The following is a 144,179-nucleotide window of genomic DNA, read 5'->3' as shown; positions in this document are numbered from 1 at the left end:
AAACAACAATGTGGTACCACTGTACACCTATTAGAATGGCTAAAATCCAAAACATTGACAACACCGGAGGCTGGCCAGGATGTGGAACAACAGGAATCTCGTTCATTGCTGGTGGGCATGCAAGATGATACAGTCACTTTTGAAGACACTTTGGCAATTTTTTACAAAACTAAACATTCTCTTACAGTGTGGTCCTTGGTATATACTCAAATGAGGTAAAGATTTACATCTACACAAAAACCTGCACACCAATGCTTATAACAGCTTTATTCATAATTGCCAAAACCTGGAAGCAAACAACATGTCTTGCAACAGGTTAATGGGCAAAACAAATGTGATACATCCACACAATAGTATTCCAAATCACTGAATGGTATTCAGTGATAAAAAGAAGTAAATTATCAAAACTTGAAAATACATGGAGGAAACTTAAATGCACATTTCTAAGTGGAAGAAGCCAATCTAAAAAGGCCACATACTGTGTGATTCTAACTATATGACATTCTGGAAGAGGAAAAAATTTGCAGACATTAGAGCTATTGTTGTTAGGGGTTCAATACAGTGGGATGAGGAGGTAGAGCATGGGATTTTGGGGGGCTGTGGAACTATTTTCTATAATACTGTAATAGTGAATACATATCACATATATTTGTCAAAACTCATAGAATGTGCACACAAAGAGTGAACCCCAATGTAAACTATAGACTTTACTTAATAATAATGTATCAATATTGGCTCATCCATTCTAATAAGTGTACCACACTAATGCAAGATGTTAATACTAGGGGAAACCGAGGTGTGGGGAATGGGGTAGAGTGAGGGGGTATATGTAAGTTATCTACACTTTTTGCTTAATTATTCTGTAAACCTAAAACTGCAGAAAAAAAAATGCCTATATCATTCTGTCTACATCCAGCTATTGCGGCAATTTGCTCCAAGTCAGAAATAAGCTTTTTATTTTAAGGAAAAAATATATAGGAGATATTTGAGCTTCTAGTCAACTAAGGTACCATTGAATAAATTATGCATGCTAAGGACTAAGCTAATCATACTGTGACTGATGCTTTTGTTAAAACTCCAGAGACTATAAAAAGACTCTGAAGAAAGCCCTTAAGAGATCCCCATATGTAGTATTTAGAGTCAATAAACTTCTCGCTATCCTTATCTAGGATAAGGTCTTCACAAAGATTAGCTTGTCTATGCCTAATAATATCTGATCATTAATGGCATGATTGTCAATACCCAAAGCATATCAATGATCCAGAAACAGTGTTATTTATATTATTTAGAATTTCTATTACCCCTACAATCCTAGAATTTTCCAGCACTCTAATGTTTTCTTTCAGAGATATTAATAAGGATTCTACAAGTGTGTATCAGTCAGAGTCCAGTCAGAAAACAGAAATAAGTCTATGTTTTCAATAGAAGGACCTTAATACAGAAAATGTGTTAAGTAGATGTTACAGAAGTTCTAAAGCCCAAGCCCAGTGCAGAGTGGAACCATTTCCATCTGCCCACTGGGGGCTGGAGCCACAGAGGAGACACATCTGTTAGAGATATTGACCAAAGCAGAGAGAGAGAATTAGTTTGTCTTCTCCCCTCCTACTGCCCTCCAGCGTCTCACTTGTGCCTTCTATTGGTCAGAGTGATCCAAAAGTCAGAGTGCAGGGGAAACAGGGAAGTGTTGCTCTCCCATTATCGAGAAGGGCAGAGACTGGATCTGACACCAAAACTGAGAAGTGACTGACAAAAGGTGCTCATACTTCAACAATATGTTCATTATGGCATCCATAAAAACGCTGAATTCACAGAAAAACTCAGAACTATGGAGAGAGGAAAAATCATGCCTTCACAAAGTTTCTGATAACTGCTGATAATGGTAAAATACTAATGTCTTTTCAAGGAAGGAAAAAGAAAGTTGACAGTCTCATAAAAGTAGAATATAGTGGGCATCCAAATGATGAGGGAGGTTTTGGAATGAGAACTTCCACTGGCACCTTCTTGGGTTTCTCTATCTCTGCTATCAGCATTTAGCCAACTGAGATACATACGTGCAACACCAGATATGATCTAAAGTTAAGGAAAACTGAACTATCTTGGGGCTCTGCACTTCCTACTGTTTTTCTGCCTCAAAAGTCTGCCATTGTCAGGTTACTTCACATTTTACTGGAAAAACCATTCAATGGAGCTGATCTCAGCATAAAGTTACTTTCTGGGATGTTATATGGTCATTTGCTTCTCGGTCAAAATGAGTTTCTTATGTTGAGAATAATCCACATTTTTTTTCTGAGTGTAGGGTTTTTATTTTTAAAAATCAATTGTATTTCTATAAATTAGCAAACAATTAAAATGTGAAATTTTTTGTTTTGTTTTAACTTTTTAGTTCAAGTGTACATATGCAAGTTTGTTATATAGGTAAAACTGTGTCGTGGGGGTTTGTTGTACAAATTATTTTGTCCCCGTATTAAGTCTAGTACTCATTAGTTATTTTTCCTGATCACTTCCCTCCTTCCAGCCTCCACCCTCCAACAGGCCCCAGTGTGTGTCCTTCCCCTCTATGTGTCCACGTGTTCTCACCATTTAACTCTCACTTATAAGTGAGAACATGTGGTATTTGGTTTTCTCTTCCTGCATTAGTTTGCTCAGTATAATGGCCTCCAGCTCCACCCATGTTCCTGCAAAGGACATGATCTCATTCTTTTTTATGGCTGCATAGTATTCCATGGTGTATATGTACCACATTTTCTTTATCCAGTCGATCTTTGATGGGCATTCAGGGAGAATAAACCACAATTTCTTACCATTTATTCTTAAGCTTATGGGAAGGGAGCTATACATAGTGAGAAAAATAATGATGGCTAGCTCTGAAACATTAAGTGCTTCAAGAATATCATCTATAGCCTGAATTCCTTTTGAAATCAGGAGTCTCCCACCTCCTTTCTCAATTTTCACAACTACAATACAAGCCTTGTTTGAAACTCTTTTTGCAAGGCTTTCTCATTATCTCACTAAGCAGCAATGAAATCACACACTCACTGGTCATGATGTGCTCTCTACTTACCAAGGGTGAAATTAAAAGAATAGTATCTAATGTTGGTTTTCAGAGTTATTACAGCAGATTCCTAGAGAGATTGAGCCACTTCTAGAGAAAGTGTCGATGTTATAGAATGTGCTTGGAGCATATATTTTCCTGGCCAAAGAAGCTGAATAATTTACTGCCCAGAACCCTAAAATACTCCATAATGGCAAAAGAGGGGACATTTTTTAGTTATTTACAATACTCTATAGTTCACTCACAAAATAATAATAATAGGTAACAATTACTGAGCACTTACTGCAAAGCAAGCACTGTTGTATGCTGTGTACATGTATCAATTTCTTTCTGCCTACGACTCTATCACTTTCATTTTGTAAATGAGTGAACTGAGGCAAAGAAAGACTACATACCTCCACCTAGGATCATGAAACCAGTGTCAGAGACAGAATTCGCACCCAGACAGTCTGGCTCCAGAGTCTATACTATTAAATACTCTACTCTCTACCTTTTTCTTCTTCTAGGAAATGGATTTTACATTGTCTTGGCCACCTCATCATGGCAATTTTAGGGAATATTTGCATAAAAGCTTTGACTCAAAGTTTTGTCTACTGAACTGCAATTGATTCAGATGTTACCATAGTATATTACATGGCTGCATATAAGCCTCTTGCTGTTCTATAAAGATTGTGTTTGCCCAATAATCCATATGAATTTCTTGGGATCACATCCAGGGAAGGACTATGTTATTGACATGCAGTCCTTAAAACACCTGGAATTAACCCCAAATATAAACTTTTCAGCCACATCAGCTAGTCGCATCATATAGATGCTGTGAACAACTTATGTTAATAAAGTTTAAGAGTTTTGTTGACAGGAGTCTTTGAAATGTGCCAACATTTTAAAAAGCCATGCTGAAATGGTGACACTGACCTCTAAGTTAACTGTAGTATTTCTCTGAGGAGTTGGCTGACATGCCTTGGCAGGTTTCTCCAGCTCATCCTGTGATTCTTAGGTCAACAGGAGTCATCCTGCTGAGTTAAAAATGGGGAAATAACTCCACACCTGCCATAACCATGTGCTTCCAGCCTACTTAAGAACTTGCACAATACCTATGAACACAACTTAGTTACTGCTCTGCCCGTCCCTACTGCTTACTTACCCGCATCTCAAAAGTTATTTTTGTTACAATTATGGAGATAGATCATTTTTGTTTCATAATAAGTACACAAGAGTGGCAAAGTCTATCATGTCGCTAGCCATAAAGGTGTTCCTCCAAGAACAGAACTAAGTTAAGCATTTTAATGCAAGCCAATTAATTGTTTTTCTAGCTCTGGGGACTCACAAAAACCATAGAGCAGTAATTCCCTTGTCTCTTTCTGTTCTGAAGTGATCTCTCTTGTTTCCATTCCCAAGGCAATCACAAAAGGGAACTCTATCCTCAACAAATGGGGAAATGAGTTAAGTATGCCAGGAATTGCTATGGTTCAGCATTGGTTTCTGAGATCCAGTGGAACTCCTATTACACGAGCAAGGTGATTTTTACAGTGTTAAAGAACTATCTTGTTGAAGGCCATTCTTGTTATCTATGGCTACATAATAAATGGCTCCAAGATTTAGAGACTTAGAACAATGACATTTATTTTGCTCATGAATCCGCAATTTAGATGGAGTTCGGTGAGGATAGCTCATCTTTGCTCTACTTGACATCAGCTGGGGTGACTCAAAGGCTGGGATTTGGAATCATCTGAAGACTCATTTATTCACAAAAATGATAGTTGCTGCTGGCTGTCAGCCTCGCAATTAGCTGGGGCTTTTAGACAGAATAAGCGCATGTGGCCTCTTCATGTGTCCCAGACTTCCTCATAACATGGTGGCTGACTCCAAAGGGGCAAGTGCCCTGAGTGAGAAAGAAAGAGCCAGACAGAAATTATATGTCCCTTTAGGTCCTAGTCTCATAAGTCCTGCAATGTCACATTCATCACATTCTGTTGCTTGAGGCTGTTAGAAAGCTCCACCCAGGTTCAAGGAGAGAAAACAGACCCCACAGCTCAATGGAGGCATGTTGATGCAACACTGTAACAAGAGCATGTGGAATGAGATATATATTGGTGCAACAAGCTTTAGAAAATACAGCCACAGGCTGGGCGCGGTGGCTCACACCTGTAATCTCAGCATTTTGGGATGCCAAGGCAGGTGGATCACTTGAGGTCAGGAGTTCGAGACCAGCCTGGCCAACATGGTGAAACCCTGTCTCTACTAAAAATACAAAAATCAGCTGGGCGTGGTGGGGTGCACCTGAATCCCAGATACTCAGGAGGTTGAGGCAGGAGAATCACTTGAACCCGGGAGGTGGAGATTGCAAAAACGTGCCACTGCACTCCAGCCTAAGCAACAGTGTGAGACTCCGTCTCAAAAAAAAAAAAAAAAAAAGAAAAAGAAAAAGAAAAGAAAAAAGAAAGAAAAAAAGAAAATATAGCCACAATGGCCTACTTGTTTCATTGCACATTTTTTTAGTGGGCTGAAACAGAGAAATGTCACTCTTAGAGTGGGCTGCTGTAATTACCACCTCTGTTTCTTTGAGAACACCCACAAAACTATTTTTCTTGCTCTTTTCTGGATTTAAAGAGAAGATTGTCTTTTTCTCTTGCTCTAACGTTGGTAAAACTACATATAAAGTATATGAAAGACTTTAGGATATCTGAATGGCAAAGGTTTGTGTTTCATAGACAGTAACCTTTTTATGTTTGTAGTCTTCAGATTAATTTTTGTTAATGAACAAATGAGGAAATGTAAACAGTATGTAAACTGAACTTTAATATTTATGATTAGCTTTATAATGTTGTACAAATTTTATTACAAAACACTTGCTTAATACCTATGCTTTCTTGTTTAAAATACTGGTATTTGTATTTTTCATTCATATCTGTGGGATGTTATAAACATTATCAAGGTATTAAGTGCAATATGGTAGCGATGCTAAAACAGTAACTACGCAACTAGAGGTAATTATTTTATTATCTTTCAATTTGTAATAACAAATCACAGATGTTATCATAGTCAGCATTTGTCTGCAATCCACACAACTGAGATGCTTTTGTAATATTCAGTGAATTGTCAGCATACTCCTCAAGAGGACAGGAGCTGGAACAATATTTCAAACCAGTACCCTGTGTTCATTTGAAGACAGAATGATTATGAAGTTTCACACCTTTTGTAAGCAATTTGCTTCAGTCTAGATTATGCTAATTGTACTATCATATTCTATCAGGTATTCTGAATTAAGAGGAAAAATTATGGTCTGTCTTAGATCAGATCTCTGTGACTAAGACAATATAAAAATAGCTGAAGAAATCGATTGCCTAACCTTTAATTCAGAGATTACTTGTAAAAGAAAAAAGAATTCTGTCAAAGGAAGGGGGGTATTGATTCTAATACCTAATCAGAGTGTCCTTAAAAAAAAAAATAAGGAAAGGCAAAACAATCTTGGATTTATGAGCAAAATTCTGTATAACTGCTGACAATGGTAAAATGTTATAATATTTTTAAGTTGGCAGTTTTATAAAAAAAAAGGGGGAAAAAGCAAGAAGGGAAAATCTGCTGTATTTTTTTTTTAATTGCTGAAACGATCTTGTTTCAAAGGAGACATGCTCTGAACAGTGTTGACAAGAACCAAAGGGATTTTGTTGTTATTGTTTTTGTGGAGGTTGTTTTGTTTCCTTTTTGCTTTGTGTGTCTGTACTTTCAGAAATTCCCTGGTAACTGAATTATAAAGACTATTTATCAAACCTGATGGATTTGAGGCAAATTGTTTGTGAAAGTGTTGTAAAAAAAGGCTTGAATAAGGTCCTATTTATAATTAGTAGCTATGAATTAAAAGTGGTTGGGAATAATAAAAATTACTTTCAGCCAAACTAAATATGTTAGTGAGTAAAGAAAATTTTCTCAAATAAGTGCCTGATTTTGCAGAAAAATGCGAAAGCATGAACAGCCGAAAGGCTCAATTACTACAAGTTAACACAAAACAAATAGCACAACTGACATAACCATTACCCACTCACATACATGCACGTGTTAGTAATGAGACTGCTGTCCATATACACATGTAAGTTGCTTTTATTCTTTTACCATTGTACTTAGTATATGGAGAAATAGAAAGAAGAGAAGGAGGAGAAGAAGGGAAATGGGAGGGCATAATATAATAACTTTAGGACTCCATGTTTTAAATATTATTTTAATCCCATCTATTTCTTCCTGAAAGTGAAGCTGTGTTTCTGGAAATCCCTCCACCTCAGATGACAGTGCTTAGGCAAATAGAAGAAAATGGCTATGGGGTTTGAAGAAAGAAGAAAAGAAAGATAAGGAAGAATGGGGAAGAAGGAAGATATAGGAGAATCAGCAGTGAGATGAAGGAAGGTCAAAAAGAAAGGAGGGAGAGAAAAGTAGGTAATAAAGAGGCACAGGAAGAAAAGAAACGAAAATGACTGAGCAAAAAAATGAGAATAATGGAAACTAGGCATTGGTACACGATAACTCCTAGACCAAATCCAGCTCATTGCCTGTTTTCGCACAGCTGAGCTAACAGTGTTTTTTTTACATTTTTAAACAATTGAAAAAAACAAAAGCAGAACAATACCTTGTAACATGTAAAAATTGCATGACGTTTAAACTTGTATATATAAATAAAGTTTTATTGACATGCATCTATGCCCATCGGTTATATACTATCTACGCTTGATTTTGTGCTACAACAGCAAAGTAGGGTAGTTGTGACAGAAACAGTATAGTTCTCAAAGACTGAAATATTTATTATCTGGTCCTTACAGAAAAGGTTTGCCAACAGCTGGAGTGATCTATAAATATTTATTAAATAGCAACTCAGCACTACCCTCAATGGAGGATACAAAAGAAAAGAGAAAGTCATGAATACATGGCTCCTATTTTTGTGGATTTATAATCTAGTTGGGAAAGGAAAAACTAATAACAGCTGTTCTTCATAGTTGATTGCTAGGAACAACAAAAATGGCAATAATATATGGTTTGTTTCTTCCTCCTTCTTGCTGAACTTGATACCTTATAAATGGTTGTAATATTAGAACCCTGGCATCCACAGAACAATTGCATCCTTCAAAGCCATTATTTTATATTCTTAACCTATAGTTTAAGGCTATCGTCTCCATCTCCAACAAACATACAAAATACCACAAATAAAGGCCTGATCTTGAATGGATAACTCGGCCAAACCAGTCTCTCAGTGAGACAATTCCTAAAGGAGAGGAAGGCTTTGGTGGAAGATGTAGACAAAGGCCTGAGAATTGAACATGACCCTTCATATCACACTGCTGATTCAAAGGGGATGATATGGGATAGTTACCCTTATTGATCTAAAATAGAAAGAAAACTCCCTAATGCTTTGTTTGCAGTCAATTCATCCCTCCCCATATTAAGCTTGCCTCCTCTCCGCTGCCCACAAGCACCCCCTGCCTAGCCTGGAGGGATGGGAGAGCAAAGGCACCACTCACTCCTTTCGAGTATGTTCTTCAAAAGCGACACTTTTTCAACCCTCTTTAAGGCTATGCCACCCAATATGGTAGCCACTGACCGTATGTGGCTACTGAGCATGTGATACGTGGCTAGTCCAAATTGAGATGTGCTGTAATCAGAAAATACACATCACGTGTCTACGACTTAGTATGAAAAACAAAATGCAAAAATCTAACTTTTTTCTAGAATTTTGATTTCATGCTGAAATATTTTGAATATAATAGGTTAGATAAAATATTTTGTTAAAACAAATGTACTTATTTCTTTTTACTTTTTAAAATGTGACTACTGTAAAATCTTAAATGACCTATGCTATTTGCATTCTATTTCAACCAGACAGAACTGCTTTTTTTTTTTTTTTTTTTTTTTAATGGAGTCTCACTCTGTCACCCAGGCTGGAGTGCAATGGCGTGATCTCGGCTCACTGCAACCTCTGCCTCCTGGGTTCAAGCGATTCTCCTGCCTCAGCCGCCCAAGTAGCTGGGACTACAGGAGTACACCGCCACACCTGGCTAATTTTTTGTATTTTAGTAGAGACGGGGTTTCACCGTGTTGCCCAGGCTGGTCACGAATTCCGGAGCTCAGGCAATCCACCCGCCTCGGCCTCCCAAAATGCTGGGATTACAGGCGTGAGCCACCGCGCCAGGCCCAGAGCTGCTTTACCAGGCTGATTAAACGGTCAGTGTTAAAGAGGTAGCTGTGTGGCTCATTTTCTTACCTCCTTCAAGTCTTGGCTCAAATGTCACCTGCTCAATAAGGTCACTTGATAAATTATTATGATTATTATTTTTTTTTTTTTTGAGAAGGAGTCTCGCTCTTTCACCCAGGCTGGACTGCAGTGGCACGGTCTCAGCTCACTGCAGGCTCCGCCTCCCGGGTTCAGGCCATTCTCCTGCCTCAGCCTCCCGCGTAGCTGGGACTATAGGTGCCCGCCACCTCGCCCGGCTAATTTTTTGTATTTTTAATAGAGACAGGGTTTCACCATGTTAGCCAGGATGGTCTCGATCTCATGACCTCGTGATCCGCCCGCCTCGGCCTCCCAAAATGCTGGGATTACAGGCATGAGCCACCGCGCTCGGCCGCACTTGATAAATTATAACTTCCCAAATTCCTGACCCCCTTACCCAGCTCTATTTCTTTTTAGCCAACACTTATCATCTTCTAACCCACTATATGGCCTAATGATTTATTATTATTTATTGCTTATGGTCTATTTCCCTGCCCTTCACTCCCTATAAGGTAGAAATAGTTTATCTATTTTTTTCTCACCAATGCATCCACAGCACCCAGAGTGGCATCTGGTACTTGGTAGGCATCTTCTGGATGAATGGTGAATGGTTAAAGAAACAGTGTAAAATATTCAATGGGAAACCTCAATGGTCAGTATATGAGGACCTTAGGGAAAGTTTAGGGAGAGTTTTCAAAGGATTGAACTTTCTAAAAGATTCTCTCCTGCGAACCTCCCTCTGGTTCACACTCTCCTATCCCCAGGCCTCTGTCCCTGATGTTGAAACCTAGCTGTTCTCCAAGTTCTATTTCTCAGCCAACTGATAGGGTTTGGGGTGCTAGAAATCATATGTAGATGCTGGAGGGATATTACTGGCCTCCCCCATGCAAATGAATTGATATGCAGTATTTTAATAAAATCCTGCTATGCAACATACATGCATGCCCTAATCAAACTGCATAAAGTGCATATGACAAAGTGAGATTTGTTCATTCATTTCTGGGCTACATTGGATGGCACTACCAACAGAAGCTCTTAAGACATGGTATGTAAAGCATATCTGAGTGCTGAAATTAATGGCATCAAATACATAATAATGCAAACCATCAGAAATTAGACTATAGGTATTAATGACACCCCAAACTTTTTATATCAGAGGAATAAAAAGCAACATGGCTCTGAAAATGGTCCTTATCCTTCAGAAGTTCTTAACTTTATCCAAAGTATGTCCAATTCCTTACTCTTCAGATTTCTACTTAAGTTTTAACACATTAAGTCGTAGCCACCCCGTATCTAAATGGAGATTGCTCACATCTAGACATAATTATTACAGTAGATGCTCATTTCTTGTATCAAGTTTTCCAATATCCATTCAACTTTTGTTCTTATTACTAGGAAGAGAAATGATCTCATTTTAGCATAGTCTTGAACATTAAACTTACCACTGAGGTCTCAATACAAACCTTACTTTTAAGTAGAGCTGACAGACCCCTTCCTATTGTGTGACTTTAGGTTGCATTTGTTGTTTCATAATACCTTTCTAATAAAACTCCCTGCTTTTACGGGTGATATTTTCATCCTTAGAGAGTCACTCTTTTGTTTATGCTATGTAATCTGGGATAAGTCACTTTTATCTTCAGAAATCAGTACTCCATGGTGTGCTACACATGATTAAGGCATTAGTAGACCTTTGCGCCTTAACATAGGTTAGTATGTCAAATTACTTTCCTACTTCACAATTAATTGACATCGGTGTTCGAGAGAATGAGGCATAGGAGAGAAAAAGTTTATGAGAAGTTCAGGAGACGAGAGAGAGCATTATATCTAGAGTACTGGACTTAATCTGAAGTAGAGATGATTCCATGGAGAAGAGAAATGAAAAGCTTCAGTCAGACATGAGGAAACTGGGGGCCAGAAGGAGGAAGAGCCAATTAGGATGATCAATGGAGTTGAAAGGGAAGGAATTGCCCAGGAATTTCATGCAGGACTCTGTGGCTCCCTATTCTCTCTCCCTTATCATAAACATTGCCCAAAATGCCTAATTTATTTAAATGACTGCCTTACCCAAGGACCTGAAAACAAAACAGAAGGCACACTTACACTGGAAAATTTGAGGTGAGTTTAATTAAAACCACTTTTTACAAAGGAATGTGCAGGGTTTAGAAGAAGAAAGAAGGCATGGTACAGTACCTCGAGGGTACCAATAGAAGGGAGCTGCTGCCAGCCCTAGGTCCGGAAACATACAGGGAGGAAAGAATAGACCCAGATAGCAGGCTGGACGAGAGGTTCCCTGGCAGGGGCTGTGGCCTTTGGTAGAGGAACAAAGCCAGTCCTCAGCGACCTGACAGACAGGCAGGTGGGATAACAAACACCCTGACCTGGCACTCCTCCGAGGCTCCGACTTCCTGCCAGGAGAAACCTTTACTGGAAAAACCCAACCATTAAACAGGAAACCCAATGACAAGGGAGCCTTACCTATTTTCAACAAGAAAAGAGAAAGAATCTGTTTCTGCCACCTTTTTATAGAAGATTGTATTTTAATCAACTTTTTTTCTGTTCAAACTGAGTAATACCACATCCTCTTCATCAGTCATCAAAGCTTCAGACTGAGAGGGAATTTGTACAGGTTCTAAACTCTGGGCTTAAAATAATGCATCACAGTGGAGACAAAAGAGTACAAATTTAAAGTGCCCCTAACTTATAACAGATTTTAATTAGTTGCTGCAACTGTATTCAATCAACTGTACCCAAGCAACTGAACTAAACTATTCCTAAACAAAAGCCAAAAGAATAAAAATTAAAAATGACAGGCCCATGAAATATTCATTTTTGATGCTGGAAACATTTGCCTTGGTATCACAATCTTGAGTTACTAGAAAATTTTTTATACAGGAACAGATAGGACACACATACACACACACATACACATTTATAGCCAGCAAATGAATTGAAACATAATAGCAACAGTTTATAATTATGTAAAAAAAAAGGGGGGGGTGGGAACAATACTCCTGCCATGTTCAGGCGGATGAATAATTGGAATATGCCATAACCCACAAGTGATCCAAGTATTGAGCTGAAATTTCAGGATAAGTGGAAAGTAGGATGTATTTCTAGAGTTGTGTTTTCTATAACAACTAACAAAAAAAATTATATAGAACTTAAAAGTCCTAAAGATTAAAAATATCCACCTTGTACAGAAAAGAATCACTGTTTCAAAGTTCCAAGTCTGAGTTTCACTACTTTTCCAATTATAATTTCAACATTTTCTATATAACAAATGCAGAAATTAGTTAACACTTCACAGAAAATTTTATTGTTGTTTTGGGTTTGGGGGTTTTTATTTGCTTTTGAGGGGGAAAGAGGGCCTTTGCCTATTTTAGCAAATACTTTTTAAACCAATGAATCTGTAATGGGAAGAACAAAGTCAAGGCACTGATAGATGATGAATACGATTTTTTCAAAAGGGCTTTGCTTTCATTCCTGGAGTGGAGAAAAGAAAGTGAGATCAGCCCTTCAAAAGTTCACAGACATTTACTGCAATTGCTCTCTTTGAAACCAACACTGAAGGCACCAAAAGCTTTGTAGCTGTTATGTTTTGACCACTGGTATTCTAACGATCTAGTATAGGAGCTAATGTGTCCCTGTATCTCTATTTGCCTTGGCTTAATGATGTCAAGGATAAGATAGGAATATTTTGATCCACTGAATAGCTATTGTTTTCCCCAATCCAACATTCTCACTGAAGAATAACTGGATATTAATTGAAGATTTTAGAATTTACTTTAAAAATAAAATCTAATGATTTAGAATTGCAATTTTCTACCAGTGATTATTTACATCTAAGATAATGTTTTGTTTCAGTATGCTCTAGGATGGCTATGTGGGTTGTTCCAACCAGTGTCCATTCTGATTGTGAGTACCCATGATAGACAAGTTATCACATGTAGATATTACACCAACATTAGGTTAAACGACAAAACCACATACCATCCTCGACAGACTCTAAATACAAAGCTTATGGACTATAGGAAATATAGTCCTCTTCCTATCTCCCCCAGCTCCATACCACATCTTATAAAATGATCCAATATTTCTGATATATAATAATTAATTTTTATATTATTTTTCTCTTTCAAAAATTACTTTTTACACTTACACTAGGTTTTATAACTATATTAACAATTATGTAGGCTGGGCGCGGTGGCTCACGCCTGTAATCCCAGCACTTTTGGAGGCCGAGGCGGGCGGATCACGAGGTCAAGAGATCGAGATCATCCTGGCTAACACTGTGAAACCCCATCTCTACTAAAACTACAGAAAATTAGCTGTGCGTGGTGGTAGGTGCCTGTGGTCCCAGCTACTCTGGAGGCTGAGGCAGGAAGGTGTGAACCCGAGAGGCGGAGCTTGCAGTGAGCCAAGATTGGCCACTGGACTCCAGCCTGGGAGACAGAGTGAGACTCCCTCTCAGAAGAAAAAAAAAAAAAATTACGTAGACATTAAAAATATTTTCCAATTCTGAGATCACCCAGAATCCTTTTAGTTCTTAATCTTCCCCTTTTCAAGTTTTTACTTCCTTATGTTGATTTATTTCTTGGTTGGATAAAGAAATGCAGAAAGGGTACCTGGGTTTTGTACAAGAGAGGGATCCTGGTTTTGGATGCCTGAAACTTAGACAATTTTAGGGATTACATTTAAGAAAAAAATAAACAATTATAATGACTTATTTTACTGTATATAAGCCATACTTTGATTTAAAAATTAGGTATGAATATCAATTTGCATTTAAAAGGAGAAAGAACAACAAATACAATCTTTTTAAATATTTAATTTCTTTTTTTTCTAATTTTTAAAATATTTTCTTTCTTTTTTTTATTTTTTGTTTTTGAAACTTCCAAGTTCTAAGAGCACTAGGCCCTTGGGAGGGATATTCAATTGAAACCTTGAACCTGAAAACCTCAAGAGTACCCCTCTCAAATACAAGATATTATGTGTCAATGGAGTGTGCAGAAGGAGTATGAGCTTTGGATTTTATTTTTATTTTATTTTCAAAGAGATGAGCTTTCACCATGTTGCCCAGTCTGGTCTCAAACTCCTGAGCTCGAGGGATCCACTTGCCTTGGCCTCCCAAAGTCCTGGGATTACATGCACAAGCCACCACACCTGGCTAACACAATCTTCAAATATCAGAAAATATGACAAAACTCAGAAAGTCCAGAAAAATCATATAGTATTTATATTAACTAATTGTCTGGTATACTTCTGCAATATTATACATATTTTTCTATGTTTTTTGTCGCATATTCTTTAATCACCTCTCCAAATGACAAAATTTTGTAATGCCTTTATCTATTCAGAGACGTGTAGGAGAATTTCTATAGCCTAGTGATCAAAATGTGTTTTTTATTATTGACAGTACCAAAAACTACTTTTCATTTCACCCCTTGTTATTGGTAATGAAACATAATTCTTTTGGATCCTCGTCATATTTTGGAAAAGCACTATCTAGTTTCTTTCACAGAGAGTGGAATATTTGGAATATTTGAAATATTTAGAGACTCACTTCAGCTTTGTACATGTCAAACTCTGCTTCTTCTCCATCACCTGCTCACCTTTGGGGCTGGAGTTCTCCCCGAGGCAATACAGCGTCTGTCTCTTTAGCTGTATGTCAGGATACCTTTAACTTTCCATTTAAAGAATCTCCTTTGTCTCTAAAATTCAGAAATTTTATGTTTATGACTATGTATGGAATGTGTTTGTTAATGGGCCTGGCATTTTCTTAGCCCTTTTGCTATGAAGATCACATCTTCACTGACTCAGATGTTTCTGTCATCTTCTAAAAGTCTTCATGCATAAACTGCACTATCAGGATCTCTCATTCATGTCTGTTGTTTCTTCTCATCATATTGATTCCTTTATTTTTCTCTTAATGCTGGGAGAATTCCAAGTTGTCTTCCAATTCGCTGATTTTATTTCTGCCTCTTAAATCTGCAATTTACTGCTTCCATCACATTTTTTAAATAACATGTTTTCACCTCTAGGAAGCGTTTCCTGACCTCACACCTTGATCTAAATCAAACGTCCTCACAATTTTCAGTGATATAATGAACTACCTATTTTTTAAGTTTGCTTCTGTTTCTTTGAATAGGTAATTTATTATTGAATTATATAAATAGGTAATTCATTTTATTACTGAAGAATAAAATGAATGACCTATTTTTTAAAGTTTTCTTCATTGTCTGTTTGATAGGGGATTTTGTCAGAGATGGTTTAAATCCCTGCGCAAGTCTTTCAGGGTCCGAAGGGGAGAGTGGGGTAAAACTTAGCTTGTTGTAGTTGTTGTTGTTGCTTTGTTTAGCCGTTTTAGAGAACCAAACTTCTTCAATAGAGATTGAGTACGACATTCTGAGCCACCAGTCTTCTCCTCGGTAGGTTGTGGCAACCTCCCAGCCTGTCACCTGTAACTGGCAAAGCTATCCTTGTTGGGGGTCAGCTGTGACAGGGCCCTCTTTCTCCGTTGCATGTACCGTCGCAGCAAGTGCCAGATTGAAATAAAAGCCATTTTCTCTTGCTTTGTGTGTCACAAATATAGGCATCTCTAGAGACTTAGCTTACCTTTTTGATGTGCTTAACAATTTTATTAATAAACTTGCTAGTAATAAAATATGTTCACACTTTGAGATGAAACGCTACTTGGCTATAGCATTATTACTTAGCAAAATACTAAAAACAATTCTATTAACATTTTCAAAAATTTGCATCATATTCACAACTGAAATTGGCTCCTGCTTGATTTTTTTCCAACTCCCTTTGTTAGGCTTTGATATCCAGAGATATGATAGTTTCATAAAATGAATTGGTATACTTTCCATTTCTTCCTGCATTGAAGAATATTTTAAATAGAATTGAAATTACCCCTCTCTTTGTTAAGTGTTAGGAATGCATCCATAACATTGTTTCAGTCTAGTGTCTTTTTGGGAAGTAAGCTTTCTGAGAAACAATATTTACTTTAAGAAAAACATATCCCTTTATGTTCATTTTGTGTGAAAAAATTAAAAATACATCATCAAAAAGATTATAAAATCATTGAAATCAAATTCCAGACTGTATATTAACTTTTTGCCTTATTAACTATTTTGGTGTATAATTTTTTAGTATTGATCTTCCTATTGTGAGGGAGTGCCAACCCTCACTCCCCCCTTCCTCCCATCCACACACACAATGCATTCATTTTGCTATTATTTCGTTTGTTTTCTTGCTCTCTTTTTTTAAGCTTTGCAATATATTGTGAAAATCCTTTCATGCAAAAAATATTTCTAATCATATCGTTCTAATGGCTGCCATTTTATGGCGATGAGTCACTTTATTTAATCAATTGTGGAAGATGAGCTTTTAGACCTTTTAATCCTCTTTTATAATCACTGTCTCACAAGAACACCTTTTCTCATAATGGTCTTCTCCTTTTAAGAGCTGGGGATTCTCACTTATCTGTCCTGCCATTCACCTCTATTTACCCACCCTTGCAAAAGCAGATAGAGGTGTATCTATGTTGGTTAAAATGCTTTCATCAGAAATCCCAAGGGTACCTGTTCAAATCTTTGATAAAAACAAAAACAAGAAAACAGACAAAGGAAAGCATTTTCACTGCTTTCTCAGGCTGGTGGCCCATGAACTTGGGGAGTAAGAAGGAACTCCAACTTCAATCAAACCAAAAGCCATCACATCCAAGTGTGCCTCTCTCTTTGGAGGAATCCCTTGCCTCCTCTGTTGTGGCATCTAGCTAGCTGGGGCAGCACTTCCCTTTCCTACATGGAATAACTGCCTCATTAGGATTCAGCAAAGAAAGTCCTGGCTTTTTGCCTAGAAATGACCAACTATGTAAAGTGTGAGCTCAAATAATTTAAGAGCCATGGCAGTAATCGTGCTCTATGTGAGCCATGACCAATGTCACAGAAATTTGCACCCTTTCCTCCAGCTCACCCTTTCCTCCAGCTCCCTCTCTGGGGTAGAAGGTGCTTCTACCTACTTCTCTGACTGGCTTCTTCTTGTGCAGAAAACTATTGGTCGTCTTGCCCATCCCTCAACTTCTTTTATCTGCATATATCCTCCATGAATTCCACTCAATTTGAACATGTGGATGTCACCCTGTTGTGGTTTCAGCAATGCTAAAAAGTGTCTTGTGCATTTTCATGGTTATTTGGGAAACAGCAGGATTCAAACATGTGTGCTCAAATTGTCACCTTGAACCAGAAGCATTTAATTTTTTTTTTCTGTAAAAAGGGCTAAAATGATATGCTTTACCTAAGAAGTTATTTTCTGAAAAGTAAGGATTTTCTACTAAGAAAACGTTTTCTTTACATCTTAAATGTAGAGGAAAATGTAGTTTATTCCTACATTTTCTCCATTGCCTCTTGGAATTCATCAAACAGCAACAAGTTCTGACACTTGGCACCTTAAAAGTAAGAGGGAAGATATTCACTAGATTAAAAGCTCAAGATAATTAGAGACTGTGGTCTTTGTATCCCTACCACCTTGCACAAAATAGGTGCTTGATACATATTCTTCAGTTAATTTAAGAGATACCTACACAGGCAATGGCTTCTTTAGCATTGTGTCACATGCAGGGTTCATGACAAACCCATGAGCCTTGAAGCAGAACAACCACATAGCACGTAGTGCTACTTACAAACTTTATGTATTAGTTCATCCTCATGCTGCTAATAAAAATATACCCGAGACTGAGTAATTTATAAAGGAAAGAGATTTAATTGACTCACAGTTCCACATGGCTGGGGAGGCCTCACAATCGTGGTGGAAGATGAGGGGGGGAGTAAAGTCACATCTTACATGCCATCAGGCAAAGAGAACTTGTTGAGAGGAACTCCCATTTATAAAACCATCAGATCTTTTGAGACTTATTCACTACCACAAGAACAGTATGGGAAAAACCTGCCCCCATGATTCAATTACCTCCCACCAGGTCCCTTCCACAACACGTGGGGATTGTGGGAACTACAATTCAAGATGAGATTTGGGTGGGGACACAGCCAAAACATATCAATTTCCAAAGGAGAGAGGAAACATAATACTCGTCAATTACATAGGCAGAAAGTAGAATACTATAAACCCAACCTGGGACTCAGGGTCATAATAATAAAATACATCATGGCAGATTTCATAAAAATTAGAACATAGCACATTTTGTCATTTCCTCTATTTGCAATGGAGAAAAGACTATGTGGTACCAGGGAGAGAGGGAGGAAGGGAGGCAGTTATTCTAAGATGATTTACTTTCTCTAATCTATGAGAAACATATTTTGGAATTCTCACCAGAAGGCTTGAGATCCTTAGATTTGGAGTTGTGTGACTTCAGGAAATTGGTATTTGGCCAGAAATTTAAAGATTGCTTTTTTTATTGTTGTATTAGGTAAGGACATAATTTCTGAATAATTTAATGTACACCAGGTCTACGTTCCAATCTTGCTAGGCTGATGGGAAATCCAGAACCAATTCCGCAAGCGGAAGCACCTTTTCCTAAGTAGGAACAACTCATCGCAGGAATTGATGACAGGGAAAAGGTGTCTTTAAGGACCGTTGAGCATTGATAGACAAAATAACATTTGTCTTCTTTTAAATCACCAGGCAACTCAGTCTCAGGCACGACAGAACCCTGGGGAGTTTTAGATTTAATGTGTTTCCTTTGGGCCTAGGTCTGGTGTGCTGGGTGTGCACAAATGCAAATTCCACTCTGCTTTTTCAGGGAGAGAGCAGTGATGGGAGAAAAATTTGCAGGGCTTATCCACAGGCTCAAGAATTATTCATAATTCCTTCCCCCAATGGTCCCCAACCCCACGCCTGAAAATCTAGTCAAAATTTGGCTCTGCATAAAAAATGATGAGTTTGTGTCCTTTGTAGGGACATGGATGAAACTGGAAAACATCATTCTCAGTAAACTATCGCAAGGACAAAAAACCAAACACCGCATGTTCTCACTCATAGGTGGGAATTGAACAATGAGAACTCATGGACACAGGAAGGGGAACATCACATTCCAGGGACTGTTGTGGGGTGGGGGGAGGGGGGAGGGACAGCATTAGGAGATATACCTAATGCTAAATGACGAGTTAATGGGTGCAGGAAATCAACATGGCACATGGATACATATGTAACAAACCTGCACATTGTGCACATGTACCCTAAAACCTAAAGTATAATAAAAAAAAAAATTTGGCTCTGAATTGGAAATAGTATTTCTCTAAGAAGGCAGATTTCTTGTTCCTCAGGAATCTATATATCTGTTCCCAGAAAGGGTAGATTCTATCTCATTAGGCTGAACCTACCCTGAAGGCAGCCCCAGAGTGCCAGAAAAACAGGGATCAAGAGGAAACAGTAATTAAGAGTTTTCCAGTATGAGAAGAAAAACAGGAATCTTAAACAAGACTTGGTGACTGCAGCTGTTGTTGCCACTTTGCAAACTGTGCAAGAAGACAGCAATGTCTCAAATGCCACTCTCCAGGAATGGAAAGAGTGGGCAGAAATGGATGTTTCTCCCAAATTAAATACAAAGTGCCAAAATGAACTTCTTTCTTTCTGAGAATCTTCTTCTATTTGAATATCAGTTTATAGGCCATGGAGTCCAGGCAACTAGCACTGGGGGTGGCCAGGCACAGTGGCCCATGCCTGTAGTCCCAGCATTTTGGGAGGCTGAAGCAGGAGGATTGCTTGAGCCCAGGAGTTCACAACAAGCTTGGACAACATAGCAAGACCCCATTTTATTATTATTATTATTTTTTTTTTTGAGAAGGAATTTTGCTCTCGTCACCCAGGCTGGAGTGCAATGGCACAATCTCAGCTCACTGCAATCTCTGCCTCCCGAGTTCAAGCGATTCTTCTGCCCCAGCCTCCCAAGTCACTGGGATTACAGGTGTGTACCACCACACCCAGCTAATTTTTGTATTTTTAGTAGAGACAGGGTTTTACCATGTTGGCCAAGCTGGTCTTGAACCCCTGACCTCAGGTGATCCACCCACCTCAGCATCCCAAAGTGCTGGGATTACAGGTGTGAGCCACCGCACCAGGCTGTGAGACCCCATTTGTAAAAAAAAAAAAAAAAAAAAAAAAAAAAAAAAAATTGGTAGATTTAAAAAAAAAGATTTTCATCTACTATCCTTTCTTCAAACACTTCCATATGTCTGTAATGCTTTTTGGCAGCATAAAATACTCAGTTCTTGGTACCTAATTTTGCTAAGGATGGCTGCTTTAGAATGTTGGGTATTAACTTGTTTTCTATAAATGAGGAGTGTGACGCCAGTGCTACAGAAATCTGTGTGTCCTTTACTCTCTGGGTTCTTTAGAAAGTGAGAGATTTGGTGTGGAACTAGTATAATTTCTGAGGTCCAGAAAGAACCACCCCCTTCCCTCTTCCAACACACCCACAGCCTCACGCACTAAGACTGAGCTACTGAATAGTACATTTTGGAGAATGGCTTTTGAACTTTAATTTTAACATCAGACGTTTGGACATTGACCTTTCCGTGCACAAAAATGGTGACATTTAATTATAGAATATAATATTCTCTAGACTTTAATATCTGTGGCTTATAATTTAAAAGGGAGCTTTTTTATGGGCTTTATAATTTCTTCCCAGGACTTTGATCATTAAAAAACTGTTATGGTTACATTTGGGGGATCTCTAAATTGTTGGAATGTGTGACTGAAATTTCTATGCATTTCATTAGTGGAGTGTTTTTATGATTTCATTTGACCGCTGAAAGACTATAATGGATGACCCAGGACATCAGGTGGGATGGGAAAGAGAATAGGAAATGAATATTCAGTCTTTGATACAAACTGGCTTTGAAGTTGGTTGAATTAATGTCCAGGCATAACTTTTTTTTTTTTTTTTGGGGGGGGGGTGTTTGTTTGTTTTTGTTTTGGTTTGTTTTTGAGACGGGGTTTTGCTCTTATTGCCCAGGATGGAGTGCGATGGCATGATCTTGGCTCACCACAACCTCTGCCTCCTGGGTTCAAGTGGTTCTCCTGCCTCAGCCTCCCAAGTAGCTGGAATTATAGGCATGTGCCACCAGGCCCAGCTAATTTTGTATTTTTAGTAGAGATGGAGTTTCTCCATGTTGGTCAGGCTGGTCTTGAACTCCCAACCTCAGGTGATCTGGCGGCGTTGGCCTCCCAAAGTGCTGGGATTACAGGCGTGAGCCACCGCGCCCGGCCCATAGCTTGTTTTATTGTGGTTTGTTTTATTGCACTTCAGAGATACTGCATTTTTTACAAATTGCAGGTTTGTGGCAACTCTGCATTGAACAAATCTGTTGGAACTATTTTTCAACAGTATGTGCTTATTTTTTGTCTTTGTGTCACATTTTGGCAATTCTCATATTTTAAACTTTATTATTATTATATCTCTTATGGTGATCTGTGATCAGTGATCTTTGATGTTACTATTCTGTTTGGGAGCAACACAAACTGTGCCCATACAAGATGGAGGAGAACCTGACAAATGTTGTGTGTTCTGACTGCTCCACTGACTAGTTGTTTCTCTCTCTCGCTCTCTCTCTTCTTGGATCTTCCCATTCCCTGGGACACAACAATATTGAAATCAAGCCAATTTATAACCCTACAATGGCCTGTAAGTGTTCAAGTGAAGAAAGAGTTACACATCTCCCACTTCAAATCGAAAGCTATAAATGATTAAGCTTGGTGAGGAAGGCATGAAAAAAGCCAAGATAATCTGAATGCTAGGCCTCCTATGCCAGTTATCCAGGTTGTCAAAGCAATGGAAAAGTTCTCGAAGGGAATGAAAAATGCTACTCCAGTGAACACACAAATGATAAGAAGGTAAAACTGCTTTCTTGCTGACATAAAGTTTTAGCCATCTAGATAGATCAAATCGGCTACAACATTCCCATAAGCCAAAGCCTAATCCAGAGTAGGTCCTAACTCTCTTCAATTCTATGAAAGCTGAGAGGGGTGAAGCAGCTGTGGAAGAAAACTTGGAAGCTAACAGAGCTTGGTTCATGAGGTTTAAGGAAAGAAGCCATCTTCATTACATAAAAGTGCAAGATGAAGCAGCAAGTGCTGATGTAGAAAATTATCCAGAAAAAATCTATACCTAAGACAATTGATAAAAGTTGCTGCAGTAGACCGGGCATGGTGGCCCACACCTGTAATCCCAGCACTTTGGGAGGCCGACGTGGGCGGATCACCTGAGATCAGGAATTTGAGACCAGCCTGGCCAACATAGCGAAACCCCATCTCTACTAAAAATACAAAAATTAGCCGGGCGTGGCTGCATGCGCCTGTAGTCCCAGCTACTCAGGAGGCTGAGGAAAGAGAATCGCTTGAACCCAGGAGGCAGAGGTTGCAGTGAGCCGAGATGGCGCCACTGCACTCTAGCCTGGGTGACAAAGTGAGACTCTGTCTCACACACACAAAAAAAGTTGCTGCAGTAAACCACAGATTTTCCATGTGGATGAAGCAGTCTTCTATCGGAAGAAGATACCACTGAAGACTTTCATAGCTAGAAAGGAGAAGTCAATGCCTGGCTTCAAAGCTTCAAAGGGCAGGCTGACTCTCTTGTTAAGTGCTAATGCAATTGATTACTTAAGTTGAAGACAATGCTCATTTATACTCTGAAAATCCTAGGGCCCTTAAGAATTATGCTAAATCTACTCTGCTTGTAGGACAACAAGGCCTGGGTGATAGCACATCTGTTTATAGCATGGCATGGTTTACTGATTATTTTAAGTGCACTGTTGAAAACTACTGCTCAAAGCAAAAGCTTTTTTTGTTTGTTTTTTTCAAAATACTACTGCTCATTAACAATGCACCTCATCATCCAAGAGCTCTAGTGATGTACAAGGAGATGAATGTTATTGTCATGCTTGCTAACACAGCATTCATTCTGTAGCAAACGGATCAAGGACTAAGGTTGACTTTCAAGTTTGTTTTTTTTGTTGTTGTTGTTGTTGTTTTTTTGGAGACGGAGTCTTGCCCTGTCACCAGGCTGGAGTGCAGTGTCACGATCTCGGCTCACTGCAACCTCCGCCTCCCGGGTTCAAGCGATTCTCTTGCCTCAGCCTCCCAAGTAGCTGGGACTACAGGCGCAAGCCAGCATGCGTGGCTAATTTTTTGTATTTTTAGTAGAGACGTGTTTCACAACGTTAGCCAGGATGGTCTTGATTTCCTGACCTTGTGATCTGCCCGCCTCGGCCTCCCAAAGTGTTGGGATTACAGGCGTGAGCCACGGTGCCCAGTCTCAAGTCTTATGGTTTAAGAAATACATTTGGTAAGGCTATAGCTGCCATAGGTAGTGATTCCTCTGATGGATCTGGGCAAAGTACATTGAAAACCTGGAAAGGTTTTACCATTCCAGATGCCATTAAGAACATTCATGATTCATGGGAGGAGATCAAATTTTCAACATTAACAGAAGTTTGGAAGAAATTTATTCTAATTTTCATGGATGACTTTGAGGGGTCCAAAGCTTCAGTGAAGGAAGTCACTGCAGATATGGTAGAAATAGCTAGGGAACTAGAATTGGAAGTGGGTCCTAAAGATGTAACTGGATTGCTGCAATCTCTTAATCAAACTTTAACAGATGAGGAGTTGCTTCTTATGGAAGAACAAAGAAAGTGGTTTCTTGAGATGGAATCTACACCTTGTGAAGATGCTGTGAACATGTTGAAATGACAGCTTCATTAGACTATTCCATAAACATAGCAGATAAAACAGTGGTAGAGTTTCAGAGGATTTATTCCAATTTTGAAAGAAGTTCTACTGTGGGTGAAATGCTTTCAAACAGCATCACAGGCTACAGAGAAAACTTTTGTGAAAGGAAAAGTCAATTGATGTGGCAAATTTCATTGATGTCTTATTCTAAGAAACTTCAGCAACCACCACCCTGATCAGTCAGCAGTCATTAACATGAAGGGAAGACCCTCCACCAGCAAAAACATTACAACTTGTTAAAGGCTCAGATGATCATAGTTGGCATTTATTAACAATAAGATTGGGGTTTTCTGTTTTTTTTGTTTGTTTGTTTTTTGAGATGGAGTCTCCCTCTGTCACCCAGGCTGGAGTGCAGTGGCATGATCTCGGCTCACTGCAACCTCCACCTCCCGGGTTCAAGCGATTCTCCTGTGTCAGCCTCCTGAGTAGCTGGGATTACAGGCGCACACCACCATGACTGGCTAATTTTTGTATTTTTAGTAGAGGCGGGGTTTCACCGTGTTGGTCAGGCTGGTCTTGAACTCCTTACCTCGTGATCCGCCCACCTCGGTCTCCCAAAGTGCTGGGATCACAGGCGTGAGCCACCATGCCTGGCTGCAATAAGGCATTTTTCATTAAGGTATTACACTGTTTCTTTAGACAGAATGCTATTGCACACTTAATAGACTACAGTGTAGCAGAAATATCATTTTTGTATGCACTGAGAAACCAAAAAGTTTGTGCGACTTGCTGTATTGCAATCTTGGCTTTATTAGGGTCGTCTAGAATTAAACCCACAATATCTCTGAGTTATGCCTGTTTTGCTCTAACCCACTTCAGAGCTCTGGGTGACCACTGAAGATCCAGAGGGATCCTCAATGAAGTGGTTTTCAGTATTGGGGGTGGCCCTATGAAGGAGGGAATAGAACTGTCCTTGGAGGGAGGCAGCCACATTTCTGGCTGCTGATGGGTTTAATAGTTAATTCAGTGTGTTAAGAAAAAAAAGAGCCAGGAGATACTAGGTCAGAACTTTCTCCACATTCATGACATCTCCAGCTTCGCTAGAGGCAACAGCTCTGGCCTTTCTCAACCCCTCCTCCCGGTCTTCAAGGAAGAATGACTTATCTTATTGGTAAATTTGAAAAGAATAAATAGGGCATGTTCACTAGGCCAGCTTGCTCACAGAGGCCCCTTTGGGAGACCCAGTCCAGGACTGAGTAGAAAGTCTGCCTGGTTATATGGTTCATATTAGGAAGTCCATCTGAGGCCAACTGACATCTAATGCCAACTTTATCAGTAATAAGGGCGGTATTTGGGCTCCTTATTATTTTTCTTATTTCTCAATGGTTCCAAATCTAGGCAACAAAGACAGATGCTGTTTACTGAGTCTCTGAAAGAGTGCATCAATGGAGAAAGAGGCATTCTTCCCTCTGCTAAATTAGTAGAATAAAAGCCTGGAACTGCTGCTAGACATCTTATCACTGTATATTTGTGGATGGGAGGAGTCCTGCCTGAAAACAAGCCAATGTGGAGAAGCCAGGGCCAGGAGTATTGAAAAGAGTCCAAGTTCTGATGACACATACTAAACATCTGCATCCAGCTGTGTCTGATGACTGTGAACTTTTCAATTATAGGAGCCAACATGTTAACTCATTTGCTCAGGCCAGTTAGAGTGAGATTTTGGATGCTTGCAGTTGAAAGAGACTTGACCAGTATTGTTTAGGGATGGGCTAATTTTTTGAACCTCAGTCACAGAAACATCTGGCTTTTTAATTTGTTTCTCAATTAGATAAAATGTAAGTTAAAAGAGTTGTAAACCACTGGCATGAGCTTATAACTTTAGTTGCCTGGTTCAGAAAAAGTTAGTAGCTCCTCCCAGCCCCACTACCTTTAGAGATGCTCTTGTCAGACACCTGGAGGGGACAGATGGATGGGTGTGACTGAGGAATAGAATGTTACTTTCCCAAATAAGAGAAGTGCTGCTTAGTAGATAACTACATCATGTTATCTCTTGTTTCTGAGCTTTTGATAGTGAGTTAATTTTCTTCACACTTGAATATATATTTGATTTAAAAATCTCTTACGACAATAACTTCAGTAGCTCATATTTGAAATTTTAGAAAAAGTGGCACTTCTTTTGGGGAGGAGGTTAATGAGAACTGAAAGAAATGTGAGAGAAGAATTAATTATGCTTCCTTGAAGGAGGCATCAGAAGAAAAGTTACATTAATTAAAATTTAACAGCATTAAGGTTTTCAAACTGATTTCATGTTTGTCTCATTAACACGGGTAGGAATGCAAACATGCCTGTCATCATCAAAGAATTTCCTGAAGACTTCCTTATCAAGGCTCAATTGTACATTGAGACAATTGCTCTAGGGCAAAAGAAAATCATGTGGAACAGCAAAGGGTGGGAATTCTACCAGGAATGAAGATGAGATGCCACTAAGATGAGAGCTGAGAGCCACTGGGTCATATCTCTGAAATAGGATACCCATGATGTATATAATTTGATGATCACAAGGGATGAACACAATAGGGTTTAAGAGGGCAACAGGAAATCTAAACACAGACAACTCACTTAACTGTGAAATTGGTTGCTTAATGGATGGTATGTTTAGACCGAATCCACACATAACCAAGCATAGGAACAGGAAGAAGCTCCAAAAACTAGGGGTGAGAAATAGGTTATGCTTCTGCCTGAATTTATGAAAAGAAACCATGTGTAAATTAGATAACTCCCAGAGTTCATAATTTTTATGCGTCTTCGTAGGTTTGCTTTTCTCTTTTGCATTCTTATAAAAGTCCAGTGAAGTCTTTAGGCTACTTACTCATTGATGAAACGACCTCTGAAACTTACTGTCAAAACTGAATGGCTTCACCTCATTCATTTTAGTAAAACCTTTTCATGATATTTTTCCAAGTGAATATGGGTAGTAAGATTTTGTATAGGGACGCTACCATCTTAATCTCAACGTGGACAAAATGGAAAATTAATCTGCTGAAGTAATACAAGTTGAGAAAAAATTTATCCTTAATTCTTTATTAAAGTAGCTGGAAAAAACTCAGCTAAAACAGAAAAGGAGTCAAATAAAATGAGATCATTTGCCCTAGAAAGATAGTCTAACTAATTTGTGCCCAATTCATACATATCAACTGCTATCTGCTTTAAATATTAAATTTAAAAATTAAGTTTCCAACGTATACAGAAAAAAGCCTTTCACTGACTATACAAATGTGACAAAAAGTAAGGTACGTTTTTAACCTTATGTCTCATATATATAACTCTATATGTCATAATAAATATTTCTCCAATGAAGTTCACATATAATGCTTCCACTGTAATGTTTTTCTATACAATCCATAATTTTTATTATTATTATTCTTTGAGACCAAGTCTCCCTCTGTCACCCAGGCTGGAGTGCAGTGGTATGATCTCGGCTCACTGCAACCTCTGCCTCCCAGGTTCAAGCAATTCTCCTGCCTCAACCTCCCAAGTAGCTGGGATTACAGGTGCCCACCACCATGCCCAGCTAATTTTTGTATTTTTAGTAAAGACGGGGTTTCACCATGTTGGTCAGGCTGGTCTTGAACTCCTGACCTCAGGTGATCCACCTGCCTCGGCCTCCCAAAGTGCTGGGATTACAGGCGTGAGCCACTACGCCCGGCCGCAATCCATAATTTTTACAACCTTTATTCTTAATTACAATGAATATGATCCATTTTTAAAATAACACTTTATATTTATTTTCCTTCTGAAGTAAATCAATGTATATTCTTTCAACAGGTCACAAAGGCCTTCCAGGCCAGATAGCTCAACACACTCCCAGCAGGGATGCAGTATGGTAAATTCTGTTCATTTTGCTTTGTTTATTTACTCATGTAACAAATTAAATATTGTGTGAATCAGTGTCATCTTCATTGTTACTTCTGCATTATTGCATTTGTTAGGGTTCTTTCATTGCAAGCAACAGAAACCAACCAGGGCTATCGTGGACCAAAAAAAAGGAATGTATTGAAAGAATCTCAGGGTTTCCTAGAATCAAAATGACTCTGGAGAACTGGGCTGGGGGTCAGACTCTTCTCTGAGCTCCAGACCTTAGTGGCTACAAGTGGATTTCCTTTTTCTTTTCTTTCTTTCTTTCTTTCTTTCTTTCTTTCTTTCTTTCTTTCTTTCTTTCTTTCTTTATTTTATTTTTTTTTTGAGATGTAGTCTCTCTCTGTGGCCCAGACTGGAGTGCAGTGGCACAATCTCAGCTCTCTGCAACCTCCGCATCCCGTATTCACGCCATTCTCCTGCCTCAGCCTCCCGAGTAGCTGGGACTACAGGCACCAGCCACCATGCCTGGCTAATTTTTTGTATTTTTAGTAGAGACCGGGTTTCACCGTTTTAGCCAGGATGGTCTCGATCTCCTGACCTAGTGATCTGCTGCCTCAGCCTCCCAAAGTGCTGGGATTACAGGCGTGAGCCACCGCGCCTGGCCCCTACAAGTGGATTTCTTAAAGGCACCTCAGGATCTCTTCCTCCCCTTCTCAGACAAACTTCTCTCCTGCTTAAACGTTTGCCGTGGCTCTCCATTGTCCTTAGTACAGTCAAGAACTTATGCTCAGAAAGGCCTCTCTGACTGTATTAATCTGTTCTCACACTTCTTTAAAGAACTTCCCAAGACTGGGTAATTTATAAAGAAAAGAGGTTTAATTGACTCAATTCCACATGGCTGGGAGGTCTCAGGAAACTACAATCATGGCAGAAGGAGAAGCAGACACGACTTATATCGCAGCAGGTGAGAGAGAGAGAGACCACATGAAGGAGGAACTGTCACACATTTATAAAACCATCAGATCTCATCCGAACTTACTCACTTTCACGAGAACTGCATGAGGGAAACCGGCCCATGATCCAGTCACCTCCCACCAAGTTTCTCCCTCGATACATGGGGTTTATGGGGATTATAATTTGAGATGAGACTTGCATAAGAACACAGCCAAACCATATCATTAACCTTCAATGATCTTGAATGTGTTGCCTGCACTAACTTCTTTCCCAGCTCCCGCTCAGCACCCAACCCCTTCCAATCAGACCTCTGTCTAACTCGTCAGCATCCTCTCATGCCAAGTTCTCTCGACCAGTAAGCTAGAGCTTCCTAACTGGTTTGACAAAGCCCACAGCACTTCTGTAAGCTGATCATAAAGATGCCAAACTATTGAACTGTTTGATATGGCCAGAAGCAGGGGTAGGTCCATTGATGCTTATATGCAATGAGGTGAAAAATACCAAGAAGTGAGCCCCGGTCCAGTCATGCTGATCTCCTTCATGTCCACAGGTGCATCAGCCTCTCCTCTGCATCCAGGCTTCTATCCATGATGTTCCCACTGCCCAGAATACTGTGCCCAACTCCTCACCCAGCTTATCCTTTGAGACTCAAGTTTTGCACCAATTCTTCTAGGAGACCTTCGCCAACTTCCCATATTTGGTTAGCATGCCCTATCATTCAGACCCACAGAACTCTTCACTCCATCTTTTGAAATATCTGTGGCACTAGAAGTCATTTTCATGAATGTCTGACTCCCCCAACTATATACACAGTGGATCAGGGTCTCGGTCTGGTTCACTGCTACATTTCCAGCCACAAGAAGAATGCAGGCAGATAAACATTCAATAAATTGTTGGTGCTGAGTGATTGTTGGCAACCACGATTCCCTAGATTTAGATAAATAAAAATAATAGCAATTATTATCTTCTATGTGTAGACTCTTTTAAAATTGTTTTTGTAATTAGAATCCTTTCTTATCTGGAAATAAAGAAAGTGAAACACTGTAAACAGAAATTAACAAAACACCTAAGGTGGCACATCCCACTATTGGGAGATCAGTAATGAGAACTCAGGTTCTCTGCCTTGCCTCTCTGTTAGTTAGAAGTCTGGGAAAGCTTTGGGCAGGTCTCTGACTTTCTAAGGCTGAAATCCTGTAGAGAAACCAGAATTCTTTTTCAGAAAATACACATGACTGCCACAGTCATAGACAGACTTTTAGTTAGCATGAGGTACTGGACTGACCCATTATAGCAGCATAATCATGCTCATATTGCTTTCTGATTCACCTGAAATTTCAAGCATTAGGAGACATCTGGTTATAAAAATTTTTTATTATCTGTCATCTATCAATTTTGTGTTTTGATTTAAAAATGCAACCAAAAAGATAACCGGAAAAGCAGTGAAAATATACCATTGTTATGGTTATTCAAAGAAATTTTTTACAATTTTATAAAATTGCTAGCTCTCTACTTGGGTTTTTCTCTAATGATTCCACACAATTCACACAGGCAGCTGAAAAGAAGGAAAAGGGCTTCTGGTAAGAAATATAAGAAGGCAAATGCAGCAACCATGTGTAATTCTGATTTCTTTTCAATACATCATGTGACATTTCTGATTATAAATTGATGTCAGACCTGCACTGGTATGAAAAATTTACTATTATGTAATGCAGATATGTTATTCATAACAATGTACCAGATGGAAAACGTGAGCACTTTAAATGGAAAGTGAGTTATTTGGTCTACTTTGTATAAATCTCAAAGCATAAATTAAAAGCAGAAGAGTGCCTTGTACAGTTTCAAGATCTAAAAACCTCTACCATACTCCATAAATTTCTCAGCAGTGTGAAGGACAGTGTGTTCAGCTAGCCAGACAGACACTCTTATCATTCTCTAGTGTTGTCGTTCCACCCTGGGATGACTGGGTTAAAGAAAAATGTACCCTGAAATGAGTATTTCCAACTCTAAATATGCAACACGAACCTTGAGGCCAGACAGGGTTTATTTTAGTTTCTGTTCACAGTGCTGTGTGTGCTGCTTCATGTTGAAAGTTTTCTCATTCAGAAAATATTTCAATCTTTCATGGTTTTTGCAGTGACTATATAAAAGAAGACTCAATGCACAGAGCAATAATCTCTTAGATAGCCACTTGAAATGTATTTATTTTCGTTTTGTATTGCCTGAATAATTTATGTGTTATGTTTTGCAACTTATAGAGATGAGGAACTTAAAAGGCAATTTTTTAGAGCTAGGGAAGCTTTTTTTTTCTTCCATAAACATCAAGCTAGTACCCAGAATGTCCTCATAAGCAATATAATAAAATAAAAGATGAATATTTAATACATAAGGAGAAATAGAAAAATTCACACTTACATTATTGCCGTACACCTCAATGCATAAAAGAACTACAAAGCGTGAAACTGAAATGTCAAAATGACAAAACCTCTAAAACGGAAATATCTCCATTGGCCAAGAATCTATAAATTATTTCTACCCTTAAATACCAGCATGGGAAACTATAGAGCATATGTTAAACTTGGAAAATAGGAAACAACACTTCTGTGACAAGGACAATGTGGCATATCAAGTGCTTACACTACCCTGCCACTTCCTGCTTCAATCCATCCCATATGGAACTGCCAGAAGAGCCTTCTGCAATTCTGAACATGTTGCTCCCTGGGTTGAAAACATTCAAAGACTTCTTCTTATCTACAGAATACTTAAAAACCCTCTAAGTCTTTAGTTTGGGGCTTGAAATATGTTGAAATATTTATAAAGTTATATTATGATAAAGATTTGCTTCAAAATAATCTGGGAGACAGAAGAGGAGGGAGGAAGTAGAGTCATAGATGGAATATAAGTGGTCATGAGTTGATCATTGTAGAAAATGGGTGGTAACCACATGGCATTCATTATTCAACTTTCCCTACTTTTATGTGTTTATAAAGTTAAAAACAAAACAACAACCCTTCATCTTAACATTCAAAACCTTCTATAATTTGGACCTAGTAATTTACCTTTCAAGTTTACAGTCAACCCCTCAAGCACCTAAAGTCACATCCAAATTCATTGTCAAAATTTTGTCCCTGAGCACATCTTTTCTTGACTCAGTGCCTTTGTTCCAGCCATTTTTCCTTCCTGGAATGTACGTGTCTCCCTGCTTTGATTACTGGTCCATATTTTCTGAGCCTGAGTTTTCTCCTCTTTAAAATGATGGGTACAGCCTGGGTGCAGTGGCTCATGCCTGTAATCCCAGCACTTTGGGAAGCCAAGGTGGGTGGATCGCCAGAGGTCAGGAGTTGAGACCAGCCTGACCAACACAGTGAAAACCCATCTCTACTAAAAATACAAAAATCAGTCAGGCATGGTGGCACATGCCTGTAATCCCAGCTACTCGGGAGGCTGAGGCAGAAGAAACCCTTGAACCCAGGACGCAGAGGTTGCAGTGAACCAAGATAGCACCACTGCACTCCCACCTGGGTGACAGAGCAAGACTCAGTCTCAAAAATAAAAATAAAAATAAAAATAAAATGACAGGTATGGACTAGAAAATTCCCAAGGTCTCTTCCAGCTTGAAATTACTGAATGAGGCTTGACACTCACTTCTAAAGGCAAAGATCTACTTAGGAATGAAATCTGTGGAACAGAGGACTCAACTAGCTACAGTCTGAGTTGGAACTGATGTCACCTGTAATATCAAGTTCTTTGGGGGATTTCAATAAAATTAGATTCCCCTCCCCCACCTTTAAAAAAAATATTTCACTATTATTGACTTCTTTGAAACTTTTCATCTCAAATGAAAGCTGGCCTAAATAATCTGTAAGGTCCACTTAGCCATACATTCCTGTTTCTCTGGAGACGGGATGCCTTAGGGAGAGAGGTACTTTGAGACTGAGACTAGGTCATTAAGGACTGGTTGTAGGAATTTGGTGAAAGAGTGTGAGATTGTGAAGCGTGGAAATGAAAAATGGGTTCTCCATGTACCATCTGAGCACTAGTTCTCTTATTTCAAATGACTTAGAGTGAGGATTTTTGCTGCTTAGATTTTCATTACTGTTAATTAAAATCACTTGAGTGATTAAAAACTCTTGGCAGCCACTGAATGTAACAAAGAGCAAAAATTTGTTAATAGATTATTTAAATCTACTTAAATTGTTTTAAGTGATTATTCAAAATAAATAAATATTCTTATTGTCTGATTATAAAAGTCACACACATTTGAACCAAATGGCTTTGGTTATGTATCTCTGTTCCTCTTCCATGATCACTATCCCCCCTCACCCACCCACCAGAGTACAACAGGTATGTTTGTGCTCTGTGAGCCTGTCTGATTGGATCAAAGGGTAGAGATTCTCTCTATCAGGGTTCTATAGCTGGGATTCAAATTAATTAATCAGTCTGAATGTTTAAAGTGGGAATGTTAAATCAGAGGCTCTGTGAGCTGACTGTTAGAACTCTTGGTTGACAATGACAGAAATGCAAACTCAAATTGTGCTTAAACAAAATATAATAACTTATTGGCTCAATAACTTAGAAGTCCAGAAGCATGATATGTACAATGCAGCACGGTATAGAGGCTCAAATGACATCTTCAGAGCTGAGCCCTTCCATCTCAGAGCTCACTTTTCTTTGGGGTGCCTTCATTCTCAAGAAGACTCTTCCCACACAGAGGCAGAGTAATCACCAGTAGCATCACACCTACATTCTACCATTTTAGCAATTCCAAACGGAAGTGTGATTATTAATTAATTCTTAATAATGGGTCTCCATTGGCCTAGTTTGGACTGCAAGCCCAGCCACGAACCAATAGTAAAGGCTGTCGGTAATCAGGTACTGCAATGCTCTGATTACTGGAACCTGAATCAAAATCCCACCCTGAGATCAGCTGGACCTGAAAAGCATGCACTGAAAGTGGAGAACGAATGGGTCTTTAGAGGAAAATTGGGGTGTTTTCTCTCATCACAGGGTCACATATTAGAAAAAGAGGTGATAATATTAGGTTGGTGTGAAAGTGATCGCAATTTTTGCCATTATATTCAATGTAATATATTCAATGGCAAAACTGTGATTACTTTCACATCAACCTAATAGTTAATTGACTATTAATTCACAGATCAGCTGAGGGACTATCTAGGGCCAGCTTTGGAACAGCCCCTTCTTGGAGAGAAGATATATAAACAGAAAGTTGCTAGCAGAATGGACTGACTGACTGGCTACAGACTTGGGCTTTTTATGATCTAAGTGGCTGTGGTGCTTTCCCATTCAACTGATTGACTATTGAGCCTTATTCATTGGTCATTGTTTATCTTTGCTTGGATTATGCTGGGAGAGAATGACCAAGGCATTTGGACCAATCAAATGATGAAGGAAAAGCATATTTAGGGTTCCTACCTGGTCTGCTGTATATGTAAACATGGCTTACCAAATTCCTGGCCAGGCGCGGTGGTTCATGACTGTAATTTCAGCACTTTGGGAAGCCGAGGCAGAAAGATCACTTGAGTTCAGGAGTTCAAGACCAGCCTGGCCAACATGGCAAAATGCTGTCTCTACTAAAAATACAAAAATTAGCCAGGTGAGATAGCAGGCACCTGTAATCCCAGCTACTCGGTAGGCTGAAGTAGTAGAATCACTTAAACCTGGAAGGCAGAGGTTGCAGTGAGCCCAGATCATGCCACTGCACTCCAGCCTGGATGACAGAGCAAGACTCCATTAAAAAAAAAAAAAATCCTGGAGTAAGTCTCAGGTATCAGGAATAAGCCTATTTATCAAATATAGCATAGTAATCTGTTCATCCAGTGTGCCTTGTCAGTTAATTTTCTCATTGCTTACCTTTGAAGAAAATAAACTATACAGATTTGGTGTTTGCCAACAGGCAGAATATGTGGTTCCATTCACTGTCCAAATAAGCTGATGTAATCAGTTTCTCATTTCTACAAAATACAAACCTTTAACTGGTAAATTTGCTATAATTTAGAATGAATATATTGCCCCTCTTCATGCTTACAAAAATTCAGTTAACCTCAATCCAACTCAAGCCTCGCCTCCTTTATAAATCCTTCCGTGATCACTCTGCCTACAACAATTTTCTCTCACTTCTTTTTTTTCTCTCACCTTTTCTTCTCTCATTTTCTTTTTCGGCAATAATACTACTAAATGTTACTCACTGAGGAATTACTATGTGCCAGGCACTCTGCTAATATTTGCTAAGAAGGATCTTTTTAAAATCCAACCAACAAGGTAGGTTATTAAAGATGATGCTTGTTTTGCAGAAGCACGGAGAAGCTAAAAAGCTTTGTCCAGCGTCACCTAATTTAGTGATAGAGCATGACTTTGAACCCAGACAGCCTGATTCTCCAGCCCATGCCCTTAGCCACTTTGCTACACAACCTCTCACTGCACTTTTGATGGTGTTATGTTATGCGGCAAAAGGGATTTTGCAGATGTCATTAAGGTTATTAATTATTTGACTTTGTGTTAATTAAAAGCAGATTATCTGGTGGGCCTAATCTAATCACATGAACCTTTTAAAAGCAAAGAGCTTTCTCAGACTGGTGACAGAGGAAATGTTAGAGAGATTCAAAGCACAAGGCCACTGCTACCTGAAGATGGAGGGGAACACGTGCAAGGACTGGAGAGCTGCTTCTAGTTTCTGAGAACAACCGCTGGCAACAACCACCAGGAACTGAATTCTGCCAACAATCCATCTGAGTTTGGAGGCAGACTCTTCTCCAGAGTCTTCAGATAAGAGCCCAGCCTTGATTTCAGCCTCATGAGACCCTAAGCAGAAAACCCAGTCAAGCCCACCCAGACTTCTGACCTACTGAACTGTGAGATAATAAATGAGTGTTGTTTTAACGGGCTAGATTTGTGGTCATTTGTTCTACAGCAGTAGAAAACTAATGCAAGGCCAGACGCAGTGACTCACACCTATAATCCCAGCACTTTGGGAGGGCTAAGAGGGCGGATCACCTGAAGTTAGGAGTTTGAGACCAGCCTGGCCAACATGGTGAACCCTCATCTCTACCAAAAATACAAAAATTAACCAGACATGGTGGCAGAGGCCTGGCCAACATGGCAAAACCCCATCTCTACTAAAAGTACAAGAATTAGCCGAGCATGGTGGTGTGCACCTGTAATCCCAGCTACTCAGGAGGCTGAAACAGGAGAATCACTTGAACCCGGGAAGCAGAGGTTGCAGTGAGACGAGATTGTGCCATTGCACTCCAGCCTGGGTGACAGAGTGAGACTGTCTCAAAAGAATATGCACACTTTTTTTAAATTAGGTGAACCATATGAAATTGCCAATATTGAGTGTTGTGACCTACAGAAATAATTACTTCATTTGACTCAATCTAACATTATTTGAGGATGATCAAGCTAATATTATTTGCTGATGGGTTCTTAAAGACTTGATATTTTAGGAAGACACACAAAAAAAAAAGTTTATAAATTTTACTCATCCCCATGTTCTTTACTCCCCAAAATGCACACACCAAAAAAAGTACATATGTTGACAATTTCTCAGTTCTATGACAGAGAAAATGTCCTCTACTGCCTATCCTGTTGTTTCTAACTGCTGCTATTGAGAGGTGACAGCGTGCTGGCAGTCCTCACAGCCCTCGCTCGCTCTCGGCACCTCCTCTGCCTGGGCTCCCACTTTGGCAGCACTTGAGGAGCCCTTCAGCCCACCGCTGCACTGTGGGAGCCCCTTTCTGGGCTGGCCAAGGCGGGAGCCGGCTCCCTCAGCTTGCAGGGAGGTGTGGAGGGAGAGGTGCAAGCCGGAACCGGGGCTGGGTGTGGCGCTTGAGGGCCGGCTGGAGTTCCAGGTGGGCATAGGCTTGGTGGGCACCCCCTCTCAGAGCAGCCGGCTGGCCCTGCCGGCCCCGGGCAATGAGGGACTTAGCACCCGGGCCAGCGGCTGCGGAGGGTGTACTGGGTCCCCCAGCAGTGCCAACCCACCAGCACTGCGCTCGATTTCTCACCGGACCTTAGCTGCCTTCCGCGGGGCAGGGCTTGGGACCTGCAGCCCACTATGCCTGAGCCTCCCACCCCCTCCATGGGCTCCTGTGCAGCCCGAGCCTCCCTGACGAGCGCCGCCCCCTGCTCTACGGCACCCAGTCCCATCGACCACCCAAGGATTGAGGAGTGCGAGCGCACAGCACGGGACTGGCAGGCAGCTTCACCTGCAGCCCCGGTGCAGGATCCACTGGGTGAAGCCAGCTGGGCTCCTGAGTCTGGTGGAGATGTGGAGAACCTTTATGTCTAGCTCAGGGATTATAAATACACCAATCAGCATCCTGTGTCTAGCTCAGGGTCTGTGAATGCACCAATCGACACTCTGCATCTAGCTTCTCTGGTGGGGCCTTGGAGAACCTTTATGTCTAGCTCAAGGATTGTAAATACACCAATCAGCACCCTGTGTCTAGCTCAGGGTTTGTGAATGCACCAATCGACACTCTGTATCTAGCTGCTCGGGTGGGGCCTTGGAGAACCTTTGTGTCGATACTCTGTATCTAACTGATCTGATGGGGACGTGGAGAACTTTTATGTCTAGCTCGGGGATTGTAAACGCACCAATCAGCGCCCTGTCAGAACAGACCACTCGGCTCTACCAATCAGCAGGAGGTGGGTGGGGCCAGATAAGAGAATAAAAGCAGGCTGCCCGAGCCAGCAGCGGCAACCCGCTCGGGTATCCTTGCACGCTGTGGAAGCTTTGTTCTTTCGCCCTTTGCAATAAATCTTGCTACTGCTCACTCTTTGGGTCCACACTGCTTTTATGAGCTGTAACACTCACCACGAAGGTCTGCAGCTTCACTTCTGAAGCCAGCGAGACCACGAGCCCACCGGGAGGAACAAACAACTCTGGACGCGCTGCCTTAAGAGCTATAACACTCACTGCGAAGGTCTGCAGCTTCACTCCTGAGCCAGCGAGACCACGAACCCACCAGAAGGAAGAAACTCCGAACACATCCAAACATCAGAAGGAACAAACTCCGGACACGCCGCCTTAAAAGCTGTAACACTCACCGCGAAGGTCCGCGGCTTCATTCTTGAAGTCAGTGAGACCAAGAACCCACCAATTCCGGACACACTATTACCAGTTGTGAAGATATTACAGTTTGTGTCTTTTCTCCAATGTGATCTTAAATGTTGAGATCGGGTGGAGCCAAGATGCCGAATAGGACAGCTCCGGTCTCCAGTCCCAGCCCAGCGACACAGAAGACGGTGATTTCTGCATTTCTGCTTGATACCGTTTCTCTCACTAGGGATGCCTAACAGTGGGTGAGGACAGTCGGTGAAGCGCACTGTGCGCGAGCGAAGCGGCGAGGCATTGCCTCACTCGGGAAGCGCAAGGGGTCAGGGAGTTCCCTTTCCTAGTCAAAGAAAGGGGAAGCAGACGGCACCTGGAATATCGGGTCAGTCCCATCCTAATACTGCGCTTTTCCAACGGGCCTGGAAAACGGCACACTAGGAGATTGTGTCCCGCACCTGGCTCGGAGGGTCCTATGACCACAGAGTCTCGCTAATTGCTAGCACAGCAGTCTGAGATCAAGCTGAGAGGCGGCAGCGAGGCTGGGGGAGGGGCGCCCGCCATTGCCCAGGCTTGCTTAGGTAAACAAAGCAGCCAGGAAGCTCGAACTGGGTGGAGCCCACCACAGCTCAAGGAGGCCTGCCTGCCTCTGTAGGCTCCACCTCTGGGGGCAGGGCACAGACAAACAAAAACTCTGCAAGAACTTCCACAGACTTAAATGTCCCTGTCTGACTGACAGCTTTGAAGAGAGTAGTGGTTCTCCCAGCACGCAGCTGGAGATCTGAGAACGGTCAGACTGCCTCCTAAAGTGGGTCCCTCACCCCTGAGCAGCGTAACTGGGAGGCACCCCCCCAGTAGGGACAGACTGACAACTCATTCAACCCGGTACTTCTCTGAGACAAAACTTTCAGAGGAACTATCAGACAGCTGAATTTGTGGTGTCACGAAAATCCGCTGTTCTGCAGCCACTGCTGCTGACACCCAGCCAAACAGGGTCTGGAGTGCACCTCTAGTAAACTCCAACAGACCTGCAGCTGAGGGTCCTGTCTGGTAGAAGGAAAACTAACAAACAGAAAGGACATCCACACCAAAAACCCATCTGTACATCACCATCATCAAAGACAAAAAGTAGATAAAACCACAAAGATGGGGAAAAAACAGACCAAAAAAACTGGAAACTCTAAAAAACAGAGCACCTCTCCTTCTCCAAAGGAACGCAGTTCCTCACCAGCAACGGAACAAAGCTGGATGGAGGATGACTTTGATGAGTTGAGAGAAGAAGGCATCAGACGATCAAACTACTCTGAGCTACGAGAGGAAATTCAAAACAACAGCAAAGAAGTTAAAAACTTTGAAAAAAAATTAGAAGAATGGATAACTAGAATAACCAATGGAGAGAAGGGCTTCAAGGAGCCGATGGAGCTGAAAGCCAAGTTTCGAGAACTATGCGAAGATTGCAGAAGCCTCAGTAGCAGATGCGATCAACTGGAAGAAAGGGTATCGCTGATGGAAGATGAAATGAATGAAATGAAGAGAGAAGGGAAGTTTAGAGAAAAAAGGATAAAAAGAAATGAACAAAGCCTCCAAGAAACTTGGGACTATGTGAAAAGACCAAACCTACGTCTGATTGGTGTACCTGAAAATGATGGGGAGAATGGAACCAAGTTGGAAAACACTCTGCAAGATATTATCCAGGAGAACTTCCCCAATCCAGCAAGGCAGGCCAGCATTCAGATTCAGGAAATACAGAGAACGCCACAAAGATACTCCTCGAGAAGGGCAACTCCAAGACACATTATTGTCAGATTCACCAAAGTTGAAATGAAAGAAAAATGTTAAGGGCAGCCAGAGAGAAAGGTCGGGTTACCCACAAAGGGAAGCCCATCAGACTAACAGCTGATCTCTCAGCAGAAACTCTACAAGCCAGAAGAGAGTGGGGGCTGATATTCAACATTCTTAAAGAAAAGAATTTTCAACCCAGAATCTCCTGTCCCGCCAAACTAAGCTTCATAAGTGAAGGAGAAATAAAACACTTTACAGACAAGCAAACGCTGAGTGATTTTGTCACCACCAGGCCTGCCCTAAAAGAGCTCCTGAAGGAAGCACTAAACATGGAAAGGAACAACCGGTACCAGCCACTGCAAAAACATGCCAAATTGTAAAGACCATCGAGACTAGGAAGAAACTATAGCAACTAACGAGCAAAATAACCAACTAACATCATAATGACAGGATCAGATTCACACATAACAATATTAACGTTAAATGTAAATGGGCTAAATGCTCCAATCAAAAGACACAGACTGGCAAACTGGATAAGGAGTCAGGACCCATCAGTGTGCTGTATTCAGGAAACCCATCTCACGTGCAGAGACACATATAGACTCAAAATAAAGGGATGGAGGAAGATCTATCAAGCAAATGGAAAACAAAAAAAGGCAGGGGTTGCAATCCTAGTCTCTGATAAAATAGACTTTAAACCAACAAAGATCAAAAGAGACAAAGAAGGCCATTACATAATGGTAAAGGGATGAATTCAACAAGAAGAGCTAACTATCCTAAATATATATGCACCCAACACAGGAGCACCCAGATTCATAAAGCAAGTCCTCAGTGACATACAAAGGGACTTAAACTCCCACACAATAATAATGGGAGATTTTAACACCCCACTGTCAACATTAGACAGATCAACGAGACAGAAAGTTAACAAGGATATCCAGGAATTGAACTCAGCTCTACATAAAGTGGACCTAATAGACATCTACAGAACTCTCCACCCCAAGTCAACAGAATATACATTTTTTTCAGCACCACACCACACCTATTCCAAAATTGACCACATAGTTGGAAGTAAAGCTCTCCTCAGCAAATGTAAAAGAACAGAAATTATAACAAACTGTCTCTCAGACCACAGTGCAATCAAACTAGAACTCAGGATTAAGAAACTCACTCAAAACCGCTCTACTACATGGAAACTGAACAACCTGCTCCTGAATGACTATTGGGTACATAATGAAATGAAGGCAGAAATAAAGATGTTCTTTGAAACCAATGAGAACAAAGACACAACATACCAGAATCTCTGGGACACATTCAAAGCCGTGTGTAGAGGGAAATTTATAGCACTAAATGCCCACAAGAGAAAGCAGGAAAGATCCAAAATTGACTCCCTAACATCACAATTAAAAGAACTAGAAAAGCAAGAGCAAACACATTCAAAAGCTAGCAGAAGGCTAGAAATAACTAAAATCAGAGCAGAACTGAAGGAAATCGAGACACAAAAAACCCTTCAAAAAATTAATGAATCCAGGAGCTGGTTTTTTGAAAAGATCAACAAAATTGATGGACCGCTAGCAAGACTAATAAAGAAGAAAAGAGAGAAGAATCAAATAGATGCAATAAAAAACGGAAAAGGGGATATCACCACCGATCCCACAGAAATACAATCTACCATCAGAGAATACTACAAACACCTCTATGCAAATAAACTAGAAAATCTAGAAGAAATGGATAAATTCCTCGACAAATACACCCTCCCAAGACTAAACCAGGAAGAAGTTGAATCTCTGAATAGACCAATAACAGGTTCTGAAATTGTGGCAATAATCAATAGCTTACCAACCAAAAAGAGTCCAGGACCTGATGGATTCACAGCTGAATTCTACCAGAGGTACAAGGAGGAACTGGTACCATTCCATCTGAAACTATTCCAATCGATAGAAAAAGAGGGAATCCTCCCTAACACATTTTATGAAGCCAGCATCGTCCTGATACCAAAACCTGGCAGAGAAATAACCAAAAAAGAGAATTTCAGACCAATATCCTTGATGAACATTGATGCAAAAATCCTCAATAAAATACTGGCAAACCGAATCCAGCAGCACATCGAAAAGCTTATCCACCATAATCAAGTGGGCTTCATCCCTGGGATGCAAGGCTGGTTCAACATACGCAAATCAATAAATGTAATCCAGCATATAAACAGAACCAAAGACAAAAACCACAAGATTATCTCAATAGATGCAGAAAAGGCCTTTGACAAAATTCAACAACCCTTCATGCTAAAAACTCTCAATAAATTAGGTATTGATGGGACGTATCTCAAAATAATAAGAGCTATCTATGACAAACCCACAGCCAATATCATACTGAATGGGCAAAAACTGGAAGCATTCCCTCTGAAAACTGGCACAAGACAGGGATGCCCTCTCTCACCACTCCTATCCAACATAGTGCTCGAAGTTCTGGCCAGAGCAATCAGGCAGGAGAAGGAAATAAAAGGTATTCAATTAGGAAAAGAGGAAGTCAAATTGTCCCTGTTTGCAGATGACATGATTGTATATCTAGAAAACCCCATTGTCTCAGCCCAAAATCTCCTTAAGCTGATTAGCAACTTCAGCGAAGTCTCAGGATACAAAATTAATGTACAAAAATCACAAGCATTCTTGTACACCAATCACAGACAAACAGAGAGCCAAATCATGAGTGAACTCCCATTCATAATTGCTTCAAAGAGAATAAAATACCTAGGAATCCAACTTACAAGGGATGTGAAGGACCTCTTCAAGGAGAACTACAAACCACTGCTCAATGAAATAAAAGAGGATACAAACAAATGGAAGAACATTCCATGCTCATGGGTTGGAAGAATCAATATCGTGAAAATGGCCATACTGCCCAAGGTAATTTATAGATTCAATGCCATCCCCATCAAGCTACCAATGACTTTCTTCACAGAATTGGAAAAAACTACTTTAAAGTTCATATGGAACCAAAAAAGAGCCCGCATCGCCAAGTCAATCCTAAGCCAAAAGAACAAAGCTGGAGGCATCACGCTACCTGACTTTAAACTATACTACAAGGCTACAGTAACCAAAACAGCATGGTACTGGTACCACAACAGAGACATAGATCAATGGAACAGAACAGAGCCCTCAGAAATGATGCCGCATAGCTACAACTATCTGATCTTTGACAAACCTGACAAAAACAAGAAATGGGGAAAGGATTCCCTATTTAATAAATGGTGCTGGGAAAACTGGCTAGCCATATGTAAAAAGCTGCAACTGGATCCCTTCCTTACACCTTATACAAAAATTAATTCAAGATGGATTAAAGACTTATATGTTAGACCTAAAACCATTAAAATCCTACAAGAAAACCTAGGCAATACCATTCAGGACATAGGCGTGGGCAAGGACTTCATGTCTAAAACACCAAAAGCAATGGCAACAAAAGCCAAAATCGACAAATGGGATCTCATTAAACTAAAGAGCTTCTGCACAGCAAAAGAAACTATCATCAGAATGAACAGGCAACCTACAGAATGGGAGAAAATTTTTGCAACCTACTCATCTGACAAAGGGCTAATATCCAAAATCTACAATGAACTCAAACAAATTTACAAGAAAAAAACAAACAACCCCATCAAAAAGTGGGCAGAGGACATGAACAGACACTTCTCAAAAGAAGACATTTATGCAGCCAGAAAACACATGAAGAAATGCTCATCATCACTGGCCATCAGAGAAATGCAAATCAAAACCACAGTGAGATACCATCTCACACCAGTTAGAATGGCCATCATTAAAAAATCAGGAAACAACAGGTGCTGGAGAGGATGTGGAGAAATAGGAACACTTTTACACTGTTGGTGGGACTGTAAACTAGTTCAACCATTGTGGAAGTCAGTGTGGCGATTCCTCAGGGATCTCGAACTAGAAATACCATTTGACCCAGCCATCCCATTACTGGGTATATACCCAAAGGACTATAAATCATGCTGCTATAAAGACACATGCACACGTATGTTTATTGCGGCACTATTCACAATAGCAAAGAGTTGGAACCAACCCAAATGTCCAACAACGATAGACTGGATTAAGAAAATGTGGCACATATACACCATGGAATACTATGCAGCCATAAAAAATGATGAGTTCGTGTCCTTTGTAGGGACATGGATGAAACTGGAAAACATCATTCTCAGTAAACTATCGCAAGGACAAAAAACGAAACACCGCATGTTCTCACTCATAGGTGGGAATTGAACAATGAGAACTCATGGACACAGGAAGGGGAACATCACACTCTGGGACTGTTGTGGGGTGGGGGGAGGGGGGAGGGACAGCATTAGGAGATACACCTAATGCTAAATGACGAGTTAATGGGTGCAGGAAATTAACATGGCACATGGATACATATGTAACAAACCTGCACATTGTGCACATGTACCCTAAAACCCTAAAGTATAATAAAAAAAAAAAAAAAAAAATCTCTTTGGCAAAAAAAAAAAAAAAAAAAAGTTTGAGATCAGAAACCATATTTTTTTGTTTCCAGCACAATGTTTGTTACATTAATAAATTTTCAGGTTTACCAATGTTGGCACTTTGAAATGCAGAGTTAGTGATTCAGTTATGCAGAGTAACATCGGAGAATTTGCATTAGCATAACCACTAGAGAGAAAAGACGTTTTTCAGCGCAGACCCTAGATTGAGACTTTAAAACCCTTTATTTTCAAACTAAAAGAAGAGGTAAGGAGCACTGAAAGTTCCCGTGTGCAAAAACAGGACTCAGAGATGATGACTGAGGTGAAAATTGAACAGGTCGTCTTTCTAAAACAGCCCATGAGGGCATCTTGAGAACAAAGGAAACAAAGCAATCTTCATTGTTATAAACTCTTAATTATCCAAGAGGCCAACAATTGTGTGTTTTTTTTTAACAGAGCTTAAAATACATATATTTTTATTTTCCTTTTACGTATGTGGTCAAAAGACACAAAAGGTTAATTCAGTACAAGGTGCAATGTTTGATCCCATGGAAAGAGTTCTGAGACAGAGTTGAGACCAAACAGCTCCTCCTAGTTGTCATCGAAGGCATGACACTTATTATCAAATATTCAGGAAATTTGTTTCTGAAGTGTAACTCTGAGATGGAATAAGAAAACTCGTCATGTATCCTGATCATTGTTGCCTCAAGGTCTGTGTATCAACTTTGCTCCATTCATACAGATAATAAGTGGCTGTGGTTAATTGATGAATAATTGCCAGGTCACTAGAACCCATCCACTTGGGAACTACTCAGGACTGTGCTTTCAAATTAATATGGTCCATTCTTTGGGAAACTTTTGTTCAGTGCTTTTCTTCTAAACTTTAGAATCAGCCAAATAATTTTACCAATAAAATTTGAGTAATATACAGTACTATTTACAGAGTAATGCACAGAATCTATTTTCAGAACTAACAAAGGAATACTAGCAGTAAAAAAGATCCTCGAAGGATCTTTTTTAAAATCTGCTTAGAAAATAGATATGGTTTAACACCTTAATTTGTAAAAATTTATTTCAAATGGTCTCCTTCCATAGTCCATTTTAAATGTTCTTGGTTCTTTTCTATTATTGTAAGCAGAAGCATGCTGTGTACTCTTAGTATAGTCTATTAAATAATACAAAAGAAAAAAATTGTGAAAAGGTTTTCATCATTGCATGATTCGGTTGCTCTTATAGAATACAAGTATTAGAACTGGGAGAGATCTTGGAAGGCATGCAGTACAATACAAGCATGAGTGACTCCCCTTCAAATACCATCCCCAAGTAATTTTATGTTTTTTTGTTTAACTATGGCAGCCCATTTCAATCTTAGATAGTCTTCCCGTTAGGAAGTTCATCTTTATGGTGAAATAAAATCCTACCTCCCTGTAATTTTTATCTTTGGTCATGAAAGTCAAACTGTACTTAAGATGTGGCTATTTTGTTCTCATCTTGCTAGTTATAATTTAATTACCAGTCTTTAAGCACTGTGAAAATTCTAACATTCTCATTCTATCAGACTACGTTCTACATTGTACAGCAATTTGTATCTCCATAGAAACAATTCCTACACATAGAATTGTAATTCCCAAATGGCATAATTGTAAACATTTTCTCAGATAACTTCAAAGCCATTTCTGAAATTTCTTCTAAAACATTCACATGAACTCAGATTGTGAAAATGAGTTATACCTCCTTTGACGTCAAGTCGTTTTTTAATTCCTCCAAATACAAATGTTAAAAACTAAAATGTCAAAGTAAGCAATGGTAGTATTAACACAGTTAATACTGAAGGTAAATGTTAAATGCATGCTACTTTCTTTGCAAAGAGCATCTGCAAATTTAAAACCAAGAGTGGTTTCATTACAGACAAGTCTACTTGAAAAGTTACATTAAATTGTTTTACACGACATATCTTGGCATTTTATACTTTTTTAATTTTCAAAAGTTTATTTATAGAGAACATAGCTATTAGTGATGATGATTCTAGGTTTAGAGGGAACACCTTTTCCCATTTCCTGGTGATTTCCCGTAAGCACACTCTTGGTGCTCCTCTGGGCCAATTTTCCCATTTTGTTTCTCCTCTGGAGAAGTGAAGTGATGCACTGGCTTTGTAAATTTGGGGAAAATATTCAGACCAGCCTGATCAACTCTGCTCTCCTTTTCTCTCCTGGGTAGGGAGGCTGCTCACTGCGATCTTTGCCGCTCCTCTGTTTGTCCATGCAGTTGGCTTTACTGGAACAGCAACGTGCCCTGTGTGGGCCACTCCTAGCCAGCAGGGACTGCAGAGGATAGATGAGACTCCCTAACTCTGGGTACATGAGGCAGGCCTCCTTCACTCTCTTCCCGAGCCACTTCCCTCACCTTAGCTCCCATCAGTTCTCTATGTGGAATTCAGGCAGGAAAGAGATGAGCTGTTTAATGAGCGCTCCTCTCACCCCTAGGGACCCTCAAAATGGGAAATCATAAAGTACAGGAGCAAAGATATTTTAATTATTTAAGCAGAGGAGAGAAACAAAGCTTTTATTCTTACTAGTGGCAAGGTGTGAGCTCTTTATCTCTTCTCTTAGAAACAAAAGCAAATTTAGGATATAAATCTATATTCCTTGCTAAGATGTGTGCTCCAATATTCTGGGTATATGCAAAATGTGCACACGAATGTTTAGGAAGTGCACATATATCATTATTTTATATTTGGGCATTTTTAGGTGAAGTTAAAAAATTATAATGGACAAAAGCTTTTTACAGTTATGTAATTTTTGAACCCAAGGAATAAGAATTAATCTAATTCAACATATTTGTTTTATAAATAGGGAAACTGAGGCACAAAGATTTAAGTATAATCAAGTTCACACAGATATATACTGACAGAACAGGAACTGGAATGTCAATTATATAAAAATTGTAATTGATAAATATCATACCACCCAAAGCCATCAATGCCACTCTATAGACAACTGTCAAACATCTTTGCAATATACTAATGATATGAATAGACCAGATATAATTTTATCCAGCTTTTACAATGAGAGTAATTAAGTCATTGAATTATACAAATATGTACCTTTTCTACAATCACAAGGCAAGTCAATAATAAATTAATAAATAACCTAATTTCTATCAGTGCTTACTATGCCACCAGATTTCACAAATTCAACTTTTAACAGTAATTGTACACAGAGATGTGTTACAAAATGGGCTAATTTTCAACCCCAAAGAATTTTTCTCTTAGAACTAACGAGGCAACTTAGACTAGGCTGTACTACTACAGATTCTTGATCATACTTCTGGGTAGCTAAAAATCAAAATAGTTAATGCAATAATTATATACATTATGTGTAACAATTAACTTTCTAAGACAGCTCCTTTTTGTTGTCAATATTAATCACATTTCAGAACTTGAGTTTTAGGCAGTCATCAGCCAGCAATTTTATCTTATCAAAAACTGAGCAAGCTTTTCACAACATACTCATTTTTGTCTTGAACAATAAATAGTACTCCACATATTCACTCACATTGTTTTATGCACTATGAGGTCATTTGAACCTCACGGGCTTCTTTCACATCAGCAATTCCAACAGAAGAGATTTCTTTGAATTTTGCTGCTTAGGCAGAAATCCAATATTGAGGCGATAGACAAGAAAACATAAAAATGAATCATGAAAGCTGACGTGTCATTTGGGAGAATGGCAAAGAAGAATACAGCATCGCAAATCAAAACAGATTGAGAGTCTAAAATCAGCGGTTGAGAAAACCTTTCTAGGTGGCTGAGAGCTGACTTACCCCAAGAAGTGTCATCTCTGGCATGTTGAAGCTTCATCATCTAACCTTTCAAGAGGGATTTATTGAACATTTGTCATGTGCCCAACTTGGTGCTCCATGCTAGAAAGAAGAATACAAAAGAAATCAAAATATTATCCCTGCTCTTAGGAGATTTATTCTTTAACTGGGATGAGAAAAATCAGATACCTGAAATAACTAGGCTAATTACAACATAAAATCTCTTAAGCAACTTCCACTCAACCCACTTCCCAACTGTGCTCTGCTTTCCCTCCATAAAATGTACTGGTGACGTCCAAGGTATACTCAAAGCTCATGATTCCACCCTAGCAGGTCACTGCTCTTGTGCTCTTATAATTTGAGTTATATGTTAAACAGAAGTCAGTTGTTGGGTACCAAACTGTTTATTGCCATTGTAACGGACTTGATAATTGTGTAATTAAGTTAAGCTGTTTTTGCCTTTTGTATTCGTCTGTTTTGCATTGCTACAAAGAAATACTTGAGGCTGGGCAATTGGTTAAGAAAAGACATTTATTTGGCTCACAGTTCTGCAGGCTGTACAAGCATGGCAATATACAGCATGTGCTTGGCTTCTGGGGAGGCCTCAGGAAGCTTTTACTGATGGCAGAAGGTGAAAGGGGAGCAGGTATGTCACAGGGAGAGAGAAAGGGGGAAAGAGAGAAAAGGGAGGAAGTGCCAGACTCCTTTTAACAACCAACTCTCCCAAGAACTAATAGAGTGAGAACTCACTGATTACCATGAGGATGGCACCAGGCTACTGATGAGGGATCTGCACTACTACCCAAACACCTCCACTAGACCACACCTCTAACATTGGTGACATGGTTTGGCTGTGTCCTCACCCAAATCTCATCTTGAATTGTAGCTCCCATTATCCCCATGTGTCATGAGAGGGACCAAGTTCGAGGTAATTGAATCATGGAGGTGGGCTTTCCTGTGCTGTTCTTGTGATAGTGAGTGAGTCTCACAAGATCTGATGGTTTTATAAACAGCAGTTCCCCTGTACATGCTGTCTTGCCTGCTGCCATGTAAAATATGCCTTTGCTCCTCCTTCGCCTTCCTTCATGACTGTGAGGCCTTCCCAGCTATTAAATCTCTTTTTCTTTATAAATTACCCAGTCTCAGGTATTTATTCATAGCAGCGTGATAATGGACTAATACAATTGGGGATCACATTTTAACATGAGATTTGGAGGGGGTAAATATCCAAACCATATTATCTTTAAAATCGAAATGTTAAAAGAGAGCAATTCCTAAGAAAACCAATAGGAATTACTTTGGAAAGACTCAATAAAATTGAGATATTTAAAATATTGCTATTAATTAAGTTTGGACAAGACAACTATAAAAGATTGGAGAAAATATTATAAAAATCTGAAAGGAAATTTCACTCAGAAGGTCTACATCAGCAGTCAGCAAACTTTTTCCTGAATGAACACATAGTAAATATTTTCAGTTTTGTAGTCAATATGGTCCCTGTCACAACTGCTTAACTGTGCCACTGTAGCAGAAAAGTAGCCAGGGACAATACATTTTTAAAAATAGATGTGGCTATATATTTTTAAACTTCATTTATGAACACTGAAATTTGAGTCTCATATAACATTCTTATGTCATAAAATATTATTTTTAAATTTTTCAACTGCATAAATTCTAAAAATCATTCTTAGCTCACAGGCTGCACAAAAACGAAGGGTAGGCTGGATTTGGCCACTGGGTTTGCTGACTCCTAGGGTAAGTTACGTATCTTAAAGAACAGAGAGAAATTTGGAATTGCTGCCTCAAAAGGCAAATGCATTCTGTTTTTAGTGTTCATTTAATTTTATTAAATGTGATACATTATGCTAGTCTCCTTGGGCTGCTGTAACAGATACCACAAATTAGGGGGCTTAAATAATGGAAATTTATTTTCTCACAGTTCTGGAGGCTAGAAGTCCAAGATCAAGGTCTGGCAGGGTTCGTTTTTGGTGCGGGCTCTTTTCCTGTTACATTCCTTTCCCTCTGTGCTTGCCTGGGGTCAGGAAGGCATACAGGGTGGGGAAGATGTCTCTGGTGTCTCTTCTAATAAGGATGCTAATCTTATAGGATCGGGGTCTTGGTCTCTGAATATTCATACATGTATAGATCACTATTCTTGTTTCCTTCTCACAATATCTTCTTTTTCTACAGTCACGATTTTAGGTTTTAGTTTGTTTTTATTTTTCACTTTCTTCTATTTTTTGCATTCCCTTTTATTCTTTTGTTTTGTATTCTATAAATTCACTTTAACCTTTAGTGTCAGAGGCTTTTCTCAAAGGTTTGGTGACTGATCCTTTGACATCCATTCATGTTTAGAATCGGGACACTAAAGATCTGATTGGAAACTGCGCAGAGGAGTGGAGCTTAGTGACTGATTGGCAACACCGTAGGTGATAGGGTTAGAATCTGGCTGTTTCACTGCAGGACTCCCCAGTGTCAGATCTACAGATTATTGTCTCCAAAGAGACTAAGTCCAGAGAGAACATTTTCAATCCGCCACATGGAGAGTAAGCATGTATACCTTCACTTAACTCTCCATTTATTTAGCCCTGTGCTTCACCGCTATCACCCTCCCTGCCACTGAGTTTGGGGGTTTTTCTGGTTCAGTCTAACCACACAGCAAATTTCCTGGGTCCTACTTGGGCAAGAGGAGTGGATCAGTCTGTGGCTGGGTAGAATAGGAGCAGGAGTAAAGAGGGTCTCCAGTTATTCCTTATGCAGAGACTTTCAAACACCTCTCAGTCCCACGTTCCTTCCCTCCCTTCAGAGGTACCTGATGCCTCCCATGATTGAGGCTTTCCGGGTTTCTTGAATATCAACCAGCTTCCCTTTTTTTTTTTTTTTTTTTGGCTTGCAGACATTAATTCTGTGACCTTAGGTATCACTTCTCCACCTGTGTTCCTTTTTCCAAAATGTTGTTATCTCTCATCTACTGTCTCCTTTCTTATTCTCTTTATTCTTGTGGGTTTAAATTGTTTTCATCTCTGAACTATAGGTGTGATTTCAGGAGGGTGTAAAGGAAATGCACGTGTTTAGTCTACTGTGTCTTAGGTTCATGCCATCTAAATATTGCCAAAATGTCCTTTTAAAAGATTACCTCAATTTTCACTCTTAAAAATCTTTGCACGTGTATACCTTTTTCCAACTGACACACTTGCCAATAGTGTACAAAAATCAACCTTTTTATCTCTGTCAACTGACTAGTACATTTTACATTCCTTAAAACTAGAGCCTACATCTTATCTATCAACGTCTCCTACACAAAATGACTGACACAAAAACATCTGTAAGAAAGAGCAAGCATCAACAAATTCAGCCCTTCAGTTAACCAGGCATTTGCCTTTGGGCATATTATGTCATGCCTCTGGAGTTCTATCTATGAACCTAAATTTATCACTCATTCTCTTGTTATCATTAATACTCCAGGTGCTTGGATTCATTTGCTAGCGTTGTAATACAAAGTACCATAGAATGGAGGCCTTAAACCACAGAAATGCATTGTCTTACACTTCTCGAAACTAGAAGTCCAAAATCAAGATGTCAGCAGGGTGGGTTCCTTCTGAAGGTTGTGAGAAAGAATCTATTCCATGCCTCTCCTCTAGCTTCTGGTGGTTTGTGGGAAATCTTTGTTTCCCCTTGGCTTATAGATGCCTCACCCTGATCTTTGTCTTCATCTTTCCTGGCATTCTCCCTGCCCGTGTGTCTGTTTCCCCCTCTTACAGGACAGCAGTCATATTGGATTGGGATCCACCCTGATGTACGTGTTTTAACTTGATGACCTCTTTAAAGATCCTATTTCCAAATCGGGTTACATTCTGGAAGACTGGGGGTCCAGACTGAATTTGGGAGGGACATCATTCAAACCATAACAGTTCTCTTAGCAGGTGCTCAAGAATATTCAATGGAAGACTTGAATTTATTATTTAAAACAAATGGTAAAATATTATGGGAGTTTAGCATAGAAACTAAAATTCTGCATGGAGTTTATGGAAAGCTAGGAAAAGAGAGGAAACTTGAAAGTAGAATTGCAAATACCAGGACAAAGCTAGTAAACAAATCACACACAGTCAGCAGGAACACAGCAGCTGAGCAACTAGGCATGTAAGGAAGGTAGTGCATCATACTGGTTACTGTGAAAGCTGGGCTGCTGTAACAAAGCTGCTTAGTAACACAGGGCCTTCTACAATAAAGGAGGGTGTCTATTTCTCATGCAACAGTCTCAAAGTGAATGGCTCGTGTCAATAGTCAAGGTCTGCTCTTCATGGTAATTCAGGTCGCAAACTTTTCCAAGACATTTTGATCATCTACATGGTTAGAAGCTGGGTGTCTTCTGTGTTGTGTATTTCAGCTAGTGGGAATGAACAAGGGAATCTGGAGGAGTGACGTTAATAAATTAAGGCCCAGAACCAGAGTTGGGATAGATTGCTTCTTCCCACATTCCACTGATGAGGAACTATTTCTATTGCCATGCCTAACTACAAGGGAGACTGTAAAATTTAGCCTAATTGTGTACGATGGGACTAACTGTGAAAGAAGAGAATGGATCTGTGTGGACAACTAGCAGTCTCCACCACACAACTTAAAAAACCTCAAATGGTAGAAAGAAAAAAAAAATGTCTTTCTAAAAGGAATTAATTTGGTGCCTACAATCAAAGAGTTTACAGTACTGTTGGGGAAAAAAGAATCAATATAAAATTTTTGAAAGAGCTATAATAATATGCTGGCCTGTGTGGAAAAAAAAAAGTATAGGTAAAGTCAAAATGAGGAGAAGAAAAATACCAGATTGGGCCATAATAATTAGAAAAGGCCCATGATCATTAATGTTGCCACTAATAATCATCATCTTTCTGTTGGTTTTCTCACTTTTACACAGAGATAACAGTCACCATCAGTGACAACTTCTCACAGAACATAATTTATATCACCTTATTTACATACTAATTATATTAAATGATAATAGATCTCATAATTATCTACCAATTAACTTAATAACTATTTAACTCAACACATAAAAAAGCCATGGTTTTAGCATTTATTTCCTGTGATGTCTTTTCCCCCATGAGTTTGAGATTACACTTTTCTTCAATTTTACTCTTTGATATCTTGTTCCAAAAAAATAAAATTTGTTTCCAAAGCTCAGACTGATAGAAAAGGATTTAATGCTATATAAGCTAAAAGGAAATATTAAAACAACAGTCAAAATGTATCTAATAAGTGGAGAGGAGTGGTGTAAAAAAAAGAAAAAAGAAAAGATAAAATGTACGTAAATAGAAAATTGTCAAAAGTATGTCAATACTTATCAAATTGTATACAGGTATGTGGGGCTTATGATATGGCAATTATATCTCAATAAACCTGTTTTAAAAATCTGAAGGGAACATTTCAGAGAAAATTGTGTGGACATGTTATTTAATTTTTTAAATCCTGAGTCATCGCCCTCTTAATTACCTATAGGAGAACAAGCAGAACCACAATTTGCTAAGATATTTTAACTGTTTGTCTAAGTTGTAACTTTAAGCAACATTAATTGGTCCACCATTAAAACTCAAATTTGAAAGACAAGGATAATTAAAAAACAAAAATTTTCATTAGTGAAGGAAAATACCTTCTAATTTAATACTTTGTGTCCTTAAGTTGAAAAACTCAGTTCCCCAGAGAAGTTTTAAAAATTTCAGTGCAAACTTGGTTTTCTAATTGTAATTCCATAGTATATTTACTTTACATTGTTCTTCAAAACTGAAATGTGTTTACAATTTGGGTCTATAAATATTTATATTTATTTTGCTTTAAAACTTAATTGGACAAAGAAAATGGGAAGATTAACTTAATGTGTAAGTTGGTAAAGTATCAGGAATCTTTCAAGAATTTATTGTCTGCCAGGTGTGGTGGCTCACATCTGTAACCCCAGCACTTTGAGAGGCTGAGCTGGGCGGGTCACTTGAGGCCAGGAGTTCAAGATCAGCCTGGCCAAACATAGCGAAACCCCAACTCTATAAAAAAAAAAAAAAAAAAAAATTATTGTCAACTGACAAAAATGTGACCATTTTGCTGTAAAAATAGAAGATAAATTATCAAATATCTTTAAGATGAGCTGTAGTGAAATACTGCTCATATATAACTAACAAAAACATTATAATCACTTTTAAATTCAAACAAGCCAAAATTAATGGATTCTCTAGTTTTTGAAAAATAAGTAATGTAAGTTAAGCCCAGGTGCAGTGGCTCACACTTGTAATCCCAGCACTTTGGGAGGCCAAGGCGGGCAGATCACTTAGGTCAAGAGTTCGAGACCAGCCTGGCCAACATGGTGAAACCCACCTCTACTAAAAATACAAAAATTAGCTGGGCGTTGGGGGTGGGCACCTGTAATCCCAGCAACTGGGGAGGCTGAGGTAGGAGAATTGCTTGAGCCTGGGAGGTGCAGGCTGCAGTGAGCTGAGATCATGCCACTGCACTCCAGCCTGGGTGATAGAGTGAGACTCAGTCTCAACAATAATAATAATAATAATAAGTAATGTAAGTAGAAAAATCTATAGAATACTATCAGTTTCAATGCATTTCAGAAACAGTTGTGTTCCCTAATATCACATTTTATTCTATGAATAAAGATATGACAGATTTTTGTTTGGTTTTGACAGAAAGTCTCTATAAGGCATTAAGTGATACTAGTCTACCAGGTCTGTCCAAGGTTTTGTTTCTCGAGAAGGAATTTGTCTACACTAATATTGTGAACACCTAGGAATTTACCACATGCTGAAGTAGGGCAGATCTGAATAAGCTTTCCTTGACTTTACATGCTCTCAGCTAGATTATTTCATATCTAAAATGAATTTAAAGGCAAAACTTGCATTTTTACATGTGTGAAAAATACATAAAAACCTTTAGCTTTTACATATATTGCATTTGTAGATTTAAGAAGCACTCTAAAAGATGAATCTCTTTCTGATGTGCCCCTGATCTCAACTTCTTTGCGTGAACCAAATTACTTGGACAAAATCAAATTATTTCCGAGACAGTCAAGATGTCGACATGACCATGCGTGGTGGCTCACACCTGTAATCCCAACAATTTGGGAGGCCAAGGCAGGAGGATCACTCAAGCCCAGGAGTTTGAGAACAGCCTGTGCAACATGGCGAAACCCCATCTCTACAAAAAATACCAAAACTTTGCCGGGCAAAGTTTTTAGGGTGGTGTACACCTCCTATAATCCCACCTACTCAGGAGGCTGAGGTAGGACGATTGCCTGAGCCAGAGAGGTAGAGTTTGCAGTGAGCCAAGATCTTGCCACTGCACTACAATCAGGGCGACAAAGTGAGACCCTGTCTAAAATATCATAAATTTAAATATAAAATTCTGATTTCTTTTCTCCGTCATTGTATGATCACTATGTCATTTGCTTCTATCATGTGAGCATTTTACTTTGGGAAAGATACAGTGTTAAAAGTGCATGCATTCAGTAGATAGAAAAAAATAAGACCATGTAAGTCATGGGAAATACAAAGAAATCACAGCATGATTAATACTAGTTGCTAAGTTTGGAAAATAATTCATGTGTCCTAAGTCTATTCTGCTGTAATTTAAGACTTAAAAAACTATGGGGTGGACTGCTCATGTCATCACCGGACGGTTAGAATCTGGATCGTCGCTGGGCCCGGTGGCTCACGCCTGTAATCCCAGCACCTTGGGAGGCCGAGGCGGGTGAATCACCTGAGGTCAGATGTTCAAGACCAGCCTAGTCAACATGGTGAAACCTCGTCTCTACTAAAAATACAAAAATTAGTTGGGCGTGGTGGCGCATATACCTGTAAGGCTGAGGCAGGAGAATCGCTTGAACCCAGGAGGTGGAAGTTGCGGTGAGCCAAGTCACGACATTGCACTCTAGCCTGGGCAACAAGAGGGAAACTCCATCTTGAAAAAAAAAAAAAAAAGAATCTGGATTGCCAGGGTTTTAGCAGAAAATGGAATTAAAATGATTTCCACTGGGAGAATTTGGTGAAAGCACTGTTACCCCAGTGTGGGCATGACCAAGGGAAAAAAAAGGGATGCTGAGGTTCCCAGGGACTAGCAATGTAGGCAGTTTGTCACTCCTAGGGCTGCCATCATGGGGAAGGAGCCGGCGACAGCTGGAGCCTCGGAGCACCAAAGCCTGGGGAGGACTGCTGTCCTAGAGCAATGTTTCTCCCTTTTTCTTTTATGTATTAATGCCCTACCTTATACAACCATCCAGGAAAGAAATGAAATTTAAAGTCTATCTAATATAAGAAATTCATGGCTAGGCATGGTGACTCATGCCTGTAATCCCAGCTCTTTGGGAGGCCGAGGCGGGCGGATCACCTGAGGTCAGGAGTTCAGGACCAGCCTGGCTCACATAATGTAACCCCGTCTCTACTAAAAATACAAAAATTAGCCAAGCATGGTGGCTCATGTCTGTAGTTCCAGCTACTTGGGAAGCTGAGGCAGGAGAATCGCTTAAACCTGGGAGGCAGAGGTTGCAGTGAGCCAAAATCTTGTCCCTGCACTCCAGCCTGGGTGACAGAGCAAGACTCTGTCAAAAAAAAAAAATGATAAATTCATAACTAAGGAATAAAATTTTTATTGAAATTTTTTAACCACTCCCCTTCTACCCCAAGAACCCACTTTTACACTCTTGGGGCAATGTTGCCCCATTGATAATGCAGGTCCTAGGGAAAGGCAGCTGCCACCAGAACTCTGGCACTGAAGCCAGAAGCAAGGAGGGAGGGGAGGAACAACTCTCATCTCTTGCCCTCTGTCCTCCAGCAAGCAGAGGAACCAGCCCTGCAGCCCACAGGGTCAGGCCTAGGGCCCAGAAGCAAGGCAAAACAATCTAGAGGAAGATAAAAACTAACTGCCAGAGAATGTTTCCAACGTTCTTTTAACATATAGGGCAAAGTCTCTTTGGGGAAAGCCATGTATGTCTTGGGTCAGAGCAAGAATTTTGTGTGAGGAGGACCGTGATTTCAATTTCAGCTCTGTCCCTGTCTTACAGCATAAGCTCCAGGACCATCTTTCAGCTCTGAGCTTCAGAGAGTAAAATGGCACTATTAATATCTACTTCTGGCAGTTGCTTTGAAGATAAAATAAAATAGCATATGCAGAGCACTTAGCACTGTGCCTGGCTGGATAGTCACTGAATGTGAATCTCAGAGTGTTTGTCATCTGCCCTTCTTTCCTTCCATTCATTCATTTGACATTTGCCAAGTACTTATCCAAGGGTGCCTTGTACCTAGTGCTGGGCATACAGAGGAAACAAAACAGAGCCTCTGCCCCCAGCAAACTTCCAGCCCAGTGAAGAGTCAGAGGTAACAATCTTCTACACTCGATTCAAAATGCTAAGACACAGCCAGGCTGTTTGAAGGAAATTGGTTCCCAGAAGAATGGCCTTGGCTACAACAGATGGAAACTGGTAGCGTGTCAGTTAGCAGAGTCCTGTGTGACATCTCTTGATAAATTAATCTCATGTAAAAGAAGTCACCCACAAAATTGTTTAGCCGGTTGTCTTGCCCATACCTTTGTTTCTGAGAGAGACCATTATGTAATCACTTGACTAATCACCCGGTATTGACAGTGACACAACTTGATGCCATAATTTCTACAAGGCTTGTGATTCAGAAAACTTCATTCTTCGTCAATTATCAACAAACTTCTCAGACGTTATACTCATGAAAGCTGCCTGCAGGGCACTTTATTTTTCCTTTTCACATCTGTGCTTAATGAGTAGCATTTTTGCACATTGTTTTTCTAAGCTTTATATCCTCATCTGTAAGAATGAGAGGATGATAGTGCCTACCTTAACAGTTTGTTGATGGTTAGATGAAAAAATGCATATGAAACACTTCATACTGGACCTGGTTTAGAGTATTTAATGAAATCTAGCTATTTAATTATTTCTATTTAGGTGCTGAAATCTTTGTGACGTCGTGACTACTTAAATGTGCATGCATGTAAGCAGTGTCTTAGTTTTCTTAGTTTGTTTTTTTTTTTGAGATGGAGTCTCGCTCTGTTGCCCAGGCTGGAGTGCAGTAGCGCCATCTCGGATCACTGCAAGCTCCGCCTCCTGGGTTCACGCCGTTCACCTGCCTCAGCCTCCTGAGTAGCTGGGACTACAGGCGCCCGCCACCATGCCCAGCTAATTTTTTTTTTCTTCTATTTTTTTAGTAGAGACAGGGTTTCACCATGTTAACCAGGATGGTCTCAATCTCCTGACCTCATGATCCGCCCGCCTCGGCCTCCCAAAGTGCTGGGATTACAGGCGTGAGCCACCACGCCCGGCCAGCAGTGCCTTAGTTTTTAATGTTTAAAATAGTAATGATTTTAAATGTCCATTTTATCTCAGTAAAATGGTCATAATTAATGAAAGAATATATCAAATTTATCTAGAAAATGGTTCAATATAAATTTACAATTACATGTATATAGCATTTTTACAATTTGACTGAATATATTCTTAATTTATTTTAACTAATTAATTCACTAATTAGACAGGTAGGCATAAATATTGACTGCTTATATCACAATAGTCTATTGTTGGTATAAATTGTTATTTACTAGATAATGTTTGTGGTTATTTTTAAGCATTTGGCTCAACTAACTTTTGTGATTACCTGCATATGAGATGTTTAAAGTATGTTAATGCAAAAAGGATAGAAAATAATTTAAATATGGCAAACCTTCTAATTTTTTTTAAATTCAGCCTTTCAACAACAAAAAAAACTCTTTAATGCCAGCAACATGAAATAACATACAAAATTAAAATTTTTACAAGAAGTTGCTACCTTGCTTGGAAAGATGAAATGTTCTCCAAGACAGTTTTGGTTACATGTTCCAGCTACACAGTAGTTAGTTCCCATTTTACTGGATAAGTTAAACGCCTTTGCCATGCCTGTTGGGAGTTACATTACTCCAATGAGAAAAGAATATTCCTGTTAAGAAGCAAAAAGCATAGATTAAGGCTTTTAAAAAGTGCTGATTAAAAAATAAAGTCACTTAAAATATAAACAAAATGCCTATTAAGCAAAAACTGGTTAGCTTTCATGGCATAATTTAAAGCCCTTATCCAGTATTTTCTCCCTGGTTGCAGGCACCCTGTCAATTCTTGACAAACTTTTCAGACATTCTACTTATGAGGGCTGCCCGCAGGGAAGTTTATTTTTAACTTCTCACACCTGTGGTTAATGAGTAAGATTTTTGTAAACTTGGCCATTTTCAAGGAAGAAGGGAAGCATTTTATGCCAAAAAAAAAAAAAAAAAAAAATCAAACTAAGAAAAAAAAAAAACTACCCTAATATATCTCCCTCTAATCTACCTATAGAAGAAGATGAAATGAAAGTTCAAGCTCTCCAGAGTCATGGCCTCCTCTCTAGCAGAACTGAAAGAAATTAATAACAGGATAAAAGCCAAAGGGTTTCAGAAAAAACAGCCCGTCAATTAAATGTTACACCTAAATGTAACATTTTAAATGTAACATCTAAATGTGACATATTTAAATGTAACCTTTAACATTTAACATTTCAATGTTAAATGTTAAATTTTTGAGACAGGATCTTGCTCTGTCATCCAGGCTGGGTCTGGAGTGCAGTGGTGTGATCATGGCTCACTGCAGCTTTGATCTCTCGATCTTCTGGCCTCAAGTCACCCCCAAGGACTCAAGTCAGACTCCTGAGTAGCTGGGACAAGAGGTGCCTGTCACCATATCTGGTTATTATTATTATTAAAAGTGTCTCACTATATTGCCCAGGCTGGACTTGAACTCCTGGGCTTAAGTGACCCTCCCACATTGGCCTCCCAAAGTGCTGGGATTACAGGCATGAATCACCACACCTAGCCTGTTTTTATTTCAGTCCTTCTAAATGACTGGATCTGATCAATTTTTTTTTGTGCTTAATCAAATGTCTCCATTGCTAATCTTCAAAACAAATGAAATCAATTTAATTCAGATTTCCGTAATTGCTCATGCTCCTCCTTAACCTTCTGGAATAATAAAATTTCCCAATACCATGGTCCCCTGCCACCCGCACCCCCCTACTTCTCGAAAATATACGTGCTTCTTTTTGTTACAAAAAGTTTAAGTTGCCTGAGGCTCTGGGAAAATTCTATCACTATGGCAATTCCAAGAAGAAACAAGGCACAGTCCTAAATGAAGATTTGTTCTGTCTCTACCACATATATGCCTTCACACAAATAGTAGGTTTCAGAAGGAGTTACTGGTGTAGAAGAAGAAATCCACTACTATATTCAAGGCAAACTTCCTCTTAGAAAAATGAAGAAATGAGGACGCCTTGTGTATGTTGCTGCTAATTGAGAGCAAATCTTTGAAACCAAAATCAGGAGATGGTTAAGCGTAAAAAAGAACAAATACTAATTTTTAAAATCAACTTTTGAAAAAAACAACTTTATTGAAGCATAATTTACATACCGTAAAATTCACTCATTTTGTGTATAATCCCCAGAATTTTGAAACTTTTACCAAATTGTACAGTCATCACTGCAATGTAGTTTTAGAATACAGATTTCCATCACCTCAATAAGATTCCCTGTGCCCTTTTACAGTTAATTCCTGTTCCCAGCCCATGAACTTGGGTACCCATGAATTTACTTTCTGTCTCTACTGATTTCCCTTTTTTTTTTTGTCACATTTCCCTCTCTGAATACAGTTTTAGAAAGAAAGAAAGAGAGAGAGAGAGAAAGAAAGAAAAAGAAAGAAAGAAAGAAAGAAAGAAAGAAAGAAAGAAAGCAAGAAAGAAATTCAAGAGTATTTCCTACCAATAGAAGAATACAATTTACTGAAGAAGAATCCACCTTGATAAAATAGAATTCTTAAGGAAGTCCAACGATCCTGGACACCACACACGTTGGTTGAATTAGAGTCAGAGTGGTCTTTAAGATTTAATTATCTCTCCAGTTAGAGATAACAGACTTAGAGTTACAAGGGATCTTGATAATTAAAGAATACTGTAGTAAGCCCTGTTATCTTAACTAAGAAAAGCCGCTGTCTCTAAAGTTTTAAAAAAGGCAAAAAAAAAAAACAAAACAACTTTCAAGTAAAAGAGTAAACTCCCAAGCAATCCTATGAAAATCAGTCAGATGTTATTATTTTTTTCTTATGAGACAGAGATATCCTGTTTCCTTAAATAAATTAGATATCTAAGGGATTGAAACAAAAAAGTTTCTTCCAAAATGTAAGGTGGGCTTTCCACTTCAAGCTCCACCATGCATATTATTCTAGTGTATTTTCAGTACAGTAAATATATCAAACTATCATGGTTTTGGTTGAGCAAATACTTTTCTAATCACTTATTTCCTTCCCCCAGAATCAATGGATTTTAAGCAAGCTTTAGCTACAGGTTTATCTTGCTTACATCCGGATTTCCAGGTATCCTTCCTCTGGAAGAAACACTCGGCTTCCCAGAAATTTACCAAACATTTTACAAGGAGCTCTTTTATATTTGAAAGAGAAAACTGTTTTGTCAAGTGATGAGAAATTCCCAAAAAATCCTCTAACCCAGACAGGATTCTAAATTTGGGGAAATCCATGGCACTCTTTCAACTTGGAGTGTGGGTCACAAAGATTCCCCAAGAGGTTTTTTTACACTATTCGTAGGAAACTGATATTTGCTGGGTGTTTTGCTTTGTTTTGGTTTGGTTTTAAATCCTTGCATGAATAAAAACAAATGCTAATTTTGTGTCTTTAATGTGTCAGGCATTTTATAGAACACAGAGTTCTAATTACTCCTGTGGCAATTACCGAAGGTGAAACTTTTGGAGAAAATAGGTACCTCGCCGAAATAAATATATTTTATTAGTAGCTTCTTGTGTTTTAAAGCAAATGGAAACTCTGAACTCCTAACACAAGGAGAAGGCAAAGCATTCAGTTTGGGTCTCTCTGGATCTACTGTGGAAGTGGTGGACTCCTCCTTCTAAAGATCTTTAAAATCAATTGTGCTTGTGTTTGTCTGACAAAAAGGACTGATATGATGAGTTGCTAAATGAGAGACTTTTCAGATTCCCTTTCCACTCTGAGTTTAGAGTTCAAGGAGGGGCAATCTGAAAGGAGAACTTTCCACACTCTTGGAGTAAATAACAATTGAAATATAAAAAATCTGGCGGCGGGGGATGGAGGGGGCATTCTGTAATGGAACTTGTCAGCAAAAAGAAAATGGCAAATAAATGTGAGAAAGGGGCCGAAGGAGGGCAAGACAGTACATAGGGTGCCCCCCACCCACCCGGCTTTTAATGATTCAAGCAAAAAAATCTCTGCTTTGTGTGTAACTGGCACGGTGAACGTGGGAAAGGACACGAAGACCTTTCTCTCCCCACAGCTGATCCAACTTTCCAGTTTTCAGGTTGTTCACAGTGATTTCACTTTCAGTGGAAACGGGCGTCCCATCCCCAGGAAAGGAAGGCTTTCCTGCGTATGTAAAAAAGTAAACAGGTACTTTGTCCTTGCAAAAGAAAACTTCATTCTCTGAACTTCCCCGGGATCTGCAAAGCGCCCCGCGGAAGTCCCGGTACTTGGTAGAAGCTCATTAAAGGTCTCTGTTCCCCTTTGCTCCCCGTTCGCCCGCTGGCCCTTTCTCAGAGCCAGACAGGCACAGCTCTGAGAAGGGGAGAAGTCCGAACAGGGAGCTGTGAAGACAAAATAAGGGAGTCCCGAGTCAGTACCCTTTAGTTCAAAGAAAGGGAGCGGGGTGGGGGGAAAGGCAGCCCCGCCCTGGGACTGAAAAGTCTGGATTCTTACAGCTGCAAGGTGGTGGATATTTTATGGGTTTTCTTCCCCACAAAATACACTCCTATAAGCAGAGATTCCCCCCTCTCCACCCGGACGAGAGGTGACGCAATGTCCTCAAACACTACCACCACCCCCAATAAAAAAGAAAAGGGAAGGGGGAGCGTCTTGCAACCCCTTCGCTTCACACAAGTCCAGCCACTCCCTTTCCTCCCAGCCGCTTTCCATCCCTTCCCCCATCCCCTAAAAAGTTTGATGACCGCAAAGGAAACCGAAAAAAAAGTTGTCTTGCCCCAGTCCTGGCGGGCCATCAGCATCTCTTTTGTTCGCTGCGAACCCACAGTCCCCCGTGACGTCACCCGGAGCCCGGGCCAATCGGCGCGCGGTCGGCTGCGGCTGCGGCGGCGGGCGGGGCGGGGACAGCCCGGCGGGTCTCTCCTCCCCCGCGCCCCGGGCCTCCAGCGGGGCGGGAGGGGACCGTCCCATATAAGCCCCGGCTCCCGGGGCTCGGACGCCCGCGCCGGCTGTGCTGCACAGGGGGAGGAGAGGGAACCCCAGGCGCGAGCGGGAAGAGGGGACCTGCAGCCACAACTTCTCTGGTCCTCTGCATCCCCTCTGTCCCTCCACCCGTCTCCTTCCCCACCTTCTGGCTCCTACCTTCTTGGAGGCGACAACCCCCAGGAGGCATTAGAAGGGATTTTTCCCGCAGGTTGCGAAGGGAAGCAAACTTGGTGGCAACTTGCCTCCCGGTGCGGGCGCCTCTCCCCCACCGTCTCAACATGCTCAGGGGTCCGGGGCCCGGGCTGCTGCTGCTGGCCGTCCTGTACCTGGGGACAGCGGTGCCCTCCACGGGAGCCTCGAAGAGCAAGAGGCAGGCTCAGCAAATGGTTCAGCCCCAGGCCCCGGTGGCTGTCAGTCAAAGCAAGCGTGAGTACTGACCGCGGGCTGAAACAGGCTGCCTCAGGGATGGGACCCTAAAGCCGACCAAAGTTGGGGCTGAAGTTTTGTGCGCGCGCGTGTGTGCGAGTGTGTGCGCGCTTTACTGAGAGAAACCAACTGTGCACACAAAAGGATTGAGTTTTGAGCAGGCTGGTTCTGAGGGCCTAGGATGATAAGATCATGCATTGGAGGACGAGGACTCTGCGACTTTCCCGTGTTCTAATAAACTCTGCACGTTCAGATGGTCCTTCTAGGAATTAACCAAAACTTGCCTTTAAAGAGAAAAATGATGCATGTCTATAAATTTTCCGTCCGGGATTAGTGTGGTCCTTACTGCTAATTTCCTTCTGCTAAATAATTGGTCAAATATTTTCAACATGGGGGTGGAAAGGGGGTATTGAAATAACTGTCTTGTTTTTAACTAACTTGGAAGAGATGTAATTGGTTCCGACCTCTTTAGGGCCGCTTAGGATACTTCACCAAGAACAGAGGTTGGAATTCTTTCCGTTTTTCAAAGACACGCCCTCCTTTTGCTTTGAGAAACCTGCTTAAAGTTGTCCTTTTTGACTATTACTCCAAAAGAATATTTAAGTTCCTTGCTTTTAAAAATGTTTTAAAAATGTGATTTCGATTATCTGCCTTCCAAAATGTTTCCAACTTTTTTTATGTAGACCCCTGGCCAGATGGAAATGACATCATTGTATATAACTTTTAGCAAAGTTAAAAGGAAAAAAAATATATACCTAAATATTTACATGAAGAAAATTCCATAATTTTGGGAAAAGGAGAAATGCAAATGTAGTAATGTTTTCCTTCAATTATTTGCAGCTGGTTGTTATGACAATGGAAAACATTATCAGATAAATCAACAGTGGGAGCGGACCTACCTGGGCAATGCCTTGGTTTGTACTTGTTACGGAGGAAGCCGAGGTTTTAACTGCGAGAGTAAACCTGAAGGTAAGTGACAACGAGCCCCATAGTTAGTATCTTTTAATACATTAAGTGGTAATTGTTAAACTTTGCATTAGTAAGTAAAAATACATACACCATTTTTCTAATAGAATTATCTGTCATTTCCTCTTAATAAACGTTTAAAAACTGCTTATGTTTGCTTTTCACATGCTTTTACCTTTAAAACAAAGAAACAAATCTTTCCCAAATTAGTTCCTAGAGTCTTCTTTTTGCTTTACTCTCCCAAAGTTTTTGATGAGAAAATGAAAGATTTTGTGTGTCCTCTGACAAAAAAAAATTGCTTATAAAATTTTAATTTATTAGAAAGCAGTCTCAAATCTTAAACTGTTTATGAGCCAGAAAACACTTTGGGGACTTATATTGTAAAATGACTTGTCAGCGACAGTTAACACAAAACCACTAGCCACTTCAAAGTTCTCATTCCTTTAGGACCAATGATATTTTTCTTATAAATTACAGCAACTCTGTCAGAGAAGCACTGATGAGGGGAAAATGGAAATCATAGGATTAACAAATGTCAAGGCCTGGTGGGAGGTGGGGATCTTCGAATTGTTTGTTTGTTTTTATTTTGTTTTGTTTTTGAGACAGAGTCTTGCTCTGTCACCAGGCTGGACTGCAGTAGCGCTATCTCAGCTCACTGCAACCTCTGCCTCCCGGGTTCAAGCAAATCTCCTGCCTCAGCCTCCTGAGTAGCTGGGACTACAGGCACATGCCACTACACCCAGCTAATTTTCATATTTTTAGTAGAGACGGGGTTTCACCATATTGGTCAGGGTGGTCTCGACTTCCTGACCTCAGGTGATCCACCCGCCTCAGCCTCCCAAAGTGCTGGGATTACAGGCGTGAGCCACTGTGCCCAGCCAATTGTTTGCTTTTTATGTGAACCTTGCTTTGACTTCCTGAGTCAGAGATTGGAATCTGAAACCCTTCACAAATCTAGCTCTGTCATAAGTTAGTTCTTTATATAGCCTTTTCCTAACAGCCTGAGATTTTTTTACAATGTGAATAATTTACAGAAAATTTGACAATATGTCCAAAAAACCATGGCCTTATTAGAGCTTAGGATAAAAATCTGTATCTCTCACTTCATTTTATTCTTTGAGTTGTACCATGTTATTTGTGGAACAGAAAAGTGGGTTTTCCTTTAGAGGGGATTAGTGAATTAGAAAAGCTTGTACCTAAATGAGGCTCACATGGACTTTCATTTGCCCCTCAGCTGAAGAGACTTGCTTTGACAAGTACACTGGAAACACTTACCGAGTGGGTGACACTTATGAGCGTCCTAAAGACTCCATGATCTGGGACTGTACCTGCATCGGGGCTGGGCGAGGGAGAATAAGCTGTACCATCGCAAGTAAGGAAGACATTGTGTAAAATGACGCCAAAATATCAAATATGAGTTTCTCTGTTACCATCACTGTCATTTTCTGTTATCCATGACTGGATATTCCTAACTTTGGGATTTGCCCCTGGTGACCACGTACTCTTAAGTGGTCACCCAACTGGTTCCTGTGTTTCTTAAAGACGGGTATGAGCACAGATGGAATCAGTGTTTGGTGTGTGTGCATTTATGAGCGTGTGTTTGTGTACACAGCAGAACCAAGAGACCTCTTGGGTTCCATTTTAGTAAGACATGCTTAGGGGAGTTGCCCATTTTAAATCACCTGGATATCCTCAAGCGAGATAAATCACGAGACTTTTCTGCGGTGACTGGGAAGGTGTTCATGAAGAGTGAACCAGCCATGTGTTGTCTGGTCTTCTTGTTTGCAATGCAGAGACCTCTTGCACCTCACAGAAACAGTCTGGTTTCTTGGTGACCAGTAGGTTATACCCAGGAAGCAGATGTCACTATTCCTAGGGATAATACAAAATTATTAACCCAATAGTGTTTGCTAAGGAACTTTGGGAATGGGGCTGATTCTCATCAACTCTAGTTTAGCTAAGGCACTCTTTCCAGTATGATTCACTGGGTTACCAATAGATTCTATTAACATAGTATTTAAGTTTTTTAATCCATTCTTTAAATATAAGTCATCTTAAAGACTTCTATTCAAAAGAACAAGTCCCGTGTGAATAGGCCCAATCAACTTTCCCCATACTTCATGTTAGGGTTTATCCAAGTTCACAGGCAAATCGCAAGAGGCAAGGGTCCATAGTGTTTACAATCTGGTTCAGCATTTGAATGTGCCATTGGGCTTAACAACTTAGAAAACTACCAGGATTTCCACACTTTATATGCGTATGTCTGTTTGCTTTCCACCAAAATGACATTTCTATCCTAGGGTAAAATACAGGCTCTCCATGCTCCCAAAAGCTGGAGTGCTATGCCTGATGTGGCCTTTTCACTGAATTAGTCTCAGTCTTAGCCTGCTGTGTATGAGTGAAGACCAAGCCTCCCAGCCATTCTTTTCTGCTTAGGACCCAATTTCCTGTGATCTCTCTGGGAAAGCAGGATTTATGACCTCTTCCTTGCCATCCAGTTTTCTCTGTGGTTTTCCATTGTGTTCTAAGCAAGACGCTTAATTGAATTGACTCCAAGTGACCAGACCTGTTAATGTTTCCCCTCTCTCTGATGGGAAAGCTGTTATCTGTGTCTCTACTTTAGCCAGCCTAAGTACCTACCATGGGTGGAACATGAGACCAAAAAAAAAAAAAAAATCTGCCCTCTCCTAACATTTTCATTGTATCTTCAACAGACCGCTGCCATGAAGGGGGTCAGTCCTACAAGATTGGTGACACCTGGAGGAGACCACATGAGACTGGTGGTTACATGTTAGAGTGTGTGTGTCTTGGTAATGGAAAAGGAGAATGGACCTGCAAGCCCATAGGTGTGTGAGTCTTAGGGCTGAGCAAGAGTTGGGATGCTTAGTTCTAATGTGGGATTGGACCAGAATCACATCTACATAGGTCATAGACCTGAATTCCAATGAAAACCAATAAAGAAATGGGAATTTTATTTGAAATAATGAATTATTACATAATCCATAGTCTTCTTACAGGAATCAGATCAAAAAGTACTGACTACACATAGAAGTCTTAACTTTGCTTCAAAAGCATAGGGTAGAATTGAAAGATTTAGAATGAAGTCATTTCTTTTACCTAATAGCTGATCTCAGATTCCTCCTTGGTCAAGATATAATTTATTTAAAAGAAAAAAAATGACACTTTGGGCACATTTCTATATGGAATGTCCTGGACTGAAACATGAAATAGTGTGTGCTTGTCACACTCTGGTCATTTCTTTTCAAATTAAAAATTGTTGAGCTTCTTTGGGTCTCAATCCTCAGTTGAATTCTGTAAGTACAAGCCTGAAAGTTTCTAGCTATAAATTTTACTCTGTTTATTTATCTTCTAATTTAGAGGTTTTTGTCTTGTTTTGCTTTCCAATATTTAAAAACAGCTTTTTTTGTCATTATATTTAGGCCACTCAAAATTCATAATTGGTCATTTATAATTAAGATTGGAATTTTGCATATGTAGTCTCCCACAAACTAGATACAAACATAGATCCTTGCTACTGGAAATGCTGGTGGGAAGTTTGGAGCTGGCTGAAAATATGTAGTCCATGTACTTATTAGGAGAATGGAATTTTTGCCTGCCAGCTCAGCTTGAGTTTTCTTTTGCCTTGGCTACTTACTGTGTGCTTAGATGCTGGGTGTGTCATTCTTTCTGAACAGAGTGCCACTTAAAAAAAAAAGTGGCTGAATTTTTGCTTACACACTACACTTTAAATTACAGAGAGCTTGCACAATTCAAAATAACCTTTTTTTTCCTGTTTTTCTTCCAAATTTCCCTACAGCTGAGAAGTGTTTTGATCATGCTGCTGGGACTTCCTATGTGGTCGGAGAAACCTGGGAGAAGCCCTACCAAGGCTGGATGATGGTGGATTGTACTTGCCTGGGAGAAGGCAGCGGACGCATCACTTGCACCTCTAGAAGTATGTTTTCCATCTTTATGTTAAAGATTAAGCCAGGTATTGTTTTCTGGATTCCTAGAGAGAATGGTAATACTATGTCACTTAGAACACATCCAGTATACCAGCATGCTTTGGTAACTTATGGATGTCAAGAAAACTTTCATAACCAACTTATTCGGCATCTTCAGAGAAGACAACATAAATAGAAAAACATACCACTTCAATAAGGTTCAATCTCAGCTCACTGCCACTGACATAGAGTTGAACAAAAGGTTTAGGTTTCCTTCTATGTTTGAAATTTAAATAAGGCACATTCATAGGCTAAATTGATAAAATTAAAAAGAAGTTATCCCATAAATTAAAATGATTTATCCACTCTGGAGTTAAGGATAGTGTCTCTGACCTAACGCATTTTATTAGTGCTGTAAAGAAGCCGGCCTCTGACGTCTTTACTGCTCCTTCTAAGATTGTCTTGGGGTCTTAATTGTTGCCTTTGGGTTTCAAGGCTCCTTTTTTGATATTTTAATAACAACTAGAGAGTTTGTTGAAGTAAAACAGCCATTAACTACTGGTGTTGTAAATAAGTTTAAAATCAAATCCAAATAATTTGAACCTATTTTATTTATCTAGCTGAAAACATTTAACCACCTTAACATAGCCATCATCCAAATTTGAATTCTTTGCTAACAAAAAATAGGTCCCTCATGAAAAGTGGTAACCATTTTGACCAAAACTTTCCCAGAAACTTGCTGGTTTATTAGATATTTTGCATTTAAAATGTTACTGTGATCATCAGACTTCTAAGATCTTTATGGCAATATTTTAGCTTAAGACAAATTAGATGTCTGATTCAAACCTTATCTATTATTTAGAACTCTTTAAATAGCAAGTTGGGAAAAGCTTCTCAAAGAGAAGTCATTTATTCCAGAAAATTTTATAAGCACTTACTTTGTTCAAGGTATTATAGGAATGCAGATATGAATTGAACATTAGCCCAGCCTTCAAAGAGTACTTAGGGGGTCAGGGAGATGAGAAAGTCTTATACATATTTATCATCTGCAAAACACAATAGTAAAGGTTTCAACAGAAATACTGAAAGTAGTGCTATGGAGGTTCAGGGGATGATAATACTTTTAACTGGGGATTTGGGAAAAAGCTCTAATCAGTAATTATACCTCCATGCAAACTTCTGTTCTTGTGGTAGATGGATGTGGGTGTGTGTTTGTTTGAACCTACATCAACTGTTAATTTTTTTTTCTCTAACTCAGTAGTTGCAACAATATCTGATTCACAAAGACATCAGATCCTCTATACTCACTTCATGGCACAGAAAAAATTTGGATTATAATTTAGATAATCTGTTTACCAGATAAATGAACACATAGACTAATGGTCATTTAGTTACAAATTATCATTTTATGTTGATCCCACTCTTCTATTGGAGGGCTAACACTGAATAATCTGGGGCTATTTTGCTAGTGATTTTTAAATACTGTAGGTGTTTGGGTATAGGGGAAGGGAAAATAATATTTTAGTCAAAGAAATTTTGTATCCTCTAAATTTTTTACATAACAAATGAAGAAAGAGATACTACCATCTTTTTATAGCTTCTTTGTAGCCATTGGTGAAGACCCTTTGATACCTGCTTGCCTCCCCATTATTATAAGTTTTTGTTTGCTTGTTTTTTGTTTTGTTTTGTTTTTGAGACAGTCTCACCCTGTCGCCCAGGCTGGAGTGCAGTGGCATGATCTCGGCTCATTTCAACCTCCACCTCCTGGGTTCAAGCGATTTCCTGCCTCAGCTTCCCGAGTAGCTTGGATTACAGGCACCCGCCACCACACTCGGCTAATTTTTTTTGGTATTTTTAGTAGAGACGGGGGGGTTTCACCATGTTGCCCAGGCTGGTCTCGAACTCCTGAGTGCAGGTGATCCACCCTCCTAAAGCACTAGGATTACAGGCATGAGCCACCACGCTCAGCCTGTTTTTAGTTTTCTAAAGCAAGTTCCCTATTGAAAACCAGGCCATAAACAGTGACGACTATGAAAAATCCTGGAAGAGCCTGAGAAGGAAAAAGATGAAATATAATGCCAGAGAATGACGTTAGTCAAAGGAACAGTGTGAAAACAACAAACAAATAAATAAATGAAAATGTTATTTGACAGGGAGATGAAAGTAGACTAAACCATTCAGCTCCCTTTCCACCGTAACAAATGTAATTTCATCTTTCACAAGTGTAATACCTTGCAGCACCAGAGCTGGATATGAACATATTACCAAAAATAGATTACCAGGCATAGATAGCATTCCTTTTTGAAGTTTGAATTGACTACTTGCCACTCTCGACCTGATGTATGTATGTATGTGCTTCCTTTGTGACACAGATAGATGTAACGATCAGGACACAAGGACGTCCTATAGAATTGGAGACACCTGGAGCAAGAAGGATAATCGAGGAAACCTGCTCCAGTGCATCTGCACAGGCAACGGCCGAGGAGAGTGGAAGTGTGAGAGGCACACCTCTGTGCAGACCACATCGAGCGGTGAGGCGCAGGACGGGCAGGGGCGGGAAATGGGGAAGCAGGTCAAGAAATAGTTTTGCAAATCCATCTTTCCTTTGACATGCCATCTGAGGATAATTTGCAGTGTTTCAGCTAATAACCTAAGATAATTTACACATTATTGGTAAAACTTTTTCTAATGTCAAGTTTTAAATTTTTCAGAAAAAAAGGAAAATGACATGCAAATAAACCTTCGGGGGGAAAAAGCCAGATTTATCTCCAAAACATAAAACTGAGTTTTAAAGAATGCTAGCATCATAAAACTTACCGTGAATAGATCACATACACACACGTATTTTGAATATCCAAAGTTCATCTGAAAGGAAATGAGAGTTATAATTGATTATATGACTACTTGGTTCTTCTGCTAGGAAAGGACAAAAAAAAGTGCATTTGGGTTTTTTGTTTGTTTGTTTGTTTTTGAGTGAAATATACTTCCCTGTCCCGACATTGGGCTCTTTTTGTAGTGGAAACCATCCTTTATATGTGGTTTCTATGCTCTGGCAAACTTTGTTACATTCTATAAAGTAATGCACAATTATTTTCTTCATGTATTGGCATTCGAAATTTTAGAAATCCAGAGAGGACTTAGAGATGGCCATGAAAGACATGATATCTAAGCATTCTTTTTAAAAAATAAGTTTTAATCATTTTTGGCATGAGAAAAAGATTTTTAAATCATAAATGTTTCATAAAAATCTGAAGAGAGAAATATGGCCAGCAAGGATGGGCACTCCTCTCTTATTATTTTTAATATGTTTTGATCAACTTTTTACTATACGATGTGCCAACATCGTTATGTAGTATCTCAGCCATCCTTCAGTTAAAAATATTAATCGTTCTAATTTTTCTTCTTTTGATGAGTTTTTGTCTTGCTTTGAGCACTTATGAAGATGAACAAGATTAGATTTGATAATATCTTTGAGTTATTTTATTGTCATTAATAAAATTGCTACTGGCCAAAAAAAAAATTATAAACGTCAGCCAGGCGTGGTGGCTCACACCTGTAATCCCAGCACTTTGGGAGGCCGAGGTGGGCGGATCACGAGGTCAGGAGATCAAGACCATCCTGGCTAACACAGTGAAACCCCGTCTCTACTAAAAATACAAAAAATTAGCCAGGTGTTGTGGCGGGCACCTGTAGTCCCAGCTACTCAGGAGGCTGAGGCAGGAGAATGGCATGAACCCAGGAGGCGGAGGTTGGAGTGACCCGAGATCGCACCACTGCACTCCAGCCTGGGTGACAGAGCAAGACCCTATCTCAAAAAAATAAAACAAAAAATAAAAACATAAATTATAAATGTCAATCTACCAAAATAGACTAAAAGTGTAGGTGGGAATTAAATGGGGATAAACACTCAATAAATGTTAGCTATTTTTATGAATATTGCCAATACTGAAAAGATTCCATTGTTCAAAAAAGTTTGAGAAGCACTGGGTTAAACAAAATGGAACCTGCTCTGCAGAATCTGCGTGTTCCTTTACATCATACTCTCCATGGTGGAGTGTAGGGGATGGGCGCCATGTCTCCCTAGTACGTTTGACCTTGGGATTCTTTGTCTGTGAACATCTTTGGGTTCTAGTGTTCAGCAGCACTTAGGGAGGCACTGAATTCAGTGTACCTTTGGTCTAGCATCAGCCCTGATTCTGTTCTGCAGTGGTCCCTGGCCTTCAAGAGAACAGATATCTAAAAGTTGAAAGAAAAGATCGGCCGAGCACGGTGGCTCATGCCTATAATCCCAGCACTTTGGGAGGCTGAGGCGGGTGGATCATGAGGTCAGGAGATCTAGACCATCCTGGCGAGCACGGTGAAACCCCGTCTCTACTAAAAATACAAAAAATTAGCCAAGCGTGGTGGCGGGCGCCTGTAGTCCCAGCTACTCGGGAGGCTGAGGCAGGAGAATGGCGTGAACCCGGGAGGTGGAGCTTGCAGTGAGCCGAGATTGCGCCACTGCACTCCAGCCTGGGCAACAGAGCGAGACTCCGTCTCAAAAAAAAAAAAAAAAAAAAAATCAACACATACTGTTGTGTTATTCTGAAAGGAAAGCTGTCTTAAGAGGATCGATTGGTTTTAGAAAAAACACAATAGAATCACAAATAATCCTGAGGAGAAATAAAATGTGGAAGGTGGAGGTAACCTCCAGAGAATCCAGGACAGCTGCTTAAGGCACCCTCTAATAAGCTCGGTTACACAGAAGAGCGAGGATATGTTGAAGGTATCTGCTGTATGGAGTGGCAGGATGATGTCTGTGATTTAGAAATATAATCCCGCCCAGGTGAGGTGGCTTAAGCCTGTAATCCCAGCACTTTGGGAGGCCAAAGCGGGTGGATCACCTGAGGTCAGGAGTTCGAGACAGCCTGGCCAACATGGCAAAACCCCGTCTCTACTAAAAAATACAAAAAAAATCAGCTGGGCATGGTGGTGCATGCCTGTAATTCCGGTTACTTGGGAGGCTGAGGCAGGAGAATAGCTTGAACCCAGGAGGCAGAGGTTGCAGTGAGCCAAGACCATGCCACTGCACTCCAGCCTGGGCAACAGAGTGAGACCCCATCTCAAAAAAACAAACAAACAAACAAAAGGAAATATAATCCCAGTAGCCCCAGCTGAGCTGGAGGATGGAGACCACTTGGTAGACACTTGTGGATTATTTCCTAGGCTAAATGCAAAAGCTACTGCTGAATAAGGGACATTTTTTTCCAGTCCCAGGCCAGTAATGAGATGGATTTCAGAGTGATCTCTGTGAGATCCTGAAGATCCTGACTGCAGAAAGTAGTGAATTGTCTTCTCTCGCCCAGTTTTGTGACATTCCCTTCTCATGCCATTAGGATCTGGCCCCTTCACCGATGTTCATGCAGCTGTTTACCAACCGCAGCCTCACCCCCAGCCTCCTCCCTATGGCCACTGTGTCACAGACAGTGGTGTGGTCTACTCTGTGGGGATGCAGTGGCTGAAGACACAAGGAAATAAGCAAATGCTTTGCACGTGCCTGGGCAACGGAGTCAGCTGCCAAGAGACAGGTATGCATTATCTTTTTGAAGAATAGGACTAATGACTTTATTATTTAGTTTTTGAAGGACAATACATTTTCAATGTGAAACAATAAAACGAGAAGCCTGTAATCTTACCACCCTGTGATAACAATCAGGGTTGGCATTTGAAATATTTTCTTCCAATCTTTTTAATTTATGTATTTTCTTTCTGGTCATGGATATCATGGATAAAAATTGTATTTATTTGTCTAAAGTGTTGTTACAAGAGAGCTACTTTCTGAATAATCATCAATGTTTTATATTCTAAATCTCAAATTTCAGCAGCTTTGTGATGTAAACATCTTCCAATCACCTAATATATGTATTCTGGGCTACAAACATGGTAGTAACTATGGCAATAACAATTGGTACACAATCCTCCCCCAGAATAGTCTCATATATTTTATGGCATAAATATAGTCATAAATATTATCCCAACATCCTTAAGCAGCATCCTTAATTGACCTGTATAAATACAGCTTCACAAATAGAGAAACTGAGGCATGGCAGCAGAAGTGGTCATGAAGGACATCAGCAGAAGAACTCGGGTGTCGTTCTATCCACAGTAGACGTGGATTCCTGCGTAATGCATTTAGACTGAAATTAATGAGATGATCATCTATACTCATAGCTTCTTCCTTTGAGGGCACAAGCTCAGTATCTCATTGAAGCCATAAATAAGCAGCTGCTGGTGGAAGATAAAGCATCTCTGTTTACTGACACTCTTTTGATTATGATTGTAGCTGTAACCCAGACTTATGGTGGCAACTCAAATGGAGAGCCATGTGTCTTACCATTCACCTACAATGGCAGGACGTTCTACTCCTGCACCACAGAAGGGCGACAGGACGGACATCTTTGGTGCAGCACAACTTCGAATTATGAGCAGGACCAGAAATATTCTTTCTGCACAGACCACACTAGTGAGTGTCCCAAGGGGGAGCCACAGAAGTGAGGAAAACTCACTTCCATGCCCTATTTTTATTTGCCAGCATTCTAGCCATTTATTTTGAACCTGCCCAAGAAGCATCACTTTTGTTCAGTTTGAACTCAAGAGATAATGGAGCTCATGTAACAGCTGCGGATTCTTCCATCTTCCCCAGTACTGTTGGGAAATGACACCAAGGGAATAGCCTTCCAGTTCATTTGATGTAACACATTGGGATTATGATGTGATTAAAGATACTTGTATTTTGGAATCAGTAGATGATCCCACAGGGCTGAGGAATACACAGGATGAATGTTTTAGTGCCTTAGCTTATTTTCCGGTTAAAACAATGTTTTATTCAAAGCTATCATTTAATCTTTTGCGGGGGGTGCTGGGGAAATGACAGTGAAAATGGGATTTAAACCTGTTTTGAAGGTGAAGGTAAATATGCTAAGAAGCTTAGAACTATATTATCAGACATTTTTTATTCTGAGATAGACTGTCTGTGAATTAGCTGCAGAAACCTGGCTCTCTCAGACCAGTAATTCTATGTACATTGGAAAGTTCAGCAGTAATCTTTTCCTTCCTTGTTGTGTATTGTTCCTGGCAGTTTTGGTTCAGACTCGAGGAGGAAATTCCAATGGTGCCTTGTGTCACTTCCCCTTCCTATACAACAACCACAATTACACTGATTGCACTTCTGAGGGCAGAAGAGACAACATGAAGTGGTGTGGGACCACACAGAACTATGATGCTGACCAGAAGTTTGGGTTCTGCCCCATGGCTGGTAAGATGAAGCCCTCGTGGGTTGTCTTGTTTGACAACTATTTAGGGAGTAGAGACTAAAGACTAGTGTCCAGTTTGCTCTTATTTCATTCATTAAGACAATTTTAAGACAACAGAAAACTTCATGTGAAGTGTGCGTGTGTGTGATGTTACATCATATACATAAGGATTGGGAAGAATAATTAGATAATTATTTATATAATTTTTAAACCTCATTGACATGATTTAATGTCAAAAATATAATTACTTATTTGTAAGTCTGGAAATATGAATTTGCACAGGTTTGTCTTTGTAAAGAGCACACAACTGAGTAGCTTACAACATTTAATATATATATGACGGCTTTAGTCACAGAGCTACACTATTGTCACGTGGTTGTGGTTTGATGGGCATAAGCTCTATCACTTATTAATAAGTGCCAAAGTGACTAAAACTCAATGTTTTCTAACAGGTAGGGAATCTCACTCTTTTTTAAAAGGTCTCCAGTTTGTATAGATGGCGAACAAATGGAAACCAATACCCTTTACTTGTTTTCAGATTTCCAGAACCCCATGGATTCCCTTTAATTTTCCAGTTGTAGAAACCAGAGCCTGTGCGGTAGGCACTGTCAATTGTGACTATGAGACAAAGAAACTGCTTATACTTTTATTTCTTTCAACAAAAGAAAATGCTGAGTTTTGAAGAAAAAACCCACTTTTGCTTGTAATTCTGTATCCAAACACATAGTTTTTATTTGATCCAGAGTAAACTGGAACTGAGAAAAGTTATGAAGCAGTAGTTAAATCCAGGCTCCTAGAACAGCATGAACCCTTTGTGTGGATGTGTAGGTATTATCTTAGTTTAACATCCCCTAACCCTTCCTGTAACTATTTTCTATGACATACTTCACGTTTGGACTACGTTTTCTGCCTCCAGGGCTCAAAAATTCTACCCCTTCACCTGACAACACTTAGATTTCTTTGACGCACACAAAGCTTCTTCTCAAGTGAGAATTCTTAGGATGACCAAACTGAACTGATCCTATTGCACACATACCTGTTTAGACCTGTTGATCATTTATCAAGTGTATTTCTCATCCATTTCCAAACAGCCCATGAGGAAATCTGCACAACCAATGAAGGGGTCATGTACCGCATTGGAGATCAGTGGGATAAGCAGCATGACATGGGTCACATGATGAGGTGCACGTGTGTTGGGAATGGTCGTGGGGAATGGACATGCATTGCCTACTCACAGCTTCGAGGTATGCTGGCTGGTTAATGAAAACATTTGAGATGGCAAAAGGTACAGAAAGGGACACTTTTTTAATGAAAACTTGCACTATGCCAAAAGCCGGGGAAGAAATATGCAATGCCACTTCATTCATTAGTCTATTGTGCTTGGTAAGAAGCCTTTCAGGCAGCTGCTAAGACAAGTGGCATAGCAATGCTAATAATGTTCTGAAACACTCCTAGGATGTAAGTACTTAGGCTGAGCCAAAAAGATGGCTTCAAAAGTAAGAATGAAACATTTGATTCATTCAGCTCTAGGCTATGCCACTGGATTCATGTCTAGAAAAGATGGGATAATTTCTGTAAAGAAATGAAGACCTTGCTATTCTGAAATCAGATCCTTTCAGATCCAAATTTCAAGAAACAAATACATAGGGGACTAACTTTCCTTGTTCAGATTAGTTTTTCTCCTTTGTACCCAGTTATATAATATGAGGAGGTATTGACTTATCTAAAGTGTTTTAGTTTTCCATTTCTTTGATATGGAAAGTGATATTTAGGGAGAACTCTGAGCTATTAATAATGTATGTGGCTAGTGCGTAGATATTGGCCTGAATTTGTTCTCCTTTTGTGGTGTCCAGTGGGTAACACCATCCAGAAGTAATAATTACATATGGTGTTGCAGAACTGAAAGAGACCTTAATAACACATACAGACCTCACTCTGTAGATCAAGGAGCTGAGACCCAAAAGGGAAAAAGTAATTTTCTCAGGATCTCTCAAAGAGTGAGCAACAGAGTTGGCCTAATTTATTTTAGTGTTATGAATACCATTGACATTTTATTTCCCAAATCTAAATATCTCTTCCCCTTCCCCCTATTCCAGAGACCAGACCACCACATCATGCTGGGTGTTAGATAAATATGTTTAATCTTCTTCTTATTTATCCTAACAAGCAGATATTTAAAGGAAATTATCAACTAAGCAAGAAATTTTCAGAAAGTAAGACGTGTATTTGTTGAAATACTGGCTTTTCACAGGAAAGTGTATTTTACCACATTCTTTACTTGAGCATACTGTAACCTCTGCAAAAGTTACACATTTTGGGGAGAAAAAAATTTTTTTGGCAAAAATTGTATTACTGACCAAGCTTTGAAAAAAATGTTATTCTATGCTTGTACAAAAGTTATTTTATTAGAAGGTGTTGATAATTAGGTAGAAGTAGCTGTATGCTTTGAGAAGCATACCTTTTTTCTTTCATCAATGGAACTTTAAAAAGTTTCTCACTCACCCACCTGTTTCCTAAACAGATCAGTGCATTGTTGATGACATCACTTACAATGTAAACGACACATTCCACAAGCGTCATGAAGAGGGGCACATGCTGAACTGTACATGCTTCGGTCAGGGTCGGGGCAGATGGAAGTGTGATCCTGTCGGTGAGTAGCCCCATTTCTCTAAATGAGTTTGCACAAGGGGAATGGTTAGCAAGTTTCAGATAAGAAAAGCTATGTGAAATCACGTGACTGAAGTTGGCTCCAGACTTTGATCAGTTGCTTGCAAAGAGCTTTGCAAAGTCTTCTTTCGAATACTGGACCAAAATATCTTGATATTGGTAGTCATCTGGTTTTTGCTGAATTTGGTGACAAATTTAGGCTTATTTTAATTGAATGGAATTTATTCTTTTGTTTAGAATCATAAAGATAATCCATGCTATTAAAAGTATTGTTTCCTTTTTTTTTATTTGTTTGAGAGAGAGTTTCGCTCTTGTTGCCCAGGCCAGAGTGCAGTGGTGCAATCTCGGCTCACTGCAACTTCTGCTTCCTGGGTTCAAGCAATTATCCTGCCTCAGCCTCCCTAGTAGCTGGGATTACAGGCATGCGCCACGAGGCCCAGCTAATTTTGTATTTTTAGTAGAGATGGGGTTTCTCCATGTTGGTCAGGCTGATCTCAAACTCTCTTCCTTATCAGCTGTGTAACAGCATGAGCAAAGGGTTATACCAGTAAATATCGCCCACCAAAATACTCTAGGTTTTTTTGGCTGCCCTTCAAAATAGAACTAAGCAAATAGTGAAGGTTGAGCCTTAAAAGAGCTGTGTTACCAGCACTACAAAGTTTAAGGTGATCCATTACTATTTCTTTACCAAAAGAGACAGGTTGCTCACTGAGAAAACAAACTGATAACATCCGTTTGTTTGATGTGAGATTGCCAGAACTGAGAAGCCTGAGAGGTTTTCTTAGAAGCTGCTCAGCAGGTATACTCATAAAGTCTAGTTCATTCATTTAAATGTCAAATTAGTTTCTTTAAATTTTGAAGAAGTAAGGAAAATGAAATTATTGCAGATTTTTTTCTTGCTATTCAAATGTTAAGCCAGTTACATTATTATGTGTAAAAATAATATCTAATATTTAAAATTAATATGTAGATTATCAATATACACTGAAATCTAAATCTTTACATTTTTATTTAGAAATATTACCCTTTAGAAAACGAAATATTCCTCCTAATAGGTACTTTGGGTTTTTTTTTTTTTCTACAAATTGTCCTGTAAGGTAAAGAATGTGAAAAAAATATTTTTTTAATGCCATATATTTGTAAGGACAATTGCAAATTTCTATTTAAACTGAATGTATGCTCTGGCACCCTGAAATTAAATTCATAGTTGTAAGTCTTCAAGACTGTTTATCTTTTCCTTGCATGTATTTTAGACCAATGCCAGGATTCAGAGACTGGGACGTTTTATCAAATTGGAGATTCATGGGAGAAGTATGTGCATGGTGTCAGATACCAGTGCTACTGCTATGGCCGTGGCATTGGGGAGTGGCATTGCCAACCTTTACAGACCTATCCAAGTAAGTAGCTCTATTACTGCAAGTTGAGAACTGCCAATTGGGTTATAACAACAGGGCAGTGATTATTAATGCTCTCATGGCTAAGTTGGGGGTCTCCCCTCTTTCCCACCCTTTTCTCTTATTATTATCTAATAATCAATTGAATTTTTGATTAAAATAATTTTTCTCTCTTCCTCTGTCAAGTAAAAGGTAGAGAAGGCTATGAAAATGTGCCTGTTTATAATTTTACTTCTTAACACTGTAAAATATTCCGTTAGGTTAAGGCACTCTGGCTCATTTCATCTTATATCCATACATGGAAATAAAAACCACCAAGTAAGTTATGCTGGGAGTAAAGGTTTGGGGCTTTATATTATGATTCTTAACAGAGAAGCTGCATAGAGAGATGGCATGAAATGCAGCATAGGATATGTGTTCATTCAACATGTTATCTAAGCTCCCTTTGTATCAAACTTTTCATTTGTTTGATCACTTGCCACCAGAAACACAGTATGTTGGGCCAAGGGGTTGAGTAACTTCGTCAACTCTCTGCCCACACAGTTCAAACACTCTCAAATGTTTATTGCTGGGTTTTTCCAGGTCACAAAGACATCATGCCTAGCTGTAGGTGTAATTAGTTCATTTGGGGGAAAAATTGCATTTAAATATTCACTGAGTGATTGTAATAAAACATGTTAATAAAACAAGAAAGGCTAATTAAAAGGCATCAGTTATTTGAGCAACTGCTGAGGTGCAAAGTCTCCAAAGTCTGCACTAACGTTTGACTTAAAATATGGCCTACATTCAGAAACAAAAGAGTTTCAGGGTGTCAGAATCTGCATGCGACAGAAATTAAGATTAAATTAACTTTGTGATAAAAGATTCACTGTGACAGAGAACAAGCTATGGGAACAACTTGGCCAAAGGTAGTGTTAGCCAAGCCTCATTCCTCCATTTCCTCATCTGTAATATGGGAAGATTGTAGCTGATTACCTTTAAAGTTCCATCCTAAATACTGAACAGCCAGATGCACCTTTTCTAGGAACTTGGAAGATTCTGCTTTTCCCAACCCTCAGACACTGTCAGTGCTGGGGAAGGTGACTTTGCTTTTGGAGGCTTATAGCACAGATTGACCAACCTCCTAAATTGTATTTCTTCGAGGATTTGGGTGTAGGAATCACTTAATTTTTTGTAACTTAATATATATTTAAATCTGATTGTGGAAGTACTGTAAGTATATGATTGGTTTGTTTGTTTACATGATGCATGTGATACTTAAATGGTAGAAACTTCTAAAAAAATGCTCTGTGGTTTCTATATTTATGATTTATGATTTATTGGTGTCACAATTTGCTGAAAATGATTTCCTCGTGAATGATTGAGAGAGATCTTTGTCTCTGTTAACATAAGGCTGTCCACATAGCTGCTTGCTGGAAGCATTTAGGTGGACATGTTAGAGATAAAATCTGGAAAGGAAGGAATCCTTGAGTATTGGAGTTTTACATGTTGACCTTACTCCTACTCTTTAAAAAGGAGAACAGCAAGAGCCCACTGAGCCTAGAGGTGATTTCGGAGGGAAGAGATTGGAATTTGATCTCAGATATGCTCTTTGGTGCTTACCTGTATGTCTGGTTTGCTCAGTGGCCTAGCACGTAGGGCTTTAAGAGTGTGGTGAGAATAAGGGAACAACAGATTTTCTCTGAGTCCTGCCCTGTTTGTTCCTCCTGCAGAGAACTTGGTAGAGTTGTTCAAACTAGCAAAAGATAAGAGGCATTTGGTTTGTCAATAAGCAACTAGAAAAGCACAGATCTCAGCAAAATAAATAGAGAAAAAAAAGAGTCGACTGAGTCAAAAAATCATAAATGTTTAACTTCTCCAAGGACACTACTATTGGAAATTACTCATTTAGACTTTATTTTTAACTAATCTTAAAAGTGTAGGCATTGTACTATCTCCTTTTTTTTGGTATCATCTCAACTATTTTATTGTTAGTTTATTCATATTGAATAAGAGAGGGAGTAAAGATTTCACAATGGCAATAGCTAGTATATGCCAATTAAGTTATTTTAAAAAGTTATACCAACTACCAGTAGCAAAAAGACTGTCAAAAGTTTAAATCTAAATAATGTAAAAGATGTCATAATTTTTAACTTTTCTGTCTCCAAAGGATACGTAGTATAAGCTAGAGTAATTATACGTAGTATAAGCTAGAATATAGGAATTTAATTGATCTAAGAAATAACTGACACAAAGTCTCTTTACTTCCTGAACAAAAACATGCTAAATTCCATTGCTGTTCAGTCCATTTCCTTTAAAGGTGGGCTATGCCACAAGGCTAGATTTTAAAACGTAGAATTTCAGACCAGTGCTCGAAATCTTATCAAAGCAAAAGGAGGGACCTCTGTAGTTGTGCTCCACTTTGGCTGGGGTAAAAACCATTGCAGTACCCTTTTTCTTTCCTTTCCCTGCCCGTTTTTATCCTCCTCCTTGTGTCCTTGTGGACGTAGAAATATGATTAGGCTTAGAGGTGAACAGTAAAGCTCATTTATGTTGTCTTTCCAAAACTTAATAGACATTTAACCATTATAAGCTTGTCCCCTCTCAAAATCATGATTGATAAGACTAAATAAAATGTATATCAGGTGTCTCTTTATGGAGGAAATTGTAGGATTTCTTTAAAGGATCAATATTTAAATAACCCTATGCCAATTATCATAAAATATTAATGACATGATATTCCTAGCTTTCCTGAATTACATGGAGGTACGTTAAATAGTCACATCTCCAAAATTTTTCTTGAATAGTTGTCTTTAAAAATGTGTTTACATTTGTAAGGATCTTCATAAACAGAAGGGGTAATTCAAAGAGGGGCATGGAATTGACTTACGCCAACTGATTAAAACAAACATCCTGTGTGTTCTGTGAAATACATACAACTTTAAAATGAAAAACTGATAATTTTCTGCATGAATTTTGGTATTCATGTGGCTTGGAAATATGTGCATTAAATGGAATTAAGATTCAAAGCATTTGTTAATCTTCAACCAACTTTGATTGTTACTGGTGTGGAAGTGAGCATATTGTTCTAGAATTTCTGAATCTATATGGATATCCAAGTTATATATTTTTTCTGCTACAGAAAGCTTTGTTTTCAAAGAGAATTTAACAGTTTAGATAATAAAGTTTGAAAATCAATGTATTTTTTTCCTAAAAGCTTTCAGAAAACTTAAATCTGTTAATAATCTGGTGAAGTGCTTGATTACACATGCAAAATTTTGCTGTGTGACAGAGTGTCAGTTAGAAATTCTTGAAAAGGTTACAAGACACGATTTTTATTTCTAGTAATTTAAACATTGACTGACATCATAAAGATAGTGTTTTAAGAAAAGACAGTTTTCTGTTCTGCAAGCGTAAATTTTCTAGCTATTTCATTATTATCTTAAATGGAGTTAACACTATTTAGAAATTGATGCTACTTCCCTTATTTTCCTTTTTTTTAAACAAAAGAACCAAAACCATAATTTAAATTTTGTTGATAACAGTGATATGCATCAAAATGTAGAAATACTGAATTTAGCATACACTTCATAAAGCCGTTTCTGTTGACAACTGATTTTGGAAAAAAAATAAATTTAATCACTTAATAATTTGATGGATCAATGGTGTGATTTGGGAGTACACTTCTTGAATAAAAATAAAACTCGATGTTTTTTCCAAACAGATAGATTGCTTAGACTGATGAGAAATAATACTAGGTCTTTAATTATTACCTTTGCCTATTTGTCTAAGATTTTACCCCATTTAGAAATGTGTTTGTTTTACATCATCTCATATGGCCTTTGGAATGTTGTTTCCTTCTTAGGTAGTAGATTCATTCTTGATGAAAACCTTCCAAAATTAGAATTTGTTTTAAAAGAGGCTCAATACAATAAGTAAATGAAGTTTGTGTTCTGTATTACATTATTTTTGTAGGATCGTTTCACAATTTTCTCACAATTCTTACTTTGATAATAGAGAAAATAAAAGCAAGCCAAGAGACATTTTTAAAAAAATATATTTTATTTGCAATAAACGATTTGCATTTCTCATGTGAAGAACAATAATTATCAGCTAAAAATGGATTTGCTGCATTGATTTTCAACGTAAATATTTAAAAGATTAACTAATCCCAGATCATTTTATTATACTCACATTTAACGACAAGCAAAGCTGTTTATAATGATGACTGTCCATGTACACAGTTTTAAGTTGAAGTGAGTCAATATCCAAGATAATTAAATGTTACATTTTCATTTTCAGGCTCAAGTGGTCCTGTCGAAGTATTTATCACTGAGACTCCGAGTCAGCCCAACTCCCACCCCATCCAGTGGAATGCACCACAGCCATCTCACATTTCCAAGTACATTCTCAGGTGGAGACCTGTGAGTATCCTACCCAGAAACCTTGGATACTGAGTCTCCTGACCTTATCAAATTCCAATGGTTTCTTTTTTTTCCCAGCTTTTGAGCCAACAAGTCTGATTAACTATTCCTATAGCATTTACTATATTTGTTTAGTGAACAAACAATATGTGGTCAATTAAATTGACTCGTAGACTGAAGGGATTTTGGTTTTGGTTCTGGGTTTTGTTTTTTTTGCGGCGGGGGGTGCTGGTATTTGGAAGAATTTAGCTCTTTATGTTAGAGAAACCTTTTTTGCAAGGACTTAGAAGTGATAATGCTTAAGATTGTTCTTGCCCAATGTGGGAAGAGAATCTAAGGTTTTTATATGTCTTGCAGCCTCATCAAAGGAAAATTACTGCCATCATTTTCATAATTTGAAAAAAATAGCCAAATTAATATATTTCTTTTTTGATTCACTTTTTAAGTGATCATTTTTAAAACTTTACTTTTGACCCGCTGAATTTATTTAGGTAGAAGGAAAAGAGATGATGGGAGGGCAGTTTAGATGAAGGATGACAGTTGGTTTATTTAAACAATAGCCCTGTGATTTCCTAATGAGAAGTGACTAGAAATTGAAGAAACCAAGTAAGGAGGATATTGGTCTATTTAGCTTTAGTTTCTCTTACTCTCTCAAGCCTGCCCTGTTTAACTCCAAAGTTCATGGCTCATAATTTGAAAAACACTGTTTTAAACACAGGAGAAAAAAATGTCCATTTTAAATCACAGCTATTGAATTCTACAATTAAAAACAAACAAAATTTGACCAACCCAGGCAGTTAAATTTAAACTCTTTAGGAAAAATTTAAGCTGTTAAAATTATTCTTTTTCTAAATTTCTAAAGCGGAGGGACAGAATTTTTCAGATTTAAGAGGGCCTCCTAGGTGCCCAGAAAAATTAGCGGAAAGAACCACGTGTAGACACATCTTTGATGTGTCAGAGTTCCAAGGATAAAAAGAAACTTTTAAAGTCTTCTATACTCAGCCAGGTTATCAATCAAATATGAGGGTAAAATAATATTTTCAGACAGACTTTAGGCAGTTTATTTTCCATATATCCTTTTCTTTAAGGGTATTTGTAGATACACTCCAGAAAAACAAGAGTGAAATAAGAAGGAAGTTGTGGGGTCCAGCAAACAGTGCTTCCAAATCAGACCCCTGATAGTGGTGGAAATCTTTGCAATGCAACAACTGCATAGCTGGCTTAGAGGACAACCAATACAGATGGAACAGAAAGATGGGGATGGGATTGAGGGATCAGGGATTGAGGTCTCCAAGAATAAAGAGGGACTTCATAGAAAAAGTAGGCTTGGGGATAATTAATCACAAGGGCAAATAATGCAGTTAAAATAACAACATGACAATCAGGTAGAGGAATATATAATAAAATAAAACCAAATGTGGCCGGGTGCAGTGGCTCACACCTGTAATCCCAGCACTTTGGGAGGCCAAGGCGGGCAAATAACCTGAGGTCAGGAGTTCGAGACCAGCTTGGCCAACATGGCGAAACCCCGTCTCTACTAAAAATACAAAAATTGGCCAGGCGTTGGGGTGCACGCCTGTAGTCCCAGCTCCTCAGGAGCTGAGGTAGGAGAATCGCTTGAACCCGTGAGGCAAAGGTTGCAGGGAGTTGAGCCGAGATCGCGCCATTGCACCCTAGCCTGGGCGACAGAGCAAGATTCTGTTTCAAAAAACCCCCAAATGTATTATAAGGCAATAATTCCTATATGAAGCAGATTAAATGCAGCAATATTAAGGTATAAAAACAAACAGAGGAAAAATTCCATTGAAACTTGATTCTGGAAACTTTGATCCACCCAGCAGTCATGATGTTAGACTCATTAAAAAGAATATATTTCTAACGCATGATGCGATCGGTCTATAGATGTGTCATGGAAACTTGGTTGCAACTTCAAGACAAGATAAAAAGTAAACATTTACATGAAAAATGGTGGATATGGAAGGTGAAGAAGACAGGAGGTAATAGCTTTATCTTTCAAAGTAGAGAATCAAGAGAGACGGTACCAAAAGCTGATGAAGTAAAAAAAAAGATACTTAATACAATACTTTAAATTACAAATATAAACACAAGAAGAACAAATGTAATGATACAAATGTCAGACACTGGGAATGTCCAAGATTCTGGAAGGAAATGGTGATATTGAGCTAAATCCTCAACTTTGTCTGGGCACAGTGGCTCACACCTATAATCCCAGCATTTAGGAGGCTGAAGCCAGTGGATTACTTGAGCCCAGGAGTTCGAGACTAGCCTGAGCAACATGCCCACACCCTGGCTCTACAAAAAAATATAAAAATTAGCCGGGCATGGTGGCATGCACCTGTAGTCCCAGCTACTTGGGAAGCTGAGGCGGGAGGATCACTTGAGCTTGAGGGGCGGAAGTTGCAGTGAGCCAAGATGGCACTACTGCACTCCAGCCTGGGAGACAGAGCAAGACCCTGTGTCAACATAAATAAATATATAAGTAAATCATCAAGTCTCATATTAAAGAGTCTGTAAATATGACTTATTGTTGACAAATGAAAAAAATAGAGGTGTAAGCATGTTGTCTACATGGAGGCAAGACTGGAAGAATAGAAAATGGAAACAGATTCTCTTAGAGAGGGGAATCGTGTCTTTCTCATTGGCTCAGTGTAGTCTCCCTAGAGTCTAGAATGGTTCAGCACCTGGCACATTGCTTAACAAATGGTGAATGAAAAAAAAGAAAAGTCATTCTTTTTCTTCTTTCACCCTATGTCCATAATCCGGCCATTTGCAGAACTTGATATGCAGTGATCTAAGTCAACAGCATCAGTGCATCCAACACCTTCTAGTCTCTCATCTTCTTATTACATCATTAATTTTATTTACTTTAAGGATATCTGAAGTATTACGTGAGACCATTGCAATGGAAGACTTAAAAGTAGGTATAAAATGTACTTTGGGCTGGGCACAGTGGCTCACGCCTGTAATCCCAGCACTTAGGGAGGCCAAGGTGGGTGGATCACGAGGTCAAGAGATGGAGACCATCCTGGCTAACATGGTGAAACCCCATCTCTATTAAAAATACAAAAAATTAGCTGGGCGTGGTGGCGCATGCCTGTAATCCCAGCTACTCGGGAAGCTGAGGCAGGAGAATCGCTTGAAACCAGAAGGCAGAGGTTGCAGTGAGCCAAGATCACGCCACTGCACTCCAGCCTGGGCAACAAGAGCGAAACTCCACCTCAAAAAGAAAAACAAAAAAAAAAACATATATATATATATATACATTGAATTGGAAAGTCTTCAAAGAGCAGCAGTGATGAATTTTTTGAGATTTTTAACAATTACAAAAATTAGGGTTTTTTTAAACGGATGCCACCTGAGACTTTATTTTCTGTTATTTTCTTCTAATAACTAACCAAACGAGCTCATGTTGAAAAATGATTTATTACTAAATTTGAGCTAATTGCAATGACTGGTTTCAAAATTTTTCCACAGTGTATTTGAGTTAAAATTTCACTGTTGAAGAGTACTATGATCACTCTCGCTTATTCCAAAAATATAAATGGACACTTGAGTATTTGAATTATTGAGGAACTGGTTGACTGGGTAATTTTTAAAAATCACTGGGCATAAAAAATATATTTTGACTTAGTTTAGAATATTTACACTTGAAAGTGTCTCATCTTTTCTGAATTAAGGGTGTTTCTTTTGTACACATTTTATTGCACTGAGTTTTGTGACCCATGGCATATTAATGAAGCTGAACAGGATGTGAAATATAAACTGGAAGCAAAAGATTAAATAAACCAAAATTGCATTTTTTCTGCAGTCTTGTCCAAAATTGGGTAACCACTTCTGATGGGGTAGCTCATATCCAAGAATGAGTCACAAAACCAGACTCGTTGAACCTGGTATGTGATGGCCCCAGGAACTGAGTCACAAAGCAACATTCTGCCTTTGTTTTTTCAGGACAAGAAACTTGAATGGTATCCCACTGAATTAAAAGATAAAATATATGGCATTGGCATTTCTGTACTTCAGAGAGGAATATATCCGTTTGTTGCAGGAATAAAAAATAAATGGGAGAGGCAAAGCTTAGGTTCATCATATTATGTTACTGATATAACACAATTAACTTGGGAAAAGTGAAGGTGCGGGCGGGCATGGTGGCTCACGCCTGTAATCCCAGCACTTTGGGAGTCCAAGGTGGGCGGATCACCTGAGGTCGGGAGTTCGAGACCAGCCCGACCAACATGGAGAAACCCCATCTCTACTAAAAATATAAAATTAGCCGGGCGTAGTGGCACACGCCTCTAATCCCAGCTACTCAGGAGGCTGAGGCAGGAGAAACGCTTAAACCTGGGAGGTGGAGGTTGCAGTGAGCTGACACTGAGCCATTGCACTCTAGCCTGGACGACAAGAGCGAAACTCTGTCTCAAAAAAAAAAAAAAAAAAGTGAAGGTGACCAGTGTCTGCAACTATGTCACCCCAGGCAGATCACATATCACCCTGTTTCTCCATCTGTAAAACGGGAGCAACAATGCCATTGCCTTATCATCAGAAGGATATGGAGACTAAATGGGAGAATGTAGGTAAACAGCACAGAGCATGGGTATCAGTAAGTAAACTGTAGCAGTTTGTTGATGTTAACAATAGTTAGCATTGTATCTAACTATATCTAACGATATAACCATTGGGAATCCAGTTTTCCATGATTTTCCTCTAGAATGGAGCTGCCTAAGTCCTGCCTAAGTCATTCTTCTTTGAAGATTACTGAACATCATCTTCAAATGTTCATCCTTGTAAACACATGTGTGTGTGTGTTAATTTAAATTTTCAGAAAAATCCTGTAGGCCGTTGGAAGGAAGCTACCATACCAGGCCACTTAAATTCCTACACCATCAAAGGCCTGAAGCCTGGTGTGGTATACGAGGGCCAGCTCATCAGCATCCAGCAGTACGGCCACCGAGAAGTGACTCGCTTTGACTTCACCACCACCAGCACCAGCACACCTGTGACCAGTACGTACACAACCACCCTCATGTCTCCTACGCCCGAGGTTCCTAGAGCTAGGCTCTCCTGAGGCAGTGCTTTCCTTTTCAATTCATATTCTTCCATGAGGGGCACCAACATTTTTTAAAATGATGTTGGCGACGAGGATGGTGAATTTTCTAGATGACTGAAGGCTGACTTCCCCCTTTCTGTGACTCTCTAGGCAACACCGTGACAGGAGAGACAACTCCCTTTTCTCCCTTTGTGGCCACTTCTGAATCTGTGACCGAAATCACAGCCAGCAGCTTTGTGGTCTCCTGGGTCTCAGCTTCCGACACCGTGTCGGGATTCCGGGTGGAATATGAGCTGAGTGAGGAGGGAGATGAGCCACAGTACCTAGGTAAGCTCAATATGTCGCTCAAGACAGGTTCAGGGCAGCTGCTGGAAAACTCTCCCTGTGGGGGTGGGTGGCCTCTCTAGGCGGGTGGTATCTGTGGTTTGGAACTGGTTGACAGCTCAGACTGAACAAACCACCCTCTGGCATGAGGAAGGGAAGGACTGACTCTAGGAAGTGGCCGGGTTTTTCCCAAGCCACCCTCACATGTTCCTGGTCCCTGATGCCAGCTGCATCATGCGCCTACCTGTGCACAAGTTCCTACAGCAAAAGCTGTGCTCTTGGTGGAAGCAATTACCAGGGCTGCAGCTGACAATGTTAGTACAGTATCGCCACTCATACTTTTCCAATTGTTATGGTGAGGGGCCTTTAAAAAACTTTATTGGCACACTGAAGTGTGTGCCAATCGTAGGCACTGAGTTCAGTGAATTTGAATTCTTATAAAGTGAACACACCCCAAGACCAGCACCCAGATCAAGAAAAAGAATATCTCTCTGCCCTCACCCCATCATCTTCCGCCAATAATCACTACCCTGACTCTTACTGCAGAGAGCTATTTTTAAAAATTTGGCATTCGATTACAAAAATTATACATCTTTAGAGAAAAAGTTGGAAAAATGAAAGGAAGAAAGAGGAGGAGGAGAAAGGAGAAAGACAAGGAGTGGGGTTTTCCCATAGTACATTAATAATCACAGATTAGGTGGGGCGCAGTGGCTCACTCCTACAATCTCAGCACTTTGGGAAGCCGAGGCTGGTGGATCACTTGAGGTCAGGAGCTTGAGATCAGCCTGGCCAACATGGTGAAACTCCATCTCTAATAAAAATGCAAAAAAAATAGCCGGGTGTGGTGGTGTGCACCTGTAATCCCAGCTACTCGGGAGGCCGAGGCAGAAGAATTGCTTGAACCCGAAAGGTGGAGGATGCAGTGAGCCGAGATTCTGCCACTGCACTCCAGCCTGGGCAACACAGCAAGACTGTGTGTAAAAATAATAATAATCACTGATTAGCTATTAGCACATTACCTTCTAGTCGTTTTTCCCTATGAATATATAGCTCTTAAAATATCCTTCTTATAAGCTGTAGAGTCATTTGAGGGACTAGTTTGCTCTGATTAGTTACCTGTTCTTTTCATTTCAAAGATCTTCCAAGCACAGCCACTTCCGTGAACATCCCTGACCTGCTTCCTGGCCGAAAATACATTGTAAATGTCTATCAGATATCTGAGGATGGGGAGCAGAGTTTGATCCTGTCTACTTCACAAACAACAGGTACATGTGTGCTACGTAGTGTTAAAAGAATCTTTTTCTGTAAAACATGGGCCTGTAGTAGCACTTCCTGACTGTTTGACCCACTTTCTTTCTTTCTTTCTTAGCGCCCGATGCCCCTCCTGACCCGACTGTGGACCAAGTTGATGACACCTCAATTGTTGTTCGCTGGAGCAGACCCCAGGCTCCCATCACAGGTCAGCTAAGCCTCCCCTCTTTGGCTGCTATGTTAATCTTAATGTCAGTAGGGAGGGCGCAGATTCTGACTGCGGACCTGCATATCACTTTAAATCTCCAATATAATTTATGGGAGAGGTGTGTGTGTGTGTGTGTGTGTGTGTGTGGCGGGGGGGGTTATTTTCTATGGCACATTTCCCCTCGAAACCATTTTACCAACTCCCTTATACACACACACACCACAACATACACACAACCTGTAAAGCCAGCTCATTGGCTTATTAAAGCAAGTGTTCCCAGGGTTGAAGAGGTGTAATTTTCCTGAAAACCTTGCTCTAAGATTTATCCTTAAGGAGAAAGCTGAACTGCCTTCTTAGCTCATTAGGTGATTCAACTGCCTCATCACTGAGGTTCCAAAAAGACACACACAGTGCTAGACAACTCTGCTCAGGCTGGTTCATTAATTGCTTCCCTCGTCTGGAGCTCAAAGAGGAAAACTCAGCTTAACATGAATATTTTCACCTAATGGCATCTCTAGTTGACATTTATTAAGGATCTCAGGTCTTCAAGGATGACACTTATTATTAAAAAGGTTCACATGACTGTTCTTATTTTATCTTCGTGCTGAATAGTCATTATTATAAGAAGTGGCAATATTAAAAGAGTCAAAAAGAATCACTGGCTCTTCAATAATCAAGTAAGATGCTAAGGGATATTAGAAAAGGGAGGATTTATGGTGTTTCTAAGCCTCTGTCCCAAAGAAAACAGTGCATCTTACTTTGGCTCATGAATCCACAGGGTACAGAATAGTCTATTCACCATCAGTAGAAGGTAGCAGCACAGAACTCAACCTTCCTGAAACTGCAAACTCCGTCACCCTCAGTGACTTGCAACCTGGTGTTCAGTATAACATCACTATCTATGCTGTGGAAGAAAATCAAGAAAGTACACCTGTTGTCATTCAACAAGAAACCACTGGCACCCCACGTTCAGGTAACTTTTTTAAGAAGACACTTCCTATGTTATCTTATCAGAATTGTTCCTGAAGGAGGATTGTTTTGTCTCTGTCAACAGTTTCCACATTCAAGTAATCTTATATATTAGTTTTTCCCTAAACTTCTGATATTTAGCTGAAATGTCATAAGTAACTTATCAAAGCTGGCTACTGGCCTTTCGGATTAAAAACCGACACCATAACGTCTGTCTACAAATTTTCCCCCAGAAGCTTAAGGGTCATTTCATCTTTGATTCTTAAGTATTATAAAATGATTCAGTAAAACAAAAACCATTACATTATTTTCTGCAGTTATTTCAAAGGCTTTTCTTGTTTTTAGTATCTTTTCTTATAACCCCCTTCCCCCACCACCATATGACACTTCATATGCTTGTAACTCATTTATTACCTATTTTAGATAAAAGGTTCTAATGTCATAATTTAAGCACTATGACTGGACCCTGAAAATGTGATCTGATTAAGAGGCAAAACTTAGCAAAACTCTCGAATGAAAGGCTCAATGAACTGCCTAACATATCCAAGAAACTGGCTTCTTAAAAATAATCTTCAGCAGAAAATGTGAATGACCACTTGACTCTTGTCTGTCAGATACAGTGCCCTCTCCCAGGGACTTGCAGTTTGTGGAAGTGACAGACGTGAAGGTCACCATCATGTGGACACCGCCTCAGAGTGCAGTGACCGGCTACCGCGTGGATGTGATCCCCGTCAACCTGCCTGGCGAGCACGGGCAGAGGCTGCCCATCAGCAGGAACACCTTTGCAGAAGTCACCGGGCTGTCCCCTGGGGTCACCTATTACTTCAAAGTCTTTGCAGTGAACCACGGAAGGGAGAGCAAGCCTCTGACTGCTCAACAGACAACCAGTATGTCTTCTCCTATCTTTACCTCCCCTCCAAATTCTCCACCCTCACTTCCAGCCTGTGAGAAAGTGCAGCGAGAACCATTCACTCAGAGGTGTGTGGCTTAGAGAGAGGGAAATACCCAGCCAGCAAAGGAATGCATAGTGAACACAAAGCCCATTAAACTTGAAAACAAAACTCAGACAAGCTCCATAGATGCTAAGTGGTAACCCACTTCTAAAATAGATGTACCAGCTGAAGGGTACTAAGAGGGAAGAACTGAAGAGAATCTAATTTGAGTGCATTTTTCATGAACTAAATATATCTAGATCAAAGTTAAAATGCAGGATCATAACACAGTAGAATTCATTTAAGAATAGCAATTGTCAAGTGTCTAGTATTACTAGCCACCAGCTTATCTGCTCAGTTTTTACAAGCATTATTCTCATATTTACTCTTTGTTTTGACCTTAGGAAGGAAGGTCTTACTATTATTATTTTATTTATTTATTTTTTTGAGACAGAGTCTTGCTCTGTCACCAGGGCTGGAGTGCAGTGGCACCATCTCAGCTCACTGCAACCTCCACCACCTGGGTTCAAGTAATACTCCTGCCTCAGCCTCCCGAGTAGCTGGGACTACAGGCGTGCGCCACCATGCCCTGCTAATTTTTGTGCTTTTAGTAGAAATGGGTTTCGCTGTGTTGGCCAGGCTGGTCTGAAACTCCTGACCTCAAGTGATCCACCCACCTTGGCCTCCCAAAGTGCTGGGATTACAGGCGTGAGCCATCGTGCCCAGCCGGAAGGTCTTACTAGTATCCGTATTGAATACTTAAACCGAGGCTTTAAAAAACTTCTGCAACTTGTAGGGTCACAGAGATAGGAAGGGATAGAGCTGGCTCTATAACCTATGTCCGAAGCCCATGCTCTCAATTATTATACTGGACTGCCTCTTAAAGATGTCCTCTATTTGAAAGGTAATTTAAATTTCAGTGGGAAAACTGCTGGTTATTATTCTCGAGAATAAACTCCACAACTTATGTGATTCTATGGTGCAAACTCACCAGTATCCTACCACGAATCTGAGGATATGTTATCATTACTGTAATCACTGTCTAATCTGAACCATGTGAAAATAACTTCTATTTCTCTAGCAAAGGGCTATTCACAGAATATTGCTTTTGATCCATAGAGAGCTTCTTCTTGCTGTCATTTTAGGAGGCATATCCCTTTTTCCTTAATCTGTTTGGCTCAGAGCTAACTGTGAAGTTCAGAAGTGTTTGTTTTGCCTTTTTAAAAATACCATTGCTTTAATGTAACTATAATTTCTGAGACTGATGGGAAAGTCGTGCTGGAAAATTAGACTTCCCAAAGGATCACAGTCAAGCAAAATGGTTCCACAATTTCTCATGACTGGCAGAGTTTTGGCAGAGTTTTGTGTAGCACTCAATCTCTTACTGGCTCAGTTTTTCCAGGGTTTTGACTTTCACATAGTTGCAGCCTTGAGGAGAGAAAACTTAGACATTCAATCAAGCTTCAGGACTTGAGTTATGATCATTACTGATCTAAATATTTCTTGGCATGTTTCATCTTTTCTCCTAGAACTGGATGCTCCCACTAACCTCCAGTTTGTCAATGAAACTGATACTACTGTCCTGGTGAGATGGACTCCACCTCGGGCCCAGATAACAGGATACCGACTGACCATAGGCCTGACCCGAAGAGGCCAGCCCAGGCAGTACAATGTGGGTCCCTCTGTCTCCAAGTACCCATTGAGGAATCTGCAGCCTGGATCTGAGTACACAGTATCCCTCGTGGCCATAAAGGGCAACCAAGAGAGCCCCAAAGCCACTGGAGTCTTTACCACATGTAAGCCGAAAATTAAATGCCTTTTCTTAACTATACTTACATTCTCTATTCTTCATGCTTTAAAAAAACAAAACAAAACCAAAAAAGAACATTAAAAAATTAATACATAATTTAAATCAGTGATACTAAAAATGTGCTCCATAGACTGGCTGCTGGCCCGTTAATTGTTTGCTGCTAGTCTGCAACAAGAAATAGGGTTGTGCCAGAATGTAAATCACAAAGCACACTGCTTAGTACAGCTGAGAATTTTTCTGAAGCCAGATTTTCTTGATGAAGGAGGCAGTACGTTAATTTGCACACATTGCCAAGCTCGCTCTTTCCTCTAGGGCCAGCACTTTGAGTAACATGGGTTTAAAGCACTCTGTTGTTAGAAAAATTAAATTCTATTACATTAAATGAATTTACCAAACACTAGTTAAGGCAAGAAGAAATTAGCACCTATGTCTACATTCTATTACTTTGGGCACTGAATAGTAACTATAAATGCAAAATAAAAATATCTATGGATTGAATGGGAACCACCTAATTGAACATGAAGCCAAGGAAATGATTTCTTTATGAGTGTTGGCTGCAGAAGATTAAAGTACTTTTGCAGACAGAATCCCTCTTTTCTTAAATTACTCTTGAAATTCCTCAGAGGAGAAAAATACTAACAATAATTTTTGGTCATGTCTATCCTTTTGCTCAACATTTTAAAGGAAGTGGTCTTAAATCTCCCACACATCTACATCACAATAACGACCTCTAGTCACAAACTGATTGCTATTAAATACATTTCCATTTACATTACAGAGAATTATGAGACTCCTTATTTCTAGCTGAACATTGTTATTTTCACCTTGACATTTTGAATTATAGAAGCACCTAACATAAGCACTTTTTCAGCATATAACCATGGACTAGTTTGCAATTTTCTAAGAGCTTTCAACAAATGTTACTCTTCGACTAATTTAAAAGTATGGATGTTAAAAAGCATTCAAAAAGTCAATACAAGCCTAATTTGTAAATAACTGTGGAACTGATTTCCCAAAGAAAATATAAACTTTCCCCTATAAGAATTCATACTTTAAGAAAAACTTACTTCCATTTAAATTTACTGTATGAAGTTTGGCCCGCGAAGGCTTTTTCCTAAATAATAGTTAATCGTAAGCAAGTAAAATTCACTTTTAATTTGCAAATAAGCTTACTTGAAAATTTGGCTAAAATTTTACACGGTTCTAAGACAGTCTAAGATCTACTCTCATGAAATTAATGTCTTTATATTTCTTGTAAATATTTATTTCTTATAAATGTCCTTCAGTGAATTAGAATGGAGATTTCGGTGAATGTGCCCTTTCAGTAGATGTTGTCTTTTACTAAAATGTAGAATTCTATAGTTGTCTTGTTCATTCCTTAACATAAGACATATTTTATGTAGTTTCTTTTGTTGAACACAGTGCTTATAAAAGAAAAAGCATTTTTAATGATGCTAACAATAATTAAGGGAAGGTGGTGAGTCAAGATATTTCAAGTACTTCTGAAGACTTTGATATATTGGATATATTATTTTTATGCTTTGCATAATACGTTCATATAAAATATAATGATTTTAATTGAACTACTGATAGCCAAAACTAATTTTATTAGATAAAGGCTAACATAGTGTCTGGAACATTGTATGCTTTCAAAAACTATTTGGTGAATAGATAATTGAGAAAGGAATAATAACAAAAACAGCTACATGAAGCTTATATTTAAATAAACTAATGTAAGCAGGGTATTCTACAACTCTATTTGAACTTTAAGTACTCCCTAAGGCTGTAAACATCCACAAGGCTTGCATGTTTTTGAAATTACTAAGTTTCTGTAGTTTTTTACTATCATACTAAGCTGAATTCTGGGAGTAACTTTTCTGAGTTTTATAACTTGTGCTAAATTCTTAAGAGCTAATGTGAGAAAAGTTAGGGGAAAAAACTGTTTCTGGGGAAAATTCAGCTTACTCCTATATTGATAGGGCAAATTTTATTTCTTTAACAGCTGGGCTGTTCTTCCCTAACAAGACCTGCCAGAACCCATAGCTCACACTTAGAATCACATCCTTTGTTTGACATCGTTTGTGGGTTTGTGGTTTGGTGATTTTCCCATAATGGCCTTCCCAGGCAGAGAGCATCATCTTAAACTTGGGAAGACTCTAGCTGGCTGGCTCAAGCGATAGAAAATACCTAGTCTTAAAGCCCAGGACAGTTGAGGTGAATATAATTTGTAAAAAAAGTTGTGGTTTTCACAGATGTTCAGTGAAAGAAACTGACTGTTCTCTGAATTGTTTTTTGTGGGCCATTAAAAATGGTCACACAGGACTGGCCATGGCATTTTGGCAGAGTCACCAGCAGCCAAGTGGTGTATAATTTCAGAGGTACTAAAAGGGATCAGGGGTCACCCATCCCAGTCATGTCCCCCTAACCCCCACCAAACACCATCAAAATAATAACATACATAGATGAAACAGCCCACTAAACCAGTAGTACCTCAATTCAGCCATTAGAGCTATCATTACGAAGTGGCCCACACATATATTTGGCTTTTTCTCACACAATATTTTTAAAATAAAAATAAAAAATGGCTCCTTAGAATCCAGACTGAAAAAAAAAATGCAAGAATTGCGATGTTGATTCTAAATTCCTACATGGCAAAGAAAATAATATTGACTGCAGTTGAGCTGAGACTGGAGTCTGAACACTTTTTAATCCCTGTTTGTGTAACTCTGGATACTAACTCTTTGTCTCGCCAGCCATTCACAATTTAGTATAAATGCATTCAGAGATTTTTTCTCAATGGGAACAAAATTTGATTGAGATGTAAAGAGAGGAAGAATTATGGAGATGTCAAACATGCGACCAGGGCTATTAACACACTTGATACCCTTGAACTTAACTTACCTAACTCAAAATATCTGGCCTTCTGTGACCTTACCTTTCTACATTTATAATAAGATTTGCAAGGTTGTTGGAAATATGTGTCTTAACTTTATATATACATGCCTTTCTTTCTTTTCTTTTCTTTCTTTCTTTCTTTTTTTCTTTTCTTTCTTTCTTTTTCTGTTTCATTCATTAATTTTTGGTGCTAAAACCCAAAACAAGTCTTTTATCTAAAAATAAGACTTTTTTTTTTTTTTTGGCCAGGTGTGATGGCTCATGCCTGTAATTCCAGCACTTTGGGAGGCCGAGGTGGGCAGATCACCTGAAGTCAGGAGTTTGAGACCGGCCTGGCCAACATAGTGAAACCCTGTCTCTACTAAAAATACAAAAATTAGCTGGGTGTGGTGGCAGGCACCTGTAGTTCCAGCTACTTGGGAGTCTGAGGCAGGAGAATCACTTGAACCCAGGAGGCTGAGGTTACAGTGAGATGAGATTGCGCCACTGCACTCCAGGCTGGGTGACAGAGCAAAAGTCCATCTAAAAAAAAAAAAAATTTGTTTAATATTTTATTTTCTTTCTTTCTTTTTTTTTTTTTGAGATGGAGTCTTGTTCTTTTGCCCTGGCTGGAGTGTAGTGGTGTGATCTCGGCTCACTGCAACCTCTGTCTCCTAGGTTCAAGTGATTCTCCTGCCTCAGCCTCCCAAGCAGCTAGGATTACAGGCATCCACCACCACACCTGGCTAATTTTTATATTTTTAGTAGAGACAAGGTTTCGCCATGTTGGCCAGGTTTGTCTTGAACTCCTGGCCTCAAGTGATCCATCCACATCAGCCTCCCAAAGTGCTGGGATTACAGGCATGAGCCACTGTGCCCAGCCAAAGTAATACTTTCAATAAGAAAAATAACAGTGATGTCAGGATGCTAGAAAATGCAAAATAAACTTGTTATAATTCCTGATTCTGGTGATAAAATACTAAATTTTTGCAGTGTTATTATTCTGAATGAATTATCACGTATTTAAAGAACAAATCTTTAGACTTCAAAGTGCATCCATGGTGGCAGATTTTGTTTAACTTTTATATAGCATCTTTTATTGCAACCAAAAATAGCTGACCATTATTGTGGAATAATTCAGCATAAAGCTTTTTTTTTTTTTTTTTCTTTTTTTGAGATGGAGTCTTATTCTGTCACCCAGGCTGGAGTGCAATGGCATGATCTTGGCTCACTGCAACTTCTACCTCCAGGGTTCAAGCAATTCTTATGTCTCAGCCTCCCAAGTAGCTGGGACTACAGGCATGAGCCACCATAACCGGCTAATTTTTCATATTTTTAGTAGAGACAGGGTTTCACCATGTCGGCCAGGCTGGTCTCAAACTCCTGACCTCAAGTGATCCACCCACCTCGGCTTCCCAAAGTGCTGGGATTACGGCCATGAGCCACTGATCCCTGCCCAGCATAAAGCTGTTTTTAGATCACCATCTATAATTTACCAGTGTTCTTAAATTAATGATTAAGAAACAATACGATAATCAGTTTGTGGTGGCCAGTTTTACATTTTATAAGGGATTTTACACTGATGATATAGGGAAATTTATTGTCATCAAACTCAAATCCCAACAATGATGAAAAGACATGAATTAGATGATATAATTTCATTGAAAAGACCACCTTAACGAATATCTAACCCCTTGTTACTCAGGTATAATTCATGGGCCAGCAGAATCGGTATTATCTGTGTTTGTCAGAAATGCAAACTCCCTAGTTCTTTGTTGGACCTCCAGAAACAGAATCTGCATTTTAGCCAGACCCCAGATGATGTGTGTGGCGCATTAAAGATTGAGAAGCCTGATCCTCTCCCAATTCTCACCCAGTGAAAAAATATGTTACACTCTCTATCCACTGCTTGGTTAAACTGAGGTTCTCCATAAAAATACTTGTTATCTATATGCTATGCAATCATCTGAGAGTTTGAGTTTTGAATATGTGCATTGATTCTCTCTCACAGTGCAGCCGGGGAGCTCTATTCCACCTTACAACACCGAGGTGACTGAGACCACCATTGTGATCACATGGACGCCTGCTCCAAGAATTGGTTTTAAGGTAAACTGCAGATGTTCCTAATCTCTGTGATACAGCCCTGAGGTGTCCTTGTGTTTCCCATGTAGTGGAAACAGGGTGCTCAGGAGTCAGGAGACCTGGGTTTTGCCACCTGCTTCTGTCCATACATCTTTGACCACATTGTCAGGGCCTAACAATCCTTCCCTGCTTACCTCACTGAATTGTTGGAAGGATGGACGGAAGCTGCGAAAGTGCTTTGCAAAGGATAAAACATTAGCACGAAGCTACTGCTTGTTGTTATCTTATTTTCTCTATCCTTTCCTGCAGGGAATTACATTTCAAAAAAACATAGGAAAACTTTATTTGATGTGTTGTTCTAAATGGGTGTGAACAAGTTCACAAAAGCCAATTTAGGGAGACCAATTAAACTCAGAGTCACTTAAAAATCGCATTTTGATCCAATCAGTTTCATCTCCAACTGTTCAAAGCGCTGTGGGTGAATCTCTTAATAGAAGTTAAGATTAAGGTTTCCCTGTGGATATCTGGATTCATCTTCTTTAAAGTAATGATATTAGGGAAGTGATGAATACAAATGAATATGATTAAAAGAATTCCATTCTTTGGTATTTAGTGTGAAGAGAGAAATATTTGTTATTGCTGGAAATCATGACTCAATCCCCTTGATTGTTTAAAAAAATACACCAAACATAAAGTTTATAAATGGCCATATTTATGATTATGCTACTCAAATATAGAAGAACTTTCTGAAGATTGCCAGTACACCTTTTAAATTCCCTTAATAATGTCATGCTGACTTTCAGAAGCCTTATGATGTGTGAAAGATCTCTCTAGAGTTGAACACTATTTGATAACACAGTGTTACCTAAGTTTTTGAAATAGAATCTTAAAAGGATTTTAAATTATGGGTATAGTTATTCTAATTCTTCTCTTGTATCATCCTGCAGTTGAAGCTATGAACATATCTCTTCAAAAGGTGTGTTCTTGCAATACAGTTGCCACAGGGGCTGGTGCCTTTAAATGGCAACTAAAAGGTGAATTGAATGTGAATAACTCATTAAAGGGAGAGCTCAGACATTCCTTCTAGCACACACACAGAAAAATAGAAATGAACTACCATGTGACCCACAGTCCCTGTGTACGTCTGGTTTGTAACAAGAGATTCTTTATCAAGCAAAACAGTATGTAAAGACATTTCTCTGGAACCTTCCATTACAAGCCACCTTAATGCAGTTTGGAAGATACCTCCCCCACCTTGGGGAATTTCCAGCTAAAGTATATAAAAGAGTCCCCAAATCATTTCCTAATAAAAGTACATTGTGCAGTTTCTGAAGAGTTTATACTATTTAAAGCATAATCACAACCTCACAGCAGTAACAGGCCTCTGGAAATATTTGTCCTTGGTGTTTATTTTGCATTCCTTCCTCTAGCTGGGTGTACGACCAAGCCAGGGAGGAGAGGCACCACGAGAAGTGACTTCGGACTCAGGAAGCATCGTTGTGTCTGGCTTGACTCCAGGAGTGGAATATGTCTACACCATCCAAGTCCTGAGAGACGGACAGGAAAGAGATGCGCCAATTGTAAACAAAGTGGTAACACGTAAGAAGAATTCTTTTTCCCTTTTCTATTAGTTTTTAAAACTGTTCTACTTTTTGAAAAAAGCTAGTGTCAATATCACTTTTTACTTATGAGAATGGCACAGGGGAGAGATCTTATCCTTACTTACATTATTAATGCTGTTCCTCAATTTGGAGTAGCAGGTTCAATTCATGCTTTATATTTTATGGCATCAGAAATGTTCTTTTCATGTCAAGAATATTTATGAACGGGCAAGATGAAAATTTCAATAGTATTGCAAAATCATTAATCATAAAAGAGTCTTTGTCAGAGAATTACTGCTGTCCATCATATTTTCATAATGTAACCTATATTTTTATGGGAGGGAGCGGGGGAGGGAAGCAGCATGGAAGAGAGGGAGGTAGGGAAGGAGAAAAGATTACACAGGTCAAGAGCTTTGTGTCAGCTTTAACTTTTAAAATGTTCTTTGTGCATAGCATTGTCTCCACCAACAAACTTGCATCTGGAGGCAAACCCTGACACTGGAGTGCTCACAGTCTCCTGGGAGAGGAGCACCACCCCAGGTAAGTTTGGGATGGATCAGAGGGCAAGTATACACCATACCTTCCCAAGACAAAGATTTTAGAAACTGTGTTTCTCTCAGAGAAAGAAGGGATTCAAATTACAAGTGTTCAGCTCTCCATAAAAACTATAGCAGTACATGACGTACATCATGGAGCAGCCTGCAGGATGCTTTAATGCATGTTGACTTCAATGACAGGAAACAGAACAATCTTACACTAGTCTAGGGGGACAAGACAGATCCTCACACAGCTGTAGGGCTGAAGAAAAGCACCGTGAAAGGTGCCTTTTGCTGAGTGCATTAAAAATTACCAAACAAATGGCTGAAGTCCTATTACGTAATTTCCCTTTTGTGAGTTGTTACAGAGCCTAAGTTTATTATTCCCTGAAGTTTTATGAATGTTTTGTCATGAGTTGCACCACAAATATTTAGGGGTGATGAAAGGCAGAAATACCTTCATTTTACAGAATAAGAAAACTGAGACTTAGAAAAAATTGGCCTACTCATAGTCACACATTTTAAATGTTACAAAAGTTACATCCTGGGATTGTAACTTAAGTTTGTAGACTCCTTCTCACACCCAACATCACATATTTGGAATGTAATTTTTTAAAATTATATTCTATGCAAACTGAAAATTTTGATTAAGGGGTTTCCTGACCATTTTTAAAGCTTTAAATGAAGGATTTGTCTAAATTCCTTGTTCACATATATTTGAAAATTATTTATAAAATGCTAAAATGTATAAAGATAGTTGTAACAATATTCAAATAGCATGATGTACTATAGCAATAACAGGAAATTTTAGATATTTATTACTTTTGCCAAAACCACATGGAAGTCTCAACAAAACTTACGGAGAAAAATCTTAAACAAAAATAAAAGTTCCAGTTAATGTTTATTGCATTCTTACCTCATATACTTGTTAATTTAAGGAATATGTTTAGTTTATTATTTAGCTATTTCTAATTCTACTACTAAATTACTGTGAAATTTTTGTTAAAAAAAAAAAAAAAGTATTATATAGTTCTTATCTTTGCCGGGGCACAGAGCTAAGGCTATCATCTCTAAATCTGATTAATGTATGCAACCACACAGAATGAAACTAGCTCAGAATATCTCTTTTAATCTCCCTCTGAAGTAGAGTGATTTTGGTAAAGTTTTCATTATCTGCGGAAACATCGTTTAAGCCAAAGCTATACAATTTCCATCTGAGTTGCTCTGAATTTGAAACTTTAAATTGACAAGCTTCATGCTTGTTAGCAGCAGGATCATTAATACCTGGTCTCAATGGCCCAGCCCACACATTTGGATGATCACTAGCAGTGTAATGATCTCAATATTTATTTCTCATTCAATTGGGTTTCCTTGCATTTGCTCCTTGCCTTTTATAAAGTTTAATATACTTTCTCATTTTACTTTTAATCTGGCCCTGCAGATCTCTAGTCATCACTGTTTTTATTTGAATGTCTCTCATCCCTCTCTTTTACTGTCCAATTTCTATGATTCCTGAGGACTTCAACAATCAATACTCTCTTTTTTTGTTTGTTTTGTTTTTTTCTGAGACAGAGTCTCGCTCTGTCACCCAGGCTTGGAGTGCAGTGGCGCCATCTCGATTCACTGCAACCTCCACCTCCTGGGCTCAAGTAATTCTCGTGCCTCAGCCTCCCAAGTAGCTGGGACTACAGACATGTGCCACCATGCCCAGCTAATTTTTGTTATTTTTAGTAGAGACGGGGTTTTACCATGTTGGCCAGGCTGGTCTCAAACTCCCAGCCTCAGATGATCTGCCTGCCTCAACCTCCCAATCAATACTCTTTCTAGAATAAGTATCACCACTTTTGTTTCTCACCTTTTCTCCTTTCTTGGTTCCCTTCCTATAAATCCCATAGTTTCAGACCTTTTAAATTAGGAGAGCTCTCTGAGGAATGTGCTTAAGGTTGAGAGTGATTCCATACTAGGCAGGTAGAAAGGAATATTCCTCAGCTGTCTTCAAATGATTCATTAAGGAAAAGCAGGGTACAGTGGTAGGACCATGAGATTTGGAAACAAAGAAAGCTTTGGGGAATCACTCCCCTGGTTCAAGATTTCCTTTAAAGTGAGGATCTTGGCGGAGGTTGAAGTGAGCCAAGATCATGCTGCTGCACTCCAGCCTGGGTGATAGAGGGAGACTCTGTCTCAAAAAATAAAAATAAAAAAATAAGGTGAGGATCTTAGTACTGCCTGAAAGGATTGTTGCAAGCATTGACAGTGGAGTCCTCAGTAAATGCCAAGTCCTTCTGCATTCTGCCCTGTGAGTCCATCACTGGAGTCTAGTTAAATATGCTCTGGCTCACAGATGCTCTGTGCAATAACTTCCTCTTTTCTTTTTTCTCCAGACATTACTGGTTATAGAATTACCACAACCCCTACAAATGGCCAGCAGGGATATTCTTTGGAAGAAGTGGTCCATGCTGATCAGAGCTCCTGCACTTTTGATAACCTGAGTCCCGGCCTGGAGTACAATGTCAGTGTTTACACTGTCAAGGATGACAAGGAAAGTGTCCCTATCTCTGATACCATCATCCCAGGTAATAGAAAAATAAGCTGCTATCCTGAGAGTGGCACTTCCAGTAAGAGTGGGGATTAAGATGTTAATCCCCAGATGGTTAAGGGTGTCAACTATATTTGGGATTTAATTCCGATCTCCCGGCTGCACTCTCCAAAACCAAGAAGTCAAAGCAGCGATTTGGACAAATGCTTGCTGTTAACACCGCTTTACTGTCTGTGCTTCACTGGGATGCTGTGTGTTGCAGCGAGTATGTAATGGAGTGGCAGCCATGGCTTTAACTCTGTATTGTCCGCTCACATGGAAGTATGACTAAAACACTGTCACGTGTCTGTACTCAGTACTGAGAGGCTCAAAGTAATGTGGTAAATGCATCCCATCAGTACATTTCTGCCTGATTTTACAGTCCATATCAATTTCCAACAGCTGCCTATAAAATAGTTTTGTCCCTGTATGTGAGCACTGAAACAGCATTTGGTTGACACATCCAGTTTTTCATCTTGCAGTTTCAAATCGTTCTTTTTAAAAATTGGATTATAAAAAAAAGAAGTAAAAGCCACACCTTCAGGGTGTTCTTTCTTGTGGCTTGAAAGACAACATTGCAAAGGCCTGTCTAAGGATAGGCTTGTTTGTCCATTGGGTTATAACAGAATGAAAGCATTGGACAGATCGTGTCCCCCTTTGGACTCTTCAGTAGAATGCTTTTACTAACGCTTATTACATATTTTGATTATGAATGAACTAAAATAGTGGCAGCGGCCTTGACCTTAGGCCTGTCTTTCGTCAGCCTGAATGTGCTTTTGAATGGCACATTTCACACCATACATTCATAATGCATTAGCGTTATGGCCATGGTGTTGTCATGGAGTTTTGTATGGAAGAAAAAAAATCAATTTATCACCCATTTATTATTATTTTTTAACCTTCTTCATGCAAGCTTATTTTCTACTAAAACAGTTTTGGAATTATTAAAAGCATTGCTGATACTTACTTCAGATATTATGTCTAGGCTCTAAGAATGGTTTTGACATCCTAAACAGGCATATGATTTTCAGGAATTGAACAGTTCAAATTGTACCCTTTAAGGATGTTTTCAAAATGAAAAAAAAAAAAATCCCTAAAAGAATATTCCTGTTTATTCTTCTAGGGAAGCAAACTGTTCATGATGCTTGGGAAGTCTTTTCAGAGAATTTAAAACAGATTGCATATTACCATCATTGCTTTAACATTCCATCAATTTTACTACTGGTAACCTGATATACACTGCTTTATTTTTTCCTTTTTGCCTCTATTTTCCTTTTGCCCCCCCCTTTGCTTTGTAACTCAATAGAGGTGCCCCAACTCACTGACCTAAGCTTTGTTGATATAACCGATTCAAGCATCGGCCTGAGGTGGACCCCGCTAAACTCTTCCACCATTATTGGGTACCGCATCACAGTAGTTGCGGCAGGAGAAGGTATCCCTATTTTTGAAGATTTTGTGGACTCCTCAGTAGGATACTACACAGTCACAGGGCTGGAGCCGGGCATTGACTATGATATCAGCGTTATCACTCTCATTAATGGCGGCGAGAGTGCCCCTACTACACTGACACAACAAACGGGTGAATTTTGAAAACTTCTGTGTTTGAGACATAGATGGTGTTGCATGCTGCCACCAGTTACTCTGGTTAAATATGGATGTTTCAAGGGGGAAGTCAGCAATTGGCCAAAGATTAAGACAGGGTGGATTGGGGGGGTAAGGAATCAAATGCATCTGCTAAACTGATTGGAGAAAAACATATGCAAGTATTCTTCAGTACACTCTCATTTAAACCACAAGTAGATATAAAGCTAGAGAAATACAGATGTCTGCTCTGTTAAATATAAAATAGCAAATGTTCATTCAATTTGAAGACCTAGAATTTTTCTTCTTAAATACCAAACACGAATACCAAATTGTATAAGTACCAATTAACTATAAGAAATATATCTCCAAAATGTACCATCATGCTCTTCCTTCCACCCTTTGATAAACTCTACCATGCTCCTTCTTTGTAGCTAAAAACCCATCAAAATATAGGGTAGAGTGGATGGGCATTGTTTTGAGGTAGGAGAAAAGTAAACTTGGGAGCATTCTAGGTTTTGTTGCTGTCACTAGGTAAAGAAACACCTCTTTAACCACAGTCTGGGGACAAGCATGCAACATTTTAAAGGTTCTCTGCTGTGCATGGGAAAAGAAACATGCTGAGAACCAATTTGCATGAAGTTTCATTTGTAAGTAGAATTCACTGAATGGAATTGTAGCTCTAGATATCTCACATGGGGGGAAGTTTAGGACCCTCTTGTCTTTTTGTCTGTGTGCATGTATTTCTTTGTAAAGTACTGCTATGTTTCTCTTTGCTGTGTGGCAACTTAAGCCTCTTCGGCCTGGGATAAAATAACCTGCAGTGGTATTAATAATGTACATAAAGTCAACATATTTGAAAGTAGATTAAAATTTTTTTAAATATATTGATGATGGCAAAAAGGTTAAAGGGGGCCTAACAGTACTGTGTGTAGTGTTTTATTTTTAACAGTAGTACACTATAACTTAAAATAGATTTAGATTAGACTGTTTGCATGATTATGATTCTGTTTCTTTTATGCATGAAATATTGTTTTTACCTTTCCAGCTACTTCGTTAGCTTTAATTTTAAAATTACATTAACTGAGTCTTCCTTCTTGTTCGAAACCAGCCGTTCCTCCTCCCACTGACCTGCGATTCACCAACATTGGTCCAGACACCATGCGTGTCACCTGGGCTCCACCCCCATCCATTGATTTGACCAACTTTCTGGTGCGTTACTCACCTGTGAAAAATGAGGAAGATGTTGCAGAGTTGTCAATTTCTCCTTCAGACAATGCAGTGGTCTTAACAAGTAAGCAGTTGAATGTATCTGTTCCATAAATATTAACCTAGAGCATAGCAAATGAATTCTAAGTTCTCAACTAGGAGGAGCTAAGAGCAAGAGAGCTGCAACCAAGCTACAAACTAAACTCCAAATTCAACGCACAGCTCCATTAATTTTGAAAGATGTAATGTTTGTTGCTATCTTAATATACTTTTGATATCTACAGCTTTTAAAAAACCATAGTGGAAAAACACCTGCAGGAAAGTTCCATGACTTCAAACAAATTCTGCTTCCAAATAAGCACGTAAAAATAAGTGAATATCAAGAGAAATTACATGACTAAATCTAAATCTTTAGAGAAAAAAATGGGAACTGAAAATATGTGCTTTATTCTCATTTTTATAAAAAAAAGTGTCAGCAGTTGATCGATTTAGGATTTGAATACTTAGAAAAGTGACTGTTTGGTCTAGATTAGAATGTTGTTGTGAAGAGAGTCAGAAGTTTAATTTGTACTTCAAAAAGAATCTGTTAGAAGGATTTCTCAGAAGGCTGAGAGCTTAGAAAAAAAACTGACATTAAATAAACAACAACAATTTATGGAAATTGTCTCTTTCTAGTCCCAACTGTTATAGAATAGATATCTTTTGTTAAAGAATAAAACAGTAGGCTGCAAGATGGTGCTGTGTTTCACATAAACAGTGCTTTTTATAATAGTCAAATATATAACAACAGCAAAAGATTCTACATAAGGGAAAAATAACTTACATTTAGGTACATTACCAAGTATTAGTCTGAAAACATCTACCTTTCAAACATAATTTAGATAATGAAACACAAGAGCAGCTCAGCATGACTATAATCTTGGTTTCTTACTTTGTGGCTGAGGGCAAGAATATCTTTATATTGGCATATCCACCACCCCAGGGCTGTTGTTTCTGTTCTAGAGCACCCTGGAATCACTAATTATAGCACCACTCAGTATACAAGCCCCTGCATCACAATATCTGCCCCTTAGCCATAGACCTTGTCACATGTTAATCATGTGTTCTAAGACCTTATTATAATCCTAATGCTACAAATGACCTCAAGGTAGCCTCTCTCCCTCCTAGCAAAGTCATTATTATCCTCTTTTAAAGATGAAGCAAGCCAGTGCAGTGGCTCTCGCCTGTTTAATCCCAGCACTTTGGGAGGCTGAGGTGGGCCAATTGCTTGAGCCCAGGAGTTCGAGACCAGCCTGGGCAACACAGTGAGACCAAGTCTCGACAAAAAATACAAAAACCGGGTACGGTGGTGCACACCTGTGGTCTCAGCTGTGTAGGAAGTTGAGGTAGGAGGATCACCTGAGCCTGGGGAGGCTGAGGCTGCAGCAAGCCATGATCATGCCACTGCACTCCAACCTGAGTGACAGAGTGAGACCCTGTCTCAAAAAAATAAACATGAAGCCGTTGAGGTCCCCAGCGGTTAAGTAAATTGCCACTGGCCAGCTAGTATGGTGGAAATGGAATCCAAGCATCTGGTCCTCCAGTATGGCACTTTTCCAAACTTTGCAGATGGCTTTAGAGAAACGCGGAAGGGCAAATGGTATGCAGGGGAATGAGGGTTTAGTGAGTAGGAGTTCTGAATTTAGAAACCTCACTCTCTGTATCTTTTAGATATACAAATATTTACCATCTATTACAGTTGCCTCCAGTGTTCAGTACAGTAACATGCTGCACAGGCTCGTAGCCTAGCAGCAATAGGCTAGACCATATAGCTTATAGCTTAGGTGTGTCATAGGCTCTACCATCTAGGTTTTTTGTTTTGTTTTGTTTTTGAGATGGAGTCTCCCTCTGTTGCCCCAGATGGAGTGCAGTGGCACGATCTGGGCTCACTGCAACCTCCACCTCCAAGGCTCAAGTGATTCTCCTGCCTCAGCCTCCCGAGTAGCTGGGATTACAGGCATGAGCCACCACGCCTGGCTAATTTTTTTGTATTTTTAGTAGAGCGGGGGTTTCACCATGTTGGCCAGGCTGGTTTCGAACTCCTGACCTCAAGTGATCCACCCTCCTCGGCCTCACAAAGTGTTGGGATTACAAGCCCATCTAGGTTTGTGTAGGTACACTCTATGATGCTTACACAATAAAATCACCAAATCACACACTTACCAAAATGTATCTCCACCATTAAGCTATGCATGACTGTGTATCAAAATGGAAGAAGAAGCTGGGCACAGTGGCTCACGCCTGTAATCCCAGCACTTTGAGAGGCCAAGGCGGGTGGATCACAAGGTCAGGATTTCCAGTCCAAGCCTGGCCAACACGGTGAAGCCCCATCTCTATTAAAAATACAAAAATTAGCCAGGCATGGTGGCAGGCACCTGTAATCCCAGCTACTCAGGAGTCTGAGGCAGGAGAATCACTTGAACCCAGGAGGCAGAGGTTTCAGTGAGCCAAGATCACACCACTGCACTCCGGCCTGGGCAACAGAGTAAAACCCTGTCTAAAAAAAAAAAAAAAATGGAAGAAGATACTCAGGGATGTATATTTAATTTTTAAAAAAATATTCTGCTCTCATTTTAATATGGCAGAACCAACTGCTTTCTCTTTTATGTGTGGTTTTTTTCCAGTAAAGGTTAATTGCTAAGACCACTAGTCCTGGCCTGGGTCAATCCCTGTATGATCCTGGGCAAGTAAATTAAAGAAGATAACTTCTCTGTGCCTCAGTTTTTTTTTTGTTTTGTTTTTTGTTTTTTCATTTACAAAATGGAGATAACTGTAGTAAATCAAATTTTTAGAGGTGATAGGTTTGTTCATTTCTTGAATGCGGTGATGGTCTCCCAAGTCACACATATGTAAAAACCCATCAAATCACTTTAAATATATGCAGTACATTGTATGGCAAGAAATTGCTTTTAAAAGTAGCAAACTACCTCTCAGGGTTGTTGTGAGGCATAAATGGCAATCCACAGCACCACAGCAAGGATTATCATGTGCCCTCCAGAGACATACTCTCAGGTGGATACAAGAAATATCCAGCTGTTGCAGCAACTTCATCCCACTCGAAATCCAGCTGAGTCACACTCACAGGTGGAATGGAGGGCTTCGAGAGGCCATGGGGCAAGGTGACTCCTCCTTATCATCTAATTACAGACCTTCTCCAGGTCTGTTCACTGAACACTTTGCCTTAGTGTTCACTTAGGTGTAAGCAGGCTATAGAACTGGACATTTGGATATTTCATCAGTTCAAATAGTCCTGGGCATGCTTTAGTTTCTCATGCTTTTGAGCAGAGTTTTAAAATAAGCCCCATTTGCCCCTACAGATCTCCTTCCTGGTACAGAATATGTAGTGAGTGTCTCCAGTGTCTACGAACAACACGAGAGCACACCTCTTAGAGGAAGACAGAAAACAGGTGAGTGGTGTTGGCAGTATGACTATCCAGTAGCTTTTGCCTACCAATTCTGTATAACAAATGAAATGCTACTTCTAAAAATACATCTCCATTTTTTTTTGTTGTCGTGGTGTGTGTACCTTTGTCATCACAGTATGATTTTATCGCTGGTCTCAAAAACTAAAAGATACCTTACTCAACAATCACCTAGACTTTCAGTCACTAACAAATTAAGAAATTTGTTGTCTGTCCTTTTAAAAAACATTTTCTAAGATCTTTGTTATTTAGATTTAGTGGACATTCCTTTTCATTAGGCAGCTCTGTCTAATGGCTGACCCAACACTCATTGTCATCTATTTTTCTTCCTTTACTAAGCCAGCAAGTTTACATTTTTTTTTACTTGATAAAATTTGAATTTACTAGAAGGAAGTTGAATTGAATCTCATAAATATTATGTACTTAAATATGAATGCTTTTAATTTTTTTCTTTAAAAAGGTACACTGTAGTATATTCATTAATTTATTTATAGTCCACTTGCTTCCAAAAAGGACTTATGATATTTTAGTTTGGTTTCTTATTGAAAAGAAAAGTAAATGCTGTAACTGAAACAGAAATTTTCTGGAAGTCCCAGAGACTAAGTGATGTGAATTTGCAACAAACTCTGAATTTTTGTGCATTTTTCAAAAATGCATTTTTCAAAACTGTCAATTCATGAGGAATTATCAGCATTGTAATTTGTCTGGGATAATGTCTTTAGTTTCAGAAGTTTTGTGTTTGGCATCATTACCACTCTGTTGACATACAAATTTCCTCTTGAGCTTAGGAGGCTTCTCTGAGAGTCAAACATTTACCTTGAAAGTGGGCAGATCTTGCTTTACTTGGAAGGATACACTTACAGGATAGAAACAGAATACTTGAATACTGAAGAATTTGAAAATGTCAATTCTCAGAAGATCTTGAACACTTATCTCCAAATGTGACACAGAAACCTACTGTAATAACCCCTAAAATTTGCTTGAATTACTTAGCAAAAGAAAAAAAAGAATGCTTGAGCTGGCTATTTTGAATTGAGTCAATTTAAGATTTTTAAATTCATATGTAGCTTAGAATCAGTATATCTTACTCCGAGGTTTATGGCAAATCATGGCATTGATGAGACAGGAACGGCATGTTGGATGTACGTTAATTTCCCCTACACCTTCCTCACTTCCTAAACTGGTGGTGTCTTTTCTTTTTTTTTCTCTTCCTCCCCTGGGTGGGAAAAACAGGTCTTGATTCCCCAACTGGCATTGACTTTTCTGATATTACTGCCAACTCTTTTACTGTGCACTGGATTGCTCCACGAGCCACCATCACTGGCTACAGGATCCGCCATCATCCAGAGCACATTAGTGGGAGACCTCGAGAAGATCGGGTGCCTCCCTCTCGGAATTCCATCACTCTCACCAACCTCACTCCGGGCACAGAGTATGTGGTCAGCATCGTTGCTCTTAATGGCAGAGAGGAAAGTCCCTTATTGATTGGCCAACAATCAACAGGTAACTTGTTTTCTGGTCTGCAAAGAAACTCAGAAGACTTTCTTACCCAGTTGGTAGATTCTGTAAAGTAGCTTGCTGTTGTCTGTCATCAGCTCTCAAAAAAAAAAAAAAAAATAGATTGTTGTCATGGGACATGGAGAGGGAAGTGAGAAAATGTGTGGAGAAACATCTTCCTTAGAATATGGTAAAGAAGCCCGGGCGTGGTGGCAGGAAAGAAGATAATTTTTTTCCTCTCAAGAAATTTCTCACCTAATTTGGGTATTTATGCATTTCTAATAACACAAGTTTTATTGAAAACGTAGAAAATTGGCTGGACGGAGTGGCTCATGCCTGTAATCTCAGCACTTTGGGAGGCCAAAGTGGGCAGATCACTTGAGGTCAGAAGTTCAAGACCAGCCTGGCCAATATAGTGAAACCCCATCTCTACTAAATATACAAAAATTAGCAAGGTGTGCTGGCATGCACCTGTAATCCCAGCTACTCAGGAGGCTGAGGCAGGAGAATCTTTGAACCTAGGAGGCGAAGGTTGCAGTGAGCTGAGATTGGGCCATTGCACTCCAGCCTGGGTGACAGAGCGAGACCCTGTCTCAAAAAAAAAAAAAAAAAAAAAAAAAGGCCAGGCGCAATGGCTCATGCTTGTAATCCCAGCACTTTGGGAAGCCAAGGTGGGTGGATCACGAGGTCAAGACATCAAGACCATCCTGGCCAACGTGATGAAATCCTGTCTCTACTAAAAATACAAAAATTAGCTGGGCGTGGTGGCATGTGCCTGTGGTCCCAGCTACTCGGGAGGCTGAGGCAGGAGAATCGCTTGAACCCAGGAGGCGGAGGTTGCAGTAAGCCGAGATTGCGCCACTGCACTGCAGCCAGGTGACAGAGTGAGACTCTGTCTCAAAAAAAAAAAAAAAAAAAAAGTGGAAAACTGAACACTGTTTCAAAGTACCTTTAAAATTATAATTTTAGGGTAAGTGTCATTGTTCTTAGCAGATAGAGGCTGAAGTACTTAGGGGAGCAGTAGTATCATGTTATCTGTATTTTAGTCTCAAGTTGTCAAGCCAGAGACAAATACCTAAGGGAAGGGTATATAGGTGTTCACTGTATTACTTTTTTTTTTTTTTCCTGAGATGGAGTCTTGCTCTGCCGCTCAGGCTGGAGTGCAATGGCGAGATCTTGGCTCACTGCAACCTCTGCCTCCTGGGCTCAAGCAATTCTCCTGCCTCAGCCTCCCAAGTAGCTGGGATTACAGGCGCCCACCACCACACCCGGCTAATTTTTGTATTTTTAGTAGAGATGGGATTTCACCATGTTGGCCAGGCTGGTTTTGAACTCCTGACCTCAAATGATCTGCCCGCCTCAGCCTCCCAAAGTGCTGGGATTACAGGCGTGACCCACCATGCCCAGCCTTGTATTACTTTTTTTTTTTTTTTAACTTTTCTGTAGTTTTGAAATTTTTCCAAATAAAATGTTGAAGGAAAAAAATTCTTCCCTAAATTTGAAATAATCACTCTATCACAATTTGAATGGGCTCTGTAACCCCTTATCTTGAATTCGTCATAATATTAAATTCTGCTAATTACACATAGTATTTGCATTATTGCATGAAGGAATCATTATGACAATTATCTGGAAAATGAACAAAGAGTAAATCTGAGTATTGTTTGAAAATAACGGATGTGAAAAGTTTCCTTTTTTTTCTAGTTTCTGACGTTCCGAGGGACCTGGAAGTTGTTGCTGCGACCCCCACCAGCCTACTGATCAGCTGGGATGCTCCTGCTGTCACAGTGAGATATTACAGGATCACTTATGGAGAAACAGGTACAGCAGTAAAATGCTATTTTACACTCTGATTAAATCAGATTCTGTTGTGGATAACCTGAAAGCCCAACAGTGAACAAAGAATTAAAGAAACTTTGGCAAGTCCATTCAATGGAGCCCTTGTTTTTTCCAAGAAAATATGGAAGATATAGGCGATATAATTTGTTTTAAAACCCAAATAAAAAGTTATTTATATACTACAACTAGAGGGGGAACGGCAGAGCTCAGGGAAAAAAAGGATTGTAAATTCACTAACATATTATCGGTGGTGGAAATAAGTGATTTTTATTTTTTCTTCTCTTTACTTTTCTGTGTTTTCCAAATTTTGTTTAACAGGAATGTATTCCGTTAAAATTTTTAAAAAGGACACAGTGCATGCAATCCTGGGTTGAGGGCTTACCTTCTCCCACTTTTAATGCTACTCTACTACTCAGTGACATTTTAAAGCTGAAATGTTAAAATAGCGCTAACTGTAATTTTCTCTCAATGTTTATACACTTACCAAGGTTTGCTACGTGCATAAATACCCCCTTTCTGTTCAAGATAGCGCTCTTTAAAAGGGAATAAGCAAGAAGATGTGATTTACATGCTGCTATAAATGTCGTAATTCAATTAATCAGTAATACCAAGTAACTCTAAGCCCCTCACACTCTGAACTAACCCCTTTTCATACAGGAGGAAATAGCCCTGTCCAGGAGTTCACTGTGCCTGGGAGCAAGTCTACAGCTACCATCAGTGGCCTTAAACCTGGAGTTGATTATACCATCACTGTGTATGCTGTCACTGGCCGTGGAGACAGCCCCGCGAGCAGCAAGCCAATTTCCATTAATTACCGAACAGGTACAAACTTCTACTCTGGGGTGACACCAGCTTATTTATTCAGATAGTTTTTTACAATGTTCTCCCAAGGTATTTTTCTCATTGTACAATCGATTTTCCTTTTTAATGAGACAACAACCTGCAGCTAACACCTGTAGCCAACAGAGTTTTGAGCCAGATAAAGAAGGAAGCACCCCAAGGGCAGGAGGTTCAGTCAGTTTTGTTGATAATATTCCACATGTCTGCAATAAGACAGGCATGGAGAGTGTTCAATAAATATTTGTTGGAAAAGAATGGATGAGTTGATAAAGTAGGAAGACAGACACCTGCTTGTGGAATGTAGCTTCTTTGTGAATGAAGCAGCCATCTCAAAAATAGGAAATGGTATTGAGATGCCTGCCCCATCCCTCTGAAAGCTCTCTCTGTATTCTTTCAAGAAGAAATACTTTTCTCATGTAAGAGATCATTCGAATATGTACCAGACCTAGAGAGGAGGACTTGTCCAATCTTGTCTCCAAGGACTGGGGCTTCACTGGTTTCTCCCTGCTTTTATTTGTAGAAATTGACAAACCATCCCAGATGCAAGTGACCGATGTTCAGGACAACAGCATTAGTGTCAAGTGGCTGCCTTCAAGTTCCCCTGTTACTGGTTACAGAGTAACCACCACTCCCAAAAATGGACCGGGACCAACAAAAACTAAAACTGCAGGTCCAGGTAAGGATCATCTGCATCTCGGCCAGGCGCAGTGGCTCACTCCTATAATCCCAGCACTTTGGGAGGCTGATGCGGGCAGATCACTTGAGGTCAGAGGCTCAAGACCAGCCTGGCCAACGTGGCAAAACCTGTCTCTACTAAAAAATACAAAAAAATGAGCTGGGCATGGTGGCTTGTGCCTGTAATCCCAGCTACTCAGGAGGCTGAGGCAGGAGAATGGCTTGAACCCTGGAGGCAGAGGTTGCAGTGAGCCGAGATAGCACCACTGCACTCCAGCCTGGGTGACAGAGTGAGAGACTCCATCTCAGGGAAAAAAAAAAAAAAAAAAGAATAATCTGCATCTTATATACAACAGAATAGATATGGGGTAGGACCACCTAATATTCTTTTTTATATAAATGGCTACCTTGTTGTGAGTACTATGTATTTTTTTGTCCTATGTCATCATTGTCCCCATTCATGAGTTCAGGTCTGAAGATCATTATCAACCCTTTTCACAGTAGAAGTCTGCATTTCTGTTTTTACATGGATAGTTCTATTTAGTGATACGGACATCTTAAATTATTAGATTCACTCTTCTGGTTCTGTTTATCATTCACACTAAGAAGAGATAAATGGCCTAACTGACTTTTTCATATCTTTTTAGCTATATTGTCTTTGTTTTTAAATAGAATACTTGTGAAATTAGGATCTTAAGGCAATTTATTAAAGTCAAGTTAATTTTCACTTTTTCTGAGCAGTATCACTAATTGTTGGGGGCATTATATTAAGTTTTAGAACTTATCCTTGAGTGTGACTTCACTCCCATATGGTAATTTGTATTAGCAATGAACAGGTTTGTCCAAGAGGAAATCAAAGTCTGCCTCTCCATATTTTTGTTACAATTCTGCAAATAAAAATTCTAGGCCACCATATGTTTACTACCAAACTCTAGATGCCACTTGGAGGACTTTATAGTGGATGACGTGGATGTTGCATTTGCTTGTCACTCCCTTTGCAGATCAAACAGAAATGACTATTGAAGGCTTGCAGCCCACAGTGGAGTATGTGGTTAGTGTCTATGCTCAGAATCCAAGCGGAGAGAGTCAGCCTCTGGTTCAGACTGCAGTAACCAGTACGTAACCACTGCTTGGTTTCCATTTTCAAAGTCGAATTTTGTTCTTGGGTGTCTGAATGCCCGCCACATGTCTTTTGCAATTACACATAGGGAAAGTGAACTTGTTGGTTAGTTTATGTCTTGAGCTGAGCCCTTTACGAACATCTTTTTTCCTTCTCGGTGCCAAGCAAGGAATTTACAGAGAAAGAAGTTGTGAAACTACCATAGTTAATTGCTGTGCTTTGAATTTCTTTTGCTCAAATGGCCTCAGCGAAATCTTATTTGCCTATAGCAAATCTACAAAAAATTTTCCTAGACCGTCTTTTCTACAACTGGATGGTAAAGTTGATTGAAGTATACCGCATGTAGCTGTTACATTTGGGGCATTTGAAGGGCTATGGCTGGACCAGAGTGTAATATAAATGCTTAATAGAGAGGGGAGAAGAAGAGAGTAAGAACAATTATAGGGCTGGGCTCATGCCTGAAATCCCAGCATTTTGGGAGGCCGAGGCAGGTGGATCACGAGGTCAGCAGTTCGAGACCAGCCTGACCAACACAGTGAAACCCCATCTCTACTAAAAATACAAAAATTAGCCAGTCACGGTGGCATGCACCTGTAATCCCAGCTACCAGGAGGCTGAGGCAGAAGAATCACTTGGACCTGGGAGGCAGAAGTTGCAGTGAGCTGAGATCATGCCACTGCACCCCAGCCTGGGTGATAGAGTGAGACTCCATCTCAAAAAAAAAAAAACAATTATAACAATTTGAATCTGAAATTGCAAATCAGCTTTACCAATTCCAAGGTATAGAAAATCCAGGTCTATGAGACTAACATCACATTGTAAAATCAAATCGTGGTAGAATATCTTTAAATTAATATAAATACATCCCCATTGTGGGGACATTTTGCAGGGTATCTGCTTATCTCACATACACCTATGTTTTAATAAGTGATGCAACATTGCATATTTTCTAAACCGAGAAAAATTAAGCAAGTGTTTAAGTGATTTTTCCTTTTGATAGTGGGTTAATTGGACTTCATCAAAGAAAATGGTATCTGCAAAACTGCTTTGCATGTTATAAAAATGCTTATTTCACAACTTGCTTTTCACATAACCTCTTACGATTAATTTGCCTAACAGACATTGATCGCCCCAAAGGACTGGCATTCACTGATGTGGATGTCGATTCCATCAAAATTGCTTGGGAAAGCCCACAGGGGCAAGTTTCCAGGTACAGGGTGACCTACTCGAGCCCTGAGGATGGAATCCATGAGCTATTCCCTGCACCTGATGGTGAAGAAGACACTGCAGAGCTGCAAGGCCTCAGACCGGGTTCTGAGTACACAGTCAGTGTGGTTGCCTTGCACGATGATATGGAGAGCCAGCCCCTGATTGGAACCCAGTCCACAGGTATATGGTTAATTGCACCACCAGGTGCCCATGGGAGCAGCGGCTTTATGCCCTACTGAATGAATTATACTTCACTGGGCTATTGATTCCCATGTAAGGGTGAAAAAAATTATTAGGAAAGATCCTCTTTAAAGAGGAATGGTAAGAAACAATAAAACTTAGGTGATATTTAAGTAAACAAGTCTGATAAAAAGAAATTTTGGAGTATCTTGGCTTATACACAAGACCATAAAGCAAGACAGTTGAAGAGGATACTAAAATTGTGGATTATTTTCTAAGCTCTGACTCCCTGTGATTACCCTCACTATGTATAAAGGAAAGAAGTTTGGCATCATAGAGCTTACTTATAAAAAGGAACCCAAACTTGGGCATTTCATAGCAGCATGATTCTGAGCACACATGGGTAAGACCTTTCTTCTCTGGTTAGATACCATGTGCTGGTGTATAATTAGCTTAAGTGATTGTGATTCAGACACATAGGAAACAATCAATAGGGCAATTGCTTTCCATAATACTTTATCTTCTTGTGCTTTATTTCTGAAGCAGAGTAGAATGCTGAAGATGTATCCTAGGGACAGCATAAACCCTAGAGGTGACAGTCTGTATTATTGCTTTTCGCTTCTCTTTTCTGCTTCTGTTGGGAGCCAGTTTTCTTCTTATGCCGCATTACAGAGAGAATGTCAAATTTAGCAGCCATATCTGCCATAGGGTCCAAATAAAGAGACAATAAAAACATTATTCTCTCTTTTTTGGATGGAATACTGTGTGAAATGGTTATCCATACAAAGATACTTTATGTAGAAAAAGAAAAAGAAGGCCAGGTGCAGTGGCTCACACATGTAATCCTAGTGCTTTGGGAGGTGAAGATGGGAGCATTGACTGAGGCCAGGAGTTCATGATCAGCCTGGGCAAAGAAGTGAGACCCTGTCTCTACAAAAAATATGAAAAAATTAGCCAGGTGTGGTGACACATGCCTGTAGTCCCAGCTACTCAAGAGACTGAGATAGAGGATTGCTTGAGACCACGACTTCAAGGCTGCAGTGAGCTATGATAGCTCCACTGCACTGCAGCCTGGATGACAGAGTGAGACCATTTCTAAATTAATTAATTAAAAATTTTAAAAAAGAAAAAGGGCTATTGCTTATTTTTCCATACAAAAGTAAAATAAATCATAATGGCCAATAAGCCAATATAACTTTTTTTTTAAGGGAAAGCAAAAAAACTTCTAAAACCTAAAATCTCTTAGAGTTTTGGCATTTACCCAAATGTTTTCAGTGATTCTGAGAATTGGTGGATATAAACACATTTCTCAGCAAACACTTTCTTCATTTTGCATCCCTTATTGTACTTTCTTGTACTGAATCTTTGCTTGACCAGGGAACCCACCTAACCCAACAAGAACAATCCATTCTACTTCTTGGAACTCACTTTATTTTCTTTTTTCCCCATTTCCTATAAGATAACCTCTAACCAATGACAATCCCGACAGCTATTCCTGCACCAACGGACCTGAAGTTCACTCAGGTCACACCCACGAGCCTGAGCGCCCAGTGGACACCACCCAATGTTCAGCTCACTGGATATCGAGTGCGGGTGACCCCCAAGGAGAAGACCGGACCAATGAAAGAAATCAACCTTGCTCCTGACAGCTCATCTGTGGTTGTATCAGGACTTATGGTAAGACATGACCATTGTTCATTGGAATAAAGATGAGATCATCTCTAACACAGTTTCTAAGGTGGTAAAAATATAATATAATAAATCTAACTGTTCTTTTCCTCTGCATCAAATAATCTTATTGTAATTTTTATATCAACAGAATTCCTTTATGTTGACCTAAGTTTTCCAGATGACTATTGGGACAGAATTTTATAAATAGCTTGGGATTTTGTGCAGCTCTTTTAGATGTATTGTGCTTATTTTAAAAGGTTGTGGGGGGCAATTTACATATCCATTGGTTGAATGCATAAATAGACTTAGTTATGCATTTTCTGAGCTCTGTTACCTTGGTAAAGAATATTTTACAGTTTGTACCAGTCTACCTTGACCCTACCCTCATTAGAACATTTTAAAATCCTTCTAGACATACATGCAGAAAACTGCTAGGAACCTAGGGGACTAATGTACCTCTTAACACAAGGCCAGTTTCAGGGGAAACTACAGAAAGAGGGTTCAGAGACAAAATGGAACATTCTCTTTGCCTGTCTATGATAAGGAAAAAATTATGATTTGCATCTGTCAGATCATAAAAAAGAAAAATATGCTAATACCCACTTTCCTCATTTTTTTACCAGCTTAGTTTAAGTATATAATCTATGGCTTACTTAAGCTTAACCGCTAAGAGCATTTTAAAATTGATAACTAAATACACTGATCACCTGCACTGTAGGAATGAAATTAATCTAGGAATTTTCAAGGTTGTGAGTTTTGCTGGTTTGTTTATTTTTTATTTTCTAACCATCGCATTTATCTAATGCTGTAGTGAAACTCCCTGGGTTTCAGCTGAGGACATTGCTAAAGCTCACCATGCCCTTATTTCTCTAGGTGGCCACCAAATATGAAGTGAGTGTCTATGCTCTTAAGGACACTTTGACAAGCAGACCAGCTCAGGGAGTTGTCACCACTCTGGAGAGTGAGTAACAAAATGTCTTCATATGGACAAACCTTCTGTATAGACAAAAATTAAAGAATGGTAAAGCAGCGGGGTTCAGTGGCTCATGTCTAAAATCCAAGCACTTTGGGAAGCTGAGGCGGGAGCGTCACTTGAGGCCAGGAGTTTGAGACCTACCCGGGCAACATAGCAAGGCCCTGTTTCTTAAAAAAAATAAATAAAATAAATGATTTTTTAGATTTATATGTTAACAGTGGGATGAGTTCTAATTTGAAAATCGATTTGATTGCCTTTTTGATGCATGACTGTCATCTTTTATACTCCTTCAGAAAGGGGCCTACTGACCCATAAAATGGAATCACTTCATAAGCTTATCATGTTGATGTTATGGACCAGGACTGACATCTAGTTTATACTCTACTTGTTAGAATTTGTTTTCATAGAGCTAAGCTTGGGGAGACCCCACTGGCTTCTGCTATATCTTAACAATGCATATTAGGCCATTCTTGCTTTATTAGAAAGAAATACCTGAGACTGGGTAATTTCTAAAGAAAAGAGTCTTAACTGGCCCACAGGCCTGCAGGCTTTACAGGAAGCATGGTGCTGGTATCTTCTTGGCTTCTAGGGAGGTCTTGGGAAGCTTACTCACGGTGGAAGGCCAAGGGGGAGCAGGCACATCACATGGCTATGGCAAAAGCACGACCGAGAGAGAGAGAGACAGTTGTGGAGAAGGACCTCACACATTTAAATGACCCAGTCTCTTGAGAACTCACTGTCATAAAGAGGGCACCAAGCCACAAGGGATCTGCCCCCATGACCCAAACACCTCTCACCAGGCCCCACCTCCAGCATTGGAGAATGCAACTCAACAGATATTTGGACAGGGACAAATATTCAAATTATATCACAGCACAGTAACCATTGGACAAAATCAGGCTTAGATTCTAGCCTTCTGTTTTATCAACACCTTGATGTATGCCTTTTCAAAAGTCAGGTAAAGTGTCAAAGTTTTATCGTTTATAAAAGAGGGATGGCATTGTACCTGTTGAGAGAAAATACAAAATACTTGCCGTAATATTAGACACACACACACACTCTCTCTCTCTCTCACACTCTCACACACACACACACAGTTGTTAGCTGGCCATGTTATTATAACTCCTACCACACATATTTTTACATTATAATACATTAATAATTTTAATATTTATTGAAGTATTTGTAGATACTATAAAGCCAGCCCTGGGAACCACTGGTAGTATCTATAAAGCTTCTCAGTTCTTCAAAATAAAATGTCTGAGAGGTAGATATTTTCATATTTTGTAATTACAGTTGACCTTTCTCTCTGAATGCCAAAGGAGATAATCTACACATTACTAGTTATATATTTCTTGAAATGGATGAATTTGATATATACCAAGGAAATGTTTTAAAATACCAAAACTTTACATGGATGACCCAAGCAGGCACTAATCTCTAGCTATGCTCCTGTGCAGATGTCAGCCCACCAAGAAGGGCTCGTGTGACAGATGCTACTGAGACCACCATCACCATTAGCTGGAGAACCAAGACCGAGACAATCACTGGCTTCCAAGTTGATGCTGTTCCAGCCAATGGCCAGACTCCAATCCAGAGAACCATCAAGCCAGATGTCAGAAGCTATACCATCACAGGTCAGGGAACTCATTGCACTAACCACATTTGTTAACAAATATCCACAATGTAAACAGGCTTATTAATTGTTCTACGACCCACAATGATAAAATTTATTTTCAGTGTTATCATAATCACCCAGTTTTAGAACGTTATTTTCACGCTATGATCAGAAATAGTTTTGTCCTTTAAATGTCTGATTTCGTGTAATATTTGTCATGGAAGTGGTATAAGTTTCAATCAACAAGTTTGATCTTTCATCATTGTGCCCTTTCTTATTTAAAAAATTATAAGGTTTAAAACTAAAAGAAATAAAAAATAGTGATGTATAGATCTTAGCATTAGTATAGATTAAAAGGCATAGTTAATATAAAAGTAAACAATACTACTTAATAAAGATCAAAATTGTAATCAAAGAATATTCAATATCTGAGGTCTTTTTTAGCTTTTTAAAATTGTGATTCCAAGGCTCAACTATTGACCATCTGATTACGGTGAAGAGAAAACCTCAGTAAGTGGCTGCTCCCCATTCTGCAAGAGGGCCTCTTCCAACATAGCATTTTTGCTTTCCAGAATTTACTTTAGCCAGTGTCCTTGTCTGCATCAGTGATTCACTTTCGAGATACGTTTCTTGTTAACAGTTAACATCCATACCATACTCTACTTTACTGTTCAAATGTGGACCACTTTGGTAGTCTATATAAATATGGGATGACAGAAGAACCCAGAAAAATTGCAGGCTAGCCTGAGAATTCTCCTAGTAAAAAGCAAGAACTGGTAAAAATCATCTCTTCTCAAATCCCAGGTTTACAACCAGGCACTGACTACAAGATCTACCTGTACACCTTGAACGACAATGCCCGGAGCTCCCCTGTGGTCATCGATGCCTCCACTGGTAACTATACTTTCTACTGGAGAAATGCCTCTGACTTGTATGCAGTCAGTCTCATGAACTCAAAAAATAAATGTGAGGCAGATATTTTTGTATTATAGATTCCAGAGAATCCTTTTTCCCGTTTACAGTATTCTCAGATTCCTTTAAGTGTGTTTAGAAGGACTCAGAAGAAAAGTGTGGGAGTAATTTTCTTGGTTATTTGCCTTCTTAGAGACTTAATTTTGTTTTCTTTCAGCCATTGATGCACCATCCAACCTGCGTTTCCTGGCCACCACACCCAATTCCTTGCTGGTATCATGGCAGCCGCCACGTGCCAGGATTACCGGCTACATCATCAAGTATGAGAAGCCTGGGTCTCCTCCCAGAGAAGTGGTCCCTCGGCCCCGCCCTGGTGTCACAGAGGCTACTATTACTGGTATTGCTGCTTCCATGCTGTCATTTTCCTTCTTACTACCTAGGACACATGAAGTCCTTAGCAAACTCCCACGCCGTCTTTGATACTGTGTCATGAGAATGCGAAACTCTGTTCCTGATAACCTCAAAAAGCATTCTCTGTGTAGGAGTGGTAAAGCTTAATACATCCCAAAAGGCATGAGTGAAGGAAAATGCAATTTCAAGACTGTCCTAATGGCATGACGAAACTCATGTTTTCCTTTTGCTGCAAGTTTGCCAGATACCTGTCAATTCAGTCCTGGAGAAAGATATTTTTCAAAGCATACTAGCTGATTGTGATTCTGTCATTACACTCAGCTCTCTATAGATATGGCAATCTTGCAGGACTTGCCAGAGCACCACCTGCCATTGACCTTGTGGACCACTATCACAGGATAGGTCCTGAGGCAGAGCAATCTCAACCACCCACATTGGAAGAATGCCTGGAATGGGGAATAAGAGGTTGGCTACCTCGGTGGGAAAGACTATAAGCCTCTAGTATTATTTTTGCCTAAGAGATGAAATATTTAAACTATGTGTATTAGTCTGTTTTCATACTGCTATAAAGAGGTTTAATTGACTCACAGTTCCTCATGGCTGGGGAGGCCTCAGAAAATGTACAATCATGGTGGAAGGGAAAACAGGCATGTCTTACATGGCAGCAGGAGAGAGAAGCACAAAGGAGGAACCTGCAGATACTTACCAAACTATCAGATCTTGTGAGAACTATCATGAGAACAGCCTGGGGGAATCACGCCATGATCCAATCACCTCCTTTCCTCAATACATGGGGATTACAATTCCAGATGTTGGATGCGGACACAGAGCCAAACCATATCAGTCTGTATAGAGTATCACCTGGACTTTACAATTCCCACAGAACATACAGACCTTAGAAGGAGACACTGGCTTTTTAGAATTGGGGGGAACAGGAAAATAGAAGCAGACATGAGAAGAATTGAACTAGACACTTCCCAGAGGCTGCACAAACACTGGCCAATCTCTCCTACTCTTCACTTGCCTTTAGTTTCACTTTTCATTGATCTGCCACTGAGGACTGCTTGGTTATTAGGCCTAAGTAGATTCATGTATATAATCTGCAGGACTGTCTTTCAAATTTATATTCCAGTGGTAGTACATGATGCTGATAGATTTTCTTGAATTCAAAAAGGCAAATAAGACCACATGTTAAAAGAATACCCTGCAAAGGCCGGGCGCGGTGGCTCATGCCTGTAATCCCAGCACTTTGGCAGGCCGAGGCAGGCAGATCACAAGGTCAGGAGATCGAGACCATCCTGGCTAACACAGTGAAACCCCGTCTCTACTAAAAATACAAAAAAAGAATTAGCCAGGCATGGTGATGGGCGTCTGTAGTCCCAGCTACTCAGGTGGCTGAGGCAGGAGAATGGCTGAACCCAGGAAGTGGAGCTTGCAGTGAGCCGAGATCGCACCACTGCACTCCAGCCTGGGCAACAGAGTGAGACTCCGTCTTAAAAAAAAAAAAAAAAAGAATACCCTGGAAAAGTTAGCCAAAGAGTGTCTATTCAGGTGTCAGATATGACAGTAAGATAATTAACTTGCGAAGTGGACTATATGCAGGATATTTGGGTGTTTATGGAGGAAAAGTGAAGTCGATTTTACCTTCAAGAGGCCAACAGCCAGCTGGAGAGGAAGTGCCTGCTCCCAGTAGCGTCTGCTGGTGAGACCGACTTCCACTTGACTAGCTGAGCCCATTGACATAATGCGATGGTTCTATTCTCCCTTCAGGCCTGGAACCGGGAACCGAATATACAATTTATGTCATTGCCCTGAAGAATAATCAGAAGAGCGAGCCCCTAATTGGAAGGAAAAAGACAGGTAAGAGTATCTTGCAGGTAACAAGGAGAAAGTTAGGACAAAACTAATAACAAATGAGCAATCTTGCAATATGAAAAGGTTCTCCATGTTTTGATGCATTTCTTGTGATTTTTTTTCTAACAGCATAGGGTATATATTGCATTCTTTAATAGGAGGAATAATTTAACATACTGCAGAGTTTGGTTTTATTTTATTTCTTTACTACAGCCACTCAATATAAAGCCTTGTTATTCGCCTTTTAAAAATTCAAACAAGATGTTAAAATGTAAAACCAAGTTGCTATCATTGCTCTTCTTTTATACCTTCTGTTGAATTTTAAAATGTTTCCTTTTTTAAAGGAGGGAGAGAAACCTCTCACATTTATCTCTATTTGGTTTCTACAACTTAGAGCTAAATAATGTCTTTTGCATCCAGTTTCAGTTAATTTCAAGAAAATGCTGTATTCGTGATAGGAAAATTTAAAAAATGAGCATGTGTGTTTTATCTATTTTTACCATTTCAAACCATGAAAAACTGTTGAGCCAAACCTCTGTAATTCTCATACTTATGACACTGATATGATTAGTCTGGATTCTACTTCCTACAACTTGCTTCTCAAATTTAAAAAAGAAAGAAAGAGAAAGACTGCACATTTCAGTTCCATTAGGTTTAATTTGAGCAGAGGCAGCTTCTATTCTTTAAACAGCTCAGCTCTGTTCTTTAAACAGCTCAGCGGTTTAAAGCTGTGTGTATGATAAATTCATACTAACACTTTTTTCTTTCTAAACTATAAAGAAACCTTTGAGAAAAATCCTAAAGATTTCTTTCTGGAAAAAGTGTTTTGTGATCTCAGAACTGCTCATTTTCTGGTGACTTTTATCAAATTGATGAAGTCATTGTTGCCTGAATCGATTATTATCACTGCTGCTACTTCCTGGAGCTTAATGCACTTTGCTTTTTTGGCTCTAACCTCTCTTGGCTAGACGAGCTTCCCCAACTGGTAACCCTTCCACACCCCAATCTTCATGGACCAGAGATCTTGGATGTTCCTTCCACAGTTCAAAAGACCCCTGTCATCACCCACCCTGGGTATGACACTGGAAATGGTATTCAGCTTCCTGGCACTTCTGGTCAGCAACCCAGTGTTGGGCAACAAATGATCTTTGAGGAACATGGTTTTAGGCGGACCACACCGCCCACAACGGCCACCCCCATAAGGCATAGGCCAAGACCATACCCGCCGAATGTAGGTGAGGAGATCCAAATTGGTCACATCCCCAGGGAAGATGTAGACTATCACCTCTACCCACATGGTCCGGGACTCAATCCAAATGCCTCTACAGGACAAGAAGCTCTCTCTCAGACAACCATCTCATGGGCCCCATTCCAGGACACTTCTGAGTACATCATTTCATGTCATCCTGTTGGCACTGATGAAGAACCCTTACAGGTAATTAATTTTTCTCTTCACTTCTCATGGGGCAGCACAGAAAGGAGTAAGTTAGGTAACTGAAGTGACCAGCCCTTGGATAAAAAGTGGCTTCATGGCCAGGTGTGATGGCTCACCCCTGTAATCCCAGCACTTTGGGAGGCCGAGGCAGGTGGATCACTTGAGGTCAGGAGTTCAAGACCAGCCTGGCCAAAATGGTGAAACCTCGTCTCTTGGAAAAAAAAAAAGTGGCTTCGCTTCTAGAACCACTTAGAAGATGGCACATTTAAGCCCTGCTTTTTTTTTTTTTAATCCCAATATGGCTCTACTTTGGAGGACATACCAGAGAGTCACTAGCTTTTATTTCATAGAGAAAATGAAGCTATTTCTATTATTCTCACACATTTGAGGTTCTTTTTGAGTAAGATAGACAAAGAGATGATTCTAGAAAAGAAAAATATTCTACCTGAACTTCCATTTGTGTGCAGAAGTCTAAAATACTACCTTTACGATTTGTCCTTGAAGAACCCCACTATCTACAATATGTCTAAAGAAAAAAAAAAAAAAACAGGTGAAGCTGTGCATAGCAGCTGATAAGTGATTGATTCTCTAAAACTTATATTCTTTAATTTGTGTTGACAGTATCAATTTTTTTTTTTTTCCCCGAGACGGAGTCTTGCTCTGTCGCCCAGGCTGGAGTGCAGTGGCATGATCTCGGCTCACTGCAACCTCTGCCTCCCAGGTTCAAGCGATTCTCCTGCCTCAGCCTCCCAAATAGCTGGGATTACAAGCATGTGCCACCACACCCAGCTAATTTTTGTATTTTTAGTAGAGACGGGGTTTCACAATGTTGGCCAGGATGGTCTCGATCTCCTGACCTCGTGATCCGCCCGCCTTGGCATCCCAAAGTGCTGGGACTACAAGCATGAGCCACCCACTACACCCGGCCCACTGACAGTATCAATTTTTTTGTGTTGTTACTTTTAGAAAGTGGCAGAATTTAAAAACTGACAATACTGTAGGAAATTTATGAGCTTAGAAACATGAGTTTGAGGATTTGCCCAACTGTTTTAAGGACGCCACACTGGGGTCAGATGTCACCTGAAGGAGGATGGCTGTGCCTCCCATATAGTGCAGTGTCCAGGTTTTATGTGAAGCAAACATGGCCAGGGCTTCCAGAGGGCTTATGCAGACCTGCGACTGAAGCAAGATCAAGGGCAGGCCGTCTCTAGTATTGTCAAGGGCTCCTGGTAACTATGGAGCACATAGGTAGATTGTTGGCAGGAAAATCTGGCAGGAATGATAGCCCGTATCCTTGTTCCATTTCTCTCCTCAGCTGGTTAGGACCACTATACCCTCCCTCTTCTTTTTGTTTTTTGTTTTTTGTCTTCCTTTGCTTTGTTTAAACAGTGAGGGTTATTGGTAAGAGGAGAGCCCATGTCATTCCTCACTATAATGCTTTCTCTCTGCTTTGGATGTACCGATAATTGCAGTTCAGGGTTCCTGGAACTTCTACCAGTGCCACTCTGACAGGCCTCACCAGAGGTGCCACCTACAACATCATAGTGGAGGCACTGAAAGACCAGCAGAGGCATAAGGTTCGGGAAGAGGTTGTTACCGTGGGCAACTCTGGTATGTAAACACGTATTATTTAGACACAGGCTCCCCTCTGCTCTACACCAGAGATGGGCTTTTCTGTTGACTGTACCTTTGTTCCCATTGTCCTTTTATCTTTGGGATTTAATGCAACACATCAACATGAAATACATGAGCAACTTTATATTAAATTAATCTCTCCCCCACCGCCTGCCATATCCTGTTGTCTTCATAAAATGCATACGTAATTGACAAGACTCTCAAATGGTGATATGATTACAGATCTAGAAGGGACTTCAAATATTATTTAGTACAACACTGAGTCCTTACTTATGAGTATCTGAGTTGATATAGGGCACAGATTTCCTGATGTCTTTTCCCAGACCCTCTCCATCTCACCATGCTGCTGTCCTCTTCAGTGATTAGATACTGAAACGATTACCTATAAAGAAAATACCCCTTCTGCAGACACGGGGACAGTTGGCTTTAGCTCCTGATATAAAATGCTACCAACACTGTGCATTTCTGTCTGCAGAGAATGTTATTCCAATGTTAATCCATTTTTCCAATGTTATTTCCATTTTTTTCCAATGTTATTTCCATTTTTTTTCTGACTATATAGGTCAAAAGCTTCTATAGAGGTTAAAAGATCATTGACTCTTCTTTGTAGCACCTGGGAAATCCTTTCAAATCAGTAGTGTGCCACCTGGCTGCTCAATTTGCAGCAGCTGAAGATTCACCAAGGCACATGAGATAGGGGATAATCAAAACCGTGAATCCCAAATCTTCCAAGAGGAGAGTTCTCTACTCCACACCAACAGGGAGTGCTAAGTCCTGTCTTTGCCAAGTGACAGATTTTATTCCTAAGGCCAGTTGCTTAATTTTAGCCTCTTCCCTCATCTGATAGAAGACTGTGCTACTTTACATGTATAAATTCCTGTGAATTAAGCAGTTGAGCATTTGGCTGGAGAGAGGTTGGGAGGAGATTATTTTGTGTTTGTTGTATTACATATCCACAGTAACGCTTATCTTTGCCTTTTGTGGCTTTACTAGTAGAATGCCATATGAACAGAATTTTCAAGAGCAAAAAGGTCTTTGTGCTTTTCTAAGTCATTTTTTTTTTTTTTTAAAGATTCCATCTCTTTAACTTTAGTTAGGATGGAATTTTAACTCCTGGCTCTTTTGAGTATAGAAACCCCTAGTAACAATTTAAGTTCCTTCCATTTTTCTTTTAAATTCCTTATTCCCAGCAGCAGTATTCTACATTCTAACCAGGTTCTCCCAGCTTTGAGACGTCTCAGACTTACCAGCTCTCCAAAACGCTATTATCTTCAAGGGTGACGCCTTTGAAAAATTAGGCACCTCAAATATCTACTGCTTTTGAGCTTTTGAGTTTTGCACTGTAAAAAGAAAAATACACAGTGGGATTTTAAGTCAAAGTAAATTAGTTTATTTAATTTTTAGGGAATAATTTGAAGCATGCTTTGTTTGCATAGATTTTTTTAAAATAAGCTTTTCCAAATCATAAACAGATAAGATCTTAGGTAACATGAAAAGACTCCCTTACTTATTCCTAAATCATCTGTATTCCAAGGGCATTTTCTTATTTGGAACAGTTGACCTCATTGATAAAGCAGTCTCCCTACTATAATAACAAGGTCCAAAATCTGGGCTTTCTGCACTATTATGCAAAAATTACAATAATAAAAGTGAAACTTACATTATAATGGTATATTAAAATGCTAAGACTTTTGCATTATAAGCAAAAGACAGCCTTTAATAATTATTCTTTACTTAGTGAACACTTTCTAAGTCTTGGAAAAGGGTCAATGTTCTGAATTCATGACCTTATATAATCTTCACAAGATTCCCCAGGAGGTATAGATATTTTTATTATTACCCTAGTATTGCAGATGAGGGAAGCAAGGCAGAGCCATGTTAAATAGCTAGCCCAAGGTCACTCAGGTACTAATGGAGAGGCGTCACTAGGCTTTGCATCCCACTAAAGTTCTCAACTAGCTTAAATTGCCTCAAGATCTGTTCCATGTTCTATAAAGTAGTTTCAACAGAAAGGGCAATTATTTTAGAAGCAAGGGAAAAATAAAATATGGGCTTCCTGTTGGATGCCTGTGACACGTGTCCACTGACTACATCTAACCATGGTTTTTTAGAGCAGTTAATGCCTTGATAGGACAGATGAATGTCTTTTAATCCTCCTGGAATTTTTGTTTAGATTAAGTCATTGTATACAACCATTCTGTTTTCTTCTTACGGTCCAAATCAATTAATAAGATGTCTCTTTTTGCTTTTTCTTCCTTTTCTTCAGTCAACGAAGGCTTGAACCAACCTACAGATGACTCGTGCTTTGACCCCTACACAGTTTCCCATTATGCCGTTGGAGATGAGTGGGAACGAATGTCTGAATCAGGCTTTAAACTGTTGTGCCAGTGCTTAGGCTTTGGAAGTGGTCATTTCAGATGTGATTCATCTAGTGAGTAGTTGCTTTGTCCATCCACTTGCGTGTTCGTCTCCTCAAGTTCCATGCATGCACTCATGTGCCAAGGAAGCATGTTTGGAAAACACAGGTTCTTCCAAACATGAAGCAAACAAGGGAATACTGTTTGACTCGAAGTAATATTTTGCATCATAGAAAAATGATGGGAAATTTTACTTGTTGGACATGGCTTCATTTCAAGGGTTGTATGCCAATACAACTATTAATTAAACATAAGATTATGGTACTAATTTGATTTTTGAAATTTTCTGTGAAAACAAATTAATAAAGACTTTTGGAACCAGGTCTAATTAAGAGTATTAGAGACACAGAAAAATCTCAAATCTCTTTTAATCTTCAGTGTTGAGTGAGATCAGAGGTTCTTCAGTGTTGAGTGAGATCAGAGGTGAACATTTAGACTCAAAAACACTGTCTCCTTCAACATAAACCAAACATGCACGTATCATAGTACCCATGCACACACTTTTGCATCACACATATAGCCCAAGTAGCTTGAATGTTGCTAGAAATATAAAAGAAAAAACAGATAATCTGCTTTTAGATAATTAAAAATCAACTTGAATTGATAAATGTTTGATTTTCAAATTCTAATAGGTTTTAATTTTCAAATTTTTTAACTTAAAATGTGCCAGGAAATATCTATTATGCTTTGAGATTTAGGATTAGAATTTATAAACCTTTCATCTATTCTTTGTGTTTAGGAGATGTGATGATTATTGACAATTGGTTCATTTTTATAGGTGTTGACCGTTATGCCTATAAATAAGCCTCTTATAGACATACAGAAATCATATCCTGTGGAATTAGAATATAAGACTTGGTAAAAAAGATTTTCAAAGTATTTTACTTAACTTGTATACTTGAAATCATTTAATCCAGACTGAAGTTGTAAAAGCCAGCCAATGTTTTCAATATAGACTTCCATGTTTGACCATCTGAAAATGAAAAACACTAAAAACATCATATGCTGTTTAGGAGCTGGAAATTTTAATATTTGACTTCAAGTAGGTGGTTTTTAACTCCTGAAATTGAACTACATTTAAGTTTGTATGTTTATTACCTGTTTGAGCACTTAGGTGCAATTGTGGGAGCAGGGGATGTCAAGTTCATTTATGTGACTCTTTGGCTCAACTTACATAATCTTTGTTTTGATATCATAGTTGTCTAATTATTTTACTTTGTAGCTTAAGGCAGGCTGAATTGTTGATAAAATGGAAAAAGTAGTATATTGTTATATAAGCTACTGAGGTGTTATGTTGTATAAGCCCTGGAGGTTAAAAAGTCATCTCTTATGTATAGTAGTTAAAGGCATATAACTGTGACTTTTAGATATTCCACAGAACCAGACTTATTTGATGTGGATAATAACCAATGATTTAGCATTTTGTTTGCTTTTGTTTTGTTTTATCCAGGTTCATTTTTTTACTCTTCCCATGTACACGAAACAGCTGGTGGCATGTAGAGATCAGCTGATCCTTGTTTTATGGTTAATTGAACTACTTTGTATCCAGGGTTTCTGCAAATCCAAAAGTGATTTTTCATCTAGGATCTATTCCTAACGGTCTACTCCAATCCCACTTTAGTTTTCCACAATTTTAAATCTTAATAGTGAGAATTCAAATGAAAGTCATTTCATTTGACTATTCTGATGACATGATTGTGGCAGAATAAATTGGGTCTTAAAATGCCCTAGAAAATGGTAAATGATAAAAAATAATATTTTAATATTCAACCAAAGAAATGGCCCATTGGCCAGGCGTGGTGGCTCACACCTGTAATCCCAGCACTTTGGGAGGCCGAGGCGGGCAGATCACCTGAGCTCAGGAGTTTGAGACCAGCCTACCCAACATGGTAAAACCCCATCTCTACAAAAAATACAAAAAAAAAAAAATTCGCATTGTGGGGAGTGCCTGTAATCCCAGCTACTCAGGAGGCTGAGGCAGGATAACTGCATGAACCCAGGAGATGGAGGTTGCAGTGAGCCGAGATTGCACCACTTCACTCCAGCCTGGGTGACAGAGCAAGACTCTGTCTCAAAAAAAAATAAATAAATAAAAAGTAAATAAATAAATAGAATAAAATAAATGGCCCATTATAGGGGTTTGTACCTTTAACTTGCTATTTCTTCCAGATCGTGGTTCTGAAGACCCTGTGACACGTCCCAGTTTACCTACTGTCTTGTGAGTCAGAATATACAAATAACCTTTTGGTCCTGACTTTCCCCACCCCTACAGGATGGTGCCATGACAATGGTGTGAACTACAAGATTGGAGAGAAGTGGGACCGCCAGGGAGAAAATGGCCAGATGATGAGCTGCACGTGTCTTGGGAATGGAAAAGGAGAATTCAAGTGTGACCCTCGTAAGTCATCACAGATAATTTTTAGTGCCTTATTAAGCATTCTCACTTTCATTATCAGGCTGTAACTCTCATTCACAGAAATGATTGGAGACTTTAGGTCTCCTTGAGGAGTGAACAGTGGGTTTCTTAATCTTTTGATTTGGGAAACTGGAGACAAGCTTCAAAAATGAGTCATGATTTAATGTTATTACAGGACACTTTAGCACTTTTCCAACCTGAGTATTTTGACCATTATCTGCAGTAAAATGCTACAAAGAAGCTTTACTGGTCTGTAGATTCAACTTTTAAAATATGATTTCCATCTTCCCATTGGACCCTTTCCAGTGTATTAGGTCTAATTTTTGGAAATGCCACCCTAAGATCTGTATAGTAGTACTTCTCTTATGGATGATTCACATAAATATGTGGAATTTGTGCTGTGATGATACAAATTTAGGACAGAAATAGAACCCACCCCTAGATCAAGTTTGCAGTATTGTTCTTAGCTTACGTGTGCATCTGTCTTGTGTCTATATGCAGATGAGGCAACGTGTTATGATGATGGGAAGACGTACCACGTAGGAGAACAGTGGCAGAAGGAATATCTCGGTGCCATTTGCTCCTGCACGTGCTTTGGAGGCCAGCGGGTAAGACCGGATGTGCCAGGCTCCCTACAAGTTAGATAAGATAAAGTGTGGGCTCCTGCGAGGGTGTCGTACACACAGGAGTGGCAGAGACCCTTCGGAAGTATTAAAATACCACATTTCCTGTTGGCATACAGCTGCTGACCTAGAGTTCTAGAGTAGCTCTGTCTACCTTACATGCCATTCAGCCATTCATTCTTTCTATTACTCTTAGTAGAAAGCATGAATGGCATGTAAAGTACCAAAGACACAAGAATTGAGTCATTCTTAATAGCAATACCTGTCATTTATACGATGTTAGAATCATTTTCCTAAGCTCCCTAGCATGTCAGAGAGAGACACTATTTACACTGAGAAAAAGTGAAGCAGAGATACTATTCAAATTAATTAGTGGTAAATAGAATGTGTTTCATTTCAGCTGGTTCTCCCCATCCTGGGCAGCCTGAGACCCTCCCCTCCCCTACTATTCTCAGGCTGCTTCTATTTTTCAGCAAAGTGTTAAGTGCAGTGTAGCTCTAGGCCTCCAGCTCCATTCTGATGGACAGGTATCCCCATGGCAACGTTGTTAAATATTTTGAATATCTCAGATGTAAGAAAATGCCACTTCTTTTACCCTCTCTCTTGATTCAGAACAAATCCTTGTTATAGGTCTAGCACTGTGCTAAGCAGTATAGGAAAAACAGAGGAAATGAGAAATGGCTTGGCTCTTAATGATATAGTTGAAGATGTTAAATTAGCATACATTTCGAAGTCAAGCTAATTAAATTCTAAGTGGGTCTGACAAATATAGTTCTGGGTAGGCTGGAATTAGCAAGAAAGAGAAGCATGAACTGGCTGAGGTTTACGATGGCTAAGGTTTAGTTGGGAAGGGAGAAAGCAGAGAGACAGAAAGCACACCCCCTGGGATAGAAAGGAGCTGGCCCACGTGGGCTTTGGCGAGCCAACCCTCTGCCTGCTATCTTCTGGTAAGAAATTAGATGGAAAGAAATGTCTTATGGAGGGCCTTGGCAACCCATTATTTAAGCCAGTACTTCTCAACCATTTCTAAAACATGCCCAGTATAACAAAAAATAATAAGCCTTTCTCTAATGCGATTTGAAGTTTCAAAATGAAATTATGTGTAACTCAAAAGCAATGGAACGTGACAGCCCTTTGTTTTCAATGAAGACATGCCCTCCCAGCAACTCCCCAAATCCTGGTGGGTGAGGGGTGTGCTTCACACTCAAGGGTGAGACTCATTGGTTAATGCCAAATGCATTAACCGATTACAGGTATCCAAGATGCAAAGAAACATGATGGAAAATAGTCTTTGGCAAAATTAATCTTTAGGAAAATTAATCTGGCAGCAGGGGTGTTCAGGGGCCTGTCTTGGCCCCACCAGGGGCAGCCCACGGAAACTACTATGATCTTGTTTCACCCCCAGTGATTATATGGGGAGGGAGGTGCTCCCAATTCTGATGGAGGAGAATTAGAGATTGGAATTTAGATTGAATTCAGTCTCTCTCTCTCTCTCTCTCTCCCCCCAACCCCCCCCCCCCCATTAACACTTACAACGACTGTGAACATATGACCTTAGAACTCAGTCATTCTGGTATAAAACTGTGTGATGGAGAATGAATTTGCTGGGAAGTTGATTTTGGTCTCACTTCAGCATCTTCTCATTATTTATGCACATGAAACCTTTCATGTGTGACACTTACCCTATTCTCAAGTAGAGTGCTAAATGAAACATTTAAGACAGGAGTGGAAACTTCACTTTCTCATATGAAAGCAAGATTCAATGATTCTGTAAGGAGGTAGTCACGGGTATTGTGTTAGGTATTAAGGGGCATATGTGCTTAAACAGAGAAATATGTCTAAAATATTTAAATTCTAATTAAAAAAGAAAGCGATTGTATGATTTAGGGCTGCATTTTAGTTGTAAGAAAAAAGTCCAACTCAAGTTAAGCAAAAATGGCCCACTTAATGGAACAGTCCGAAGACCCACCAGCTTCAAGGGCTGCTCCAGCAATGGCGCCCGGAGTCCCTCTTGCTCCGCGTGCCTTCCCATGCACTGGCTTCATGCTTCAGTGGGGTCTCTGCTGATGGTGCCATTGATGACTGACCTCCATGAGCTTGCTTTACCCCCTCCCAGCTTAAGAACAGTAGTGAAAGAGAACGTGTCTCCTCCCATTTCCAGCAAAAACTTCAGGCAGGAGCCTCACTGGCTCAGCTTGGTCCCGTTTCCATCTCCCATGCCATCTCTGGCCAGGTGATACCATGTCACTGCCTAGGGAAGTTTAGGAAGAGTGGCAAAGTGGTGCATTAGAAAGAACATGGCCAGGGTCACCCCACCTCCTGGGCAGCAGGCACACTCCACCAGTGGTCCACTGTGTGACTTCCCTGCTCCCTCTAAGCAAGTCACTCCTCTCCTCTGGGTCTGTTTCCTCACCTATAAAATGAGAATGCTTCTTCATGTGATCTCAAGTCCCTTTTAAAATCGCTAGGATTCTTTGAAAACCTTTTCTATCGTCTAGTGCAGAGAACTTGTTGAGGAAGTTGGGATTGAAACGAGCCTCAGCAGATGGGTAAGGTTTGAACAGGAAGAGAAGACACATTTCAGGAGAAAGAAACAACATAGAGAGACAGATGTAGGTATAAGATATGGTAATAAGCCAAAATGTATTCTGAGAGTTAAAAATGCATGAAATCATCATCAAAGCTTCCTTAGTGATTAACTGCTTATATTTTGCCAGTGCATAAGATGTGAAATTTTTCTTAAACACTAAATTACGATGTCCTCAGGTTATCATAAATCCCATTTGACTTCATGTCTCTACTCTCTCAGGGCTGGCGCTGTGACAACTGCCGCAGACCTGGGGGCGAACCCAGTCCCGAAGGCACTACTGGCCAGTCCTACAACCAATATACTCAGAGATACCATCAGAGAACAAACACTGTAAGTGCATTAGCACCACGAGTGTGTTCCCTCATACTAGACAGTCTCTTTCTACAGGTTATCTTTCTTCAGAATGAACGAAATATTTTAATTTCTTTAAAAAATTCATAAATGACTTAAGTGATACACTGTATTCCATAATATAGTTTGTTGTAATTTACTTAACTCTTGAACATCTCCTATTGCCCAGTATGCTGCTAGGTTCTTGAAACTAGGGAGAAATATTATCCTATCTATAAGCAGCTGTCATGAGTCCCCACCTCCCCGCTTTTTCTGTACACTTTACAGTATTTGCCACTAATTTTTTTTCCCTCTTCTTTTTTAACAGAATGTTAATTGCCCAATTGAGTGCTTCATGCCTTTAGATGTACAGGCTGACAGAGAAGATTCCCGAGAGTAAATCTTTCCAATCCAGAGGAACAAGCATGTCTCTCTGCCAAGATCCATCTAAACTGGAGTGATGTTAGCAGACCCATCTTAGAGTTCTTGTTTCTTTCTTAAGCCCTTTGCTCTGGAGGAAGTTCTCCAGCTTCAGCTCAACTCACAGCTTCTCCAAGCATCACCCTGGGACTGTCCTGAGAGCTTTCTCATAAATGAGGGCTGCACATTGCCTGTTCTGCTTCCAAGTATTCAATACAGCTCAGTATTTTAAATGAAGTGATTCTAACTTGTGATTTGGTTTGGGATCAATAGGAAAGCATATGCAGCCAACCAAGATGCAAATGTTTTGAAATGATGTGACCAAAATTTTAAGTAGGAAAGTCACCCAAACAAACACTTCTGCTTTCACTTAAGTGTCTGGCCCACAATACTGTAGGAACAAGCATGATCTTGTTACTGTGATATTTTAAATATCCACAGTACTCACTTTTTCCAAATGATCCTAATAATTGCCTAGAAATATCTTTCTCTTACCTGTTATTTATCAATTTTTCCCAGTATTTTTATACGGAAAAAATTGTATTGAAAACACTTAGTATGCAGTTGATAAGAGGAATTTGGTATAATTATGGTGGGTGATTATTTTTTATACTGTATGTGCCAAAGCTTTACTACTGTGGAAAGACAACTGTTTTAATAAAAGATTTACATTCCACAACTTGAAGTTCATCTATTTGATAATAAGGCACCTTCGGGGGAAATAATTCTTGTGAATGTTCTTTTTCAATTCAGCAAATATTTGAAAATCTATGATGTGCAAGTCTCTAATTGTTTATTTCAGTCCAAGATTTTCTAAGTCAGTTGCTACAAAAACTGATTCGTTTTTGTCACTTCATCTCTTCACTAATGGAGATAGCTTTACATTTTCTGCTTTAATAGATTTAAGTGGACCCAAATATTTATTAATTAAAATTGCTAGTTTACCCTTCAGAAGTATAACAGAAATAATCTTTAGTTGCTCTTTTCTAACCATTGTAATTCTTCCCTTCCTCCCTCCACCTTTCCTTCCTTTATTGAATAAACCTCTGTTCAAAGAGATTGCCTGCAAGGAAAATAAAAATGACTAAGATATTAAAAGTATTTGAATAGTATAATATGGAGGAGTTTTATCTTAGGGAAACCCCATGGTATGATAACCCCCATCTAACATGTCTTACTTTGGGTCAACTGACACTTCTAGCATGGCTTGATAAACTCCCAGCTAAACAGTTTGTTTACTCCTGATCTGTAAAGGTCATTTCTTTTTCAATTTAACATTGAGGAAACAAACTTTGGGATTGAATTTGACATTCAGGCCAGGTGCAGTGGCTCACACCTCTAATCCCAGCACTTTGGGAGGCTGAGGCAGGTGGATCACCTGAGGTCAGGAGTTTGAGACCAGCCTGGCCAACATGGCGAAACCCTGTCTCTATTAAAAATACAAGTATTACCAGGCGTGGTGGTGGGTGCCTTTGGTCCCAGCTACTCAGGAAGCTGAGGTAGAAGAATGGCTTGAACCCAGAAGGCAGAGGTTGCAGTGAGCTGAGATTGTGCCATTGAACTCCAGCATGGGGGACAAAGCAAGACTCCATCTCAAAAAACATAAATAAATAAATGTGACATTCAGAATAGTGAATAGTGGAAATGCAAATAATTATTAGTAAAAAATTAGTTCATAATAAACAAGACATGCAAAGCAATTTTTAAAGATACTATTGTACAATGAAAGAAGGTATTTCAATAAATACCTGGCAAAGAATATTAAAACTAAATACAGAAAGATACTTCATGTTCATTTGAAAAAAAAAAAAAAAAAACACTAACTCCCATTTGAATTGATTTACAGTTTATAAAATGCTCTGACATTTAGCTATCACATTTAGGGGAGGTTTTAGAGCTTAATTTTACAGGGAATGAAGCTCAGATGAGGTTTCCTTAGTGAAATACAGACCCAGCCCCTGGACTTCTATTTATTACTGATCTTTAAGCTTTATCAGCCCAATAGTCACCAAGAGAGCTGCTCTATATGTTTTTTAAAAATCACAAAGTACAAAATAAAGGTGATATTAAATGACTGTCTCACATATGTCGGTCATCACTGCACCCTGGAGAGAACGTCATCTCGATGCCAATCTACACACTGTGGGAAGGGACAACCCCCTGAGACACATGTGCTGCAAAAAGTAAGCTGATGCCTCCATATTCATAGGTGAGCTGGTAAAGCAGGCCCTTCATCTGAATCTTGCTTAAAGCCTTGATATCTAAAAACATAAGAGCAGCTTTGGGTTGAGACTGATGATGCTTCAAACCACTTGCCTAACTACAAACCTAAAAATATTTACCCTAAAATGCAGTGTAAGGGCCGGGAAGGGTGGTTCACACCTGTAATCCCAGTACTTTGAGAGGCCGAGGTGGGAGGGTTGCTTGAGCTCAGGAGTTCAAGGCCAGTCTGGGTAACATACTGTCTCTACAAAAAATAAAACAATTAGCCAGGCATGGTGGCACATGTCTGTGGTCCCCATAACTCGGGAGGCTGAGACAGGAGAATCATTTGAACCCAGGAGGCGGAGGTTGCAGCGAGCCAAGATTGTGCTATTGCACTCCAGCCTGGGCAACATAGTGAGACTTCGTCTCAAAAATAAACATTAAAAAAAATGCAGTTTAGGCAAATCCAGTTGGACTGTATTAACTAAATGGATAGCAAGCCCCTTTACTTTTATGTTGAAATAAAAATCCTCAAGTTCCCCACTTATAAGGTCAGGAAAAATGCCACCTTTTCCAAAATGTCTGTTGGATTCTCCAAAGTAATACATTAAATTTATGAAGTAAATGAATAGCAAATTCAACACATTTACATGGCCTTTTCTTTTAGCATCACAATGCAAGAATGATAAAACTTTCTTTTGTACTGACTATTTCTCAGCAAATAGTATAGTGTAATTTTGTCTTGGGGAAACCCCACAGTATGATAACCCCAATCTAACGCATCTTACTTTGTGTCAGCTGACACTTTTAGCATGGCTTGATAAGCTCCCAGCTAAACAGTTTGTTTACTCCTGATCTCAAACAGGAGAACCAACTATTTCCAAAGATCTTTTGCCATTTTTATTGATTCAGGTTATTGCTTCCCCCCGAGAATTGTTTTAAGCAGGCAAGATTGAAAAGGCATTACTAAAAGAAAAATCTGTATTTAGGCAAGATATCAACAATTCAAGAAAAATTAGGTAAAACTAGTAAATATTAATCAGACTGTAAAAAGAAGTATCATCGTTTTAAAGTTTTACATTGCCTTGCTACACTTGATTTGTAATAAAATGTATTGTTACATTTTATATTGTTTTCAGCTATAATAATCTAAGTGAAATATGCAAATAAGTCTGTATAATAACATCGCTATACACCTGTAGGGCACCCTTTCTATGGAGGTGAATAAAGAAATGATCAGGGGGAAATTACAAGTACAGGAAATGATTTTTCTATTTAGTTATATTTCTATTGAAACTTCTATTCCATTTCTAGTGGTATGAAACTCATTAAAGTGATTAAGAAACATCACATCAGCACATTTAAGTGCTGAAATTGCTTCCTATTTAGTAAGTTCCCATTACTGTGGTAGGGAATGTGGCAGGTTACAATTAAAAAATCCCATTTTCAAGGGAGACAATTCAACTCTTAAGAAAAAAAAAAAAAAAAAGACCGCTGTTGGGACTTCCTATGTTTGGAAACATTAAAGATTACCATTAAGGCTGATAAAGCAGAAGAAACACAAAGATGACCTTGCAGAAACTAAGAAAGTTTCTTCAAGAATATATGGCACTTAAACTTGAAATGCATGTTGTTTTCATTATCACATCGTCTCACTCTATATCCTCATTAAAATAAAAGATTCAATTTGAATTGCAAACAGAAACCTATACAAATTACAAATGAAGAGAATATGTAATAAAAGAGCAAGAGAAACAGGGCTTCAGCTGAAAGTCCCAAATGGGAAATTCCTTTTTTAACATTCCTCAGTAGAGTCAGGTATGAGATATTAAGGCATGTTTTACATTTCCTTGAATTCCTTTTTACTTACTCTTTAGAGACATACAGGTTTTAACAATCTCAGGAGCCAAATTTATCTCTAAAACAGCTCATGTGGAGCCCCCAAAGGACTAAAACTAGCATTGGTTGAAGCTGTACAAGGCAGCCAGCCCAGGGTGATGGACTGGGGCTGGCGTCAACTGCCCTGAAGCTACCCACCAGAGCAGGCTCCCTTAGGCAAAATACATCAAAGGTCAAGGAGTCTCCCACTGAGCCCGTTGCAACTTGGTACTTTGTAAATGGCCATTTCATTCTAGAATGAAGCACTGCCTTTGCCAGGAGACTGCTGGACAGGACTTTACAATGAAAGCTGCCCATCTCTGTAATTCAGCTTCTGATGTAAGATGCTGAGCCAAGTGCTAGAAAGCTATTTTTGACTCAAAAATGTATGGCGATGGTGGAGGAACTGGAACCCTCATTCATTGCTGGTGGAAATGTAAAACGGTGCGGCTGCTGTGGGAAACAGCCTGGCAGCTCTTCAAAATGTTAAACAGTCACCATATGACTTCACAGTTCCATTCCTAGATATATACTCAAGCGAACAGAAAACATATGTTCATACAAAAACTTGCACACAGATGTTCCTAGCAGCATCATTCATAATAACTAAAACTTGGAAACAACCAAAATGTCCATCGACTGACGAATGGATCAACAAAATGTGGTATATCCATATAATGAAATAATGTTTTACCATAAAAGGAATGTACATGTTGCAACATAAACCTTTAAAATATTATGCTAAGTTGAAGCCAGACACAAAAGAGCACATATTGTGTGATCCCATTTATGCGAAATGTCCAGAATAGGCAAATCTATAGAAACAAAAGGTAGATCTATGGTTGTCAGGGGCGGGGGCGAAGGGGAAATGGACAGTGATGGCTAAGAGTTACCTTTTGGAGTGATGAAAACTTTATGGAACTAGATAATGGTGATTGCTGCACAATTTTGTGAGTATACTGAAAACCACTGAACAATACACTTTAAAGTGGTTAAGATGGTGAATTTTACATTATGCAAATTTTATCTTAAAAAATGCCACTTTAGTTATAGAAAATATAATTTTTGCTCCTTCATGAGGAAGAGATGTGGGGTAAGAGTAGATGAAGGCTGAAGGAACTCAGAAACTTTGTGGCTACCAATTTGGAAACTGAAGCAAAATTATCCATAAATATACACTTATTTTTTATAGTAATTTCCATAGGTTATCTTCCACTAGTTTCTATGCTTCCATATACACAAAAGCATTATGAAAAGAATAATAAGCATCTTTTTGAAACAGTATTTATCATGACTCAGGTGGTATTTTAAGTGCCCGCAATATTTTGTCTCATTTGCTCTTCAGAGCAGCTCTAAGATGTCAGTATTGTTCTCATCTCATTCTACAAATAGAAAGTGAGGGAAAGGCAAAGTGAATCACTAAATATTACATACCTTGTAAGCAGCAGAACTGGGACTCGAACCTGATAGACTAGCACCAGAATATATGCTTTCAGCCAGAAGCTATTCAGCCTTTTGGAGGAGTGAATCCATCCCCATTTTACAGAAGGATCAAACTCCAAGAGGGTTAAACTATGTGCCCAAGATTGCCCACCTACTGACTGGCAAAACAAGGTAGTGATTATCCTAAGAGACACAAAGACAATTTCCTCAAGGGAAAGATGGAGTCGTGATCAAGCACAGGAATGTGGGGGCCTTCTAGCAAAATCTCCTTCTTGACCTGGTTGGTGGTGACACAGGTGTTTGCTTAAAAATTATACTTTAAATGGTAAAAGTTTCATGCACTTTTCTATATGCATACTTCATTACAATTTATTTGAAAAATAAATTTGTGCCTGGCACAGTGTTTGGCAAAAATAAGGTATAAAAATGTCCAAGAATGGAAGGCACTGTAAGCTTAAAGACCTACAGGGTTCTGTGCTCTGAGGAAGGGACATAGGCTGGGCTTTAGAAAGGTGGCCTGGAGAGAAGCAGGTGTCAAAGGGCAAGGCAACGGGAGGAAGAGCGGAGGATCCCTTTCATGGACTGTTTTCTCCCTGTGCCCAGGGGATCCCCCAATAGAAATACACTCAGTATTGGTCAGGGCATTGTTACATTATGGATCTTCTGTCCTTCTGTTGGAAACAACAGACATTAAGATCGTTATGCATTTCACTTAAACACCAGTGAAACTCCACTCTTGACGTTTCAAATGATTGAATTATACTAGACATATATATGTTAATGGGGTTCCAGTTCCAGACCCCCCCAAAGTGCTCAACTTCCTTGGTTACTGGCTACCTCCATCAAGATTAACTTGAGTATGTACAAAGGAAAACAACACCTCACAAAGCAAAATATGAGGAACCCAGGAGAGAGCTTGCATGTGAGGGGTGGCACTTTGGCTTAAGGCAGGACACCGCTTTTTTTCGGCATAACACAGGGAAATGAGACAGTAAAATGAGAAAGGAGCTGTTGACAGCCCTAAACTGAGTCGTTTTCCAGAGTGAAGAATGGTTGCTTTTATTGCTTGGGTGCTCCTCCCCAGGGTTCATTCAGTCCTGTCCTTCCTGAACCCCTTGAGGCAGGCAAGGAGTGCATCAGTTGGTCTGTCTCGAGCACACGCTGCTGGGT

The 144,179-nt window shown here is 39.5% G+C and overlaps 1 protein-coding gene across 30 annotated transcripts; it reads left to right on the top strand.

The window, feature by feature from the left end:
* Nucleotides 1-63,158: 63,158 nt before the first annotated feature.
* Nucleotides 63,159-138,162, top strand: FN1 (fibronectin 1). Of its 30 annotated transcripts, none has more exons than XM_030803717.1 (47): nt 63,159-63,671; nt 64,512-64,640; nt 65,872-66,009; nt 67,352-67,483; nt 68,455-68,592; nt 70,954-71,112; nt 73,957-74,148; nt 74,904-75,083; nt 75,699-75,875; nt 76,965-77,117; nt 78,395-78,523; nt 79,794-79,937; nt 84,216-84,337; nt 89,178-89,358; nt 89,553-89,729; nt 90,863-90,991; nt 91,096-91,185; nt 91,964-92,158; nt 92,769-93,041; nt 94,616-94,882; nt 99,782-99,876; nt 101,283-101,451; nt 101,907-101,993; nt 104,371-104,562; nt 105,871-106,143; nt 107,257-107,439; nt 110,711-110,800; nt 112,049-112,318; nt 114,017-114,133; nt 114,809-114,973; nt 115,512-115,667; nt 116,668-116,781; nt 117,906-118,175; nt 119,665-119,852; nt 120,720-120,807; nt 122,283-122,459; nt 123,245-123,334; nt 123,570-123,749; nt 125,534-125,623; nt 126,661-126,852; nt 126,946-127,052; nt 128,525-128,663; nt 130,954-131,118; nt 133,377-133,502; nt 134,022-134,128; nt 136,953-137,063; nt 137,392-138,162. In XM_030803717.1, the coding sequence occupies exons 1-47, from the start codon at nt 63,524-63,526 to the stop codon at nt 137,461-137,463; spliced, it is 7,266 nt and encodes a 2,421-aa protein (XP_030659577.1). In that variant the 5' UTR covers nt 63,159-63,523; the 3' UTR covers nt 137,464-138,162. The 30 variants fall into 30 exon arrangements, with proteins under 30 accessions (XP_030659577.1, XP_012353778.1, XP_012353726.1 ...); XM_012498192.2 differs by having other exon boundaries at nt 63,262-63,671; nt 126,586-126,852; XM_012498324.2 differs by lacking the exon at nt 105,871-106,143.
* The last annotated feature ends 6,017 nt before the right edge of the window (nt 138,163-144,179 follow it).

This window comes from Nomascus leucogenys, chromosome 22a, assembly GCF_006542625.1.
Source record: "Nomascus leucogenys isolate Asia chromosome 22a, Asia_NLE_v1, whole genome shotgun sequence".
Taxonomy (NCBI): domain Eukaryota; kingdom Metazoa; phylum Chordata; class Mammalia; order Primates; family Hylobatidae; genus Nomascus; species Nomascus leucogenys.
This window is presented reverse-complemented; position numbering and strand designations above follow the sequence as displayed.

What these genes read in the sequence shown, in the direction of transcription:
- FN1 (XM_030803713.1), top strand. Translation starts at nt 63,524, where the DNA reads ATGCTCAGGGGTCCGGGGCCCGGGCTGCTGCTGCTGGCCGTCCTGTAC. An exon ending in ATGGACCTGCAAGCCCATAG is followed by an intron (nt 67,484 to 68,454) that starts GTGTGTGAGTCT and finishes ATTTCCCTACAG; the next exon opens with CTGAGAAGTGTTTTGATCAT. An exon ending in ACCTTTACAGACCTATCCAA is followed by an intron (nt 79,938 to 84,215) that starts GTAAGTAGCTCT and finishes TTTCATTTTCAG; the next exon opens with GCTCAAGTGGTCCTGTCGAA.